This window comes from Oryctolagus cuniculus, chromosome 9 (assembly GCF_051225735.1).
Source record: "Oryctolagus cuniculus isolate XC-2025 breed Fujian yellow rabbit chromosome 9, ASM5122573v1, whole genome shotgun sequence".
Classification (NCBI taxonomy): Eukaryota; Metazoa; Chordata; class Mammalia; order Lagomorpha; family Leporidae; genus Oryctolagus; species Oryctolagus cuniculus.
This window is the reverse complement of record NC_142875.1, coordinates 103,255,698-103,375,454: the sequence shown is the minus strand read 5'-3', so window position 1 is coordinate 103,375,454 and position 119,757 is coordinate 103,255,698. Positions and strand designations below refer to the sequence as shown.

At 52.8% G+C, this 119,757-nt stretch overlaps 5 protein-coding genes and 4 long non-coding RNA genes across 12 annotated transcripts; 5 read left to right on the top strand and 4 right to left on the bottom strand.

Annotated features, from left to right (window-relative positions):
* Window positions 1–1,857: 1,857 nt before the first annotated feature.
* Window positions 1,858–26,027, bottom strand: SCNN1A (sodium channel epithelial 1 subunit alpha). Of its 2 annotated transcripts, none has more exons than XM_051849889.3 (13): window positions 25,539–25,989; window positions 25,002–25,371; window positions 13,588–13,852; window positions 12,701–12,885; window positions 9,092–9,195; window positions 8,577–8,740; window positions 8,061–8,159; window positions 7,737–7,854; window positions 4,040–4,118; window positions 3,902–3,959; window positions 3,713–3,768; window positions 3,513–3,588; window positions 1,858–3,164 (listed from the first exon to the last, which is right to left on the bottom strand). In XM_051849889.3, exons 2-13 carry the CDS (start codon window positions 25,355–25,357, stop codon window positions 2,802–2,804), a joined length of 1,923 nt encoding a protein of 640 aa, XP_051705849.2. In that variant the 5' UTR covers window positions 25,358–25,371; window positions 25,539–25,989; the 3' UTR covers window positions 1,858–2,801.
* Window positions 26,028–29,425: 3,398 nt separating this feature from the next.
* LOC127492055 (uncharacterized) lies at window positions 29,426–30,268 on the top strand. Its single transcript, XR_016213487.1, has 3 exons — window positions 29,426–29,563; window positions 29,747–29,839; window positions 30,142–30,268. It is a non-coding gene; the product is annotated as an uncharacterized LOC127492055 (long non-coding RNA).
* Window positions 30,269–38,485: 8,217 nt separating this feature from the next.
* On the top strand, window positions 38,486–43,316 carry LTBR (lymphotoxin beta receptor). The gene is made up of 10 exons (NM_001267705.1): window positions 38,486–38,581; window positions 38,720–38,816; window positions 39,085–39,210; window positions 39,294–39,446; window positions 39,669–39,765; window positions 39,882–39,967; window positions 41,692–41,796; window positions 42,080–42,105; window positions 42,579–42,795; window positions 43,075–43,316. Exons 1-10 carry the CDS (start codon window positions 38,486–38,488, stop codon window positions 43,314–43,316), a joined length of 1,245 nt encoding a protein of 414 aa, NP_001254634.1.
* Window positions 43,317–46,608: 3,292 nt separating this feature from the next.
* Window positions 46,609–50,448, bottom strand: LOC149124693 (uncharacterized). Its single transcript, XR_016213485.1, has 2 exons — window positions 50,075–50,448; window positions 46,609–49,966 (listed from the first exon to the last, which is right to left on the bottom strand). It is a non-coding gene; the product is annotated as an uncharacterized LOC149124693 (long non-coding RNA).
* A 3,453-nt stretch (window positions 50,449–53,901) lies between these two features.
* Window positions 53,902–61,222, bottom strand: LOC138843859 (uncharacterized). Of its 2 annotated transcripts, XR_016213484.1 has the most exons (4): window positions 60,846–61,222; window positions 60,636–60,728; window positions 59,478–59,541; window positions 53,902–55,418 (listed from the first exon to the last, which is right to left on the bottom strand). It is a non-coding gene; the product is annotated as an uncharacterized LOC138843859 (long non-coding RNA). The 2 variants fall into 2 exon arrangements; XR_011378981.2 differs by having other exon boundaries at window positions 60,636–61,222.
* A 28,080-nt stretch (window positions 61,223–89,302) lies between these two features.
* CD27 (CD27 molecule) lies at window positions 89,303–96,044 on the top strand. Its single transcript, XM_008259724.5, has 6 exons — window positions 89,303–89,750; window positions 89,924–90,055; window positions 94,635–94,814; window positions 95,007–95,096; window positions 95,275–95,394; window positions 95,601–96,044. Exons 1-6 carry the CDS (start codon window positions 89,333–89,335, stop codon window positions 95,723–95,725), a joined length of 1,065 nt encoding a protein of 354 aa, XP_008257946.3. The 5' UTR covers window positions 89,303–89,332; the 3' UTR covers window positions 95,726–96,044.
* A 447-nt stretch (window positions 96,045–96,491) lies between these two features.
* Window positions 96,492–103,377, top strand: TAPBPL (TAP binding protein like). Of its 2 annotated transcripts, none has more exons than XM_008259729.5 (7): window positions 96,492–96,683; window positions 97,431–97,652; window positions 97,770–98,042; window positions 100,514–100,852; window positions 101,387–101,689; window positions 102,791–102,874; window positions 103,005–103,377. In XM_008259729.5, the coding sequence occupies exons 1-7, from the start codon at window positions 96,620–96,622 to the stop codon at window positions 103,046–103,048; spliced, it is 1,329 nt and encodes a 442-aa protein (XP_008257951.3). In that variant the 5' UTR covers window positions 96,492–96,619; the 3' UTR covers window positions 103,049–103,377. The 2 variants fall into 2 exon arrangements, with proteins under 2 accessions (XP_008257951.3, XP_008257950.3); XM_008259728.5 differs by having other exon boundaries at window positions 96,600–96,818.
* A 635-nt stretch (window positions 103,378–104,012) lies between these two features.
* On the bottom strand, window positions 104,013–111,272 carry VAMP1 (vesicle associated membrane protein 1). The gene is made up of 5 exons (XM_008259725.5): window positions 111,097–111,272; window positions 108,327–108,453; window positions 107,980–108,138; window positions 106,481–106,532; window positions 104,013–106,084 (listed from the first exon to the last, which is right to left on the bottom strand). Coding segments are annotated over exons 1-5 (357 nt in total). The 5' UTR covers window positions 111,099–111,272; the 3' UTR covers window positions 104,013–106,067.
* A 116-nt stretch (window positions 111,273–111,388) lies between these two features.
* Window positions 111,389–114,273, top strand: LOC108177003 (uncharacterized). The gene is made up of 4 exons (XR_016213483.1): window positions 111,389–111,446; window positions 111,644–111,801; window positions 112,041–112,174; window positions 113,974–114,273. It is a non-coding gene; the product is annotated as an uncharacterized LOC108177003 (long non-coding RNA).
* The last annotated feature ends 5,484 nt before the right edge of the window (window positions 114,274–119,757 follow it).

Genomic DNA, 119,757 nt, shown 5'->3' with positions numbered 1-119,757 from the left:
ACACACACACACACACACACACTTAACCCAAGACCTGGACTGGACCCTGCACTGGACTCCTAGACCAGGTGACGTGGGTTCTAGCCCCAGTCCTGTGTGTGTCACCGGGAAATAGGGTGAGTCACAGGTGACCTGGGTTCCAGGCTCGTTCTGAAAGAATCACGAACCTGGACAAACCACTTCACCCTATAAACCTGAGACAGAAAACGAAGCAACGTAAGTCCTTTATTCCCTCGGACACTCGGATTCTAGCTCCTAGGAGGAGCTGGGGCAAGGGGTGGGGATAAGGAAACACGGCAGGGTCCACGCGCGCACAGGCACGGAGAAGCCCGGCCATGGGTGGAGATGCTGAGTGCAGTCATCCATAAGGGGCCCGGCTTGGTCTGGCAGGTCCTCCCAGCCTGGGGCTGGGTGGGGCTGGGCAGCCACGGGCAGGCTGCACCTGAGGACTGTGTGACAGCGGACCCAGCTGGGCAGAGCATTTCCCGCATCAGCTGAGAGTGAGGACGGTCGGGAGGCAGCGCATCAATACTGGGCATGACCCTTCCTGCCCCCACTCCCTTCCCTGGCCCCTCCTCTTTTCCAGAGGTCTCTCCAGCCGCTCAAGACTTGGGGGTTGTACAGGCAGTGGGGGCAGCATCCCTCAAAGAGCATGAGAAAGGGTCCCCTCGAGTTCCAAGTCTGCCGTCGGAACTGAGGGAGAAGCTGAGGACCCGAAAACCCACGATTTGGGGCAGGTATTTGGTGCACTGGGGAAGACGCTGCCTGGGACGGCCACATTCCATGTCAGCGTGCCTGCTCCACTCCCGACCCCAGCTTTCGGCTGATGGGTATCCAGGGAAGGCAGCAGGTGATGGCTCAGGAACTTGGGTCCCTGCCACCCATGTGGGAAACCTAGACTGAGTTCCTGGCTCCTGGCTTCAGCCTGATCCAGCTCCTGCTGTTGGGAACATTTGGGCAGTGAACCAAAGGATGAACTCTCTCTCTCTCCCCTTCTCTTTCAAAATAAATTAATAATAAACAAATAAAGTCATAGTTTTTTTTTTTTTTTTTTAAAGAAAACCCTTTTTTAAGCCTTGGCAGATCCCCTCTGCTCCTCTCTCTGTGGCGACTTGCAACACTGGCATCCCACACTAAAGTGCTGCTTCGAGTCCCAGCTGCTCTGCTTCTGATCCAGCTCCCGGCTAATGCACCTGGGAAGGCAGCAGCAGATGGCTCAAGTACTGAGGCCCTGGCAACCCACATGGGAGACCTGGATGGAGCTCCAGGCTCCTGGCTTTGGCCTGGCCTGAACCTGGCTGTTGCAGCCATTTAGGGAGTGAACCAGCAGATGGAGACTCCTCTGTCAATCAGTTAAATAAAAATACATGTTTCAGTTAAATAAAAAATACATGTTTTAAAAAAGAAAGAGGGAGGTTCCAGAAGAGCCTGGCCTGTGTCCCTTCTCCTCCATCACTGCCCGGCAGGTGACAGGGAACTGGGGAGATCAAGGTTACACCGCAACTGGGCAGTGAGGTGTATGCAGCAAGTGGTACAGAGATCAGTGATGGCAGTGCCAAAGCCTCAAAGGAAAAGGAGGGAGGGCCGGACGCTGGTAAGGGCGGTCCCTCCTGCAGACCACCTCCAGGGCAGGTCCCCGGAGAGCCAAGCCATGTGCTTCCCTCCCACCAAGTGGGGTGACACACAGCACTTTCTCAACAACACCAGGTGGGAACTCCCAGGATGGCTTGTCTGTCCCAAGGTCAAGGACAGGGGAATCCGTCCCCTCCCCCCAATCCCAAGACCTCCCAGAAGCTTGGGCAGTGACTCAGAAACTTGCATCCGTCCCCTCCCCACCCAGGCAGCTCTCCAGATAGCCTTTGTACAACACTTGTGTATTGAGTACCTGCCTACTTGCTGAAAGCAGCACACCGGGCCAGACCTGAGACACGTTCATGGGCAAGACTCAGTTCCTGGCCACAAGGAGCTCACAGTCTAACTGGGGAGGCCCACACAAGTGAACAAGGCAAAACGCTGCTATGACAGTACTCAGGCCGAGGTGGGCCATGGCAGCCCAGAGGGTAGGCGGAAGACAAGCTGGGGGGGGGGGGGGGCAACACCGACATGGGAGTCACAGTTTCGGTGCGGGGTTCTAAGGACGCACAGTTGTCCAGGAGTTGATGGGGAAACTTCCGGAATGAAGACTTGGCTTGAGCAGATTGGCAGGGGTATGCAGGGCATAGGACTGGGGTCCACATGGCTAGGGAGAGCATGGGGCCTGTGGCTGGAAGTACTGGGACTGCCTGGGAGTGGCCCGGCCTGTACCACACGGCTCTGCTCCAGCCTTCACCCTGGCAAGCCAGGGAAGGGGAATTGCCCAAGAACGAATAAAGGGGGCTTTTGGGTGGGGTTCCCCACTCCAGTTCAAGAGCAACAGCAGACATCTGTGGCCCGCAGGCCAGGCCGGGGCTGGCTCTGGCCATCAGTCACCATTGCGTAGGAGACCTGTGCACGCCTTTGTGGGCTTTTGTTTGTGTTTGGCTGTTGGTCGTCTCCTAGAAAAGTTCCTTGTCAGCATTCCCAGTCTGGCTCGGCCTGCACTTGGGAGGGGACGCCAGTGTTCAGGGGAGGACCAAGGAGAACCGGGCAGAGCAGAGGCAGTTCTGGGCAGCCTCACCGGCCGCTGCTCTCTGGACAACTTCCGGGGCCCCTTCCCCGCCCACCATGGGCAGTTGGGCAGCTCTGAGGGAAAGCCCCAAACATCCTTCATTCTGCCAAGGCTTCCCCTGGCACCGGCTGGGGGGGGGGGGCACTGTCTCCTCTTAGGGCTCCCCAGGGGCACAGGCAGAGCCGGACTGAGACAGGCAGGGGCCAAGAGTGGCATAGGCAGGTGGAGGGGCTGTCAAGGACGGGGGCAGTGTGGGGCCAGGCTGGGGCACGGACGGGGACGTGGGGTGGGGGCAGAAGCGGGAGGGCAGCGCGGACACCGGCGAGGAGGCCACCTCCCGCGCCCCGCCGGCCCCCCGGCCAGGAGACCAGTAGCGGCTGCGGAACCGCCGGAGCAGCATGAGGAATGTGATGACTGAGAGGTCGAAGAGGAGCTCGGCCATCTCCACCACGGACAGCACGGAAGAGCCGAACCACAGGCTCCACTGGCTGCCCAAGTTGGACAGGAGGGTGACCATCTGCAGGGGAGAGAGGTGCAGTGACCGCATGGCAGAGGCCCCTGGCACCAAGCCAGTCCCCTTCACCTACACCCTTGGGCTCTCAGGCGCCTGTCTGCTCCTCTCCCTTAAGAACACACAGCTCTGGGCCACGGCTGAGTCAGCAGGGGCCGGGACCTGTCTCCAGGGCCTTCTACCTGTCGCCCCGCACGGCCTGGCCTCCCCCACCCCTACAGCCCTCATGCCCCAGCCAAGCACCCCTTCTTCCTATGCTCTCCACCTCACCCTTGACCCCAACCTTTCTTCCCAGGGCCCCCTGCTTTCGAGTCCCAAACCTTCCCCCCTCCCCTTGAAACACAGGCTCCCTACCGTGACAGAGGGGGACTCAGAATTGGCTTTGTAGTTCAACTCTTTGAAGTAGATGTTGAGCTTGGCAACCCCATTTCTTTGGAGAAAGGGAGAAAAGGAGGGAAGAAATGGCAGAGGATTCACTTCCCGACCCCGCCTCCAGTTACCCATCTCCACTCCTCCCCAGGCTGCCCCAGGGCGGGGCGCAGGGAGGGACCCACCTCTTGTTGCTGACCGTGTAGTTGTTCTGTAGCGACAGCATCTGGAAGACCCAGTCCTGAGAGAGAACGGAGATGTCAAAGAGGCCACCAGGGAAGGGGAGGGGTCAAATACAGCCCTACACCTAACACCCGCCGAAGACCACCGCGGGACACCCACGCATGCGCACACATCTCCCTTCTTCGCTGTACCTGGGACGTCACCGAGGGCCATCGCGAGTAACCAGCAGAGAGCTCGTAGTTGGTTACACTGCAGGAGGAAAAGGGTGCTCAGTGAAATCCGCCCAGCAGGCAGCTGCCCAGCCTGTACCTGGGGCAGGGGACACGCACCTGCACGGCTTCCTGCACTTGGTGAAACAGCCCAGGCGGTCCGAGGAGAAGGCGTCCTGGAGTTTATAGTAACAGTAGCCTGCGGGTACAAACAGGAGCCCTCAGCCTTCACACCAAGAGATGTCCCAAGATCCCTGGGCACCCACTCCACAAAAGCATTATGCAGCAGGGGACGACAGCGATGCCCCTTCAAGTGGCCACACCAAGAATGTTGCAGAACTTAAGCTCAGGCAGCAAAAAAAGAGAAAAACCAAACAGGAGCCACCCGGGGAAAGCTGTGCTCCACACAAGCAAACGCTGCCATGTTAGAAAGGAAAATGGGAACAACGGTTGGGTAAGAGATTCAACCACAATGAGAGACCACAGTCCACGCAGTAGGACAGCTAAAATCAGAATGACGGGGCTGGCCAGGGAATGCAGAAGCTGCAATGCTCATTTACTGCTGCGGGGACATGCAACGCTGTGGAAACCAGGCTGGGAGCCCCCCACAAAGGTTAAATGCAGAACCCGAGCAAGTCCATTCCTAGGGACTCACTCGAGAGAGCTGGAAGCACACGTCCACCTGGGGCCCAAATGTCCGCTGTTATTCACGAAACCAAAATGCTGAAACAACCTGAACCTCCACCAGCCCCTACGTGTGTGAGTCAACTGGACGCAGTGCACCCACGTGAGATAATACTCAGCCATTAACAGGAAAGAAGTGGGGCCAGTGTTGTGGCTTAGTGGGTTAAGCCACTGCCTGCAATGTCGGCATCCCATATGGGCACCGGTTCAAGTCCCCGCTCCCTACTAGTGCACCTGGAAGAGCAGCAACAGAAGATGGCCCAAGCGCTTGGGCTCCTGCACCTACGTGGGAGACCCTGAAGAAGCTCCTGGCTCTTGGTTTTGGCCTGACACAGCCCTGGCTGTTGTAGTCATTTGAGAAGTGAACCAGCACATGGAAGCTCTCTCTCTCTCTCTGTCTTTCCCTCTGTCTCTGTAACTCTGCCCTTCAAATAAATAAAATAAATATTTAAAAAGGGAGGGGGCGGCGCTATGGCGTAGCAGGTGAGGCTGCCGCCTGCAGTCCCAGCATCCTATACGGGCGCCGGTTCGAGACCAGCTGTTCCACTTCCAATCCAGCTCTCTGCTATGGCCTGGAAAAGCAGTGGAAGACGGCCCAAGTCCTTGGGCCCCTGCACCCACGTGGGAGACCCAGAGGAGGCGCCTGGCTCCTGGCTTTGGATCAGCACAGCTCAGGCCATTGCAGCCAGTTGAGGAGTGGACCAGTGGATGGAAGACCTCTCTCTCTGCCTCTCCTTCTCTCTCTGTGTAACTCTTTCAAATAAATAAATAAACTTTTTTAAAAAATGGCCACATTATATGATTCTTTCTGTATGAAATATTCAGATCAGGTGAATCTATAGAGACAGAAATACTGGTTGTTGCTTGGGGGCTGGCAGGGTGGCTCGGGAGCTTGGGAACTGCTAATGGTTTCTTTCAGGAATGATACAAATATTCTGAAATGGGGCGGGGCTTTCAAGGCTGTTAGGAGGTCCTCACCCTATATCAGCGTGCATGGGCTCCAAACCTGGCCCCAACTCCTGCTCCCAGCTTCCAGCTAATATACACCCTGGGAGATAGCAGCAATGGCTCAAATAGTTGGGTTCCTGCTACCCATGTGGGAGACCTGGATTGGGTTTCTGGCTCCTGGCTTCAGTCTCCACATAGCCCTGGCCTTTTTGTGCATTTGGGGAGTAAGCCAGCAGATGGGTGCTCTGTCTGTCTCTCAAATGAATAAATAGATGCTTTTAAAAAATATATTCTGAAGTTGATTATGGTGATGACTCTGTACAACTCCAAAACTACCCTAAGAACTTCAATCTGAAAATTAAAATTATACTGAAATAAGTGTATGATTTAAATATGTAAATTGCATGGGATATGAATTATTGCAATAAAGTATTATCAAGAAAAAAAGAAAGAGTGGGACTCTCTCCTTCTTCACACACCAAGTTCTACGAAGGCCGTTTTATCATTATTGTTACTTTTAGCATGTATTTATTTCCATTTTACTTGAAAAGCATAGAAAAAGAGACAGAGTAACAGAGATCTCGCATCCCCAGATCACTCCCCAAGTGGCCAAAACAGCCAGGACTGGGCCAGGCTCAAGCCAGGAGCCGGGAACTCCACCTGGGTGTCAGAGGCCAAGTGCCTGAGCCTGCCGCCTCCCAGGGTGCTCATTACTCGAATCCAGGCACTCCTAGTGCTACTCTGAGTCACTCAGTCTGAAATCCTGAGTTGTGACCCAAATCCAGGCGGGGAGAACAGGAAGCGACTGGGCCCTTTTCCCTGGTAAGCTCAGGCAACCCCTAAGAATGGGTTTCTGCCCTTAATTCCTCTCCCTCATCCTCACAATTTCTCAGCAGAGAATCCTGTGAGTTTTCACAGGCTGATCTTCAAGCTCAGAACTTAGAAATCACGGCTTGGGGGCAGAGAGGAGCAGCAGGCAGCCTCCTCCAGCACCCGTGTTGCTCTGCACAGCCTGGGGCTTCCTGAACTGGTCCCTGGGCCTCAGTTTGCTCCTCTGAGAAGCAGGGTGGGGGGTGAAGCCCGGTGGCTTCTGCCTGTGTTTCCTTCCAGTTCTGATGGCCTCTGCCTGCTGAGGTCAGAGACAGGAACGGGCAGCCTCGCCTGGAAACTGCAGCTCCAGGGAGAGAACTGTGTGGTGGAGCAAGCCCAGGGAAGGAGGCCGCCACCTGGGGCGAGACAACCGGCAGCCTTTGTGGGGGACTGCAGACCCCCTGACCCACCGGGAGCAGGGAAAACCACTGGGCCGCGGGCCTGCCAGGCCAGAGAGCAGCCTGGGCACCAGGCGTATGTTTTCTGGTTAGTGTTTCCTCCCTCTCTACATCCCAGCGCACAGCTTGCCTGCTCCATAATTCAGCTGTAGTGCAAAGGAAAGGGATTTTTCTCCTCCAAGTTAAAAAAAAAAAAAAAAAACCTTCTTTCCACATATTTATTTCAAAGGCACAGAGACAGAGAGAGATCTATCTCCCATCCACTAGTTTCACTCTCTAAATGCTCAAAACAGCCAGGGAATGGGCTAGGAGGGCCAGGCGATAGCTCAAGTGGTCCAGTCCCCGACACCCAAGTGGGAGACCCAGAGGGAGTTCCCAGCTCATGGTTTCAGCCCAGCCCAGCCCCAGTCACTGGGAATTTGTGGAGTGAACCAGTAGATGGCAGATCCCTAACTGTCTCTCTAGCAAATAAATAAAAATAAATTAAAAATGGCTTAAAATAATGACATAGCAGACTACTGAACGCATATGGGCCAGTCTCGAAGCCACGTAAATTGGGACATGTGAAGGGGGGGTCGGACACCCAGAACTTCTGATACCTTCTCACAGCACCCTGAGCCACCCTGCCAAGCAGCCCAGGAATGAGGCAGCGTGGGAAGCCCTGGTCTTTTCCTGGGGCTACTTCCTTCCTTAGGCCACACGCTCTTTTTCAGCGGGGCAATTCCTTGACAAACACACAGAGGCCAAAGCAGGGAGAGGGGGAAAGAGAGGGCGAGCAAAGGGAAAAACAGAGGCTCAGGGCAGGACATGCAGAGGGTGAGGGAGAGGAGGGGCGGCAGAGGCACAGGCCCGGGAGCCCGGGGTGGGGTGGGGGGTGCCTGGGGCCCACGGGGCCTGGCAGGGCTCCCTGCCCTCACCCCAGGAGTTGTGCTTCCTGTAGTCACAGTACTCCACGCCCTCGGGCAGTGGGTAGAAGATGTAGGCGCAGCCACACTCCTTGACCATGTTCTCCTGGAAGCAGGAGTGGATGCACACCTGGCAGGAGGACAGAAACAGAGGAGGGGCTGAGAGCTGGCCCCACCCCTCCCCACACAGCCCATCCTTCCTCCCACCCACCTCTCCCCTGACCCCACCCTCCCACTGCCCTACACACAAACCTCCCCCTCCAACCCAACCACCCAGCTCTGACCGACCAGGGCGGGCCTGGGAGACGGTTGCCCCGGAAACAGGTTGGGCCTCACCTGCTGTGTGTACTTGGAACGATAAAGGTTCTTAACGGGGACGTCGCTGCCATTCTGGGTGCAGTCGCCATAATCACCCCCCAGTCTGTCCAGGGATTCCTATGAACCAACGCATACTCAGAGGGCACAGCAAGCAGCAGGGGCCTCAGCCTGGGTGCCCGTCCTCCCCCAAGCCCCAGGCCGAACCTTACACTCTGCCTGCCCTTCCTCTCGGCCTCCCATCTCCTGCAGGCCAGCACTCATCTCAATGCTCCTTTCAAGGACAGGGGGCTGAGCAGCCCTGGGATGCTGAGCATGGCCTGAGCCCTTTCTCAGGGCTCCCCACCCAGCACCGCCTACTCCCCCAGGGCCTTCCTTCCCAAGGCCTCCCTGCCACCGGAGTCCAGCTCCCCAGGGACCCCAAGGTCATGGCCCCCTCCCCTATGCGCTGACTGTGTCCCTCTCGTCTTTGGGCTGCCAAGCCCAATCCATTCCTCTCGCAGCCTCTCCTCCCAGACCCCCCACCCCCAGCCTTGCCTTCCTCATGCTGATGGAGGTCTCCACACCGGGCCGCAAGTTAAAGCCGCCATCATCCATAAAGGCAGGCTCATCCTGCCCATGCACCATCACCCTAGCCCCGGTCACCGTGGACAGCAGCGGGATGAAGTCATTCTGCTCCGTGCGCAGCGTCAGTGACAGCCCTGGGAGACACAGGGAGCCGGGTGGAGGGGCAGGGGGAGGGCTTGGAGAAGACCCAGGCCCCGCTGGGTTTCCAGTCTCCCAAGGGGAGCCAGGCCAGGAAGACTTGCAAATGGACTTGGCAACCCTGGAGCTGGATTCTAGGGACAGCAAGAAGGACCGGAACCCGTGTCCACAATGTGCCACGTGGTGCCCATGGGGAAGTGAGAACAAAGAGCCCTCCTGCCCGGGGAGAGAGAGGCACGGTGCAGGGGACAGAAGGCGCCCGGCATCTCCAGGGTGTGAGCTAATAGGTGAGTCACCATGGGTGGCCAGGGCTGGGGGTTGGGGGAGGCTGTGGCAGGGCTGCTCACCATTGTTGATGCCAGGCATGGAAGACATCCAGAGGCTGGAATTATTCTTGTCATTAAAAGTGTAGCAGTTCCCATACATCGGGTGATGGAAGTGAGAGTAATTCCTTGGCAGGAGAGAGATGACAGGGTGAGAAAGGAAAGTAGCAGACGGCAGGGGAGCAGGGATGGCCGCTTTCAGAGCGTTTCCTAACCACTTACTATGTGCCATGCATGCTCCCTCGGCCGCACCAAACAATAGCCCAGGGGAGCCGCATCCCCACACCACCGAAGAGGAAGCTACCCGAGACAGGAGCAGCCGCCCCAAGGCCACACCAAGAGTGACGATGAACCTGGGATTCCAGCCAGGTGGTGCCTGTTCTAGCCCCGGCTCCTCCCACCAGGCCAGCTGACCCCACTGGCCTTGGTCTTCATGCTGCCAGTGACCTCCCATGTGGCTGTGATGGGCCCCTGATGCCTTGCAGGTCTAAATCGTGTTCCCACGTACACGGCGAGCCCCTTGAGGGCAGGAGCCACATCCCACCGTCTCTGGCATCTCAGGGTTGGCTGAGAGCAGAGGACCAGTGGTGAGCAAGGAGCTGAGCTAAGGGGAGCGCCCTTAAGAGCCCAAGACAAGAAAGAGGCCTCGCGTCTCAGACCGGGAAGTCCAGATGTCGGACAGATGTGGGAACAGAGAGAGCGCCACTGCGGATGCAACACTGCAATAGGATTCGACGGCAAAGCACAGGTTCCTGAACAGGGAGGCCACAGGGGCTGGGAGCAAGAGCGCCCACCCCCGGGGACACGGGCATCTCTGTCCTACTGTGCCGGCGACAGGGGCAGGGCAAGAGGGACGTGGGGTTTCCAGACTGTGACAGGCAGAGGAGGAAGAAGACAGGTGAGGGGAAGAAGGCTGGCAGGAGTGAGGAGTGGCCTTCTGGCTGTGTGGCCTTGGACAGGTCATGTTTTCCAAGGGCACTCTCCTAGCTGTGAAATGAAGGAATCCCTAAGGGGTTAGAGCTGACCCAGGTAGAGACGCTGTCCCCCAGGGTCTGCATTAGTAAGTCAGGAGCCAGAGCTGCATATTGATCCCAGGTGTTCCAATGAGGGACGCAGGCATTGTAACCGTAGGCTAAACGCCTACCCCTAAGTGATCTTTTCATTCCACTTTTCTGCAAACATTCTGAAATCTGCTCCTACAATATAATATCATTATTCAGTAATAATAAATATGAAGTTCTAAGGTCAGGCGTTGTGGCACAGCAGGTTAAACCACCACCCAGAACACCTGCATCCCATATCGGAGTGAAGGTTTGAGTCCTGGCTCCTCTGCTTCTAATCCAGCTTCCTGCTAACGCACACCCTGGGAGACAGCGGAAGATGGCTCATGTGCTGGGGTCCCTGTCAGCCATGTGGGAGACCCGTATGGAGTTCCTGGCTCCTGGCTTCAGTCTGGCCCAGCCCTAGCTGTTGAGGGCATTTGGGAAGTAAACCAGATGGAACCTCTCTCTCTCTCTCTCTCTCTCTCTCTCTCCTCTCTCTCCTCTCTCTCCTCTCTCTCGTTCTGCTTTTCAAGTAGATAAAAATAAAGAAACATTAAAAGGAAGAAGGGCTGAAGTTCTGATCCATGTTACAGCGTGGATGAGAAAAGGCAGTAAGTGAGAGCCACTGGCCACAGCAGACCCCGGGCTGTCCGGCTGCATCCACTGGACCTGGGCACAGTAGGTGACCCACAGACGCGAGGCACGCTGGTTGTTCCCAGGGCTTGGAGGAGGGGAGAGAAAGGAGGGGAACTACTGAGGTGCTCAGGGTTTCTCTTTGGGGTAGGAAAATGTTCTAAAATTGGATAGTGGTGATGGTTGTGCAATTCTCAACACACTAAAAGGAAGAATTCATGGTATGTAGATGTGTCAAGAAAAGTGTCAGTAAAATACTCTAAGGAGCGGCTGAGGGTTTCGGAGAAGGGCAAGGAGAGGGTTTGTGAGAAGCCTGCTCTAAGGAGCTGCCACCTGCATCTGAAGGTCACGAGCGCTGTCCCAGGATTTTAAAGAGGACTTTGTGCAAGAGTTAAGTAGAGTGAAGGGAAGGGAGGAACAGTGGGTCTGTGCCATGGCTGGCAGGTGTACCCAAATTCGTGTGTGGACTCCCCACAGACGGCCAGGCAGGACCTCGGAGCAGGCAAAGGGAGGGGATCAGGAGGGTGGTAATCAGAGAGATAGGGTGGCAGGTGGCAGGTAGGGGCTGACTCAGGCTCAGGGGCTGTTCCGGTCTCACTACCCAGCTGGCTAACTTCTGTCCTCAAACAAACACAAGACTAAATCATGGGCTGGGCAGTGTGTGGTGGGGGAGTGGGGAGGAGAGGGGGAGAGGCAGCTGACACCTGGCCCTGCTGGCACTCTCCAGCGACATGGGAGGGGATGTGCCACCCAGCACCCTTCTTCAGGCAGGTAGGGGCAGGGAGACAACCCCTGCGAATCAAGGGGCAGAAGGGGGGGGGGGGGCCGGGACCTGTCACTCCCCACCTCCTCCAGCCTGCAGGCCTGACAAGAGCCCTTATGGAAAGGAGGGAGGAATCTGTCGCTGGGTCAGCAGAAGTCACTTTACCTGCGTGAGCAGTGGAGTAAGGGACCCACCCACCTAGGGAAGCCCCCGCCTTCTGTATTTTTTAATTTATTTTATTCGAAAGTCAGAGGTACAGAGAGAGAGAGAGAGAAAGAGAGAGATCTTCCATCTGCTGGTTCACTCCCCAGATGGCTGCAACAGTTGGAGTTGGACAAGGCCAAAGCCAGGAGCCCAGAACTCCATCCGGGTCTCCCACGTGGGTGTAGGGACCCAAGGACTTGGGCCATTCTGTGCTGTTTTCCCAAGCACATTAGCAGGGGTCTGGATGGGAAATGGAGCAGCTGGGACACAAACCAGCATCCATATGGGATGCCAGCGGCTTTAACCGCTATGCCACAGTGCCCCCCCCCCCATTTGTTATCTCAGACACTTGGGCCACTCGGGCCACTCCTGGGACAAGGGTCATCCGCATCACCTTTACCACTTGAGGAAAAGTGCCCAAAGGGCTAGGGTTACTGATTTTTTTTTCTTTGATGCTTTTCAAATGCTTAGCCCAGAAACTTGTTGGAGGAACATGGAAGGAATCTCAGATTTTGGGTGCTGTTGTGTTCCATTTTACAAAGAAGTGGACCCTGAAGAGGGACATGGAAGTGCCCACAGTCACCTGGCCAGGTGACAGAGCCAGAGTGCAGGTCCCAGGTTAGCCCCTAGACCCAGGTTACCCCCTATTCTCACAGCCCAGCCTCATAGAGGAAGGCGAATATGGGGCCAGATGATCTGCCCAGCTCCTAGGAGCCCTGAGATTAGGGGGAAAGAGGGCTTAGAAAGACCCAGAACAGTGCTACCCGCCCTTAATTTCTCAAGGCCACACCCAAGCCCAGAGGGTCCCAGGCCTTCCACGGGAGGCTGCCGGGCCTCAGACCTTGCCGTGCAGGGAGCACAAGTCTGCTGATGGTCCCAGGCAGAGGCGAGCACCTGAGGCCGTGCGCCCCCCGCAGGGGTCAACAAGCAGTTTCCAGCCCGCGTCCCACCCCCCACCCCCCACCTCGCACCGGCTGGGCCGCTGCTCACCCATCACCGCAGGAGGCCTGGTTGAAGCGGCAGGTGAAGATGAAGTTGCCCAGCTGCTCCCGGGACAGCGACGTGTCCGACAGTCTGGACAGAATGTTGATGTAGTGGAAGCGGTACCACTCCCGCACCGCGTCCACTCCCGACGAGTACCTCTGGTAGAAGCAGTCCGATCTGTTCTGGTTACACTGCACAGAGACCTGAACGTTAGAGGGCTGGCAGCAGGGTGGGGCCGAGGTCAAAGGGCCCTGAGGTTTTTGATGGAAGCAGCGGCCTCCCACCACTACCCGACCCCAACCAGGAGACAAGGGACCAAGGGCATGCTGGGCCGGGGAGACCAGCAGCTGCACAAGCCTGGCTGCGGTTCACGTCGACAGCGGGCCGAGCAGAAGTCTACCCATTTCCCAGGTGGGAAGACTGACACATCACTAGGCTTGCCCAGCGGGAGTGCTTGGTCCAGAACTGCAGTCTCCTGGGGTGTAACCCGCTCTCTCACTAGCGGGGGCCTCCCTTTCTCCTTCACTCCCCCCTCTCTCATTTCCTCTTACTCTCCCCTTTTCAAAAAAAAAAAAAAAAAAAACTTTTAAAAAAGTTTCCCTGCTGTCTCTACCCCACATCCCAGGCTGTAGTGCACGCTGCAGGGTGCGAGGCAGGCTGTAACTCAGATGCATTTTCTCCAGATCTGACTTCCCGCAGCCTACACCTCCCACGGAGACCCCACGAGCAAACCCGCAGGCTGGTGCACAGGGAGCTGCTCCTTTAATTCATTCATTTATTTTCGTGTGAGTGCGTGCACGCCTGCGAGTTCCCCAGGTCCCGCCCAGCGTCCGCGGGCTGCAGGGGCGGGTGCGGCAGGGGGCGTGGTGCTGCGGGCCGGGGGCGGGGTTTACCAGCTGGAAGCCGATCATCCAGTCTTTCCTGCCCACTTCGGGGCTGTTGTCCCGCACGCTGGAGGCGGAGCTGCGCGCTCGGCGGGCCTCGAGGCGCGGGGGCGGAACCCGCAGGCGCTGCAAGGGGTGCGGCAGGGGAGGGTGGACGTCGCGCCTGTGGCGGGGCTGGGCCTCCAGGGTGCTGGCGTTGTATTTGAACAGGTCGAGGAGCGTCTGCTGGGTGATGCTGTCCAGCTCCTTGAGCTGCTCTGTAATTTCAGGATATCTGAAAGGGGGCGCGGCACAGAGTCGGACAGAGGGCGGCCTTGCACGACCCCCAACACACACCGCCCCTCGGACCTCAGTTTCCCCAGCTGTCAGCGGTGCGGTGGTTCATCCCGGAAAAGCGTGGGGGGGCTGAGCTGACTCCCCGTGAGGGAGGAGGTGTAGACAGGTGTGTCCGCGGGGGGAAGCAGAAGCGACAGCGAGCCTGGGTCGTGAAGGCGTTTATTGCGCCTGTTATTGAAAGAGGGAGGCAGCAGGCGCCTCCTCCCACTCACTCAGACCTGGCAGGGAACCCGGAACTTACTTGCCCCTTCCCCAGGCGAGAGGGTGCGCGGGTCATCCGGCCCTCCCTGGCCGAGGCTGACCTTTGGGCCCGTGCCTACCACCTGGCATCTTCTAAGTCAAGGTACTTGGACTGCATTTTCAGAGGCTCCGCGGCACCAACCCCCCTCCACCCTCCAGGGACACGGTGTTGGGGGAGGTGTCAGGTCCGGGAAGTTAACACTGTTCAGAATAAACACTCCCACAGTGAACATCACCACGAAAGTCCACAGTTCACAGGGCCTTGGGGCTACAATCTACCGAAACAAAACATTACACCCGGTACGCAGGGCTGCAGGACACACAGCAGCATACAGAAATCGATTGTATTCCTGCGCACTAGCAACGCAAGTTGGAAAATGAAGTCACAACAGCCTGTTAGTTACCCTGATCTGAGCGCTTGCTATAAAGCCACAGTAATCCCACCGAGGCGGCCCTCGGCGAGGACAGACAATAGATGAATGGAAAAGAATCCAGAAAACGGCTTCAGAAACTTCTGGGAGAAATCACATGCTCTTTCAGTTCTATTTTCCCATGAACCTCTTGAAGCCCTCTCATATATGTCAATTGATTGTCTTTATCTCTCTCCCTGCATATATATATATATATATATATTTAAAAGGTTTAGTTTATTTATTTGAAAGTTATAGAGAGAGGGAAAGAGAAAGAGAGGTCTTCCATCTGCTGGTTCACTCCACAAATGGCCAAAATGGCTAGAGCTGGGCCCATCCGAAGCCAGGAGCTTCTTCCAGGTTTCTCATGTGGGTGCAAGGGCCTAAGGACTTGAGTCTTCCTCTGCTGCCTTCCCAGGCCATAGCAGAGAGCTGGATTGGAACTGGAGCAGCTGGGACTTGAACCAGCACCCATATGGAATGCCAGCTCTGTAGTCTGTGGCTTTAGCCCACTGTGCCACAGCTCTGGCCTCCTGATTGTCTTTTTTTTAAGTAGTGAAAAACATAGAATTAGCCAGCTGGACTCATGTGGATGATCGAAAGCACCACAGTCAGGAGCCAGGCGAACATATGCCTTCTTCTCTCCATCAGAGCTGACCTTGGCCCCATCAGTGTCCCGGGTTTCTTCATAGCCTATGCGATCAGGGTTTGCCGCCCTGTACACCTGCAGTGAGCACAGCTGTGGTGTTGCCTTCTTCATGGCCCACTCAGTGGCCATTTGGGGGGTGAACCAGCAGATGGAGGATCTCGCTCTCTGTCTCTGTCACTCTATCTCTAACTATGCCTTTCAAATAAATAAACAAATATTTAAGAACATCTAATTTATAATTACTACAATGTCTAACAAGTAACTTGTCCTGATATATAAAGAAACAACAGATCAATAATCAAAGGGATCATTTTTAAATAAAAAATGTAAGTCTTTAAGAAAGTAGGGGAGAGCCCTTAGCCTAGCAGTTAAGACACTGATTCAGATGCCCACAGCCATACCAGAGTCCCTGGGTTCAATTCCCAGCTCCAGCTCTTGACTCCAGCTTCCTGCTAATGTGCACCCTGGAAGGCAGCAGTGATGGCTCAGGTAACAGGCCCTGCCACCAAAGTGGGAGACCTGGGCTTTGCTCCCAGCTCCCAGCTTTAGCTGACCAGTGCAAGTATTTGGAGAGTGAATGAAATAACTCTGTCTTCCCCTGACACCCCCACCAATAAATACATAAGAAAAGAAAAAACATCCAACAAAGAATCCACCCTGTTATGTAAAGAACTCTGACAAATCGACAATAAATAAATAAGAAAAAATATAGCCAAAAAAAAAAGTGGTCATTAAACACATGGAAAATACTTGATGTAATTAGTCCTCAGGGAAACACACAGAGTGAGGTGCCATTTAACATCCCTTAGACTAAAACTAGAGAGACTAACACCAAAAAACGTTGGTGAGAATATCGAGCAACTGGAGTTCTCCAAAGCCATAGATGTCACATGGTACCACCACTCTCGAGGACTGCTTGGTAGTTCCATGATTTCACTTCTGGATGTTTTACCAATGCCATTCCTAAGTATTACCGTATTACCCAAGAGCAGTGAAAACATGCAGACTGGTACATATGTGTTTGCAGCAGTTTTACTCTTCATAGCCAAAACTATGAAAACCCCTCGGCAGGGGCCAGTGCTGTGGCGTAACCGGTAAAGCCGCCGACTGCAGTGTGGGCATCCCATAGGGGTGCCAGTTCAAGTCCTGGCTGCACCACTTCCAATCCAGCTCTCTGCTATGGCCTGGGAAAGCAGTTCAAGATGGCCCAAGTGCTTGGGCCCCTGCACCCACATGGGAGACCTGGAAAAAGCTCCGGGCTCCTGGCTTCAGATCGGCGTAGCTCCAGCCATTGCGACCATTTGTGGAGTGAACCAGTGGATGGAAGCTCTCTCTCTCTCTCTCTCTCTCTGCCTCTGTTAACTCTGCCTTTCAAAGAAATAAATAAATTTAAGAAGAAAAGACCCTCAGCAATAAAAACAAACTGGTACAGGCAAAAAAAAAAAAAAAAAAAAAAAGAGGAATTTCAGGGACATTAAGTTAAGCCAAACAAGCCAGACATTTATATAAGAAAATATATATGCATAGTTTGTTTATATAAAGTCTAAGAACAGACCAAATTTGTTGATGGCGATAGAACTGAGAAATGACGGTGGGAGAGGAAGAGAAATCGACTGGAATGCAGCACCAGAGGCGAAGGTTCAATGTTACGACGGCCACACCACAACCAGCACTTAAGATGGTTTATTGTATTGTATATGAACTACATCTCACTTTAAAAAGTCAAATGCCCTATCTGCCGGAATTCAGGGCCCCAGAAAGGTTATTGGGGTGTGGAGTGGGTAAGTCTTATTAATTTATTTTTATTTATTTGAACAGCAAAGTGACAGAAAGAGGCAGAGAGAGAGAGAGAGAGAGAGAGAGAGAAGAGAGAGAGAGAGATCTTCCATCTGCTAGTTCATTCTCCAAATGGCCCCAATAGCCAGATACGGGCCAGGCCAAAGCAGAAGCCAGGAACTCTATTTGGATCTCCCACATGGATGGCAGAGATTCAAGTGTTTGAGCCATCATCACCTGCTGTCTCCAGTGTGCGCATTAGCAGGAAGCTGGAATCAGAAGCAGAACCGGGACTCAAACCCGTACTCTCAGATGTGGGCTGCAGGTGGCCCCAGCAGTGATGCACCTGCTGCACAATGCGGGCCCCAGGCTTGTTATAAGAGCCCCCTCATGGTCCTGCTGTGCAGCTCCACTAACCACTGTCTCGCGCAGATCCTCACATTCTGCCGCATGCGCCTGCATCTCCTTCCCCATCATAAGATCTAGCTGGCTGGGCCCCACGCATCCACCCTCACAGCCCTCCCTCCCCTCATAGGAAAAACGCAGCTCAGGTGGAAAGTGTGTGTTTGGAACTCTGAAAGATTTGGTTGTTACCGGTAATTAAAACAATAAAAGCTGGGTCCCTGTCACCTATGTGGGACACTTGGATTATGTTCTTGGCTCCCATCTTCGACCTAGCCCAGCCCCAGCCAATGCAATCATTGGGGAGTGAACCAGCAGATGGGAACTTTGTCTGCCTATGCCTCTGTCTCCCAAATAAATTTATTTTTTTAAGAATAGCAATAATAACTAGTATTTATTGAGCACTTACTATAAGCCAGATACTGTGGTATTAGAATGTACATTATGGGGGGCTGGCATTATGGCACAGCAGGTTAAGGCACCACTTGCAACACTGGCATCCCATATTGGGGTGTCAGTGCAAGCCATTTGGGGAGTGAACCAATAGATGGAAGATCTTTCTTTGTTTCTCCCTCTGTCCCACTGCCATTCAATTACATTTTTAAAAGAATGTACATTATTTGTGTAGTCTTCAGTGTAACTCCGTGTGCTGTTGGCCACTGGCACTATTGTTGTCCCCTTTACCACGTGGAAAACCCGAGGCTTGGTGACTTGCACAGGATCCTATGGCCGGGGAATGGGTCAGAGCGCCACACCGCTCGCCATTCTGTGGTATTTTAGGAGGCTGTATGGAGCCCCAGAAAGGGTGTGGGGTGCACTTGGGACCTCTGCATCCCTAGCATAGTGCCTCGTTCAAGTCCTGGCCACTCTCCCTCCGATCCAGCGGCCTGCTAATGTGCATCCAGGGAGGCGGCAGGTGATGGCTCAAGTGCTTGAGTCCCTGACATCCAGGTGGAAGACAGGGCGGTCCAGATGGAGCTCTTGGCTCCTGGCTTTGGCCTGACCCAGCCCTGACTATTGTGGACATTTAGGGAGTGAATCAGCAGATGGGCAATCTCTCACTCTCTCTCACTCTCCCTCCCTCCCTTTCAAATAAAATGAAAATAAACAAATAAAAAATTTTAAATAGGAATCACAGACATCCATTTATTAAAAAAAAAAAAAAAAAAAAGAGTACCAGATCCAGGGCGGCTGGCCCAGCAGCGCCATTTCTAGCTGTGTAATATGCACAAGCAACCTGGCCTTTCTGAATCTCCTCAGCAAAGTGGGCACAACACTGCCCCTGCCTTTCACAGGCCCCCTTGAAGGAAGACAGGAAAGTGAGGGTCTTTCTCAGGGCCATGCAGGAAGAATCCAGTCCCCCAGCCGGGCTCCGTGGTGATTTGCAGGCAGGAGCAGGAGCCACCACACCCCTCCCGGTGCCTCCTGCTCCACGCCTCCCCCAAGCTGGCTCAAGTCCCTCTGGGCTCCTGCTCTGCTTCCTGCACGCCGTCCCTCGCATCAGCAACTCCACGCTGTCTGTCACTTCTTGGCCACATCGCTCCTCTCCATCAAGCCCCACGCTGTCCCCATGCCAGACCCTCTCAGGGCTGCTCATCCGATTCAGTTCCCTCCTGCCTCGTCCAGATGGGCTGTTGATGCGCCCCTACCCCCACACAAACTGGACTACAAGCCCCAAGTCCCCTCACACCTGCAACAGGGTCTCCAGGAGAGCTCAGGGCCCGTGCAGAGCCCTGGACTCTCCGAGGGCCACTTCTCTCCCTTTGTTCTCTTCACCTTTGGCTGAGGCAGAGAAGAGGATTCTCATGTCACCCTCTCAAAAAAAAAAAAAAAAAAAAGGTACCTCTCCCACCCTAACTCCAGACACCAGAAAATCCTATAACAGGAGGCAGAGCTTTTGCTCTGTTTGTTACTATTTTTTAATTATTTGAGAGACAGAGAGAGCGCCTATCCTAACCGGTTCACTCCCCAAATACCCATGCCAGCTGGGAACTCAAACCACTTGTCCCATGTGGGTGGCAGGGACCCAGGTACTTGAGCCATCACCTGCTGCCTCCCAGGGTGTGCACATCAGTAGGAAGCTGGAATCCTGGGCAAACCAGAACTCAAAGCCAGGCACTCTGGTCTGGGATGCGGCTTACCTGCTGTACCAAATGCCCACCTCTGAGTTAACAACTAGAGCTAAGAGACTGACCGCTGAGTGAAACACGCTGAAGCCCTCAGATCTGTCCCAAGGAGACCAGGGGTCAGAGAGGAAGAACAAGAAAGCTGGCTATGGCCCTTCAATAGGTCAGCCCAGCCCTCCTCCCTGACCTCCTGCCCCGGTCGCTGTCCTCACCCTCACTCCTGTCTGCTCCGGTAGGCAGCACTGCATTGAAAGCGGAGTGAATCCTTGCACGATTCCATCAGGCAGGCCTTACCCTTACCATTGCACAGTTGAGGACCATGACCCAGCAAGTAGGCAACATCCCCAGGGTTATCCAGCTAAGAAGGCCCAGGGCTACCATTTAAACCCAGGCCTGCTGGATTCCACGCTCCCTGCTTTTCCATTCCCTCGGCCTCCCAGCTCCGAAGCATTTGAGACCAGGCAGTGAAGTCTCCCTTCCCTGCACCTGCACCTCCCCGCCAGCCCCTCTTCTCTGCTCAGCACAGACTGGCATGGGGCAGGGATGCTGGGAGGTTTGGGGCAGACACCTCTGCTCTGTCCCATCTGTGTCTCCTCCTCCTCCTGCCTCACCCTACCCCGGGGGCTTCCTCTTGCTACAGAGCCCATGGCTCACCCTGGCAGCCTTGGGACAGGCCTACAGGAGATTCCCAGAGCAGCAGGCAGAGCTGGGTGCAGGAGACGCACCAGCTTCCTGTGCTGCCAGCATGCACTTGGCACCTTGCCCTACTCTCTCCATCTGCCAGGGACCACCTAGAAGCCTCAACTTCGCCTACCCTGACGCCTTCACCAGTGGAGTCACCACCCCCGCCGGCCACACACGGCCTCCGTGAGCTCCACACAATCTGTTCACAGGCAGCTGTGCCCACCAGGAGCCCCTCACGGGTCAGCCCCCCAGTGAAGACAGAGACCACCCCCACTTGAGTTAGTTCAGAGCTCTCAGACCCCACGTGGGGGTCAGACATCTCTGTGACATTTGGAGAGCGCTGGATTCTCAGGTCAGTGATTGGACAGCCAGGGCGTGAGAGGCCTAGAAACCATCTCCTTCAAGGAAAAGTTAAAGGAGCTGAGTTCTAATCAACTTTCCAGGCTCATGTTCTCACCACTTGCAGGTTGGTTAGCCTCCGACAGGTAATTTATGTCCTCTGTGCCTCTGCTTCACCATCTGTAAAATGGGCATAACCATAGCAGCTGCTCCATGGGGTTGTCATGGGGATTAGACGAGTTAATATAAGAAAAGGACTGAGCCATGGACCTGGCAGATAGGAACCAGTTACTGCTGCTCTTGCATTTATTATCATTATTGTTCTTATTATATTATTGGAGAATAAAAAGCTAAGGAGACACAGGATCGCTGCCTGCCACTTAGCCTCGTGTGAGCTCTATGCAAAAGTGTACCTTCAGACTCAGCTTTGTGGGACCAGTGTTGTGGCACAGTGGTGAAGCCACTGCTCATGATGCCTGCCTGGTTCCAGTCCCAGCCACTCTCTGCTTTCCATCCAGCTTCCTGGTCATGCAACGAAGGATGCCTCAAGTACTTGAGTCCCTGCCACCCATGAAGGAGTTCCAGGCTCCTGGCATTGGCCTGGTCCAGTCCTGGCTGTGATGGGCATTTGGGGAGTGAACCAGTGGATAGAAGATCTCCTCCCCTCCCCTTCCCTCTCTCTCCTTCTGTCTTTTAAATAAATAAACCAATAACATTTAAAAAATCTTTTTGCAAACGGAAACCTAAAAGACAGGACAATTCAATCCATGTGATGTTCTGAATTCCATTCTAAAACCAAAATAGATCATTAAAAAAAAAAAAGAAAAGAAAAGAAAAAGACTCAGATTCCAGTTCGGACTCTTCTGCTTCACAGACCTCTGCCAAGCCTTTAGGATCTCAGAGCCTCGGGCTTCTCATCCAGTCGCAGGGCTGATACTGCCCTCCGTATCTAACGGGCTTGTCATGGAGCTCAAAATACGATCATGGGGCATTGCAGGCTGTCAGAGCTGCACCCGGAACCGAGAGCCGCTGGGGAAGGAAGGAGGAGACGTCTGTGGGTTTGCAGCAGAGGCAGAGAAGGTAGAAGCCACCACGAGGCAGACGGCAGCTTCTCCCGCGGAAGGCTGTTAGCAGCTGCACAGAGGTGGCAAGGTTCCCACGGCGGGGTCGGGGAGCCTGGGCCGTCCTCCCCTGCCAGGCTTGCTGAGCAGGCCCTGGTGCCCAGGCTGTGCCAGGACATGCTCCTTGGCTCAGAGCCCTGCCGGCTCTTCCTGCAGGGGCTGTCGGTAGGGGAACTGCCCCTCCCCCCACCCGTTCCTGCTGCCAGGCCTCCTGCCCTGCCATCTCCAGGTTCCCTGACCTCCTTATTGATCAAGAACTCCAAGTTCTTCCTGAGGTCCAGCCTAACTGCCCCCTGTTTTCCAGAGATGTGAATATGCCTCGCCTTTCCTTAAGGTGACAAACCTTTGCTGGCCAAAGGGCTGGAATGGCAGCGGCTGCCCCCGCCACTGAAGCCTCAGCACGCCCATGCCTAGTTTGCAAGGTCCCCAAAGCCCTTGTCCTTCCCTCCCCTGGAAGTTACAGAACAGCGGGAGCCCCGTGCAAGCGTCTTCTTCCTCCCCCTCTGCTGGTGGCGGCCCTCAGCAGGTGGACACCCCCGGTGGACTTGGCCACCCTCCAGTTCCTCGGCGTCACTGACTGACTCACATCCTCCCTGCTGCCCTGTAGGAGCTGAGCATCTCACACCCTCCGTCCAGTTTCCGAGGCCCTCCCTCGGCTCTGCACCCACCAGGTTGCATCACCTGCCCACCATGCCGGCCTCTCCTGCAAGGCGGCCAGCAGCCCTGGGCTCTCCCTTCCTGCTCTCCTGACACCTGCCTCTCCCCTGACTGGCTCTTCCCCCTGGACTCCCAGCAGCTGCCCCCAGCCCTGTGCTGCCTTTGCCTGCCCCTGTGTTGAGTGTAATGGAAGGAAGAGCTTTGCAATCAAACCTCAGGGTTTGTGCCTCCGCTGCTAACCTGGGATGCACTGGTGCTTAGTTAAGGCTGGGAGTCTCTCTCACTCCTTGCTGCCTGTCTGAACACGGCCAAGTTCCTTTCTTCAACCATAACACGGGAGACACCGTGGTACCTCCACTGTCTGCTGTGAGGACTAAATCATTTAATAACACAGGAATTTACGCTAGACTCGGATTCATTTATAAAAATGCCTGAGGCCGGCATAGTGGTGCAGTGGGTCGTCCCACTGCCTGCGATGCCGGCATCCATATCAAAACGTCAGTTCCAGTCCCAGCTGCTCCACTTCCCAGCCAGCTCCCTGCTAATGTGCCTGGGAAGAGTAGCAGAAGGTGGCCCAAGTGCTTGGGCCCCTGCCACGCATGTGGGAGACCTGGATGGAGTTCCAGCCTTGTAGCTTTGGCTTGGCCCAGCCCTGGCTGTTGCATCCATTTGGGGAGTGAGCCAGTGGTTGGAAGACCTCTCTCTGTGTCTCCTCTCTCTCTGCCTCAACTGCCTTTACCTGAGCTGCCTTTCAAGTAAATAATTTTTTTTTAATGCTTGGCACATATATATCTGTGTGTTAGCGGCTGTTCTTGTTAGCTGTGTTATCTTGCCCAACTGATTTCACCTTGCTGAGCCTCAGTTTTCTCATCTGAGAAATGGAAATGACAATGCCCACCTTTCTGGACCAATGACACAGTGTTTACAGAGCAGCCAGAGCAGGGCCAAGCACACAGCAGTTGTTCAATCTCCTTCCTGGGGGGTGGAGTGGGGGGGTTGCTCTCCCTCCTAAGTGCTGTGGCAGCCCTACTGGCGGGTTCTCTGGAGTCAGGAACTCGGGTTTCCATCCTCAGGGGCTGTGTCCCGCCCGGCCTGCCCAGTACCGGCACTCACCAGAGCCTTAGAAAACACGCAGAGCTCAACAGATCCGCCGGTCCTCCCGTATCACACCAAGTGCCTACTGCCCTGGCTGCTCCCCCCCCCCCCCCACGGTAGCATAAGGGGCCGAGGAGTCGGGGAGGGGAATCAGAGAGCCCTGAAACGCCCGGTGACCACCTCTGACGGAGACTTCCTTTATTCCAAGTTCCACCTGGAAGTGGGACCAGGACGTGTCCCAAATTATGGATGAGGAAACTGAGGCCCGCTGGGGATCAGCACACAGGATGAGTCACTCACTCCCCGTGACTCTCCCAGTGACCTTGGGATGACTTCTCGTGCCTTGCCTCAGTTTCCTTAAGAGTAAATCCAGAGGGAGAATGGCACCTGCGCCAGGCTATTGTGAGAATCAAAGGAGGAACACAAGAAGGACTTAGCGCGTGGAGGTTGGGCACCACAGTCTCTTCGCTGCGGGACAGGATGTCCCAACCCATGTCAGTCCCTGACACACCTTCTGCCACAGAGGATTATATGGGGGGCCTCCACCCCCACCACCTGACCCATCCCGATCATCTGGAATCGCCCGCACACCCAGCGCTCAGCACGCGTTGGCACAAGCTCCTCCTTGGAGACAGCCCGAGGCTCCTGGGTTTCCTGCGTTGTCACCAGGAATTGCACCCCTGCGTGTTGGTATCTCTACCTCTTCCATCTGATTCTGTCCATCGGACTACACCACCAAGCCAAGTGCCCAGCCTTTCACGAGGTGGCGTGAATTATGGACAAATCCGCTTTGCGCTGAGCCTAGTGCTGTGTCTGGCCTGACCCAGGTGTTCCCAAGGCATAGCATGACTAATTGAGCACAAATAAAAAAATATAGACAAATAGCCCTGCCCCCTCGCTCCGTGGTTACCACCACCTCCTGCTTCTAGACCAAAACTGACAGAGAGCGTGGATGAGACCCCGAACTTCAAAACATGACCAGGCCCTTAAATACCAGGCACCTGCACAGGTAGAGTCCAGCCCCGCAGGGCTCACTCCCACGTTTTAGCCTCTGTCTTTTGGGGACAGCTTCATGGGAGCTACTCTCTGGCCCCATTCTCCTTCTGGCTCTGAAACCCCCATGCCTGGCCTCCAAGCTCACTTTGGAGCCCAACTCTCACCAGGTCCCCACCGTGCCATCTCGACCACAAACTTGCCTTCTGCACAAAGACCGAGCCCGCCTGCCTCGATAGCACCCGCACGGCCTCACTCCGCCTCACCATTGGGCTCTCTGCTGCCAACTGGCTCCAGGAAGAAATGAGGCTGAGCTGGACACTGCTCTCTGCGGAGTCATGACCTTCTCAGCACTGCCTCCCACTGGCCAGGGTAGGGAGCAAAGGGGAGGGCAGGCCCTGGCGGTCCAACCAGTACACTCAGGGTAAGGCTGGCACTGCAACAGCACCATTGGGCTCGTTGGCGCCTGCTGCCCGAAGGGCAGGGTAACTTGGGACAGGACCATCAGCCCTTACCCCTGGGTCCACAGGAGCAGCCCAGAGCCCACTGCACCACGCTTCCAGCCGCCAGGGAGGAAGCAGAGGTACCCACTGACCTGTAGGGATTGAGGGTGCAGACGGTGACGGCTGGGAAGACGAGCTTGTCGGAGTTGAGGTTGATGTTGAGGTTGACCGGGTAGCTGAAGTACTCCCCAAAGAGCAGCCCAAACTGCCAGTACATCATGCCGAAGGTGCAGAGCCAGAGCACGGCCCAGAAGGCCGTCTTCATGCGGTTGTGCTTGGAGCACACCAGGCGGATGGCGCCGTGGATGGTGGTGTTGTTGCAGAAGAACTGGAAGAGCTCGCGGTAGGAGCGGTGGAACTCAATCAGCGCTTCCTCATCCTCCGTGGGCTGCTGGGGCGCCACAGTTTCGGGGCCCGGCCCCTGCTCCTCGCGCTTGTCCCCTTTCATGGTCTTTGGGTGGGCTAGGGAAGGCGAGGGCCAAGGTCAAGTAGGGGCTCTGGGTGTCCTCCCTCGTCACCACCTGGACCCAGAGTGAGGCTGCCCCTGCCATGCCCATCTCCCACCCTGAGCCTGCTTCCCCCACAGCTCCTCCCTCTCCCTCCCTCCACCTTTCCAGGAGGCAGCGGACCTGCTGGAGTCGGGGGGCGCCGCCCAAGAGCTGCAGCTGGCCCTCCCTGGAGAGGCCTCTCTGCTTCCCAGGTAAGGCCAGCTCCTGGTTCTGTCCTAGCACCTCCCTTGCCGCCTCCACCACTGCCAGCCTCTGCCTGCTCGGCCAGTCCCGGCCCCGGTCTGCTTCCTTCAGGATCTCTGCTTCCCTCCTGCCTCTCACTCCCCGCGGCTTCTCTGTGCCTCTCTCGGCTCTCCTCTTCCTTGCCAGTCTCCTCTCCGGGGTCCAGACTCTCTGATCCTGCTTCTCTTCCTCTTCGTCCCCTGTCTTTCCTCCTCTCGGTCTCTGGCCCCGGACTCCCTCTCCGCCCCGGGCCTGCAGGCTGCGGGAGATCTGCGCTGTCTCCAGCTCCCGGCTCCCAGGTGTGGCTGCGCTGGGACTGGTTCCTTTCCAGTTGAAGCTGGCAGCCGAACTTCTCCTCCCCCCTCACCTGACAGGTGCAGCGGCCTGGCCAGAGGGCCCGCCCGCCGGCCCGGGATGGGAGCTACAGGAGCCTCATTAGCATCTCAATTAAAGGTGAGCAGGGCCGGGGGAGGGACTGAGGAGGAGTCTGAGCTGGGAGTCCTCCAGAGGGAGGAGGCTCCCGAGGGCAGGTGAACCCGATGGGAGTGGGGCCCTGGACGGTGGGAGGAGGCTGAAGAACAGTCCGGGCTGCTGGCTTGCGGTGGACGTGGTTGGCAGGCGAGGGCCTGAGATCTTGAGTCCGGAGCTAAAAAACCAGGAGGAGAAAACAAGGAAAGAAGATGAGCCACGATGACTGGGACGAGGGTGGGGAGACCAGGAGAACAGGGAAGGCAGAGGAGGGAGACAGGTGGGTGAGGGCAGGGGGTGGACCAAGAGCAGGATGGAGGACGGGCACTTAGCGATCAACCTGAGGAGGTCTCCCCTGCAGGCGGGAGAGCAAGGAGAGGGAGCCCCCGGTGGGCTTCCAGGAGCTGGGGGGGGGGGGTCCACCCTATCCCTCGGGACTCCTGCCAAGGGTACCCCCAGGTCAGCCTCGCCCACTCCTTGTCCTCCCCTTCCCTCCTGGCTCCTCACCGTGCCCCCAGCCTTGTCCCAGCTGGGGAGGGGCCCAGGTGAAGCTGGGGGTTGGGCGGGGCCCTGGGACATTCTGTTCTTTTTTACACCATTGGCTGCCAGGCCAGGAATGTGTTGTGGTCACGGGGTTGCAGGAATGTGGGCACCAAAAGGCTGCATAGAGCAGGAGCCCAGGGAGAGGCAGGGACAGGAGGCCCCGAGGAGTGGAGAAGGATGTGGTGTCCGGGCACTGGGTGACTGAGAGGAAGAGGGTAGGCCCAGCCCGAGTCTGCACGGGCCCGGGAGGAAGGAAAAGCTGATTGGTCAGGGCTGTGTTTTCCTCCCAAATCTCAGCCCAAACTTCAGCCAGCCAGATCAGGAGTGAAATGCTGAGTGGTGAACAAGCGGACAGGGGAGGAACAGAGAATCAGACTCAGAAGCAGGACCCAAGGCGACAGCAGGAGGCAGGAGGCCCGCAGCCCCAGGGCCCCAGCAGGCAGTGCAGAGCGCAAGCCTGCAGCCACGGGCTGAGCCCTGCTCCTTCTGAGCAGCAGCCCGGGCGCTTGTGGAAGGTGCAAGGTTGCCGGGCCAGCGCGGTGGCACAGCGAGCAAAGTCACAGCCCTTGACGCCCGCATCCCACATGGGTGTGTGTGTGTATCTCAGCTGTTCCACTTCCAATCCAGTTCCCTGCTAACGGCCTGGGAAAAGCAGCAGGGGCTGGCTCAAGGGCTTGGGCCCCTGCCACCCACGTGGGAGACCCAGATGAAACTCTTGGCTTCAGCCTGGCCTAGCACTGGCCATTGAAGGCATCTGGGGAGTGAACTAGCTCAACTAGCATATAGAAAATCTCTCTCTCTCTCTCTCTCTCTCTCTCATCTGTCTCTCCCTTTCTCTCTCTCCCTTTGTAACTCTTTCAAATAAATAGATGAATCTTCAAAAATATAAAAAGAAAGTAGGTGTTTGCCATATTGCAAGGTAAAGATTCTGGTGGCAGAGATAAGAAGCAAGCTATAGGAGCCTGCGGGAGGGAGCAGAGCGGAACCACTGCAGGGTGGGGTCCCGGACTTGGTGGCATCTCAGCTGGATCTAGAAGAACAAGGAGCTTCCCAGGCGAGTAAGAGGGAAGACAGGGTCTTCCAGGCTCGGGGACACCTGGTCTGTGGCTCCCCTCCTGTGGCTCTCCCATGACTTCTTCTTTTTTTTTTTTTTTCTTGGAACCTACTCTTTTCATTTTGTTTGAAAGGTGAAGAGACAGAGAATGAAACAGAGATCTTTCATCTGCTGGTCTACTCCCCAAACGCCCACATCAGTGAGGGCTGGGTCGGGCCAGAGCCAGGAACCTAGAACTCTATCTGGGTCTCTCATGCAGATGGCAGGGACCCAAGCACTTGTGCCATCACCTGCTACCTCCCAGGGTGCACAATTGCAGGAACCTGGAATAGGAAGCAGAGCCAGGACTCCGGTTTGGAACATGAGTGTCCTAAGTGGTATTCTAATGCTAAATGCCCACCCTTCTTTTTTTTTTTTTTTTTTTTTTTTTTTTTTTTTTTTTTTTTTTTTGACAGGCAGAGTGGACAGTGAGAGAGAGAGACAGAGAGAAAGGTCTTCCTTTGCCGTTGGTTCACCCTCCAATGGCCGCCGCGGCCGGCGCGCTGCGGCCGGCGCACCGCGCTGATCCGATGGCAGGAGCCAGGAGCCAGGTGCTTTTCCTGGTCTCCCATGGGGTGCAGGGCCCAAGCACCTGGGCCATCCTCCACTGCACTCCCTGGCCACAGCAGAGGGCTGGCCTGGAAGAGGGACAACCGGGACAGAATCCGGCGCCCCGACCGGGACTAGAACCCGGTGTGCCGGCGCCGCAAGGCGGAGGATTAGCCCAGTGAGCCGCGGCGCCGGCCTGCCCACCCTTCTTATAACTTCTTAAAGTGACAGCTGGCATAAACCAGGATTCTAAACCTAAGCCAGTTGATTTTTTTTTTTAAGGCAGAGTTACAGAGAGAGGAGGAGAGAGAGACAAAGACCTTCCACCCACTGGTTTACTCCCTAGATGTCTGCAATGGCCTGGGCTGGGGCAGGCTGAAGCCAGGAGCCAGGAATTTCTTCTAGGTCTCCCACATGGATGCATAGGCCCAAGCACCTGGGCCATCTTCTGCTGCTTTCCCAGGCCATTATTGCACAGCTGGACCATAAAGGGAGTAGCCCAGACTCGAATCAGCACTCTGGCGTGAGAGGCAGGTGTCCCCAGCAGCAGCTTAACCCCCTGCACCACGGTGCCCACTGCCCTGCTGATGATCTTGACCCCTGCCCAGTCCCTCCCCTGTGAAGGGACAGGAAGGCTCTTTCTGCATTCAAAGATAACCCAGTTTTTTGCAGCTGTAATGACAAAACAGCAGTAGAGTTCAACACAGAGCTGCCCAGGATTCTCCCCCCCTCTGGGGTTGTCTGCTTAAGCCACCTGGGAGTTACTCCCTCCCACAGTGGGTCTGTGCCTTCATCAGCTCGCTGGGTCCTGGATCAGCTCCTTGGCTCTGTAACAAGCTCTCTACACCGTCCCCACCCTCCCACAGGACGCAGACACCCCTGCAAGCCTCCATTCTCCCCTGGGCCAGGTCCTTACACGGGGGCTGACCCTACCTGTCCACGAGGCTTTGGCTGCCTGACTGGTCTCCGAGATTCTGATAAGCGCTCCATGCATTTTCTTTCTTTCTTTTTTCTTTTAAGATTTATTTGAAAGGCAGACTAACAACAGAGAGAGAGAGAGAGACCGTGCATCTGCTGGTTCACTTCCCAAATAGCCACCACAGCCAGAGCTGCACCAGGCCGTAGCCAGGAGCCAGGAGTTCCATCCTGGTCCCCGACATGGGTGGCAAGACCATCTTCTGCTGCCTTCCCAGGCACATTAGCAGGAAACTGGATCAGAAACAGAGTAGCCGGGGCTGGAACCAGCACTCCAGTATGGGATGCCGGCGTGGTAAGTGGTGGTAAAACCTGCTTCCTTCCTTGTCTTTTCTGTCTGCTGGCAACTTCCTGAAATCTGACCACTGGCTTAAGGCAGCATGGCAAATAGTTTTCATCCCCAGGGCTCTGGGGGAAGTCCTGTGAGGCCCAGGCTGGGCTGGGCTGGGGAGAGTGGTGACCCTGACCTGTCCTGCAGGGTGTGCCTGGAGACCACAGCATTCTAGAACTGGAATGAGCCGGAGCTGGCTTGCTGTTGTGAGAAAAGCAGAAATCTGATACCTGTTCTGAGGTCAGAGCTCCATCTTAAATATTATCTCTGAAAGTGCAGAAATAATACACAAATACACTTGTGTAATCCAGTTTTCCAGCAATTCAGAATAAAACAAAACAACAAAAGCTTCCCTTTAACTAATTCCTTTCCCTACACTTGGGCCAAAGGGAGCCAAGATTGTTTGTTTATCTGTGTCGTTTTGTGTGCCTTTAAAGATATTCTTTAAAGTTTTAGATTCATTTTCATTTTGTTTGAAAGAGAAACAGAGAGAGACAGAGACAGACAGATCAAGATCTTCCATCCACTGCTTCACTCCACAGATGTCTGCAACAGCCAGGCCTGGGCCAGGCCAAAGCCAGGAACTTGGAACTCATCTCCCATGTGGCGACCCAAGTACTTGAGCCGTCACTGCTTGTCTCCCAGGGTCTGCATTAGCAGCAAGTTGGAAGCAGAAGCAAAACGAGGACTCAAACCCAGGTACTCCAAAGGGATGCGGGCATGCCAAGCAATTTTAGCTGCTGCACCAAATCCACCCTGAGAAGTTGAGGCTTGTCTTTTGGAGGTTAGGGACATTGTTGACCTTGGCTTGCAGAGGTCCCTATTCCAGAGCTCACCTTAGCCTCTCCCAGAGCCCAGCCTTTCCTTCCACCCCAGGTGTACCTTCCTCCTCCCTGTACCAGCCACCCTCTAACCCTGTGGTATGATCCTAGAATGTGCAAAGCCTGCAGGGGACCTGCAGTGGAGTGAGGGTCCTGAACGGGCAGGGTCCTCCTGCCTCTTATTCTCTGTATGATGAGAGGAATTGCTCTCCCCTCCACACAACGAGGGAGAGCCCATCTCAGCACTTCCCACTGCTTACTGTTTGTCATTGTCCTGGTGTGTGTCTGCACATGTGTGTGTGTGTGTGTACATATGCGCATGTGTGTATTGGTCCTCTTCTCATCACCTTAATTGATTACCAAAGAGGGATTTCTTGGGAAAGAAAAGCCTTATTTCCATTTTGAGTTTGGAGGTGACAGTTCAGGTGGAGCGGTCCCATGGCCTGGCATGTGTGGAGGCTGGTCATGGTGGGGGGAGAGGAAAGACCACATGGTGAATCAGGAAGCAGAGAGAGAAGAGCTGGGCCCAACTTGAGCTCAGAACAATCAACCCTCTTGCAAGAACCGCCCTGCAAGGGCACACCCCCAGTGACCTAAGCCCCTCCCACCACGCCCACTTCTCAGCCACCTAAGGAGATGGAGTCTCTCCCCTTGATCCCTTAGCCATTAACATGAGGACATCCGAGTTTCAACATCTGCATGAGTTTTGGGGACACAGGTTCTGCTGCACTCAGTGTGTTGACATGTATGTGGATCCTACTGTGAGTAGGGGACCAGGCTTCAAGCTCTTTGGGACCTCAGTGTCTAATGGTCACTATTTGTGGACCCACTCTGCAGGAGACAGAAGATTTGCAATTAAGTAAGAGTCAAGGTTTGTCTTTTTTATTTATTTTTATTTTTTTAAAGATTTATTTATTTGAAAGGCAGAGTTAGAGAGAGAGAGCAGGAGAGACAGAAAGAGGTCTTCCATTTATCCGCTGTTTCACTCCCCAAATGGCAGCAAGAGCCGGAGCTGGGCTGGTGTGAAGCCAGGAGCCTGGAGCTACTTCCGGGTCTCCCACATGGGTGCTGGGGTCCAAGCACTTAGGCCATCTTCCAGTGCCTTCCCAGGCACATTAGCAGGAACTAGATTGGAAGTAGAGCAGCCAGGACTTGAACCTTTGCCTATATGGGATGCTGGCACCGCAGGCAGCAGCTTAACCCACCACGCCACAGCGCTGGTCCTTATCCTTTTAATTTTTATTTAATTTTTCTTTTTGTTTGTTTGTTTGAAAGGGGGGGGGGTTAAAAAGAGATAGTCCATCCACTGAGTCACTCCCCCAAATACTCACAACAGTCAGGACTGGGCCCAAGTCAGGATTCAGGATCTCCATCTGGTCTCCCATGTGGGTGGCAGGGACCCAAGCCATTGAGCCATCCCCTGCTGCCTCCCAGGGCACACATTAGCAGGAAGCTGGAATCAGGAGCAGAGCCAGGCCGGATGTAGAGGCAGGCATCTCAAGCAGCATCATAGCCACTATGCCAAATGCTGATCCCCAAAGCTTATCCCTGACAGAGAGGAATTTGCCATGAGAACACATCCCCAGCCAGCAACCACCCCAGCTTCCTGTGATAGCCCACGTAGCTGCCATCTACTGACGTATCTGAATTTCATTCACTTTCCTTCCCAGCCTCTATCCTCCCCAGGCTGGAAACAAGTCCCTCTTTATTTGTACTGCTAGAGATGATCACCTGTTCTGCAGCGGCTGCCTGCCGTGGAGAGAAGCGGTCCTTTCACAGGAGCGTGTACTGCATCGGAAGGAAGAGCTGGAACCCCCAGAAGGGTGCTTTGAAGTTCACTGTTAGTTTACTCCATTGGGTGGAGTCCGGGTTTATCAACCTTGGTACTACTGACAGTTCGGGCTGGATAATTCTCTGTTGCAGGGGTTGTCCTGGGTGGTGCAGGCACCACCCTGCGTCCACATTAGATTCCAGCGATCCCTCCGGAACACTTTCAACCAAACATGGGTCACTGGGAAGAAGGAGCTCTCGGCAGCTACTGCTGCTGCTTCTTCTTCTTCTTCTTCTTCTTCTAAGATTATTTGTTTATTTATTTGAAAGGCAGAGAGAGAGAGAGAGATCTTCCATCCATGGGTTCACTCCCCAAATGGCTTCAACAGCCAGAGGTGGGCCGATCCAAAGCCAGGAGCTTCATCCAGGTCTCCCTCATGGGTGCAGGGGCCCAAGAACTTAGACCATCTTCTACTGCTATCCCAGGCCATTAGCAGGGAACTGAATCAGAAGAGGAGCAGCCCGGACTTTAATCAGCACCCATATGGGATGTCAGCACAGCAGGTGGCAGCTTTACCTGCTATGCCACAGCGCTGGCCTCATCAGCAGCCCCTTTTTAGGGAGGCCTTGCAGAAGTCTGCACTCTCCCACCTTCTAGGAGTCTCTGGGGGCACTCAGTCTGGGTCTGGTGCTGCATAATGATATATTTTTCTTATTTATTTATTTATTTATTTATTGACAGGCAGAGTGGACAGTGAGAGAGAGAGAGACAGAGAGAAAGGTCTTCCTTTGTCGTTGGTTCACCCTCCAATGGCTGCCGCGGCCGGCGCACCATGCTGATCTGAAGCCAGGAGCCAGGTACTTATCCTGGTCTCCCATGGGGTGCAGGGCCCAAGCACTTGGGCAATCCTCCACTGCACTCCCTGGCCACAGCAGAGAGCTGGCCTGGAAGAGGGGCAACCGGGACAGAATCCGGTGCCCCGACCGGGACTAGAACCTGGTATGCTGGCGCTGCAAGGCGGAGGATTAGCCTAGTGAGCTGCGGCGCCGGCCATAATTATATATTTTTCAAGGATTTATTTATTTATTCGAAAGTCAGATTACGAGCCGGCGCCGTGGCTGAATAGGCTAATCCTCCACCTTGCGGCGCCGGCACACCGGGTTCTAGTCCCGGTTGGGGCGCCGGATTCTGTCCCGGTTGCCCCTCTTCCAGGCCAGCTCTCTGCTATGGCCAGGGAGTGCAGTGGAGGATGGCCCAGGTGCTTGGGCCCTGCACCCCATGGGAGACCAGGAAAAGCACCTGGCTCCTGGCTCCTGCCAGGATCAGCGCGGTGCGCCGGCTGCAGCGGCGGCCATTGGAGGGTGAACCAACGGCAAAGGAAGACCTTTCTCTCTCTGTCTCTCTCTCTCACTGTCCACTCTGCCTGTCAAAAAAAAAAAAAAAAAGAAAGTCAGATTACACAGAGATAGAAGGAGAATGTTAGACCCTCGGAGTGAGGATGCTAACACGTCGAGAGGCACACCCCAGAGACTCAGACTCCAGACCAGCTGATGCAAAAGCAAAAGGATTTATTCGGCGTCTGCGCAGACGGGCCTCCTGAACTCGGGAGTCCAGAGAGCGCCCCCAGCACAAAGCCACATGGTTTATATACTCGCAGCAACCAATCAAAAGCACTATAGAGTCCATGCACACAGCAGTCCAATCCGCGAGCTGATCATGTGAAGGGCATGCGTCTTCTATCCAATCAGCTACGGGATCACATGGGAGGCATGCACCTCGTCGCCATTTTGTTGTTTACTTCTATAGTAGTTCCTTTCCCTGGCAGCGCCATCTTGTTCACCCTGAGGGGGGGGACGACATCTCGCTCCCTTTGTTCCCCTTGTGGGAGAGCAGCGTCCCGCTTCCCACACCGTTATTTGAGTATTATGAGGTATACAAACTGGGTTAGGTCTTAGCACAGCCAGGCACAAGTGTCGCAGCTAGCTAAGCATAGGGTCCCTTATTTTATAGCTGCACCTAATTTTAGCTTTGGGGGAAAAAGTTTAGGGCTGTACTTTTAAACTTTAATTTTTATTTGGGGCAAAGGTGACTTCTTGTTTTTAATGGTATTGGCTTAGGTCACTCCATCTTGGTTTGATTTTTAAGGTTCTTCAGAGAAGAGAGAGAGAGGTCTTCCATCCACAGGTTCACTCCCCAACTGGCCGCAACAGCTGGAGCTATGCCTATCCGGAGCCAGGAGCTTCTTCCGGGTCTCCCACGTGGGTGCAGGGGCCATCCTCCACTGCTTTCCCAGGCCATAGCAGAGAGCTGGATGGGAAGTGGAGCAGCCGGAACTCGAACCAGAGCCCATATGGGATGCGGGCACTACAGATGGTGACTTTACCCACTGTGCCACAGCGCCGGCCTGCATAATGATGTTAATAAAACTTTGAGGAAGCTGATAAAGAACCCAGAAGGAAAGAAGCAAAGACCACACCCTGTCTACGGAGAGAGTGTGGGTTTCTCACCCCTTTGACTCTCCCTTCGTCCCCAAGGGAAGGTTGGGTGGCCCTTATAATAACCCCTGATTGACATGCTTCTCTGTCATGGCGCAGCCAGGAAGCTGGAAGTCCTTCAGATGAAAGAAACTCAACTCAGGGAACTGGCAAGGGTAAGGGACTGGGGGACAAACAGGCCACTCAGGAAACAGCAAAGCAAGAGGCAGCCGCCATCACCAGGACTGGAAACATTGTACACAAAGAAGCTTCCAGGGCTGTTTGGCAGGAAGTAAGCCGTGGGGGCCGCCCAGCAGGAGATGAGATTATGGAAGGCGGGAAGGAGGAAGCACAAGCAACTGCGGGCGGGCGATGCCAGAAAACAGAGGGCTCCCTCCCTCCTGCCCGGCGCCTGCCTTCTGCCTCTGCCTCCTATTGGTGACCCTCCCCAGCAGCTAGAAGGAAAGGGAGTCTGGGAAGTGTAGTTGTCAGGGGTGGCAGCGCAGAGCCGGGAAGGCAGAGAGCGGACCTGTGAGCCACTCAGCAGCTGACTGGCACAGAAAGCTAAAGGCCCAGAGGAAAACCGTAGGCTCCTTCCTTCCTCAGGACCTGGGGATGCCTGAGGGGTACAAAGACAACACGGGATCAGCAGCAGAGAGCAGGATGGATGGTTCAGGGGTGAGTGTTTAGCTGAGTGGCTGAGATGACAATTAAGACACACATGACCCACATCAGAGTCCCTGGGGTCGGTACCTGGCTCTGCTCCCGGCTCCAGCCTCCAGCCAGTGCAGGCTCGGGAAGGCAGCCTGATGGCTCAAGTAGTTGAGTTCTTGCCACCCACATGGGAGCCCTGGATGGGGGCAGGGTCATTGCAAGTGTTTGGGGAGTGAATCAGTGGATAGGAGAGCTATCTCTCTGTGTCAAATAATTATTTTATTTTTTTAAATTTATTTTTATTCATTTATTTGAAAGGCAGAGGGACAAAAAGAGAGGGAGGGACAAAGAGAGCCAGGTTTCTGGCTTTGGTCTAGACCAGATCTGGCTGTTGTGGGCATTTGTGGAGTGAATCAGCAGATGAAAGATCTCCCCCCCACCCCCATCACTCTGTCTGTGACATAAATAAATCTGCTTTTAAAAAATTAACAGAGGCCAACATTGTGGTATAATGGGCTAAGCCGCTGCCTGCAGTGCCAGCATCCCATATGGGCACCAGTTTGAGTCCCAGCTGCTCCACTTTTTATCCAGCTCCCTGCTAATGTGCCTGGGAAAGCAGTGGAAGATGGCCCAAGTCCTTTGGCCCCCTGCACCCACGTGGGAGACCCGGAAGAACCTTCTGGCTCCTGGATTTGGTCTGGCCCAGCTCTTGCCACTGCGGCCCTTTGGAGAGTGAACAAGGAGATAGATCTCTCTCTCTCTCTCTCTCTCTCTCTCTCTCTCTCCATCTCTCTGTATCTCTGATTTTCAAATAAACAAAAATAAATCTTTTTAACAAATTAACAGAAGCCACTTAAGTATATCAAAAGAAGCAGAGAAGGAAGGGAAGGAGGAAGAGGAGGCCAGAGGAGGAGGAGAAGGCAGTTATAGTTCAGCCCGCTGGGACAAGAAGGGCTCTGAGGGTGTGGCCGCCTGTGAGGGAGACCAGGCAGCAACCTCTCACAAGACAAGAAGCTTGCTGGGGGACACACAAGAAGCGACGACAGTGAAAATTCATCCATGTGCCTGTGTCAGAGCGGGGTCCCTGGGGCGCTTCACTGCGTCAGACCTCAGCGGAAAGAAAGAGTCGGGGGGTCTTTCAGAGTGAAATTTCAGATGCAGCGACATGATGTCAGGGACCTGCTCCACTAGAACCAAGGGGAGCTGGAAGGGGGCGTGTGCTGCTGGGGGCGGGACAGGGCAGCGCAGGGCAGGCAGCGTGTGGAAGAAACAGGAGTGGCTTGGGGCTGCCCATCTTGCTCTCTCCCCTCAGCATCATGCAAGTGTGAGGTTTTAATCTTAACAATAAAAGGTGAAAAGCAGAGAGGGAAGAAAAGCACGGTGGTTGCTACACGCCCATCCCTTCTGCTCTGGGGTGCGGAGCAGGGGTGAGTCCAGCCGCAGCCCTCAGCTGCCGGGGTCTGTCCAGAGCAGCAGCTCTGAGCCGTGTACGCCCCCTTGAAGTTCCTTCCCGTCCTGGGCAGCTTCATGCTCTCCGGATCCACCACTGGGAGTAGAGCACGAGGCTGGGCCTGCACAGGAGAGGGGAAGGAGCCTTGGGGAAATGTCTGAAGCTCGGGCTGGTCCTTCAGCCACACTGGTGTCTCCTCCTCAGCCTCCTCCCGCGCCAGAACATCCCAGCTCCACCAGCGAGAGCCTGGCCAGGGTGGGGGTGGGACCGGAACAGAGTCCATCCGGGAGGGCGCAGTTCCCAAGCGATCCATCTCAACCCAAGGGAGACACCCCTGAATCCAGACAAGGAGGCAGTGGGCTTGCATGCGGAATGAGCTGGAACCCGGAAATCCAGAGCCCCAGGCCCAAGCTGGTTCTGGTGTGAACTGGCTATGCGATGTGGACATCATTCATTTGTTCCATAAATGAGCAGTGAGCATATAGCACGTGCCAGGCTCTGGGCTCAGGAAGTACTGGGCCCCCAAACTCTGGCATTCAGTCCAGGCCACTGCAGAGGTCACAGCCCGGGTGGGGAAGCAGACGGCAGGTGGTGGGTCAACAGACAGCAGTCTGGGTGGGGGGGGCGGTGCAGGTGATTCCTGGAGTCTGAGGGTGGGAGTCAGCCAGGCAGAGGAAACCAGGAGATGGCAGAACACCAAGCAAGTCACTCCACGGGGGACTGTTCACGGCAGGAAGGGATGTGGTGGGGAGAAAGGGGCTGGCACTAGACCGAGGCACCTTGCGAGCCTGGTCTCCCACACATGGCACCCTGAACCTCGGTCTTCTCCTGCAGGTGAGGGGCTGCACTGGGTGGGCTCTCAACGCCCCAGGTTCCCAGGGATTCGAGGCTCACAGGTGGGCAAGCTGGAACCCAAGGCTGTGGCTTCCCGACTCCACCCCAGCAGGCTCCTACTTATGAGGGATTCGGTCCACAAATCCTCCCATTGGCTCCTAAGGGCAGGGAGGAGGGCGGCTGCACCTTCCCGAGTGTCCTGGACAGTGCCCCCTACTGTGCAGGATGGGAGGCTGGGCAGGGTGCATACTGGCTGGCTGATAGAGCTGGTCCCAGATGGCCACAGAGCAGGGAGGGCGGGGGGAGCTGCCCGCAGGAACTTCTGGGCCCCAAATACTGCCTCTGCTGGCCCATGGTGCTGTCAGGCTGGCCGGTGTCCGAGCCCTGTCCACGGATGGGTCGGCTCCGCCCCCCTGGGATCTGCGGGGCCGGTGCGGGGCATCTGCACAGGCCCTGCCGCCCCTTCCCCCGCAGCGGGGTCCGGGCACGTCCCCGCAGCCCTCGGCTTCCACTCCGGCTTCCGAAGAAGGGAGGAGGCCCAGGTTCCGGGCCTGCCGCTCTCACGTGCTTTCCCGGCCACCCCTCCCGCCCCGCGTCGAGGCAGCCAAGCCTGTTCCTCTTCCCCCGACAGCGATTGCGACAGGCCGGCCTCAGCTCCCGGCGCTCCCTGTCCCCGCCCCGCGGCCGGCTCGCTCCACTCCCACTTCCTGAGCCCTGCCGCTGGAGCCCTGGAGGCCAGGCCCGGCCGCTCCCGGCCCCGGGGGGCACGTCGGCCCGGCGGCTGGGCTCGGGAAACCAGCGCCATCGCCGCTCAGGACGTCCCAGCTTCCCACCCTGCTCCCGGGCCTCCACCCAGCTCGTAGGACAGGCCCAGTGGCCACCATGCGCCCGCCTTGGGCCGCCTCTGACCGCGGCCTGGCGTGGGGGCCCCTGGTGCTGGGCCTCTGCGGACTCCTGGCTGCATCCCAGCCCCAGCTGGTGAGGGAGGGACCTGGCGGGCGGGCAGGCGGGCAGGCAAGGGCCAAAAAGAGGGGCTGGGTGGCCCCCTGGGGAGGGGCCCTCCGCCACACTGTGGACCCCAGGCTCATTCTTCCCGACCTCATCTCCCCCCCTGAGATACCCCCGTACGGCTCCGAGAACCAAACCTGCTGGGACCAGGAAAAGGAGTACTACGAACCCAAGCACCAGCTCTGCTGTTCCCGCTGCCCCCCAGGTGAGAGGCGATGGACAGGGGAGCTTGGGACACAGGTGGGTTCCTGGGCCCCGGGGGCTGCTTCCAAGGCAAGGCACTGTCCTGCAGACGCACAGCTGGGAGGGAGAGAGAGAGAAGCACCAGCCACCCCATCACAGACAGGGACTGCAATATGTTCTCTTCATTGAGCCTCCAAGGGAGGCCAGGCCTGGCCTGGCACAGCAGGTGGGGAAGGTGGAGGTGCACAGTCCCCGTCTGCCGACGCCGCTCCTGCCCCCTCGCCTTCCAGGCACCTATGTCAAAGCCGAATGCAATCACAGCCAGGACACGACTTGTGCCACGTGTGCCGAGAACTCCTACAACGAGCACTGGAACCACCTGTCCATCTGCCAGCTGTGCCGACCCTGTGACTCTGGTGAGTGAGGATGTACCTGGGGGCGGGGGGGGGGTCCTCCTTGGGGCACAGCCCCTCCCTAAGCTCCCGCATCTCCCTACCAGTGCTGGGCTTCCAGGAGATCGCGCCGTGCACCAGCAAGCAGAAAACCCAGTGCCGCTGCCAGCCCGGGATGTTCTGCGCCCACTGGGCCCTTGAGTGTGTGTACTGCGAGCCGCTTTCAGAGTGCCCGCCTGGCACTGAGGCTGAGCTCAAAGGTCAGGGGTCACCGAGGGCAGACGGTGCAAAGGAGACTGGGTGTTGGTGATCTTGGGTGGGGGCCAGGAGCGTGGTCCTGCCTCCATGGCAACCCCCTACCCCCTACTATGACAGTTCTCTCTCTGGCATAACCAGACCTGAAGGGTCTGCTGAGAGCTGGAACCGGGGACGCCGGGGAAGCTCGGGCAGCTCACCCTGACCGCCTGCCCTTCCCCTGCCAGGTGAAGTGCCCGAGGCCAACAACAATTGCGTCCCCTGCAAGGAAGGCTACTTCCAGAACACCTCCTCCTCCAGCGCTCGCTGCCAGCCCCACACCAGGTGACAGCGGCCCTGCAGTGCCCCTCCCCCTCGCCCCTTCAAGTCCCACGTGCCCGCTGGAGTTGGGGCTGTTGGGGGCTGGAGCACAAAGAGATGGGGGCCCTTCTCGTCCACAGGTGTGAGGACCTCGGCTTGGTGGAGGCAGTCCCAGGCACCACCCAGTCCGACAGGACATGCCAAGACCCACCCGAGCCGTTGCCAGGTGAGGGGCAGGTGAGGGGCACCGGGGGTGTCTGAGAAAATGCCTTAGTCCCCCCATACTTAAGGGGAAAAAAAAGAAAAGAAAAAAAAAGTGAATCCTTCCTTCCCAGAACTGGACAAGAAGGAAAATTCCTTAACGAGATAGGTAGCATCGTTAGGCCAGTGTACTTCCACGCACACTGTAAAGTCACATCTAAAGTGACGCCAAGGGGCACTCCCACACCGACATGCAGCGGTGCACACCAGCTGTCATCATTTTGGACACCAGGCTGCTCTCCTCCTTGCCTGATTATACACTCTCATTGTTGGGAAGATAATCCCCCGTTGGACTCCAGTCTCTTGCTTTTTTTTCCCCTGTGGACTGATGGGTTTTCGCAGACTGGTTGCAGGGTGTATCTGATGTCTGAAATCGCTCGTGATTGACAGCATCTAGCGTGCATGCTGATTTTCATGACCCTGGCTCCCGTCTCCTGGGAGCTGGTGTGTCTCGGGCGCTCTGTCCGCACTTGACCGGCACTGCCTCCTGGAATCTCGGTGGTGAGCCTGGGAGGTGGGCGGCGGTGACTCTCCTGGCTGACTCAGCGAGGAAGCTGAGGTGCATGAGGTTATGTTTCTCGCCCTGGGTCCCCAGCTCCTCTGTCCAGAGCCCGTGCTGTAATGTGGGCCTGCCGCACACAGGAAACACAGATGAGCTGCATCCACAGGCCCAGCACTGGGCCTGTGCACTCCTAATATCTTGCTGTTTGCCCTCCTTGGGCAGTTTTCTATGCCTCCAGACATACAATCTGTTGTTTTACTAAAAGTGGAGTCATTTCAATGTTCTGTAGCCTGACTTTCCATTCAGTAATAATCATAAGTATTTTTCATGCCTTCTTGCTAATTTCTAAGTCTCCAGTAGCAGTGGCAGTGTAGAGCTTGATGTTTAGAGAGGCTGCAGGGTAACCCACTTGGTGTGGAGAAGAAAATTGATGCTCAAAGAGGAGAGGTGACGGGGCGGGGGTTGGGGCGGCGGGCAGTGCAGGTGTGCAGGCTCCGGGCTCGGTCTCTCCCCGTGCCCCCCATCCTGTACTTTCTTGGGCCAGAGACTCCTGAGGGTCCCAAAGGGCAGCGCACCCCAAATACAAGCAGAAAGCCCCCCGCCCCCCCCCGGGCGTCCCCAATGGGCAGGGGAGACCCCGTGCTCCGGAAGGCAGCACGGAGCCCCATGGAAAGATGGAAACCAGGAACTGCCATGGATCAGGGAACCCAGCTCAGGGCCCCTTTCTCCTCCCCACCCAGAACCTGCCCTGAGCACAGGGGTGGGGATCCGGAAGCCCTGCTCTCTCAGGCGGCCAGAGGCAGAGTTCAGGAGCAGGAGCCCCCCACCCTGCTCTCCCACACCTGCAAACACCCCATCAGGTATCCAGGGGCGATCCCAGCTCCTCTACAGTGGTCCCTCCTCAGAAAAGTGGCCCATGGCTGTTTCCGGTGCCAGGCCCCGCCCACTCCCACTTCTAGCCCCTGCAAACCAACTGTCCCAGCCTCCAACCCTTCTCCCCCACTGGATGGCTGGGATCCCGGGCACCTGCATCGCACCCCTAGCCTCCCAGAGGCTCCTCTGTGTGACCCAGGGGAGCTCTCTCTGTCGGAACTGCGATGCAAACTGCCCCGCTCTGTCTGGGCTGCCCCAAAGTTTGGAAACTCCTTAACTTCTCGGCCCTTGGCGCTTTGCTGCCACCCCTGCAGGGACCGTGCTGGTGCTGGCCATCCTGCTGCCGCTGGTGTCCTTTCTGCTCCTCACCATCCTCGCCTGCACCTGGAAGAGCCTCCCCTCCCTCTGCAGGAAGCTGGGTAAGAAGGAGCTGCGGGCCCTCCCACATGGTGGGCGGGGGTGGGATGGAGTGGGGTGGGATGGGGATATTCAGCTTCCCCAGTGCAAGCCCTTGTGCATGTGTGCCCTCAACACAGACACCACTGGCTCCATCCAGGCCCTGCTCTGAGGCTGGAGATGAGGCTGGCAACAGCCTGTCGCTCATGGAACCCCAGGGTGGGCCGTGCGGTGTGGAGGGTGCGAGGTTGGGGTCCGAGGCCAGCTGGGGTCAGTGGCCTACACCCACTTCATTTTCCGTTACAGGATCCCTGCTCAAGAGGCACCCGGAGGTAACGGGGGAGGCTGGGAAGGCAGCGGTGATGGGGGCATGAGGTGGGGCCAAGCAGGAAGAGACCTAGTGCACGCGGCTCCATTCGTGCATTCTTTCCCCTGCTGAGCACGCCTGGTGCCAGCCTGTCCCAGGCACGGCGGGTACAGCAGTGAGCAGAGCAAAGCAGCAGGCCCCCTGGAGTCCACTCGTCCTTGCAGCCAGAATAAAGTTAAGCTAATATATAGCAGGAAGAGAAGAAGGGGAAGACGTCTCTGGGAAGCTGCTATTTGAGCAGAGAGTTGAAGAAGTGAGAGACCCAGCCATAGAGCTGTCTGGGGGAGTGCGCTTCAGGAAGAGGGAACGGCAGGTGCAAAGGCCCTGAGGCAGGGGGCAGGCATTGAGCTGCCAAAGCCCAGAGAGGGCTGTGGGGAGGAAGGAAGGATGGTGTCTGGGACTCTTGGCATAGGTTGGTTCTTTGTCTCTCTCCTGCAGGGAGAGGAATCCCCCTCCTGCCCCCCTCCAAGGGTCAACCCACACTTCCCTGACCTGGTGGAGCCGCTTCTGCCCGTCTCTGGAGACTTGTCTCAGGCCTCTGCCGGAGCCCCGGCCGCCCCGGGCCTGGAGGAAGTGGTGCTACAGCAGCAGAGTCCCCTGAGCCAGACCAGAGAGCTGGAGGCTGAGCCTGGGGAGCAGGGCCAGGTGGCCCACGGTGAGCCCAGGTCCCACCTGCAGGGCGGGGGGCCCGGGGAGGCAGAGCAGGGAGGCAGGGAATGAAGCAAAATGAAATAAAAGTCCAGACTCCAGGTAAGTCAGAGACCCTGCCAGCCAACCAGGGTCGTGTCTGGGGACACAGGAAGAGAGTGAAGAGCCCAGAAGCAGGCATGAATGCAGGGCCCCAGCGAAGGAGGGGCGGGGGTGGGGGAGGAGGTGGGGGGGCTGGGAGGACTCAGGAGGCCCCCTCCACCTCACTCTACCTCCCCTCCTCCAGGTGCCAATGGCATTCATGTCACCGGTGGCTCTGTGACTGTTACTGGCAACATCTACATCTACAACGGGCCAGTGCTAGGGGGAGCGCGGGGCCCTGGGGACCCGCCGGCTCCCCCCGAGCCTCCGTACCCTATTCCCGAAGAGGGCGCTGCAGGCCCTCCCGGGCTCTCTACACCCTACCAGGAAGACGGCAAAGCTTGGCACCTGGCCGAGACAGAGACACTGGGCTGCCACTCCCTCTGACAGGGGCCCCGGGAGCCAACTGTTCACCTGTGCTTTATGGTGTCTAGGAAGGAGCAAGGAGAAGGGAGGCACGAGAGCACCTTCTCCCTGGAGGCTTCGCTGGGCCTGGGCATCGCTCTGAGCGCACAGCCCTAAGGGATCAGGCCTGAGACCTCTTGGATAGCAGGGCCGGGCACCAGCTGGGTACAGTGCCCGCCGCGGGACTCTCACCACTGCCTGGGCAAGCCTGACACCCCACTGCAGACTTGCCACCTGCTGGGGCTGCACCAGCTCAGCCTCAGCCCTGGACGGGGCGAGCGATGCTAACGGCTGCCCCTCAGCACTCTGCACCTTGAATGTGGCACAGGAGGTGCCAGCACATGGCCACCTGCACCGGCGCCACCGGGAGCTCTGGCGGATTTGTGGTGCTCACCCCCATGGCCCTTGGAGGACCCATGCTTCACGTGGACTGAGGTAGACCCTGCGTGGGGCAAGGTTATGTGGAAGACGTCCCCGCCCCCCCTGTAGCACTTAGAGGAGAGGAAAGGGAGTGAACAGAAACTGGAGGTTGGGTTGGGTTGGTGGGGTGGGGGAGAGTTTAGAAGAGGGGAGAAATGACAAATGTATTTATAAATTGTAACCACGTGCAAATAAAGAAGCTGAGACCCAGATCATTTTTGTACACTTAAAAATATTTTATTAATATAAAGAGAACAGATTTCATGGATCAGTCATTTATTTGGGGGGAATTTATATTAGAAATACCATCCTACTGGACCGGCACCGTGGCTCACTTCGCTAATCCTCCGCCTGCGGCGCCGACATCCCATACGGGCGCTGGGTTCTAGTCCTGGTTGCTCCTCTTCCAGTCCAGCTCTCTGCTGTGGCCTGGGAGGGCAGTGGAGGATGGCCCAAGCGTTTGGGCCCTTGTACCCGCATGGGAGACCAGGAGGAAGCACCCAGATCCTGGCTTCGGATTGGCACAGTGTGCCAGCCCTAGCGGCCATTAGGGGAGTGAACCAACAGAAGGAAGACCTGTCTGTCTCTCTTTCACTGTCTATAACTCTACCTGTCAAATAAAAAAAAATAATAATAAATGCCATCCTACTGAGGCAGCATCAAAAGCCAAGGTCAAAGACATTGAAATGTAATCCCCTAGAGGCGCTTCTATGTGGGCCCAGTGTAAACACGGTATTAGCAGGGCCTCGCCAGGCAGTGGTCTAAATGCATCACCCGGCTGACTTCCTTAACCCTCACCCCACGCGGCACGTGCAGTTACTGTTCCATTTCACAGAGGAGGAGACAGAGCCACAGAGCAGGTAAGGAACGGGCCCAGCTCAGCTGCACACGGCAGAGCTGGGATTCCAGGAGCCTCTTGAGTACGAAAAGCTTCCCGGCCCGCTGTGCTAGCATCGCTCTGAACGGGGGTGGCCTGGCTTTCTCAGACAACGAGCTCGCTTGCATGTGTGACAGCTCTCATGCCCAGCCCCCGTGATTTCCAACACGGCAGCTCCTCCAAGGCTGGATGAAGGGAACCACGTGCACTTTATATATTTTTTAAAATATTTATTTATTAATTTGAAAGTCAGAGTTACATGGAGAGAGGAGAGGCAGAGAGAGAGGTCTTCCATCCACTGGTTCACTCCCCAATGAGCTGCAACGGCCGGAGCTACGCCAATCCGAAGCCAGGAGCCAGGAGCTTCTTCCAGGTCTCCCACTTGGGTGCAGGGCCCAAGGACTTGGGCCATCTTCTACTGCTTTCCCAGGCCATAGCAGAGAGCTGGATCGGAAGTGGAGCAGCTGAGACTCGAACCGGTGCCCATATGGGATGCCAACACTGCAGGCAGCGGCTTTACCCGCTACGCCACAATACCGGCCCCCTCATGTGCACTTTAAACCTGGAACATCACAGGCCAAGTTCAGGTTCTGTCGGTGAACAGAAATCTGGGCGGGCTCCTTGTAGCTCCAGAGAGGGTCACTGTGATGTCTGCTTTGTGCTGTTTGATCTGATCTTCAGTCTTCTCTAGCTCTCTTTAGTATATATTGGGGGTCCCTGAGAGTCCTGCCCCATGCTGCTGGGTACAGGCTGTCAGAGCTCGGCGGACAGGCAGGCAGCCGCTGCCAGCAGGCTGCGCCTTCCATAAAAGGCCACGCTGTCTGGATCTGGGGTTAAGGACAGGGCTGGGGCCCAGCAAGACAGCGTAGCTGCACAATGCATACCCCGGGCGGCGGCGTCTGACCCAAATGAGGCCCTGGGTTATTTAAGGTTGACTGTCAAAGCATTCGCTCCAGCTTCCTTTTTGGGGAAGTAAACAATGGCGAGTTTATCTTTAAATGGAGTTCAGTCCTCCCACTCCTGCAGTATGCTGGTCCCAGACCGCATGATTCTCCAGTCACCATTTATCATTCAATAAGCAAACTGTATACATTGTTCACAAAATTAAGGAGGGAAAAATGTTTGGAGAAACGGTGCTAAGGTATAACCCTATAAGACACCATTCAAGTTGAGGATCATGTCTGCCCATATATATGCCTATTCATATCCAAAAAATAGCCAGGCTCCTGTTGGTCCTGGTACTGAGATGGCATTCAACCTGTAGCTTAAGTGAGAAGACCGGTTTTTCCCGGTGCTGGGCCTTGCTTTTAGGAACATGATCTAACTTTCTGCACGTTGATACCTTTCTATGTGTGTCCAAAGTAGCGTTTTAGTGTTCTCTTGCTAGATATCGCCAACATTTCTTAAGTTTATTCCTAATGTTTTCTCTTTGCAAGTACTACAGAAATAGGATATTGTCATTTCTTCTACCCCATCATCTACTGGATTCTTTATCATTTATAAAGATTTGTGAATGAATTCTCTGAGTGAAACAATGTGAAGTTTGTCTCTGCTGTCTTTTACATTTCTAGTATTTTTTTTTTTTTATTTGGCAGGTAGAGTTATAGATAGTGAGAGAGAGACAGAGAGAAAGGTCTTTCTTCCGTTGGTTCACTCCCCAAATGGCCGCCACGGCCGATGCTGCACCGATCCGAAGCCAGGAGCCAGGTGCTTCCTCCTGGTCTCCCATGCGGGTGCAGGAGCCCAAGCACTTGGGCCATCCTCCACTGCCTTCCCGGGCCACAGCAGAGAGCTGGACTGGAAGAGGAGCAATTATGACTAGAACCCGGCGCCCGTATGGGATGCCAGTGCCGCAGTGGGAGGATTAACCAAGTGAGCCACGGCGCCGGCCCCATTTCTAGTATTTTAACATCTCCTCTAAATATGTTGCCAGAATAATGATAAATAGTCATGGTCATCTCTGTCCTTATCCTGGTGTTAATGGCAGCAGTTTTTTTTTTTTAATTTTTCAATATTTATTTATTTGAAAGGCAGAGAGTAAGAGAGAGAGAGAGAGAGAGTGAGAGAGATCTTCCATCTGCTGATTCACTCCCCAAATGGCTACAAGGGACCAGGGCTGGTCCAGGCCAAAGCAAGAAGCCTGGAACCCCATCCAGGCCTCCTGGGTGATGGCAGGGGCCCAAGCACTTGAGCCATTCTCTCCTGCTTCCCAGACAGGAGCAGGGAGCTGGAGCTGATGCAGAGCAGCCGGGACTTGAACTGGCGCTCTGATACAGGATGGCGGTGCAGCAACTGGTGGCTCAACACACTGCGCCACAAAGCCAGCCCTGGCAATACTTTTAGTACATTTTCATTAAGCAGAACTTGAAATAGATACATTTATTTTATTCCACTTAGGAAGTTCCTGTATCTTTTTTTTTTTTTTTAAGATTTATGTATTTACTTGAAAGAGTTACACAGAGAGAGGAGAGGCAGAGAGAGAGAGAGAGAGAGAGAGAGAGAGAGAGGTCTTCCATCCACTGGTTCACTCCCCAGTTGGCTGGAGCTGCGCTGATCCGAAGCCAGGAGCCAGGAGCTTCTTCCGGTCTCCCACGTGGGTGCAGGGGCCCAAAAACTTGGGCCATCTTCCACTGCTTTCCCAGGCCATAGCAGAGAGCTGGATCGGAAGTGGAGCAGCCGGGACTCGAGCCTGTATGGGATGCCGGCACTGCAGGCTTTGGCTTTACCCGCTATGCCACAGCACTGGCCCCTGTATCTTTTTTTTTTCCAAAGATTTTATTTATTTATTTGAGAGGCAAAGTTATAGACAGAGATAGGGAGAGACAGAGAGAAAGGTCTTCCATCTGCTGGTTCACTCCCCAAATGGCCACAACGGTCAGAGCTGGAGCTGAAGCCAGGAGCCAGGAGCCTCTCCCAGGTCTCCCACGCAGGTGCAGGGGCCCAAGGACTTGGGCCACCTTCCACTGCTTTCCCAAGCCATAAATAGAGAGCTGGATCAGAAGTGGAGCAGCGAGAACACAAACCAGTGCCCATCATAGGATGCCGGCGCCACAAACCGAGGCTTAGCCTACTCTGCCACAGCACCGGCCCCATCTGTATCTAATTATTTCATTGTAACTCAGTGGATAATAAAGAGTAGAAGCAGAGAGACCAGATAGGAGGTTGCAGTAGCAAGCAGATGGAGAAAAGTGGGTGGTTTGGGGCTATACCTTGCAGACAGGTCAGCAGCGTCTGTTGAGGGACTGAGTTCCAGCTGATCTCCTGTGACCTTGGGCTACCAGTTTACTAAACTAATCTGAGCCTCACTTTCAAACTTAGCATTCAGAGCTCCAGAATGGGGCGTGAGCATTGGGCCTAATGGTTAGGAGGCCGATTAGGATGCGTGTGTCCCACATCAGAGTGCCTGGATTTGGTTCCCAGCTTCAGCTTCCTGCCAGTGTGACCCCAGAAAAGCAGGGACGATGGCTCATGTAATTGAGTCCCCACTGCCCACATGGGAGACCTGGGTTGAGTTCCCAGCTCCCCAGCTCTGAGGTCATTCGAGAAGCGAACCATGGGATGGAAGCTCTTTCTCTGTCTCTGTCTCTCTGATTCACAAATAAAAAAAATAAATAAAAAGCTTATGTTTAATAAGAAATAAAACATTCAGTGAGCATTTACTGTGTCCCAGGCTCCTGAAGACACAATAATAAGGGCAGGTGTCGTGGTGCGGCAGGTTAAGCTGCTGCATCCCTAACCAGGTCCCTGGGATTCAGTTCTGCCTCTGCTTCTGATCCAGCTTCCTGCCGACGGGCACCCTGGCAGCAGCAGGGGATGGATCAAGTACTTGGGCCCCTGCCACCCGTGTGGAGGACCCAGATGGAACATCCCTGGCTCTTGGCTCCAGCCTGACCCAGCCCCATCTGTTGCAGGCATCTGGGAAGTCAATCAACTCTCCTCCCGCCCACCTTTCAAATAAATGAAAATAAAATCAATAAGCTTTTTTTTTTTTGACAGGTAGAGTGGACAGTGAGAGAGAGAGAGAGAGAGAGAGAGAGAAAGGTCTTCCTTTGCCGTTGGTTCACCCTCCAATGGCTGCCGTGGCCGGCGCACCGCGCTGATCCGAAGGCAGGAGCCAGGTACTTTTCCTGGTCTCCCATGGGGTGCAGGGCCCAAGTACTTGGGCCATCCTCCACTGCACTCCCTGGCCACAGCAGAGAGCTGGCCTGGAAGAGGGGCAACTGGAACAGAATCTGGAGCCCTGACAGGGACTAGAACCTGGTGTGCTGGCGCCGCTAGGCGGAGGATTAGCCTATTGAGCCACGGCGCCGGCCAGCTTTTTTTTTTTTTTTTTTTTTTTAAGATACAACAGCAAACAAGACAGACTTGATACACAGTCTTTTGGAGCTGATAAAATAAAAGCACTATAAAAGAGAAGCACAACATATAATTAGGGACCTAATTTAGGCTTGAAGATAAAAAAAAAAATGCCTCCCCTTGTAAATTTAAGATACAACCTGTAGAATAATTGAGAATTAGTTAAGTGAATGAGTGTGGGGGAAGAAGAGCTCTCCTGGTGGCATAAAAGTTATGTGCAAAGGCCCTGTGGTAGGAAGAATAGTGAGCTGAAGTTAGGGATAGAGAAGTTGGAGAAGCGGGTAGGAAGCAGATCATTCGGAGTTGTAAACTGCAGTAAGGATTTTGTACTTAACCTGAGAACACTAGGAAATCAGAAAAAAAATTTTCAAAAAGTGTGTGATGTGTACAGCCTAGAATTGTTACGTGTGTGTACCCATGTTGCTGTCCCCGAAGGGGTTGAGCTTCTGAGCTCTCTGGAGGACTCCCTGCCACTCCCTGCGGAGAGCACCTTATTGCTTGGGTCCCGCTCTGTACTCTGGGAGGCAAGGACAGCTCTCAGAAACATATACCTTTTTTTTTTTCACTATTTGACTTTTATCCCCATCAATTAATTTTGCTTGTACTTAAATTACATATAAATTAAATCTTTCATGTCTAGCTTCTTTTGATCCTATGTCCTATTTTTGAAATGCATCCTTGTTATTGCTAGTATAAGTAGTCTGTTTTCTTTTCTTTCTTTCTTTTTTGTTAAAGATTTAGTTTATTTGGGGCTTGCACTGTGGTGTAGTGGCTAAACATTCACTTGCAGCACCAGCATCCTATATAGGCGTCAATTCATGTCCCGGCTGCTCCTCTTCTGATCCAACTCTCTGCTTCTTACCTGGGAAAGCAGTGGCAGATGGCCCAAGTGCCTGGGCCCATGCACCCGTGTGGGAGACCCGGATGAAGCTCCTGGCTCCTGGCTTCAGATCGGCCCAGATCCAGCCGTTGCAGCCATCTGGGGAGTGAACCGGCAGATAGAAGACCTCTCTCTATGTCCCTCTCCTAAAGACAACTGAAAAATAACGGATGTCACAAACATCCGGAGAGAGAGGAAGCTCTCTACCTTCTTCCCGACTTGGCCACAAGCAGGGCTCAGCTCTCATGGCCTGTACGCAGTACAAGGGAACTCCGCACGGCAATCACCAGCCTTCCTAAAACAACACTTATCTCCTGCTGCTCCAAAAAGGGCGTGAGAAATTAAATTTCAAGAAGTTTATTCGGGTATGAAAAAAATTTGAAATCCACGCACACCACAGTCCCACAAGCTGTTGACCTTGGAGTCCTAAAACTCTCTTCCTTTGTCTTGTTACGCTATGAATTTACTCCTCTGTGTTGTGATCCCACGCCAGCCCACGTGCTAACCACGCCTCCAGCAAAGCCTGACCGCGTCTCTGCTGCACGTGGGCATGACTCAGGTGCCAATAAACCCCGCGCGCTTTCCCCTTGCTAATTGTTGGTCAGTCTAACTTCCTCCAGGCGCCAGCCAGAAAGCCTCTCCTGAGTAGTAGGAAAAGATGTTTTGCTCCCCTAAGAGAGCAGGGTGATGTCATTCCTCAGGTTGAAAAAGCGTTCAGAGATGCATCCATGAGCAGGAAGCTCCCACAACCCAAGGCAAGGAGGTGGTGAGCACGGCCACCCCGTAACCACCGTCTAGGGAGGAGGAAGTTGGCTGTGATGGCAGAGGTGCGCTGGACGACTTCTGAACTTCCAGTAATCTCCGTCTCTTCATCCAGGTGGTAACTGCACAGTCACCTCACTTGGCAATGAGTCAAGTTACACATATGCTTATATATCACAGAACCTGCTAGGGTGTGTGTTGCACGCATAAATAAAATACAAGGAAATGGGTGTGATTGGGTTAAGAATAGTAAAAGATCTGAAAGATTTTGATTTTTCTTTTTTTTTTTTTTAAGATTTATTTATATATTTAAGAGGCAGCACTACAGAGAAAGAGAGAGAGAGAGAGAGAGATCTTCCATCCCCTGGTTTACTCCCCAAATGGCCTCAACGGCCAGAGCTGGGCCAATCCGAAGTCAGAAGCCAGGAGCTTCTTCCAGGTCTCCCACATGGGTGCAGGGGCCCAAGGACTTCGGATATTTTCCACTGCTTCTCCAGGTGCATTAGCAGGGAGCTGGACAGGAAGTAGAGCAGCCGGGACTCGAACTGGCAGCTATATGGGATGCTGGGGTTGCAGGTCTTTTACCCGCCGGCCCCAAGAGCATTAAGAAATACCTGTGAGACAATGAAATGCTGATGCTGAAGAGATTAGACACATAAGTTTGGGGGTCCTGGATAGACAGATGGTAACTGAAAAACAAGAGTAGATGAGGGGCTGGTGTTGTGGCGCCATGGGTTAAGCCTCTGCCTGTGACACCAGTGTACATGAGGGCCAGGTTTCAAATCCCAGCTGCTCTACTACTGACCCAGCTCCCTGCTAATGCACCTGGGAAAACAGAGAAAGATGGGCCAAGTGCTTGGGACCCTGCACCCACATGGGAGACCCAGATGGAGTTGCATGATTCTGGCTTGAGCTTGGCCTGGCCCCAGCCATTGCAGCCCTTAGGAGGAGAGATCCAGCTGATGGAAGACCTCTCTCTCTCTTCTCTCTCTCTGCCTTTCAAATAAATAAGTCTAAAAAAAAAAAAAAAAAGAGTGGATGAGATCACTAGAGTGCAGCGGGTGACCAGGGCAGAGGTCCTGAGAGACCCTGTGGAACCTCCACGTTTGACGGCCAGGTAGAAGGGGCAGAGCTGGCACATGTGACTGGGAGCGAGCAGCCAGAGAGGCAAGAACAAGACATCCAGAGAAAAATGTTTTGAAGAGGTCAGTAGGTCAAAAAGCTGGGGAGACGTTAAATAAAAGAAAGTGCTTACTGGCTGGGGGGTAGGGGTGGGCAGGGCTGTGGCATAGTGGGTTGAGCTACTACCTGCAGCATCAGTATCCCATTTGGGTACCAGTTCGAGTCCCAGCTGCTCCACTTCTGATACAGCTCTCTGCTGGGGCATCTGGGAAAGCAGCAGAAGATGGCTCAACTCCTTGGGCCCCTGCACCTGAGTGGGAAACCCAGATGAAGCTCCTGGCTCCTGGCTCCTGGCTTAGGCCTAGCCCAGCCCCGGCTGTTGCGACCATTTGGGGAATGAACCAGTGGTTAGAAAATCTCTCTCTGTAACTCCCTCTCTCTCATTCTGTAGCTATGACTTTCAAATAAATGAAAATAAATATGGGACCAATGCCATGGCGCAGTAGGTTAATCCTCCACCCATGGCACCGGCATCCCATATGGGCTCTGGTTCTAGTCCCGGCTGCCCCTTTTCCAATCCAGCTCTCTGCTATGGCCTGGGAAAGCAGTAGCAGATGGCCCAAGTGCTTGGGCCCTTGCACCCTCATGGGAGACCGGGAAGAAGCACCTAGCTCCTGGCTTCAGATTGGCCCAGCTCCAGCTGTTTGCAGCCATCTGGGGACTGAACCAGCGGAAGGAAAACCTTTCTTTCTGTCTCTCCCTCTCACTGCTGTAACTCTGCCTTTCAAATAAATAAATATTAAAAATAAAATTAAAAACCGCTTATTGGATTTAGTGAAAAATTTTTTTCTAAAAAAGTTTATTTGAAAGGCAGAAAGATAAAGAGAAATCTTTCATCTTCTGGTTCACTCCCCAAATGCCTGCAACAGCAGGGGCTAGGCCAGAACAAAGCCAGGAGCAAGGAACTCCATCCTGGTCTCCCACATGGGTGCAGGGGCCCAAGTACTCAGGCCATTATCTGCTGCCTTCCCAGGTCCATTAGCAGGAAGCTGGGTCAGAAACGTGGAGTAACCTGGCCTCGAACCAGGCACTCCAAAATGGGACGCAGGCCTCCCAAGCCACAGCTTGACCCACTATGCCATAATGCACATCCCAAATGTGGTTACTGATCTTAATAAGAGGAGACGCAGTGCAGAGCTGGAGTAGGGTGACGGCTGCATTGGAGGCACGCTGGGCTCGCACACTGCACAATTCCAGAAGACGGCTTTCAGACAACAGTGTAACAGTACCCAGGAGGGCAGAGACCCTGGTGGGAACTTGGGATCACTGAGTGACTTAAGAGTACCACCTCCCAGGTGCTCATCTTCAAACACCTGGCCCTCCCCTTACTGACGATGTGAACTTGGCCAAGAGCTCTTACACCTTAGACTCCAAATCTGTGAAAATAACACTAATGCAGTAAGACTTTTGTGAGGAGCAAATAAAACAAATTAGATAAAATGCTTGGCACAGGGGCCAACATCGCAGTGAGTTAAGGACCCCATATTGGAGTGCTGGTTCAAGTCCCGGCTGCTAGGGGCTGGCGCTGTGATGTAGCAGGTTAAGCCTCTGCCTGCAGTGCCGGCACCCCATATGGATGCCAGTTCCAGTCCAGGCTGCTCCACTTCCTATCCAGCTCCCTGCTAATACTCCTGAGAAAGCAGTGGAAGATGGCCCAAGTACTTGGGCCCCTGCACCCATGTGGGAGACCCAGATGAAGCTCCTGGCTTCAACCTAGCTGTTGTGGCCATTTGGGGAGTGAACAGATTGAAGATCTCTCTCTCTCTCTCTCTCTCTCTCTCTCTGCCTTTCAAATAAATAAATATTTTTAAAAAAAAGGCCCAGCTGCTACACTTCTTATCCAGCTTCTTGTTCTTGCACTTGGGAAAGCAGCAGGTGATGGCCCAAATATTTGGGTTCCTACCACTCATGTGGGAGACCCGGATGGAGTTCTGGGCTCCTGGCTTCCACCTGACCTGACCTAGTTATTGCAGCCATTTGGGGGGGAACCAGAGGATGAAAGATCCCTTTCTCTGCTTTTTAAATGTTAATAAATAATTCTTTAAAAGAAAGTGTTGGCATATAGTAAGCACCTGATAAATGTTAATACTTTATGAGTTACTTAGACAACTTTCAAGAAGCTTGATTATGAATGGAGGAGAGAGATAAGCCAATAGCCAGACAAGACACAAAAATGAGGGAAACTGACTTTTTTTTTTATAACCGGCTTTGTTGCTTAGGACAGTCTTAGGTTTACAGAAAAGTTGCACAGGGAGTTCCACACACTGGCTTCCCCCACACACTCAGTCTCTTATCTATTAGCAGCTTCCGTTCATGCGATGTGTTTATTAGGATTGATGCACTGATACTGAGTAAAGTTCCTGCCTTCATTTGGGCTCTTTCTTTGTGTTGCTTGGTTCTGTGGATCCTCGCAAATGTGTAATGTCTTGAACTCATCATTTACGCTCGTATGCATGGATTTAAAGTGGTTTTCACCTTTTAATTCCATCTCAAATGAGCTTTCTGCAGCTCCCATGTGCTGTTGTATAAAATAGCTTCAGAAGCCCTGAAATTACCTTCTCCGTCTTTCCAAGGAGACCCCTGGGATCTTTCACTCTCTCTCTGTTTTTGCTTTATCCAGGATGCTAATTATTTGGAATCATACAGCATGTACACTTTTCAGACTGCTTTCTTGCACATCACAATTTCTGTTGTTTTTCAGATTTATTTTTCTTTATTTGAAAATTAGAGTTATGGCTTGGTAGAGGGAGATCTTCCATCCGCTGGTTCACGCCCCCTAAATGGCTGCAGGGGCCCCACTTGGGCCATCTTCTGTGGCTTTCCCAGGCGCATTTGCAGGGAGCTAGATTGGAAGTGGAGCAGCCGGGACTTGAACTCCCTGCTCGTAGGGGATGCTGGAGTTGCAGGCAGTGACCTAACCTGTCGAGCCACAAAACTAGTCCCTTGCAGTTTCTACTGAAGCTCCCTCTGTGACCTTCATGCCTTCTCCCATGAAGACGAAAGGTTCCTCTGTGGTTTTTCACGGCTTCACAGCTCATGTTTCCGGCCAGTGTAGCTGTCCATTCCCCTTCTAAAGGACATCTTGGTTGCTTCCAACTTTTAGAAATCATAACTAAAGCTGCTAAAACACACATATGCAGGGTCTTCTATGGCCACAGTTTCCAAGCAATGGAGTAAATACTGATGAGCGTCATTACTGGATCACATGGTGAGAATCATTCACATTTGTAAGAAGTCACCAAGCTCCCAAAGGGGCTGCACCGTGTTGTGTTCTGACAATCTGCACATGAGAATCCCTGCGGCTCCACGTCCCCGTCTGCACTTGGGGGTGTCGGTGTTCTGGATCTGGGTCGTTCCAGTAGGTGTGTGGCGAGAGCTCTGCTTGCTTTAGTTGGAAATTCCCTGATGACACGCAGTGGAGTCTTCGGTTGCCTGTTTGCCTTCTGTGTCTCTATTTTGATGAGATGTCCGTTAAAGGGTCTGGTCCAGGGTGTCTGTTTTCTTACTGCTGAGTTTTCAGTGAGCCTAAACCACAGTTCTTACGGACACATCTTTTGCAAATATTTTCTTCCAGTCTGGGGCTTGTCCTTTCATTCTCTTGAAAGACCTTTCGCAGAACAGAAAATTTGAATTTTAATGAACTCCAGCTTGTCAGCTCTCTCACGACTTGCACCTTTGGTTTTGCATCTAGAAAGTCATCACTCACTTCCTATGCAGCTTCCTGCTCATGTGCCCGGGAGACAGCAGATGGCGGCCTGTGCACTTGGGTTCCCACCACCCATCTTCCACCCTCTAGATCAGTCTCCAAATAGCCACAACGGCCAGGGCTGGGTGGGACAGAACAGCTAGAAGGAGCTGGGCTTGGCTGTTTCCTGGGTCAGTTAGGCTGGGACCAGACTCTAGCAGGCCAAACAGTTTCTCCTGAGGACAGGCCTTGCCAGGAAGAACAGACACTCTGGAATATTCCAGAATGGTTCCTTTTCCCCTCCCCTTGCCAGAAGCTTGGGGGGATTTTTCTCTGATAAACTACCTGTGAGCACCTGGTGGACTCCAGCAGTCAGCACTCACACGTGTGTGGGAGTCCCGGATGACGGGCTCCCCTGGGTGTTTGTGTCGCCTCAAACTTGCCCACACTGAGCCCCCAGCGACTTGCTGATGTCTGCTCAGTAGTCTCCCACCAGGACTGGTTCCCACTGAGGTTTCAGACACAGGTTTCTGCTTCTGAATCCAGTAATTCATTGTTTTTGCCTGTCAGCCTCTCCAATCTGGGGTCCACGCTTCGTTCTGGGTACAAGAACTAGCTGTTTTCTGGACTAGAGAATCCAGAAAATTCTCACAGAGCCCAACTCTTAAAGGCAAATCAGTTCATCCTTCCATCTTTGCAACTCGTAGATTTATTAGGCACCTGTTAGACACCACGCACTGTGCAAGGGGAGAGAAAGTCTGACGTGAGTCCTGGCTTCAGGAAGCCTACAGTCTGGGGAGCAGACACACACACGCGGGTGTAGCGGGGAACAGCTTACAGAGGACCCGTTCTGTCCCATGCTTCCCGCATGACAGCTGCACCTGACACGTGTGAGACTCGGGCCACAGCTCCAGCTCCCGGGCAGCCTGCTCCCCCTCGGGCTGGCCAGGCCCCTGCCTCCTGTGCGTGATCTTCCGCCGTCAGCTCCTGCCACTTTCACTTCCTTTTCTCTCTATCTCTGAGTCTCCAGACCACTACTTTCCTCAAGCTTTTGTTAATATCACAAACTTCGGTCACTCTTTCACGGAAACACCCAGTCCTGGACGAACCGCACTCTGTCCCTCTCCCTGCACGCAGCTGGGTCTCTGCGTTTCCCCAGGCAGTCTCACATGTTACACTGTGCTACCGCTTCAAGGTTACGCCGCCAGGGCTGCTGTGGTGACACGCGAGGTCAAGCTCTTGCTGGCACACTGCGTGCGTGCTGGTTCTAGTCCCAGCTGCTCCACTTCCCATCCAGCTCCCTGCTAATGCACCCGCGAAAGCAGCAGATGATGGCCCAACTGTTGGCCCGTTGCCACCCACATGGGAGGCCCGGATGGAGTTCCAAGCTCCTGGCTCTGGTTGTGGTCGTTTGGGGAGTGAACCAGTGCATGGAAGAGATCGTTAAATAACTAACTAAATAAATAATTTTTAAAAAATGGTTACATGACCACTGGCCCTTTGAGTCCCCCACTGACCCTGCTAGATCCTCCTGGTCAACCTGCTCCCACCCGCCACACAATGACTGTTCCCATCTCCTCCATCTCCTCTGTTCAAACTCCTAAGCCCTATCCCATTTGCTTGCTCTCAGCAGACGACTTGGCATCCATCTTTGCCAAAGAACTAAACATCACCAAATTTATAAATACCCCCGCAACCGCACCTGTTCTCAGTCCCAGCTCTCCCTCACAGTGGACAGAGGCCCATCTGGTCATGACACCAAATACTGGCAGAGATGTGGAGCAGCTGAAACTTCCAGAAACTGCCGGTGCAAGTTTATACTATTACAAGGAAAACTCTTCTGGAGGTTCTAATGAGACTAAACAGACCTCCACCCTATGACCGAGCAACTCCTTCCAAGGCATTTATCCAAGACAGATAAAAGCATATATCCAAAATACTTGCATAAGATTGTTCACAGGGGCAGGTGTTACGGCACAGGGCCTAAGTCACTGCGTGCCATGTCCACATCCCACATCACGGTGTCACTTAGAGTGCTGGCTCCTCTGCTTCTAACACCTTTTTACTAACGCGCCTGCGAAGGCAGTATAGGATGATCCAAGTATTTGGGTCCCTGCTACCCACTTGGGAGACCCAAATAGTCTTGGCTTCAGCCTGGCCCAGCCCCAACAGTTGCAGACATCTTAAGAGTGAACCAGCAAATGGGCCGGTGCCGTGGCTCACTAGGCTAATCCTCTGCCTTGCGGCGCCGGCACACCGGGTTCCAGTCCCGGTTGGGGCACCAGATTCTGTCCCGGTTGCCCCTCTTCCAGGCCAGCTCTCTGCTGTGGCCAGGGAGTGCAGTGGAGGATGTCCCAAGTACTTGGGCCCTGCACCCGCATGGGAGACCAGGAGAAGCACCTGGCTCCTGCCATCGGATCAGCGCGGTGCGCCGGCCGCAGCGCGCCGGCCGCGGCGGCCATTGGAGGGTGAACCAACGGCAAAGGAAGACCTTTCTCTCTGTCTCTCTCTCTCTCTCACTGTCTACTCTGCCTGCCAAAAAAAAAAAAAAGAGTGAACCAGCAAATGAAAGATTTTTCTCTCCCTCTCTCCCTATCACTCTGCCTTTCAAATAAATAACTTTAAAAAAAAATCTGTGTTTTATTGCATGCAAATTATAATTCAAAGCAAATGCCCACCTCTTACTTTTTAAAATTTTTTTATTTGACAGAGTTAGACAGTGAGAGAGAGACAGAGAGAAAGGTCTTCCTTCCTTTGGTTCACCCCCCAAATGGCCGCTACAGCCAGAGCTATGCCAATCCGAAGCCAGGAGCCAGGTGCTTCTCCTGGTCTCCCATGTGGGTGCAGGGGCCCAAGCACTTGGGCCATCCTCCACTGTCTTCCTGGGCCACAGCAGAGAGCTGGACTGGAAGAGGAACAACCGGGACTAGAACCCGGTGCCCATATGGGATGCAGGCGCCACAGGCGGAGGATTAACCAAGTGAGCCACAGCACCGGCCCCCCCCCCCCCCGCCTCTTACATTTTTTAAAAAATAAATAAAACCTTTTCAGGTGCTTCTGCATCCTACCACACGGTAAATCTTCCTAGAAAACTGTTATCAGAGACAAAGAAAGCACAATCAGATATCTATATCCTACCGTAATATCCTTAGACAGCCCAAAGTGGCTGCATTTAGCTGACTTGGGCTAACACGCTGTGGCGTGATCCAGTATCTCATGGTGATGGAAACCTGGCAGAGGAAGGCACAGAGTGCAGAGGGCACCACGGACCGATTGCAGTCTTGGGAAGTGACAGTGACATTAGACAAGATTCCGGCTTTGGAAGGAGAAACATTACGTGGACCAGAGCTTGGGCAGAAGTGGTAGAAGGGGTTAGAGCGACCTCTTTTTTCACTGGAGAGGAGTAGGAGTCTCAGCTGTCACAGGCTCAGATGAAGTACAGACAAAGGCAAGTGTGAGGGGGCCTGCCTGGCAATAAGGGGCTCCGTGCAGCGCTCTCCACCCCCGCAGCCCCCTCCCACGCCCAGCCTGCAGACCAAGGGTGCCTGCAGCGGAGGTTCCCGGAAGCACGGGCAGAATGCCAGACCAGCCCTCTGATGCTGAGCTGTTCTGATCCTGCAGTCTCTGCCTCATCTCCCGTCCCCACTCAGCCTCCCGTCCAAATGCTGCTGCCTAAGCAGAAGCTTCTCACTTCAGCCCGAGTCTTAAGCAGCAGAATCACAGCCCAGCCTGTCCCTCCCGTGATTTCAAGCCCTGTCCCTGAGCCATGGCCAACAATAGCAGCTGAGGGCAGTCATGCCTTGGTCGCAGTACCAGTGTTGTACCTCTGTAGCTAATTAGAGGAGGAGGCTTTGTTGGTGTTGCAGCTGTTCTGGAAGCATCTGTAGCTCATATGTAAAGGTGCTTAACTCTAAGGTAGGCCCTGTGTTGAGTGGTTAAATGCTTGATCTTGTTTTGTCCTAACACAAGTCCCCAACTTACCTTCTAGGAGGAGACCGAAATCTGTTGTAAATTTGCTGCTAAAACTTTGTTGTTGTTGTAAGACCTAGTCAGTAAAGAAAAAAAAAGTAGAAGATTCTAGTTAGCTAAAAGTATAAAATAAAAGTCACTCACTCATTAGAGCCGACATGGTAGCATAGCAGGTTAAGCCTCGGCCTGCAGTGCTGACATTCTATATGGGTGCCAGTTCGAGTCCCAGCTGCTCCACTTCCAATCCAGCTCTCTGCCTGGGAAAGCAGCAGAAGATGGCCCAAGTGCTTGGGCCCCCTCACCCATGTGGGAGATCTGGATGAAGCTCCTGGCTCTTGGCTTCAGTCTGGCGCAGCCCTGACCATTACGACCATTTAGGGGAGTGAACCAGTAGATGGAAGCGCTCTCTCTGTCTCTGACTCTCTCTCTCTCTAACTCTACCTCTCAAATACTTACATACATAAATCTCTTTTGGGGCCAGAGCTGTGGCGCAGCAGGTTAAAGCCTCAGCTGCAGTGCCGGCATTGCATATACGCACTGGTTCGAGTCCCAGCTGCTCCTCTTCCAATCCAGCTCTGTGCTACAACCTGGGAAAGCAGTAGAAGATGGCCTAAGTACTTGGGCCCCTGCACATGCATAGGAGATCTGGAAGAAGCTCCTGGCTCCTGGCTTCAGATCAGCTCAGCTCAGCTCAGGCCATTGCAGTCATTTGGAGAATGAACCAGTGGAATGGAAGACTCTCTCTCTCTCTCTCTCTCTGTAACTGTCTTTCAAATCAATAAAATAATTCTTAAAAATAAATAAATACATCTCTTTAAAAAAAGACTTTTGGGGTCTGCGCTGTGGTGCAGCAGGTTAAAGCCCTGGCCTGAAGTGCCAGCATCCCATACGGGCCCCGGGTTCTCGTCCTGGATGCTCCTCTTTCCATCCAGCTCTCTGCTATGGCCTGGGATAGCAGTAGAAGATGGCCCAAGTCCTTGGGCCCCTGCACCCACTTGGGAGACCTGGAAGACTCTCCTGGTTCCTGGCTTCGGATCGGCGCAGCTCTGGCCATTGCAGCCATCTGGGGAGTGCACAGTGGATGCAAGGCCTCTCTCTGTAACTCTGTCTTTCAAATAAACAAAAATAATAATAATAAAAAAAGACTTTCACAGATCATTCTTATCACACCTTTGCACACATTTCCGTTTCTTCCCTTGGCATGGACTTCTAGCCGTGGGACTGTTGAGCCAAAGGGTGCGAGCACATTTAAAGGTTTGAAACCTGTGAGAGCATTGGTGTGGAGGTCACAGACCCCATTGGCAGCCTGGCTTCCAGGCCGCGGCCTCCAGCGCAGCCCGTCTGTGCCCCACCCTCCTTCTCCCTCCTTGGACCACTGACCACTCTCTCCTCTGCCGTCGCTGCTCGCCCCCAGGGCCAGGCCATCTCCCGGCCACAGCCTCCCCAGCACCCCTCCCAGAGGCAGTCTGGGAAAGAGGTCCCCATGCCGCTCCCAGCATTCCCGCTGCGGGCGTGAGGTCAGGACGTGGCCTCACGTCTCTGTCTCTGCGCAGACTCAACCTTCTCACTGGGTCCTTTTTCCCCAGCCAGGCTGAAATACCGGTTCTGCGGACGCACCTCGCTCTTTTTTCCGTTTCCACGCCTTAGCCAGCGTCCCGAGACTGGTAGTCCACACTGTGCCTTTGTGGAAACCAGGAAAAGGTGCCAGTAGGGTACAGGCTTGGATTTCCCTTGGCTCTGTGCCACAGTGCGTTCCCCAGTTGCACGCTGCTTAATGCGGTCTGAGACAAGCCCCTGCTACCCCATCGAGCTGCAGCTCACCGCGGCCTCCCCCGCACAGCAGGTTCAGTGGGCTTTGCGGCTAGGCCTCCTCTGCCTTTAAAAAAATGTTTGTGTATTTGTTTGTTATTTATTTAAAAGGCAGAGAGAGAGGAGAGAAGGAGAGAGAGGCAGAGGGCTCTCCCATTTGCTGCTTCATTCTTCAAATAACCCACAACATCCAGGGTTGGGCCAGGCCAAAGCCAGAAGCCCAAACTCAACCCAGGTCTCCCATGTGGGTGGCAGAGACCCAAATACTTGAGCCATCATCTGCTGCCTCCTAGGGCAGGAACCTGGAATCTGAATCTGAGCCAGGACTTGAACCCAGGCACTCTGATACGGGATATGGTGTCCCAACCCGTGTCCTCACCACTCCCCAAAAAGTCTTGCCCCTTCTTCTGCTTTTTGAAGAATCTCCATTAAAACAGTTCTCTTTATTGATCATTAACTTTAGTGAATGAATGAGTGGGTGGAAGTTGACTTCTTTCATTTTTTTTTAAGATTTATTTATTTATTTGAAAGACAAGGTTACAGAGAGCCGGAGAGCCAGAGGCAGAGAGAGAGAGAGAGAGAGAGAAAGAGAGAGAGGTCTTCCAGCCACTGGTTCACTGCCCAAATGGCCACAGTGGCAGGAGCTGGGCCCATCTGAAGCCAGGAGCCAGGAGCTTCTTCCAGGTCTCCCATGCAGGTGCAGGGGCCCAAGGACTGGAGCCATCTTCCACTGTTTTCCCAGGCCATAGTAAACAGAGCTGGATCGGAAGTGGAGCAGCTGGGACTCAAACCGGCACCCATGTGGGATGCCGGCACTGCAGGAGGAGGATTTACCCTCTACGCCACAGCACCAGCCCCTCAAGTTTCTACCAACTCTAAAATTCTCTTTCCCAATGTGCATTACGTAAATATTTATTAAGCAAATGTGTAATACCCAGCCAAAAGAAAAATCCTTTTATAGATGTGTCTTAAAGGGACATAGATCAATTTGTTTATGGTTTCTCTGAGAAGCAGGCCAGGCGCTGAGTTTTTGGAATCTCTTAAATGTTTTTCTCTGACTCTGGAAACTTTCAGAGATATTTCGGACATCTGGGATGAGCCAGAAGTAAGAGCCTAAGAACTGCTGTAGGCAAGGCTGCCGCAGAGTGGCTGCCTTTTGTCTCATTCAGACACGTCGGCTTGGACAACTTGAAGAAGATCCCTCCTGAGGTTCTCTTGTTTGTGTTCCTGAGATCTGTTCACCAAAGGCACAAGGCATTGTTGCTTCTCTGGGCAGAAGAAAGTTGACCCCGTGTCCTTCCTCTCTCGAGCTTGTCTTAAGTACATGTCGTCCATTTCCTTGGAAGGCGCCAAGTTTCTGAGAAGCAAATGGAAACGGATCTACAGTAGACGATTTTACAAACCAGGTGGATCCCAGTCCCGAGTCTACTAAATTCTTAAATTCTCTTCATAACATAGTATGCCCGTGCATTTCCGAAAGGAAGATCCACATCTTTTTAAGATTCTCCAAGATCCCCGTTTCTCTTCCCAAAAAGCTAAGTAAGAACCACTGGGCTAGAGTTTGGGCCAAAATAGGCCAGAAAATCCAAGAGCTTTAAAGATTACATAACACTCTGGTGCATTCTTTAGGGTTCTGTTAAAGACAGATGACTCAACAGCCACAGATAGACTTTGGGACTGAGCCCCTCTGCCCACATCAGCGGCCCCCTAATCCCTGGGATTTGCTATGCGGACACAGGAAAACCCTCCTGGGGTGGGGGGGTGGGGGGTGGAGACGCTGGATAGCAGAAACCCGGTGCTGAGATGTTGAAACCCTCTGAGGAGCACATCACTATTCCACCACAAGGGGGCACCCGAGGCCCAAGCAGGGGGGACAGGAGCCTCCCGCCTCTGCTCAAACAAACCCAGGCCTAGCAAGCAGAGGGCTCCTTGGGCAGTGAGCCCCAGCTGGGGGCGTCCTCCTTATGCCGCCGGCCCACAAGGCCCTCCTCCCCACCCTGCTGGAGCACAGAGGCTGTCCATGGCTGCTGCTGACGCCCGTCCCTTCCCTAGAGGAGCGCGTGGACCCCCTTCTCCCTAGGGAGTATCTCAGCTGTGGCTGAGCAAAGTAGGCACCTCTGCTCTGCACCTCCCGGCCTTACCCCTGAGCATTACAGGGCCCTGCCCAGCGCTCAGCATCGCTAGCCTAGCTGCAGCATTGTGAGCAGAGTCCTGCAGACGCCCGCCGATGTCACTGCAGTATCTACAGAGCTGGGATCCACAGGGCCAGAGGCTAAGGAAAGCAGGCAGTGGCCAGGGGGGCAAAGGGAAGCACTGCCAAGAGTGGCTGCAGCATGGGCGGGGACTCCAGACTTCCAGGTACTCTCATGAGGGTGCAGTTTGGACCAGAAAGTAAGTTGTAAATCTAAACCCATCGGAAGGGTATGGGCTTATTTGGGGAGGGGGAAAGGGCATATAGGGACTTACAGAAAATCAGAAATAGTTAAATTTGCAAAGCAGCTTAAATCATTGCAGGCCAGGTGGCCATTTGGAGCAGCAGCTAAGACGCCACTTGAGACACCCCCATCCCACGTCAGAGTGCTTGGGTTCAAGTCCAATGCCAGCTTCCTGCTAATGCACATCCTGGGAGGCGGCAGGTGGTAACTCCAGTCCTTGGGTCCCTGTCACCCACGTGGGAGACCCAGATGGAGTGCCCGGCTCCTGGCTTCTGCCTGACCCAGCCCCAGTTGTCGCAGGCATTTAGAGAATGAACTAGCAGATGGAGGATACCTCTATCTTTTTTTCTTTCTCTCTCTTTCTCTCAAATAAATAAATAAAATAAAATTTTTAAATAAAATAAAACTTTAAGGGGCCAGCGTTGTGGTACAGTGGGTTAAGCTGCCACCTGCGACACCGGCATCCCCTACGAATGCCCAGTCCCGGCTACTCTGCGTCCAGTCCATCTCTCTGCTAATGCACCAGGCACCCGGGAAAGCAGCAAAAAATAGCCCCAGTTGGCAGGCATTGCAGGCAGCAGCTTTACCCAATAATGCCACAATGCCGGCCCTGACAGGTGTCCTTTTACCTGCAGATAGGTTTGGAATTGATGAGGCAGCTTTGTACCAGCTTTGCATCTGAGATGACAGCCTTGTTCTTGGAAATTCTTCCCTGGGTTAGAGGTATGTGTTCTAGGTTAGGGTACTGTGTTCAGGAGACGTGTGCAACTGAAAAGGTAGAAAAGCAGGACTGAATCGGCAGGCGCTGTGCTGTGAAGGGCAGCAGGGGGTGCCAGGTGCGGCAGCAGCTCACACGCATGGCCGTGACCTTCCGGGCGCCGTTGTCTGCCTGGGTAGCAGCCAGGCCTGCAGGGCCTCCCGCCCTGTTGCCTCCCCTCCTTCACTTTCGGCAGTTCCTGGGCCAGGCGAGTGTGCAGCGCCTCGGCACTGAGGGCTGGGTCCTTCTGCACGTGGCTGATGTCATCAGGGCTGGAGGCGGAGACAGATTCCAGTGGGTGCTCACTCTTCCTCCGCGCCACACACACACACACCCCTGCACAGGCAACAGCCTTCCCGGGGCTCCCTCCCCGGCGTAAGGTCTAAGCTTGAAAATAGCAGCTCTGGGGCAGGCATCTGGCAGCACGGTGGAGCAGTCAATCAGGCCGCCTGCAGCCCACAGGGAGTGCCTGGCTCCTGCTTCTCGCTCCAGCCTCATGCTGGTGTGCACCCTCAGGAGCAGCCGTGACGGCTCAAATAGCTGGGTGCCTGCCACCTACGGGGGAGACCTGGGCAGGGTTTCAGCTCCTGGCTTCAGTCCTCACCCCACCTCTGGCTGTCGGGGGCATTTGAGGAGTAAATGAGCAGACAGATGATCTCTCTCTCTCTTTTTCTCTCTCATAAATAAATAATTTTTTACAGACTTATTTTTAGGAAGGGAGGGAGACAGGGAAATATTCTTATGTTCTTACAATTGTATCTGAAATACGTGAAATCTTTTCTCTTTATATTAATTAAAATTTTTTTAGAATTTATTTTTATGCATTTGAAAGGCAGAGTTACAGAAAGAGGAGAGACAGAGATCTTACTGGATCGGAAGCAACTGGGACTAGAACCTGCACTCATATGTGATGCTTAGCATTGCAGGCAGCAGCCCAATGCACTGTACCACAATGCAGGCCCTAATAAATAATTTTTTAAATAATAAAAAGGGGCCAGTGTTGTGGCGTGGACAGTAAAGCTGCTGCATCCCATATGGGTGCCAGTTCATGTCCCAGGTGCTCCACTTCCATTCCAGCTCTCTGCTATGGCCTGGGAAAGCAGCAGAAGATGGCCCAAGTGCTTAGACCCCTGCACCCATGTGAGAGGTCCGGATGAAGCTCCTGGCTCCTGGCTTCGTCCTGGCCCAGTTCTGGCCGTTGAGGCCATTTGGGGAGTGAACCAGAGGGTGAAAGACCTCTCTCTCTCTCTCTCTCTCTCTATCTCTATCTCTATCTCTCTCTCTCCTTCTCTGTAACTCTTTCAAATAAATAAATCTTTAAATAATAATAATATGTTCCTATTCCACATCACTCATTTTGGTTATACGTCTGTGGTCAAACCTTAACTTAAAAGAGTCAAAGCTGGGGCCAGTGTCACGGCAGAGCAGGCTAAGCTGCAGTTTGCAAAACTGGTATCTCAGGTGGGCGCTGATTCCAGTCCTGGCTGCTCCACTTCCAATCCAGCTCCCTGCTAATGTACCTGGGAAAGCAGCAGAAGGTGGTCCATGTGGGAGACCTGATGGAAGTCCAGGCTCCTGACCTTGGCCTGGCCCAGCCCCAGTCATTGCAACCATTTGGTTGTTGATCCAGCAGGTAGAAGATCCTCTCTCTCTCTCTCTGCCCTTCAAATAAATAAATACATCTTTTTTTTTTTTTTAAAGAGAAAATCAAAGTGATGAAGCAAATCAAACTCCTGCTAATTTTCAAATAGCTTTGTCACTGGGATTATCTGTGTGTATTTATTACTTAAAGTTTTTGTGATACCTAAAAGAACTTGACATAGTAGAATTATAGATTAGCCTCATTATTCTATTTAAAATGTATGATTGAAAAAATAAGAGAATACATATGGTTGATTTTCAGCTAATGATTCTAAGTTGAAGGGTGCGAAAGATGTTCACTGTTAACAGAATTATAATGTTTGAGGGAATTTAAGATCTACTTTATATAAACATTTATCAGGCTTACTAAGAGTGTTTAAGTATTTAGGAAGGTTTTTCCTATTAATCAGAAGTCTGCCTAGTCACACATCTAACTAAAAAGAAAATCAAATGCATTAAATTCAGATAAGTAGTTTAAAATATTTAAGGGAATTCAGTGAACTATGTTTTATGTTTTTTATTTATTTATTTTTAGGATTTTTTTAAAGATTTATTTATTTATTTGAAAGGTAGAGTTACAGAGAGGCAGAGAGAGAAAGGTCTTCTATCCGCTAGTTCACTCCCCAATTGGCCGCAATGGCCAGCACTGCGCAGATCCAAAGCCAGGAACCAGGAGATTCTTCCAGGTTTCCTATTTGGGTACAGGGTCCAAAGGACTTGGGCCATCTTCTACTGCTTTCCCAGGCCATAGCCACAGCCGGCCCCTGTTTTATGTTTTTTTTTGTTTGTTTGTTTGTTTGTTTGTTTGTTTTAAAGATGGAATACTTTATTCTCTGAAAGGCGTCATGAAAGAGAGAGGAGAGACCGAAAGAGGTCTTCCATCGCTGGTTCACTCCCCAGACGGCCGCAACAGTCGAGTCGGGCCAGGTAGAAACCAAGAGTTAGGAGCTCCAGCCGGGCTCCCTGCCGTGAATGGCTGGGGCCCAAGCACCTGGTCCCCGGAAGCTGGATCAGAAGCAGAGCAGCCAGGACCAGCACCAGCGCCAGCGTTGCAAGTGACTTAACCCCCCGGGCCACAATACCGACACCCAGGGGGCTATATTTATAATAGAATGGATTGTTGATGGGATTCTGATTATTCTACTTGAGTTCGTCAAACTTTACTTTTAAAAAGTGGAGAAGATTGTCTTTGTTCTAATACATTCTAAACAATACAACAAAATCTGTAGATTGAAGCTAAAAAAAAAAAAGCAAAAGAGTAAGATTTTTCATATTTTATTACATTCAGAATAGAACCACAAAATTTAAAATTTGACCTTAAAATGAGCAGCGCTAAATTTTAAAACTGGCTACTTTAATAAGCTAACATTTGTTTAAAATTCCAGCAACTCGGTACAGACTGCATTTCTGTGCCCGTAACTAGCAGAACACAGAGACCGGCAACTCTCTGAGCACGGCAGCTGTCCTGTTGCTCTGCGGCTGGGATGCTGCTTGGGACGCCCACGTGACGTATCAGAGCGCCTGGGCTCCACTTCCCATCCCAGCTTCTGGGACTGAGTTCCAGGCTCTTGGCTTCAGCCTGGCCCGGCTCCAGCTGTTGCAGGCATTTGGAATGAAGCAGCAGATGGCTTTGTCTATCTTCATCTCTGTCTCCCAGCCTTTCAAATAATTTTTTTTAATTAATAAAAAGAAAATGTAATGGAGTCTTCTGGAGCCCAGAAGTGTCCACGCCGCCCCTCCCAAAGCACCCATTGGTTACTCTGAGTGCTAATAAAGGTGAGGCTTATCCCATATGCCCCCTCCTACTGAATGTCTTCTCCCTTTCCCTGCCACTCTGAGCTCCGTTCCACTGCAGGAATCCATGCTGTCACAGTGCCCTAGGCCCGGGGCGAGGAGGAGAGGCGCTGGAGCTGGGGTCCATCATCCCCAGTGAAGGGTCACTGGCGCCTGCTCCACATCCAGCCCGTGCAGGGTGTGCACTCGCGTTCCTGGATGGGACAGCTCTCATCTGCTCTAGGAGGTAACCTCAGACTCTCAGGGGTTCAGCCACTGGTCCAGCTAGCGAGAATACAAAGAGGGATGATCCTGGACACAATGCAGGTGGCACAGGTTCACCCTCAATAGTCCTCCACTTTCTGATCCATCCTGAGCCCCTCTCCCCCTGCAGCGTCCTCTGACCCCACCTGCCGTCAGGCCCCTGCCTGTGCCTGTCACCCACACCATCCTGAAGTAACACCTTGACAGTAGGGACTCCATCTTGGAGCACCTGAGACTGAGACGCCATCTTGAGAAATCACACACATGCACACACACACCACCATCATGAGACTCTGGTCTGGAACTATGATCTAAAGCACTCAGACAACAGCAGTCCACTACATCGCACTTGGCAAAGCACAAACACCCCCTAGCATGATTGCTCAAGCTGGGAAGCGGATAGGCTGCACCTGGGCTAATGACAAAAACGTAATTTGTCTATGTCCTACCTATGATTTAATCCAATGATAATACCTATGCTTACTGTCAAGAATCTAACTGAAATTGTTAAAATTATAACTGGTATTGTTAAGATTATAATCGATATTAGTTTTTTTAAGATTTATTTATTTGAGAGGTAGAGTTACAGACAGTGAGAGGGAGAGATTAGAGGGAAAGGTCTTCGGTCAGTTGGTTCACTCCCGAATGGCCAAAATGGCTGGAGCCGCACCAATCTGAAAGCCAGGAGCCAGGAGCTTCTTCCCGGTCTGCCATGCGGGTACAGGGGCCCAAGGACTTGGGCCATCTACTACTGCTTTCCCAGGCCATAGCAGAGAGCTGGATTGGAAGAGGAGCAGCCAGGACTAGAACCAGCGCCCATATGGGATGCCAGCACCGCAGGTGGAGGATTAACCTACTGCACCACAGCGCTGGCCCCTAGTTTTGCAAAGGCTTTAGGTCGTCTTGACCCTAGTAATCATGGATTCCCCCCCGATCCTAGCAACCATGTATTCCCCCTTCCACTTTTTGTGTTTTTTGCCTTTTGCCTGTTGCTTCAGGCTTCATGGTCAAGAGTTCTTTAGGGTATGAGCTGCTGTCCACTGTGGGCAATAAAGGACCCTCAAATTCCATCAGTGTGTGGTGCTCCTCTGTTTGCCCTCGCTCAGGTACAACAATCCCGTGGTTCTGGCTGACTTGTGGGTAAAAGAGAAGGGAGAGGGTTCCCAGGGCCCCCAGCCCTTGGGGGTACCTGTCCCCTTCAGGAGGTCCCCAGGCCTCTGCAGCGGTGGAGGGACAGAGGAAGCAGCTGTGGGAAATGGCGCTGCCCCTGCCCCCACCCACTCACTCTCCCAGCCAAGGCAGCAGGAGCACGGGAAGCGTGAGTCAGACAGGTTTCCGCCTGTGGCACAGATCACACCCTCCATGTGACTTCAGATAAGTCTGGGGAGAGCCCCAGCAGCAGCCCGCAGGGTGCCATAGCAACACACCCACACCGCAAGGCGTCACCTTCCAGCTCCGGAGAAAACAGTCACTCCTTCACAGGCAGCATGCTGCCTGGCCCGTGGACACTTGGAAAATGAAATTCTGCTTATGATGGCATCAAAAGGGGTAACAGCTAATCCCTAACAAATTTAGCAAGCCAGCGCAGGACTCACACTGGAACTACCAAACATTGTGGAGAGGCATTAAAGGGGTGCTAAATAAACAGAAAGACATCTGTGTTCGCAGTTTGCAAGACTTGATACTGTTAAGGTGGAAATACCCCCCAGTCTCCTCCACGGAGCCAAAGCGATCTCTATCAAAATTACAACTGCCTTTTTTTTTTTCTTGCAGAAATGTACACACTGATCCTAAAATTCATATGGAAATGCAAGAGACACAGAATAACCAAAATAATCTTAAAAAGAACAGAGTGGACCGGCGCCGTGCCTCACTAGGCTAATCCTCCACCTGCGGCGTCAGCACCCCGGCTTCTAGTCCTGGTTGGGGCACCGGATTCTGTCCCAGTTGCTCCTCTTCCAGGCCAGCTCTCTGCTGTAGCCGGGAAGGCAGTGGAGGATGGCCCAGGTCCTTGGACCCAGCACCCGCATGGGAGAACAGGAGGAAGCACCTGGCTCCTGGTTTTGGATCAGCACAGCGTGCCGGCCATAGCAGCCATTTAGGGGGTGAACCAACGGAAGGAAGACCTTTCTCTCTGTCTCCCTCTCTCACTGTCTAACTCTGCCTGTCAAAAAAAAAAAAAAAAAAAAAAAAAAAAAAAAAAAGGAACAGACTGGGCAACTCATATCATCTCAAAACTTACTACAAAGCTACAGTACTCTGGTACAGTGGTTTAGCCACACAGCTGGTATCCCATACAGACACTGGTTCATGTCCCTGCTGCTCCATTTCCAATCCAGCTCTCTGCTTGCTGGTGTGTCTGAGACAGCAGAGGAAGATGACTCAGTCCTTGGACCCCTGCCTCCCACGTGGGAGACCCAGATGGAGTTCCAGGTTCCTGGATTTGACCTGGCCATTACAGGAGTGAACCGATGGATGCAAGATCGATTCTCTCTCTCTCTCTCTCTCTCTAACTTTGCCTTTCAGATAAATAAATCTTAAAAAAATAAAAATAAAAAGCTACAATATTCAACACCATGGTACTGAGGCAGGTGTTGTGGCCCAGAGGTGTTAAGCCACAGCTTGGGACATCCACATCCACAGTGAATGGTGGTTCAAGTCCCAGCTACTCCACTTCTGACCCAGCTTCCTGTTAATGCACCTGAGAAGTAGCAGATGATGGTCCAAGTGCTAGGGTCCCTGCCACCCACATGGGAGACCCAAATGGAGTTCTGGGCTCCTGTCCTTGGCCTGGTCCAGCTGTTGAGGGCATTTGGGGAGTGAACCAGCAGATGAAAGATTTCTCTCTCCCTCTCTGTGTCATTCTGCCTTTCAAATAAATTAATTAAACATATTTTAAAATAAATGGAAAATAATTTTTTAAAAATATTGTGCTACTAACATGATGGACATACTCAGATCATTGAGATGGGACGGAGAGTCCAGGAATCAACCCATCAATCTGTGTTCGGTTGATTTCAACAAGAGAACCAAGACCATTCAATGGGAAAAGAATTACTCTTCCAGTAAGTAGTTCTGAGACATTCACAAAAGAATTATGTGAATTCTACCTAAAACCAAATAGGAAACTCAAAGTAGATCAAAGAACCAAAGGTAAAAGTTAAAACTATAAAAATCTTACGTGAAACTTTTGAAATTCTGTATGACTTGGCCGGCGCCGAGGCTCACTAGGCTAATCCTCCGCCTTGCGGCACCGGCACACCGGGTTCTAGTCCTGGTTGGGCGCCGGATTCTGTCCTGGTTGCCCCTCTTCCAGGCCAGCTCTCTGCTGTGGCCAGGGAGTGCAGTGGAGGATGGCCCAAGTACTTGGGTCCTGCACCCCATGGGAGACCAGGATAAGTACCTGGCTCCTGCCATTGGATCAGCGTGGTGCGCCAGCCACAGCGCGCTGGCCACGGCGGCCATTGGAGGGTGAACCAAGGGCAAAAGGAAAACCTTTCTCTCTGTCTTTCTCTCTCTCTCACTGTCCACTACTCTGCCTGTCAAAAAAAAAAAAAAAAAAGAAAGAAAGAAAGAAAGAAAGAAAGAAAGAAAGAAAGAAAGAAAGAAAGAAATTCTGTATGACTTTGAATTAGGCAACAGTTCCTTAATATGACACCAAAAGCACAAGCAACAAAAGGAAAATGAGATAAATTAAGTTAGACTTTAGGGCCTGCATTGGTGGCATAGCCATGTCCCAGATCCAGCTCCCTGCTCATGGGTAAAGCAGCAGAAGACGGCCCAGGTGCTTGGGCCATTGCCACCCAAGTGAGAGTATTAGAAGAAGCTCCCGGTTCCTGGCTTCTGCTTGGCCCAGCGCTGGCCCTTGTTGCCATTTGGTGGAGTGAATTAACGGATGGAAGATTCTCTCTCTCCCTCTTTCTCTTTCTCTTGCTTCCCCCCTCTCTCTCCCTCTCCCTCACCCTCTCCCTCTCCCTCTTCCCATCTGTCTGTAGCTCTAACTTTCGAATACATAAATAAGTCTTTAAAAAAATTTTGACTTCAGGAAAATTTGAAACTTTTATGCATCAAAGGACACTACTCACAAAATAAGAGACAATCTGCGGAATGGAAGAAAATATTTGTAAATCACGTATCTGATAAATGTCTGGTATCCAGAATACATTCTTTTTTAAAGATTTATTTATTTATTTGAAAGGCAGAGTTATAGAGAGGCAAAGGCAAAGAGAAAGAGAGAGAGAGAGAGAGAGAGAGAGAGAGAGATGTCTTCCACCCGCTGGTTCACTCCCCAAATGGCCACAACGGCCAGAGGTGAGCTAATCCAGAGCCTGGGGCCAGGAGCTTCCTCCAGGTCTCCCATGTGGGTGCAAGGACTTGAGCCATCTTCTGCTGCTTCCCCAGGCCATAGCAGAGAGCTGGATCAGAAGCGGAGCAGCCGGGACCCGAACCTGCGCCTATATGGGATGCTGTCACAGCAGGCGGCGGCCCCTCTAGAATACATAAAAAAAAAAAAAAAAAAAAAAAAAAAAACTCCTGCCACTCAAGACTAACAAAGAAAAATACACAGTTTGTACAAGTAAGATATGGGCAAAGGTCTGAAACACACATTTCTACCAAGAAGCACATGCCTGAGGGACAAGCCCCTGAGAAGCTGAGCTCACTGCTAGTCATAGGGAAATACAAATCAAAACCACAATGAGACTCCACTTCACCCCAGCAGAGCAACTGAAAACCAGCAGCCAACGTGCGTCGGCAAGCACGCGGGGAACTGGCACCCTCACGCTCTCCTGGTGGAAACGTAAAAGGCGCAGTTGCTATGGAAAACAGTTGTCAGTTCCCCAAATAGCTAAAGACAGAGGCACCATTTGACCCAGCAATTCCACCGGTGGTGTATGTATATATCACCAAGAGAAATCAAAGCTCCATTTACACAAAAACCTGGGCATGAAGGTCACTAGCCGCATTGCGTAGAATGACTGCAAAGAGGAAACCACACAAATGGCCAGCAGCTGAGAAATGGGAAACTGCTCAGTGCAATATCATTTCAGCCATCCAAAGGAATGAGGTGCTCTCGCAGGCTACCACGTGGCTGCAGCACCCTGAAGAGAAAGGCGGCTGACACAGAAGTCACACGATGTGGGAGTGCGTTCACGGGAAACATCACCACCAGGCAAATCCACAGCGTCGGAACACAGCGCGGTGGTTGCCGGAGAAAAGGGCAGGGGGAGATGGGAGAGTGACTGTCAGCGCGTGCGAGGCTTCCCTTAGGGGAAATGGAACTGTTCTGGGATTAGACAGTGGGGAGATTTGCACATCTTTTTGAACACACTGAACATCATGGAATTGCCCACTTTTAAATGATTCACTTTATCCTAATAAGTATAATCGAAAGGCCGCATGCACCAGGAAGTCCTTCATTCTCAGCTGGGAGTCGGTGCAGTCCGAGGGAGCCATCGAGTGCTGAGGCAGAAGGAATGCAGGAGCCACTGGAGTCCCAGCTGCCATCGAGCAGGTGAAGCCAGGGACAGACCCTCCACGGTGCTGATGAACCGTGTCTCAAGGCAGCCACATGATTGGCAGAGCCCATGTACCCATTCAAACCTCAGCGGGCTTCAGGAAGACCAACTCTGAGGGGTGGGGGAGTTAGTGCTGACACAAGGATAAAAACATTATTCCGGGACGGCGCTATGGCGCAGCGAGTTAAACTGTTACCTGCAGTGCTAGCTGCCTACAGGGGCAGGTTCGAGTCTCAGATGCTCCATTTCCCATCCAGCTCCCTGCTAATGCACCTGGGAAAGCAGCAGAAGATGGCCCTAGTGCTTGGGCCCCTGCCACCCACGTGGGAGACCCAGATGAAGCTCCTGGCTTCTGGCTTCAGCCTGGGCCAGCTCGGGATGATGAGACCTTTTGGGGAGTGAACCAGTAAATGAAAGATTTTCTCTCTCTCTCTCTCTCTGTAACTCTGCCTTCAAATAAATAAATAAATCTTAAAACAACGTCATTAGCCATGGGCAGGCATTTGGCCTAGTGGTTAATCTGCCCACGTCCCGTCGGAGTACCCGGGTTTGACACCCAGCTCTGGCTCCTGACCCCAGCTTCCTGCTGATGCACACCCTGGAACTTGAGCCCCTGCCACCCATGTGGGAGATCTGAATGGAGTTCTTGGCTCCTGGTTTCTGCCTGGCCCAGCTCTGGCTGTTGCAGCCATGTGGCCATCTGGGAAGGGACCCAGTAGATGGAAAATCTCTCTATCTCTGTCTCTGTCTCTCTCTCTCTCTCCCTGCCTTTCAAATAAATAAACTTTTTAAAAAAGTATCTGATCAGCTCTCTGCTAATGGCTTGGGAAAGCAGTAGAAGATGGCCCAAGTCGTGGGAGACCCAGAAGAAGCTCCTGGGTCCTGGCTTCGGATCGGTCCAGCTCTGGCCATTGTGGCCATCTGGGAGTGAACCAGCGGATGGAAGACCTCTCTCTCTCTCTCTGTCTCTCTCTCTCTGTCTCTCTCTCTCTGTAACTCTGTTTCTCAAATAAACAAATCTTTTTTAAAAAAGTAAATACAGATTTAAAAAGACAAACAGCCAACCACCACGGCAAGAGGCTGTGCCTCACCAAGAAGCGGAGGAGCACCCCCTGAGCTGGCAGTTGGAGGCTGAGTGGAGAGGCTGACCGGCTGCCGGGAGACGGGCGCGCTCGATCCACTGCTGCTGGGAGCGTGAGCTGGTAGAGCAGCTTTGGAGGGCAGCTCGAGTCTATTAAAGCGAAAACGGTGCCTACTCCGTGACTCAGCGCTTCCAACACCCGGTCTGTACTCCAGAGAGACACTCCCACATGCGCAAGGAGGTTAGCATGTTTATGCAACACTATTTGCATAATGAAATGCTGGGAGTAGCCTAAGTGTTCATGAATAGGATCAGGGCTAAAAGTCTCTGTCCACCATTCTCTATTTAACAAAGTGGGTAATCCTGTATTATAAAGGGAAAAGACAATTTATTGGATTTTTCACTTAGGTATGTATTTATTTTTAAATATTTATCTATTTATTTTGAAAGACAGAGTTGTAGAGAGAGGGAGAGTCAGAGAGAAAGAGAGATCTTCCATTCACTGGTTCACTTCCTTTTTTTTTTTTTTTTTTTTACTGGTTCACTTCCCAAACAGCAACAATGGTGGAGGCTGGGCCAGGCCGAAGTCAGGAACCTGGAACTTTATTGGGGTCTCCTTTATGGACCCAATCACTTGGGCCATCTTCTGCTGCTTTCCCAGACCCATTAGCAGGGAGCTGGATCAGAAGTGGAGCAGCTGGGACTCCAACCAGCACTCATATGGGATGTCGGTGTAGCAGGCAGCAACTTAACCCACTGTGCACAACGCCAGCCCCCGGTGGACTTTTTAAAAAGCATATCCTAGCAGATTGCCTACTTCATACCATTTATGAAAAAAAAATACATATGTGCCGGCGTCCTTGGGGAACTCAGCACTAAGCCGATGAACAATCCTTTTTCTTTGTCTGCAGGAAAGCTGCGTTTAACAAAGCAGCACAAGAAGATCATGCACCTGCCAGGCGTGGGCTGCTTCGTCCCCCAGAGTGAGGAGGGGAGAGAACCGGTGCCTGATCCGTTCCTTGGGCTTTCTTTCTCACTGTGTTGGGCAACTACAACTGCAGCCTTCATGTATTCCCATGTATTCCCACTACAGACTACAGGTGACCTGCGTGCCCCAGGCACCAAAGGCAAAGCTAAACCCCAGCCCCATCACCCGCTGTCTTCTCAGGGAGACAAGCGAGGCCCAGACGGGGCGCAGGAGGCACTTCCCCTACCTCTGCCAGGGCGGGCGTCACACTTGGCTCTGAAAATTTTAGGTGGAGGATCCCCAGGAGGAAAGGCGCTGAGAAATCAGAGAGAGACATATTTTATTATTGATTCATATTGCAAGTAGAACATAAAAGGGACTTTGCTAGGAAAATGCATCTGATCTTCTGCCAATTAATGTCTCTCAGGGTTCTGAATTTTCCTTCCTAGACGCATAAAAACGAACTCTTTATTAAGATATAGGCTTATTTTTTTAAGATTTTATTTATTGATTTATTTATTTGAAAGGCAGAGCTACAGAGAGAGAGAGGGAGAGACAGAAAGATCTTCCATCTACTGATTCACTCCCCGAATGGCTGCAACAGCCAGAGCTGAGCCGATCCAAGCCAGGAGCCAGGAGCTTCCTCCAGGTCTACCGTACAGGTACAGGAGCCCAAGCACTTGGGCCGTCTTCCACTGCTCTCCCAGGCCTATAGCAGAAGAGGAGCAAACCGGGACACAAACTGGCACCCACATGCGATGCCTTTGCCGCAGGCGGAGGCTTAGCCTACTATGCTGGTACCAGTGGGGGCTCAAAGTGAGGGGGCGGACGCCGTGGCTCACTTGGTTAATCCTCTGCCTGCGGTGCTGGTATCCCATATGGGCCCCGGGTTCTAGTCCTGATTGCTCCTCTTCCAGTCCAGCTCTTTGCTGTGGTCCAGGAGGGCAGTGGAGGATGCCCCAAGTGTTTGGGCCCCTGCACCCACATGGGAGACCAGGAGGAAGCATCCTGGCTTCGGATCAGCGATGGCGAAACCAACGGAAGGAAGACCTTTCTCTCTCTCTCTCTCTCTCTCTCTCTCTCTCACTGTCTGTAACTCTACCTGTCAAATAAAAAAAAAAAAAAAAAGACAAAGTGAAAGAGAGATTCCATCCACTGATTTACACCTCAGATCACCTTCTTCTGGGTCTGCCACATGGGTCACAAGGACTCCTGCACTGAGCACCTGAGCCACCTTCCAGAGCTTTCCCAGGGACATTAGCAGAGAGCTGGATCAGAAGCAGAGAAGTTGGGATTGAAACAGAGCCCCTGCTGGTGCCGCAGCTCAATAGACTAATCCTCTGCCTGCGGCACCGGCACACCAGGTTCTAGTCCTGGTTGGGGCACCGGGTTCTGTCCCAGTTGTTCCTCTTCCAGTCCAGCTCTCTGCTGTGGCTGGGAGTGCTGTGGAGGATGGCCCAAGTCTTTGGGCCCTGCACCCCATGGGAGACCAGGAGAAGCACCTGGCTCCTGCCTTCGGATCAGCGCAGTGTGCCAGCTGCAGCGCGCCAGCTGCAGCGGCTATTGGAGGGTGAACCAATGGAAAAGGAAGACCTTCTCTCTGTCTGTTTCTCTCTCTCTCACTGTCCACTCTGTCTGTCAAAAAATAAAAATTAAAAAAAAAATAAAAAAAGAAACAGAGCCCCAATTTGGGATTCTGGTGTCACAAACAGTGGCTTAGCCCACTGAGCCACAATGCCAGCCCCTAGAGCATACTTTAAAATTTTTATCATGAGAGCCGGGGTTGTGGCATAAGCAGGTAAAGCTTACCACCTGCAACACTGGTATCCCATATGGGTGCAGGTTCAAGTCCCAGCTGCTCCACTTCCAGTCCAGCTTCCTGCTGATGCACCTGAGAAAAGCAGCAGAAGATGGCCCAAGTACTTGGGCCGCTGCCACCCACGTGGGAAACTTGAATGAAACTCCTGACTCCTGGCTTTGACCTGGCCCAGCCCCGGCCATTGCTTTCTCTTGCCTGTCTCTCCCTCTTTGTCTGTAACTCTGATTTCTAAATCAATCTTTTATAAATAAAATAAATTTTTATCATGAACTAGATAAGGCATATCAGATAGTAGATAAAAATAACAACATGAGCACTCCTGTTAAGGTCAGTGTGGGGAGCAACCCGGACTGGACTGAGTTACTGGAATTAAGACTTATTCTATGCATCTGCTCTCCCACAATATGGCGCTGGGAGAGGAGGAAACAGCTTCTACGCAGCTGCCTCTTGCCAACTTGAGTGATGACCTCCAGGAGCTGATCCTGCTCCTGATTGGAGGAGAGCAGCGTACTCGGCGTGTGGGCAGCCGAGTTGGGATTGGCGGAGGAGGACTATAAAGGAGGAGAGAGACAGCATGCACCAGGAACATCTAAGAGGAACACCTGTGCAGCCCCCGAGAGAGCCGGCCGGCGGTGTGCCACTCCCCTGCGGAAGTGGGGAAAGTGGCCAGGGGGAACTGCCCTTCCACGGAGGTGGAAGGGACAGTAGCCAACCCGGGAAGAACCAGCAGCAAACCCGGAGAGGGCCGAGCAGACAAAAGAACAGCGCAGGATCCTGTGTCGTTCCTCCACGAAGAGGGGGAGCGACAGGTCAGAACCTCAGAAGGGTCTCCTGGTCACTCCCCCACTCCCATCCCTCAGTGAGGGCTGCAGGCTCTGCACCTGTTTCCTTTTTTTTCTCTCTCTTTCTTCCTTTCTTTCTTTCTTTTTTTTTTTTTTAAGATTTATTTGTTTATTTGAAAGGCAGAGTTACAGAGAGGCAGAGGCAGAGAGAGAGAGAGAGGCCTTCTATCCGCTGGTTCACTTCCCAGATAGCCACAACGGCCAGAGCTGTGCTCATCTGAAGCCAGGAGCCAGGAGCTTCTTCCGGGTCTCCCACGTGCAGTGGCCCAAGCACTTGGGTCATCTTCTACTGCTTTCCCAGGCCACAGCAGGGAGCTGAATCAGAAGTGGAACAGCCTGGACTCGAACCTGCATCCATATGGGGTGTCGGCACTGAAGGCGGCAGTAGCACTGGGCCCCTCCTTTGTTTTCTAGTTCTACCACCTATGTGCATACCCCTAAACCATACATTGTTTGGTATGGCATGGTTGGTATGGCATGGTTTTTTTTTTTTTTTTTTTTGAACTTTCCTATCTATGGGATCTTACTCATATGCTTTGTACAACTTACTTTTTCACTCAATACTTTTTAAAGATTTGCTTATTTATTGGAAAGAGTGACAGAGAAGGGGCTGGTGCTGTGGCATAGCGGGTAAAGCTGCCACCTGCAGTGCCACTGGCTCCTGGCTTCGGATCGGCACAGCTCTGGCTGTTGCAGACAGTTGGGGAGTAAACCAGTGGATGGAAGACCTCTCTCTCTCTCCCTCTCTGTCTCTCTCTGCCTCACCTTCTCTGTGTAATTCTGACTTTCAAATAAATAAATCTTAGAAAAAAAAAAAGAGTGACAGATTGAAGGTGGGACAGAGAGCGAGGGAGAGGAGAACCATTCATCCCCTGGTTCACACCCCAAACTGCCACAAAGCCAGGAGCCAGGAATCCCATCAGGGTCTCCCACAAGGGTGACAGGAGTCAAAGCACTTGGCCACCTCCTGCTGCTTTCCCAGGTCCATCATCAGGAAGCTGGATAACAAGAGGAGCAGCCAGGACTCAAACTGATGACGGCATCACAGATGGGGACTTAACCCACTGTAACTCAACACCAGCCCCTCACTCAATACTGTGTAACTTTTTTTCGGGGCCGACGCCGTGGCTCACTTGGTTAATCCTCCACCTGCGGCGCCGGCATCCCATATGGGCACCAGGTTCTAATCCCGGTTGCTCCTCTTCCAGTCCAGCTCTCTGCTGTGGCCTGGGAGTGCAGTGGAGGATGGCCCAAGTGCTTGGGCCCTGCACCCGCATGGGAGACCAGGAGAAGCACCTGGCTCCTGGCTTTGGATCGGCGTGGCGTGCTGGCCATAGCGGCCATTTGGGAGGTGAACCAACGGAAGGAAGACCTTTCTCTCTGTCTCTCTCTCTCTGTCTCTCTCTCTCTCTCTCTCACTGTCTAACTCTGCCTGTCAAAAAATAAATAAATAATTAAATCTTTTTAAAAATAACAAATAGGGCCGGCGCCGCGGCTCACTAGGCTAATCCTCCGCCTTGTGGCGCCAGCACACCGGGTTCTAGTCCCGGTCGGGGTGCCGGATTCTGTCCCGGTTGCCCCTCTTCCAGGCCAGCTCTCTGCTGTGGCCAGGAAGTGCAGTGGAGGATGGCCCAAGTCCTTGGGCCCTGCACCCCCTGGGAGACCAGGATAAGTACCTGGCTCCTGCCATCGGATCAGGGTGGTGCGCCAGCCGCAGCGCACTGGCCACGGCGGCCATTGGAGGGTGAACCAACGGCAAAAGGAAGACCTTTCTCTCTGTCTCTTTCTCTCACTGTCCACTCTGCCTGTCAAAAAACAAAAACAAATAGGGGCTGGCACTGTGGCGCAGTATGCTAAGCCTCCACCTGCAGTGCTGGCCTCCCATATGGGCACCAGTTCAAGTCCCGGCTGCTCCACTTCTTATCCTGCTCTCTACTATGGCCTGGGAAAGCTGTAGAAGATGGCCCAAGTGCTTGGGTCCCTGCACCCACATGGGAGACTTGGAAGAAGTTCCTGGCTCCTGGCTTCGGATCAGTTCAGCTCTGGCCATTGCAGTCATTTGGGGACTGAGCCAGCGGATGGAAGACCTCTCTCCCTCTCTCTGTCTCTCCCTTTCTCTGTAACTCTACCTCTCAAATAAATAAATAAATCTTCTTAAAAAATAGACAATCTCCCAGGAAAATAAACTACCAAAACTGACTCCAGCAGAAACTGAAAACCTGCATTAAGTCAACAGTGAAACACTTAACAGTTCAAACACACAAGCAACTTCTACCAAGCCTTCAAGGAACAAGATTGTATTTTATACACTCTATACATAAGGAAAGAAAAGGTCAAAGGAAGGCAAATAGACAGTGTAACAGAAACCAAAGAAGAAGCACCTCCTAAGCAGGGAGGGAGCCACATCTGTTCAAGTCCGCTTCCTGGCAAACAGAGAAGGGGTGGTCCTTGCTGGCACACCTTCCTCCAGAGTTGCAAGCCCCTCCCCCTCCAGCCGGAGTGACCACCAGGGCACTTCAAGGTCTGGTGCCTTTTTTCTCTCTTCATTTTGCTCTTTTTCCCTTTTGGAAGCCAAAAATTAAAGACAGGACTTTTTTTTTTTTTTTTTTTTTTTAAGAAAATGTGCACATCCAGGGAAAGTTAGAAAGTTATATTTGTGCCCAAGGAAAGACTCAGAAAAAAGACCTAAAAAAATCTTCAGTTTATACTTCAGGCCGATGTGTGGCACAAACAACCTACAACAATTCACACACACACACACACACACACACGCACACAGGGGCCAGCATTGTGGCAAAGGGCTAAGCCACCAGCTGTGATGCCTGCATCCCATATTGGAGGGCTGGTTTGAGCCCCAGCTGCTCTGCTTCTGATCTGGCTTCCTGTTAATGTGTCTGGGTAAGCAGTGGAAGACGGCCCAGGTGGGAGACACAGATGGAGTTCCAGGCTCCTGGCCCAGTGCGAGCCATTGCAGCTATTTGAAGAGTGAACCAGCAGTTGGAAGATCTGTCATTCTGCCTTGCAGATAAATAAAACAAATCTTGTAAGCAAATAAATAAGGGCAGACGTTGTAGCATAGGGGGTAAAGCTGCTGCCTGTGGTGCCAGCATCCTATATGGGCGCTGGTTCGAGTGCTGACTGCTCCACTTCCAATCCAGTGCTCTGCTATGGCCTGGGAAAGCAGTGGAAGATGGCTCAGGTCCTTGGGCCCCTGCACCTATGTGGGAGACTGGGAAGAAGCTCCTGGATCCTGGCTTTGGATTGGCGCAGCTCCAGCCATTGCGGCCATCTAGGGAGTGAACCAGCGGATGGAAGATTCTCTCTCTCTCTCTCTTGTCTCTGCCTCCCTGTCACTCTGACTTTCAAATAAACAAATACATATTTTTAAATAAATAAATAAATAAATAAATAAAAACAACAAGCAAAAATAGCAACATTGGTGAAGCAGGAGAATCTGCTTCCCAGAGTTACTGGTAGATTTATATATCCAGTTTTTTGAAACAAGAAATAAAAGGAAATACAAACGAATGCCCACTCCAAGGGAAAAATTAATCAGCAGAAACTGTCCCTGAAAAAGACCTGCTGGCACATGTACTAGACAGAAACCTTAAAATAACTGTATTAAAGATGCTGAAAGAACAAAGGGAGATGTGAAGAAAGTTAAGAAAATTAAAATCCATCAATCGATGCCTGGATAAAGAAAATGTGGTGGCTGGCGCCGCGGCTCACTAGGCTAATCCTCCACCTAGCGGCGCCGGCACACCGGGTTCTAGTCCCAGTCGGGGCGCTGGATTCTGTCCCGGTTGCCCCTCTTCCAGGCCAGCTCTCTGCTGTGGCCCGGGAAGGCAGTGGAGGATGGCCCAGGTGCTTGGGCCCTGCACCCCATGGGAGACCAGGATAAGCACCTGGCTCCTGGCTCCTGGCTCCTGGCTCCTGGCTCCTGGCTCCTGGCTCCTGCCATTGGATCAGCGCACTGCGCCAGCCGCAGCGTGGCGGCCGTGGCGGCCATTGGAGGGTGAACCAATGGCAAAGGAAGACCTTTCTCTCTGTCTCTCTCTCTCATAATCCACTCTGCCTGTCAAAAAAAAAAAAATGTGGTATATGTGCCCCGTGGAATACTACTCAGCTGTAAAAAAGAATCAAATCCTGTCTTTTGCAACAAAATGGATGCAACTGGAAACCATTATGCTTAGTGGAATAAGCCAGTCCCAAAAAGCAAATCTCATGTTTTCCTTGATCTGTGATAACTAATATACAGAATACCAAAAATGTAATGTATATGAGCAATATTGACATTTTTGAGGTCTGATTGTTGTTTATTGCCTTTTCTTATACTCTTCTACTTACTACTTGGATACTTTATTTAGTGGAGAGTTAAGCTTGTGGTTATAAAATAAGCTGAAAGAATGTCATTGTAAAAATTAAAAGAAAAAAATGGAAGGAAGAGGGAGGGTGGGAGCAGGGCACGAGGGAGGGCAGGGTGGGAAGTATCATTACGTTCTTAAATCTGTATATATGAAATATGTGACATTTATTCACCTCATATAAATAAAAACTTTTTAAAGAAAATTACATACTCATATGAACAAAATGGAAAATCTATAAAGAGATAGAAAACCTGAAAAGAAACTTTTTTTAAAAGATTTTATTTATTTATTTGACAGGTAGAGTTATAGACAGTGAGAGAGAGACAGAGAGAAAGGTCTTCCTTCCGTTAGTTCACCCCCTAAATGGCCGCAACAGCCGGCGCTGCGCGGATCTGAAGCCAAGAGCCAGGTGCTTCTTCCTGGTCTCCCATGTGGGTGCAGGGACCCAAGCACTTGGGCCATCTTCCACTGCTATTCCAGGCCATAGCAAAGAGCTGGATTGGAAGAGGAGCAGCTGGGACTAGAACCGGTGCCCACAGGGGATGCTAGAGCCGCAGGCAGAGGATTAACCTACTGCTCCATGGCGCCAGCTGCCTGAAAAGAAACTTTAAAATTGAAAAGTACAATAACTGGAATGCAAATTTTACTATAGAGATTCAGAGGCAAATTTCAACTGGCAGAAGAAAGAATCTGAACTTGAAGACAGAACAATGGAAATTATTGACGCTGAGCAACAAAAGTAAAAAAAAAAAAAAAAAAGATTGAAGAAAAGTGAACAGAACCCAAGGAGCTTGTGGTATACTCTCAAGTGGAATAATATATGCATTGTGGAAGTCCCAAAACAAGAGTGAAGAGGGCAGAGAGAACATGTGAAGTGGGGCTAGCACTGTGGTGTATCAGGTTAAGCCTCCGCCTGCAGCACCGTCTTCTCATATGGGCACTGGTTCCAGTCCCAGTTGCTCCACTTCTGGTCAGCTCCCTGCTAATGGTCCTGAAAATCAGTGGAAGATGGTCTAAGTGCTTGGGCCCCATACCTATATGGGAGACTTGGATGAAGCTCGTGGCCCCTGGCTTCGGCCTGATCCAGCCCTGGCTGTTGTGGCTATTTGGGGAGTGAACCAGCGGATAGAGGATCTCTCTTCTTTCCCTGTCACTCTGCCTTTCAAATAAATAGAATAAGCTTTTAAGGAGAAAATAATGGCTAAAAACTTCCCAAATGCAATGAGAGACAGGAATATACACATCTAAGAAATTCAATGAATTCCAAGTAAGATGAACTCAAAGAGGTACCACACCGAGACACATTAGTCAAACCTTTGAAAGCCAAGCCAGAAAGAAGGATATTGAAAGCAGCAAGAGAGAAGTGACTCATTATGCACAAAGGAGTCTTAATAAGATTACCTGCAGATTCCTCCTAAGAAATTTGGGAGCCACAGACAATGTGCCAATATATTCAAAGTGCTAAAAGAAAAAGCTGCCAACCAAGATCCTTTATCCAGCAAAACTTCAAAAGGACAGAAGAAATGAAGACATTTCCAGATAAACCGAATCTGAGGGAGTTCATTGTCATTAGACTTGCCCTGCAAGAAATGTTCAAGGCGGGAGCCAGCCTGTGGCATAGTGGGTTAGGATGCCTGTGACACAGGCATCTCATATGAGTGCTTGGCTTGAGTCTTGGCTGTTCCACTTCCGATCTAGCTTCCTGCAAACGTGCCTGGGAAGGCAGCAGATGATGGCCCAAGCGCTTGGGCCAAGCCTGGCCCATCCCCACTTATTGCAGTCATTTGAAGAGTGAACTAGTGAATGGAATGTCTCTCTCTGTCTCTCCCTGTCTGTCCAACTCTGCCTTTCAAGTCATAAAGAAATAAATCTTAAAAGAAATAACGAACGAACAAACTGCCCAGGGAGTCCTTCAAGCTGAAATGAAAGGATACTTGGTAGTAACTTGAAGCCATGTGGAGAAAGAAAAGATCTTAACCATGGTAAGTACATGAGCAATACTTACAATAAAAGCTAATACTGTGTAATAATGATCCATAATTCCACTTTTTGTTTTCTACATGCTTGAAGGGAGTCTAAAAGGTAGTGGCAGTAGAGCGTCAATTTGTAACTCCATTCTTCGTTTTCACATGGCAGTGATGCATTAGAAGACGTATTTGTTTCTGAGCACACAATAAGTACAGAAGTGGTTTCGTGGCATCAGCAACTGCAAGGGGAGGGGGGTGAGCTGTAAAGGAGCAGAGTTTTGTCTGTAATTGAAGTTTAGCTGGGTTAATTCAAATTAGAGGGGCCGGCACTGTGGTACAGTGGAGTAATCCTCTGCCTGCGGCGCCAGTATCCCATATGGGCACTGGTTCTGGTCCCGGCTGCTCCTCTTCCGATCCAGCTCTCCACTATGGCTTAGGAAACCAGTGAAAGATGGCCCAGGTCCTTGACCCTTGCACCCGCGTGGGAGACCCGGAGGAAGCTTCTGGTTCCAGGCTTCGGATCAGCTCAACTCTGGCCATTGTGGCCATCTGAGGAGTGAACCGGCGGATGGAAGACCTCTCTCTCTATATGTCAAATAAAAAAAATTTAAAAAGTAAGAGGTGGGCATTTGCTTTGAATTATAATTTGCATGCAATAAAACACAGATTTTTTTTAAAAGTTATTTATTTGAAAGGCAGAGTGATAGGGAGAGAGGGAGAGAAAAATCTTTCATTTGCTGGTTCACTCTTTTTTTTTTTTTTCTTTGACAGGCAGAGTGGACAGTGAGAGAGAGAGACATAGAGAAAGGTCTTCCTTTGCCGTTGGTTCACCCTCCAATGGACGGAGCTGCACCAATCCGAAGCCAGGAGCCAGGAGCTTCTTCCAGGTCTCCCATCCAGGTGCAGGGGCCCAAGCACTTGGGCCATCTTATACTGCTTTCCCGGACCATAGCAGAGAGCTGGATTGGAAGAGGAGCAGCTGGGAATAGAACTGCCATCCATATGGGATGCCCACACCGAGGGCAAAGGATTAACCTACTGAGCCACAGCACCAGCTTAGAGACAAATAAAAAGGCAAACACAATGTAACAAAACTTACAGGAGTTAGGCAAAAATAGCACGGAGTGGAAAATTGTACAGCTATAAACACATGAAAAACCAAAAAAGGGGGTGGCATTGTGGCCAACAAGCAGGTTAAGCTGCTACTTGGGACACCCACATCCCATAACAGAGTGTCAGTTCAAGCCCAGCTACTCTGCTTCTGACCCAATTTCCTGCTGACATATCCTGAAAGGGAGCAGATAATGGCCCAAGTGCTTGGGTCAGAGTGCAGGTGTTCTGGCACAGAGGGTTGAGCCACTGCCTGCAATGCCCGCATCCTCTATGAGTGCTGGTTGTAATCCCAGCTGCTCCACTTCTGATCCAGTTCCCTACTAACGTGCCTGGGAAAGCAGTGGAAGATAGCCTATGTACTTGGACCCCTGCCACCCACCAGGGAGACCTGAATGGAGTTCCAGGCTCCCGGCTTTGACCTGGCCCAGCCCTGGTCGTTATGGCCATTTGGGAAGTGAACCAGCAGATGCGCGCTCTCTCTCTTTCTCCCTCTCTCTCTGCAACTCTGCCTTTCAAATAGATAAATCATTAAAAAAAAAAAAAAAAAAGTTCCTGGGCCCCTGCCACCCATGTTGGAGACTCTGATGGAATTCCTGGCTCCTGGCTTTGGCCTGGCCCAGCCCCAGCTATTGCAGGCATTTGGGGGAGCAAACAAGCAAATGGAAGTTCTCTCTGTTCTCTGTCTTTCTGCCTTTCAAATAAAAATGAAAATAAATAATAAATAAATAAATAGTCTTCATAACATTGCATTTGTCAGTGATTTATTGGCACTGGCAACAAAAAAATAAATAGATGAATTGGACTTAACAAATATTTTGGGCCATCTGCTATTTTCCCAGGCCATTAGCAGGGAACTGGGTTGGAAGTGGGGCAGCCAGGACATGAACTGGCACCCATATGGGATATAGGCATTGCAGATGGTGGATTTACCCACTATGCCATGGTGCCAGGCCCCATTCACAATTTTTAATATTTATTTTATTTGAAAGGCAGAGTTACAGAGAGAGATGGGAGAGAGGGAGGAGAGAGAGAGAGAGAGAGAGAGAAAGAGAGAGAGAAATCTTTCATCTGTTGGTTCACCGCCTAAATAGTCATAAGAGCCAGGGCTGGGCCAGACAAAAGCCAGGAGCCAGAAGCTACTTCTAGGTCTCCCACATACACTCAGGGGCCCAAGCACTTGGGCCATCTGCTGCTTTCCCAGGCCATTAGCAGGGAGCTGGATCAGAAGAACTGCTAAGACTCAAACTGGCACCCATATGGGATACTGGCTTAACCCACTACCCCACAGCATCAGCCCAATTCACAAATATTTTTAAATTTTGTGCATCAAAAGATGACATAAAGAGAGTGAAAGGACAATCCATGGAATGGGAGAAAACACTTGCAAATCACATATTGGTAAGAGATTCATATCCTACATATGCCTAGAGATTCATATCCATATGCCTACAGAACTCCTAAATTCAGCAACAAAAAACCTGATTCAAAAATGAGCAAAATGTTGAACAGACATTCTTCCAAAGAAGACACACAAAGGGCAAGCGTTGGGGCACAGACTTCGGGGTATCCCGCATCCCACACGGGAGCACTGGCGGGAGTCCTGGCTACTTTGTGCATCCTGCTGATGTCCCCGGGAGACAGACCAAGAAGTTGGTGCCCTGCCACCCACGTGGGAGACCCGGATGGAGTGCTGTCTCCTGGTTTTGGCCGTTGCTGCCTTGAGGCTTACCAGTGGAGATATTTGCCATTCCCTGGGAATGGGGCAGGACTGCTAGTGACAGGAAAGTCCTCAGCCCCCAAAGCTAAGGCTCCCAGTGGTGGGGATTCCGGCCTTTCTAGTCGCACGTACTCATGGCTCCCCACTTGAGCGGACCCCCTGGAGGAGGAGCTGTTGAGGGGGCCGGGGGAGGGCAGGAGGGTGGAAAAAATGAAGAGAAAGGAAACTGAAGAGTGTATGGAGTGAGGGCAGATCTAACAGGTGCGACCACGGGGTGTGACAACTGTAGGAGCAGCGTGCAGATAACCACAAAGCCCCTAAATGAAACCCGCTCTGGAGAAATAAGCCGCCCTGATGTCAGTCGCTGGGGAAGCAGAGGGCCCACATGGCCCCAGCACTGTCTCCGTGACCCCCACCTCAGTCTTAATGGGAGAGCTATGGAAATGAGAGAGTCCCCACACAGGAAGCCACCTTCAATCCCACCTGCCAGAGGCCAGGAGGCTCTCCAGGACCCCAGGGACTGGCCCACGTGGAGGAGGGGAGAAGGGGAGGACAAGAAAGGTACCAGGGTGAGGAGGGAGGGTGCAGGAGCAGAGAAGGAAGGCCTGATGGCCAGCAGGCAGCCGGAAGACTCAAGGAGAGAACATGTGATGTCCTGGAACAGAGCGTGACGGACCAGAGACAGACGCGGGTCCACCATGTCCTTTGTTGCTTGTTTTTTGTTTGTTTGTTTGTTTGTTTTAGATTTACTTATATATTTGAAAGTTGGAGTTAGAGAGAGGGAGATACAAGAGACAAAGAGGGAGATCTCCCCTTTGCTGGTTCACTCACCAAATGGCCACAACAGCCAGGGCTGGGCCAGGCAGAAGCCAGGAGCCAGGAGTTTCTTCCAGGTCTCCCACATGGGTGGCAGATACTCAAGCAGTTGGGTCATCTTCTGCTGCTTTCCCAGGCACTTTAGCAGGAAGCTGGATCAGAAGTGGAGCAGCCAGGACATGAACCAGTGCCCATATGTGATGCTGGTATCGTAGGCAGTGGCTTTACCCAATTTGCCACAGCACCAGCCCCTCACCATGTCCCTTGTTTGTGATTCTAAACAATTTGAAGGCTCACTCTTTTAGTCATAAAATTGGACTTCGTCTGATACAGGGCTACTGCTACTCATTTTTTATCCCGCTCATGTAAATATGCAGTAGTTTGACTACAGAAACATGTCCCCTAGCCCTGTAGGGATGTTTTGTGCTGTAGTTTCTTTACAAATTCGAAAAATTCTAAATTCCAAAATGTATGTGACCCCCCAAGAGTTTCTGATTAAAGTCCGTGAACCTGACAGGGGGCATCTGCTCATGTCGCACACTGGAAAACCTGGGTTCCATCCCCGGGTCTCGCTCCCGACTCCAGTTTCCGGATAATGCAGACCCTGGGAGGCAGTGGTCATGGCAGTGGCGATGGGGAGATCTGGACTGAGTACCTGGTTCCAGCCTCAGCCCAGCTCTAACCCTTGCAGGCACTGGGGGAGTGAACCAGTGGATGAAAGCTCTCCCTGTGTCTGTGTCTCTCTCCTTCTCTCTCAGATAAGCAACTTTGAAATTATTTTTCAAAAGTGTGTGGCCCTGTCCTCAACCCTGGTGCCCCTTCCTTCTTTCCATTGTTTTTCTCTGTGCAGTAGAAGGGGAGAGGGAGGACAGGCAGATCGGTTTGTGATCTGTGAACAAGTGGGTGACAGCTAAGGCATGAGTAACAGAGGTGGGAGACTGTGTACATCTGACATCCTCTTTGGGTAAAAGCAGCAGGCGTGGATGGGTCAAATGCTTCCCCAGTCTCGGAGACAGAAACAAGCAAGCAGAGACCAAGGCGCTGTGGGAGAGCAGCACTCCCCTGCATGCGGAAAAGGGGAAGGGGGTGGAGGTTGCTGCTACAAGAAAAAAAAAACAGCCACAGCAGAGCTTCAACTGCCGCCAAAGGTGGGGGCAACTGGGAGAGGAGTTACAGCCGCTGCCCAGGAGGTGCAAAGGGGCCCCCCGCTCCGGAGAGGCGGGCGGTCAGCACCCTGCGCACAAGGAGCCCCCTGGGCAGGAGCCATGACATGGCCACCTCCCTGCTGGCTGTGCATCCTGGGGGCCCTGGCGGGCCTCTCGGCTACCTCAGCCACCAAGAGCTGTCCAAGGAGGCACTACTGGGCTCAGGGCGAACGGTGCTGCCGGATGTGTGACCCAGGTGAGAGGGGGCCAAGGCAGGGGCCGGAGCGCTAGGAGTGAGGACCAGGTGGAAAGTAGAGAGAGGGGCTCCGGGCAGCCAAGCCAAGCAAGGAGCGGGAGCCCAGGCACTGCCTTGGAGAGGGTGGAGGTGCTGCCTATGCTGGGCCTTGACCTTGGACCCCCGGCTCTCAGGGACATTCTTGGTGAAGGACTGTGATGAGCACGGAGAGGCTGCCCAGTGTGAACCGTGTGTCCCCGGGGTCTCCTTCTCTCCGGACCACCACAGCCGGCACCACTGTGAGAGCTGTCGGCACTGCAACTCTGGTGAGACGGGCGAGGGTGTGTGTGTGTGTGTGTGTGTGTGTGTGTGGTGGGCGGACACAGGGGGAGCATGTGTGTGAGCAGGCCTGGGGGAACTGAGTGTGGATGGGGAGTTGGAGCTTCAGCCCACTTCAAGGCTCGCAGGAAGTGAGCGAGGTTAAGACAAGGGGCACGCTGGGCAGGCCCTGTATCAGTGTGGGAAGATAGCCAGCATTTCAGGGAGAGAGGGAAGAAAAATCTAAGGCACTGGTGAGAATGGGACTATGGACAGGGTCAAGACAGTCATGAGGGGCAGCGGCTCTCAAAGCCCAGATTTCAGACACGCAGCCCCAACCAATGACCTGGCTGTGTCCCCAGAGTGCACAGGTGTAGGCTGCATGTTTGGAACTTGGAATAGCTCTTCTTAAGGAAATAACACAATGAACCAGTAGATAACAACCTTTTTTTTTTTTTTTTCAACAAAAAACAATTGGAGAAAATGAGTATTAGGTGGACTGTGTTTTTCTGATTTTTTTTTTAAGATTTATTTATTTAAAAGGCAAAGTGTCATAGAAACACAGAAAGGCAGAGACAGAGAGAAAGATTTTCCATCTGCCTGTTCACTCCCCCAAATGGTCCCAACAGCCAGGTCTGGGCCAGGCTGAAGCCAGGAATCAAGAATTCCACGAGGTTGGCCAGCGCCGCGGCTCACTAGGCTAATCCTCCACCTTGCGGCGCCGGCACACCGGGTTCTAGTCCCGGTAGGGGCGCCGGATTCTGTCCCGGTTGCCCTTCTTCCAGGCCAGCTCTCTGCTATGGCCTGGGAGTGCAGTGGAGGATGGCCCAAGTGCTTGGGCCCTGCACCCCATGGGAGACCAGGAGAAGCACCTGGCTCCTGCCATCGGATCAGCGCGGTGCGCCAGTCGCGGCAGCCATTGGAGGGTGAACCAATGGCAAAGGAAGACCTTTCTCTCTGTCTCTCTCTCTCACTGTCCACTCTGCCTGTCAAAAAGAAAAAAAAAAAAAGAATTCCATGAGGGTCTCCCCCATGGGTGGCAGGGGCCCAAGCACATGGGCCATTCTCTTCCACTGCCTTCCCAGGTGCATTAGCAGGAAGCAGGTGGGGAAGCAGAGCAGGCACCCCATCCAATATGGGACGCAGGCATCACAAGCGGTGGCGTAACCTCCTGCATCACAAGGCTGGCTCCTGATTTATTTTTTAATTCCATCTTTTTTTAAAATCAAGAAGTATAATATTTGCAGCTGTGCTTAGGAATGCATTGTTATTTCTCCAACTTAGCTGGAATTTCAGAGACCATGTGAACCCTAGAATCGCAGGCTTTGGAGTAGGCCCTGGGCACAAATGGCCTCCTGCACGGCCCTCCCCAGGCTACTTAACTGTCACAACAAAACTATTCTGGCCTATGCAATGGGCTCAGTCTCTCTAGGGCCTTTAATGCTGCAGTCTTGGGGGGCAGGGGAATAACCCACCATTACAAATCCATCAAACAGTAACATCTTCAATGCACAAAAATTACCCCTCAATCTACTCCAAATTCGATGCTTTTCTCTTAGCGGCAGCCTCAGCGGGGTTGGAATTTTTGAGTCACAGCCTCCCCCACCCACTCTGCAGGCCCCCACAGAAGGCCTCTTCCCAGTCCTGGGCAAGTCCTCACTCCCCTCACCAAGGGCTAGACCAGCTCAACCCAAAGTACAGGCAGCCTCTGGCTGCAGAAGGACACCCCCCCCCCCCCCCGGCCCCGGGGATGCAGCCCGAGGAGTGATCAGGGGGCTGCGTGAGTGTGGCCCTCTCTGGACCTCAGTATTTGCATCTGTAAGGCGAGGAAGTAACTGAAATTTGCCTGGAATTTTGTGCACGGGTTTATATGGTAGATAGAACCTTCAGGTCTCTGAATACTAACCACTTGACAATAATGGAACTTTACCCGTTTGTAGTTTGTAACCCTAGGCCCTGCTTTATTTTTTTTTTTAAAGATTTTTATTTATTTTCATTTGAAAGGAAGAGACACAGAGACAGAAACAAAGATCTCCCATCTGCTTATTCACCCCCCCACAAATGCCCATAACAGCCAGGGCTGGGCCATGCTGAAGACAAGAGAGCCTACAACTCAGTCTGAGTCTCCTACATGGGTGGCAGAGACCCAAGTTCCTGAGCCATCATCTGCTGCCTCCAGGGTGTGCACTAGGAATTGGAAGCAGGGCTAGAACACGACCCCAGGCACTCTGACATGGGATGCAGATGTCCCAAGGGTATCCGAGCCAGTGTGCCAAACAGCTGCCCCTCCTGGCCCCTTCTTTGACTTCTCTTTCCCCTTTAGTAGATACCCTTATATTCACCCTGCCCCTACAAGCACCATTCCCTTCTCCCGTCACTGTCCCAGGCTTCTCTCACTCTTCCCTTGTGGATCCTTGTCCAGGCTGGCTCACAATTCCTGCTAAGCCACAGGGAAACCAAATTCTAGTAAGCAACTCAGATCTGGAATGCAGAAACTAGAGGACCAGGGGCGTAACTAGGAGAAGAATGAGTTTGCCTGCTCTCCCCATTCTGACCAAAGGCACAAGCAAAAGGAAACTGCTAGAGCTGCATTCTGGGCCCCTTTCACAGGTCAGGGCCCCAAGGACATGCTGCTCTAACACTCCACCAGGCCTCCATCTGGTGCTGCCACCTCCTCTCCACCCAGTGGCCAGCCCAGCCCAGCCCAGCTCGGGGCACCTAAAGCCCCCTCTCCTAGTGTAATTAACTAGCAGCCACAGCACCTGGCCCTACACTTAGGTTAAACATAGTTTAAAGGCACAGAGTGACTATAATCATGCAACTCTCTAGTAAAGTTTTGGTGTTGTTTTTAAGATTTATTTAGTTGACAGAGTTAGAGGGAAGAAAAGGGAGAGAGAGAGAGCAAGAGAGAGAGATCTTTCATCTGCTGGTTCATTCTCCAGATGGCAACAGTGGCCTGGGATGGGCCAGGCCAAAGCCAGGAGCTTTGTCTGGGTCTTCCATGTGGGTGGCAGGGGCTCAAACACTTGGGCCATCTTTCACTGCTTTCCCAGGCTACAAGCAGGGAGCTGGATTGGAAGTGGAGCAGCCAGGATATGAACCAGTGCACATGGGGGATGCTGGCATCACAGGTGGCTTTACCCACTACACCACAATGCCAGCCCCTCTATAAAGTTATAAACATCAGAGGTCACTGCAGCACTATTCCTAATTGCTAGAAACTGGAAACCACCCAAATTAGTAGTAGAGTGGATGAATACATTGTGGTATGTTCCTGTAATAGAACACTAGTCAGCAATCAGAATGGATCATCTGCAATTACAGACGGTCAACAGCACGGATGGGATTCACAAAGGGTTGAGTCGAAGAAGCCAGATGGACAGGAGAACATACTGCACGATTCCATCTACGTAATGCAAAAACAGGCAGAAGGCATTTGAGGTGCTAGGAGGTCAGCAGGGTGGCTGCTCTTGGGGGCTGGTGCACCGCTGGCCATTTTCTCTCTTGATCTGATACTGGCTATACCTGTGAGTCCAATTTATACCAATCCTTTTTTATTTATTTATTTATTTATTTATTTGAAAGGCAGAACTACAGAGACAGAGGCAAAGACAGAGAGAGAATCTTCTATCTGCTGGTTCACTCCCCAAATGGCTGCAATGGCCATGGCTGGGCCAGGCTGAAGCCAGGAGCTAGGAGCTCCCTTCAGGTCTCCCATATAGGTGCAGGGGCCCAAGCATCCAAGCCATCTCGCACTGCTTTCCCAGGCCACCAGCAGGGAGCTGGATAGGAAGTGGAGCAGCAAGGATCCAGTGCCCATCTGGGATGCTAGCAGCATGGCTGGTGGTTTACCCCACTATGCCACAACGCTGGCCCCACAATTTATACCAATTCTTTTAAAGATTTATTTATTTTATTTATTTGAAAAGCAGTATTACACAGAAAGACAAGGAGAGACAGAGAGTGAGGGAGATCTACCATTCACTGGCTCACTCCCTTAATGGTTGCAACGATCAGAGCTGTGCTGATCTGAAGCCAGGAGCAAGGAGCTTCCTCTGGGTCTCCCATGTGGGTGACATGGGCCCAAGCACTTGGGTCATCTTCCATTGCCTTCCCAGGCACATTAACAGGGAGCTGGATAGGAAGTAGAGCAGCTGGGACTCAAACCGGTGTCCACATGGGATGCTGGCACGGCAGGTAGCAGCTTAACCCACTATGCCACAACGCCAGCACCTGTACTAATTCTTAAGCTTTACACTTATGAACTGTGTACCTCTTAAATGTATATTATACTTCAATCAAGTTATTAAATGATCAGCGAGTACCAGAGAAAATTATATAAACTCTTCCTACTTTGCATAGTTTATTTCTGAACCCAAGAAATTTCGGAAAATTCCAGCTTTCTTCTTTAATAACAATAATGGCAAAGGCATGAGGTGACAGTGAGGGAGAGGCAGGCCTTTGTGTGTGTGTGTGGGGGGGTGTTGCTAGAGGTGGGCTGGGGGCGGGGGGGGGGCAAGTGAACAGACCTCACTGGTCTCAGAAGGCCCAAGTGTCCTGTGTCCCTTTGTCCCTCCTCTTCCCCAGGTCTTCTCATCCGTAACTGCACCATCACCAGCAATGCCAAGTGCACCTGCCCCAGTGGCTGGCACTGCAGGGACGAAGAGTGTACCGAGTGTGACCCTCCTCCACGCCCCTTGGTGACCGCTCCTCCTTCTCAGGACCCAGGCCCACACCCACAGCCCACCCACTTACCTTATGTCAAAAGTAAGTTCTAGGCAACTCTCTGTCTGGTCATCAGAGGTAGGGATGATACTTCCCATCACAGCACCCTCCTGTGACTAAGCTCCCTGGCTAGCCTGCTTCTGCCTTCCCATCTCATCCAGCACCCTGGCCTCCAAGCCAGCGTCCCCTCCAGAGTGCCCTGCGCTGCTCCTCATTCTGCCTCTGCTTTCCCAGAGTGGCCAGCGGCCAGGACACACAGGCCTGCGCAGACCCCGGCTGACTTGAGACAGCTGCCTGCCCCAGTTCTCCCTACCCACTGGCCACGTGAGTGTCTCCGCCACCCCCAGTCCCACAGCCAGGAAGCTCCTGGAAGCAAGGAGTGGGGAAAGCAGTCTAGAGATTAGGAAGTCCAAGGGAGGCATGAGGGAGAGGAGAGGGAGGCAGGGCAGACAGGAGCGCTGGGCTCTCCCTCTAAGGCCTTGCATGGCCCTGCCTGTCACAGCCCAGAAGACCCTGTGCAGCTCCGACTGCATCCGCATCACTGTGATCTTCTCCGGAATGTTTCTTGTTTTCACCTTGGGTGGAGCCCTGTTCCTCCATCAACAAAGAAAATATGGATCAAGTAAGAGTCCTGTCCCCCAGCCCAGCCCAGCTGCCCTGGAAGCTCCCTGGCTCCAAGGATGGTTCCTCCTCCCTCTGCTCTGGTGGCTGGCACTCCCCACCCCCACACCCGGCAGCCATCCCATCCCCTAAGCTCACCCTCCTTCCCTGGTCCCCTTCTCCCTTCACTCCCTGCTGCCCAAGCCTCCTCTGATTCTCTTTCTGCAGACAAAGGAGAAAGCGCTGCGGTGCCCGCAGAGCCTGGTCCTTACAGCTGCCCCAGGGAGGAGGAAGGCAGCGCCATCCCCATCCAAGAGGCTTACCGGAAGCCCGAACCTACTTCCTACCCCTGAGCCTGCGCTGGGGCCGGGGTGGGGGGACGAGACGGGGGCGGTGGGGTCATCGCTGCAAGAAAGCCCCCACCTCCATCCACCCCACCGGTCAACCAGAGCGCGCAAGACCTGGCAGCCCCAGTGTTGGGACCACCCTGTCATCAGGACCCTTTCCCGTGTCCAGGCTTGACCTTTTTGAGACCGGCAGTGACAAGGACAGGAGCCCTGGGTGCGCCCTGGCCCAGCCTGCTTTGCCCCTGCGCTGCAAAACCCAGTCCTAGCCTGGAAAGCTGCATGTGCTGTATCGCTGACGTGCAAAATAAAGTGAGGGACTGCCGCACTCTGCGCTCCAGCTTTCTCTCTGGAATTCCAGTCCCAGCTAGCAGCCACTCCCGGGGCCTGAGGGAGGAGCCTTCTCCGTGCTGAAGATCTGGCCGTTGCCAGCAGATTGGGGGGCGGGGGCAGGGCAGGTGTGGCGCCAACTGAAAATGACGACTTAAAAAAAAAAAAAATGACGACTGGTGCTCAGGCTACCGAGGACCCCACTTCTGGTTCCACCCCACGCCCACCTCCGCTCCGTTCCCACGGTTATATCTCCATTTACTTGGGGGTAGCGGGGAGCCAAAGGGCTCGGTGAAGTCAAGCCTTGCAATCACCTGGGGAACTGGGGGAGTAGGCATGGAGAGAAGAAGGGAGAGAGACTGGCGGCTGCTACAAATGGCTTCACTCACTGGCCACGGCAGTCCCAGTGCCACCTCCTCTAATCGAAAGTGAAAGAGGAGTCGGAGGAGAAGCGCCGGGCAGGCTGGCCAGCACCAGGTGTTTGGGGAGCTTCCTCCGCGGAGCCCCGGCCCTGCCCGCGGGTGGGATCGTGGGGAAGGGCAGAGGGCGAGGAGGGGCCTGCGAGCCGTCTCCATGCGCGCGGAGGCGGCGCGCTGTCTGCTGCTCTGCTTGGCTCTGTGCGGCGCAGCGGAAGCCGGTGAGTCGGAGGAAGACGCTAAGCTGAGGGAGCTTGGGTAGCCACCGTCCCAGGGGCCAGAAATGCAAAGGGGCCGGGGATGGCTTCTGATCCCCGATCAAGCCCAAAGGGGAGAGAGGCTCAGTGACTGGCAAAGTAAGGAACCAACCCGAGTGTGGGGAGAGGGGCCGACAGCTCTGCCGGGAGTAGGCTGCGGTAGGGGGGTCGCTCTGTGGAGGTGCTGGGGGAGCCAGGGAGCTGGCCTGGCAGCTGACACCTCCGGGAGCAGAGATCTCTTGGGCGGTGACCCGGCGATGGGGGAGGGCCGGCTACCTGTCATGGCAGCGGCAGCAGTGGACCGGCCAGGACATCTGAGAAGATGGCTGTCAGTGCCCTTGCCCCAGCCAACCACCAGGGACCTCTCCCTCGGCAGTGTTTGCTCAGTTACTTGCTTTACTGAGAACTCTGCAGGCTGAAGAGACAGTCTTTGATTCAGTAGTTGGAAACAGGAATAAAAGCGTCCGCCATTCCGAGCAAGGCAAATCCTAGGACTCCGCCTAATTCACACCAAGAAGTAGTCACCAGGAACAGCAAGCTAGTTTTGGGGACGACAGGAGGGACTGAGGGGGCCCCTGGAAGGCAGCCAACCTTCCTAGGTGACTGCAGGAGTCAGAGGCAGGGGGCGGAAAGCAGGTGCGGGGTAACCTGGGCAGGACAAAGCCCCCCCCACCCCCACCCCCACCCCGGCTGTGGCTGTGTTCCCTGCAGAGCCCGGTGCAGCAGAAGGGCAGTGGCGGGCTGTGGATGTGGTCCTCAGTTGCTTCCTGGCAGTGGAAGACAGGCACCGTGGAGCTTTTGCAGGCACTGCCAACAGGGAGAAGGCCTTGCTCGTGCTGAGGCAGGTGCCGGTGCTGGATGACGGCTCCCTGGAAGGCTTCACCGACTTCACTGTGGCCCAAGATGACCCCCCTGTTATCTTCGAGGCCTCGGGTAAAAGCCTCCCTCCCCCCGGAACAGCCCAGTTCCAACTGCACCCACCCACACCGCTTCCACGGGCTCAGGTGTTCTCAATCCAACTTGACCTCTGTGTGCACCCTTCTCCCCCAGTGGACCAGGTGCAGATTCCCCAGGCCGGGGACTTGCTCCACGCCGACTGCAGTGGCAGGGACCTGACCTGTGAGATCTCCCACTATCACCTCCAGGCCAGACAGGAGGCCAGTGTTGAGAAAGCAGCGTGGTTCATCAGTAACGTGCAGGTGTCTGGAGGGGGACCTAGCGTCTCCATGGTGATGAAGGCTCTCAGAGACGCTGAGAATGGGGCTGCCCTGCACCCCACGCTGAAACTGCCGCTGAGCTCCCAGGGAACTGTGCGGACCACAGGTGAGAAAATGAAAAGCAAGCAGCAAAAAGGAAGTTCTTTTTCTTTCTTTTTTATTTTTAATAATGGCAAGATAGAGGAGGAAAGGAACAGGCCGCCTCCATCCACATCAGTCATTTCAGGGTAAACCCTGGCCCTTGGTCCCTTCACCCTAAAAAACCCCCAAGGCCAGAAGAGCCCTGCTGGACTGCAGGCACAAAAGCTGCCTGTGCATTATCTCCCAGCGCAGACAGTGAGGGGCTACTCTGGTCACGTACATCTAGGGGCACAGGAAACTGATGACATGACACACAGGCTTCTTCAGGGTCCGCCTACTCCAAGGGAGACAACCAGGGCCAGAGCTGATTAGGGCTCCTCCTCTCCTCAGGAAGCCCCAGAACACTCAGAGCTTCCTGGGATCCATCTAAATATATGCCGCCATATCAGAAAAGGGTCCTCACATCCGTCCAGTGTCTGTCACAGTCCTAGAATGGTTAGGGATTTTTCAGCCCTTATAATACAGGTAAAAGGGAGCAAGGGCTTAGCTTAGCAGTTAAGATACCCACACCCCATGGCTGGAGTACTGAGTTCAGTTCTCAGCTCCTGCACCCAATTCTAATTTCCTATCAATGGGCGATGGCTCAAGTTTTTGTTTTCCTGCCGGGTTCCTACCTATGTGGGAAACCTAGCTGTGTTTTTATTGTTGTTGTTGTTTTAAAGATTTATTTATTTATTTGAAAGTCAGGGTTAGAGAGAGGAGAGACAGAGAGAGAGAGGTCTTCCATCCACTGGTTCACTCCCCAATTGGCCACAATGGACGGAGCTGCACCAATCCTAAGCCAGGAGCCAGGAGCTTCTTCCAGGTCTCCCATCCAGGTGCAGGGGCCCAAGGACTTGGGCCATCTTCAACTGCTTTCCCAGTCATAGCAGAGAGCTGGATGGGAAGTGGAGGAGCACCCATATGGGATGCCGGCACTGCAGGCAGCCGCTTTACCCGCTATGCCACAGCGCCGACCCTGGAAACCTAGGTTTTGTTCCCAGTTCCTGCCTCCAGCTCCAGTACCAGCCTAGCCCTGGACGTTGTGGGCATTTGGAGAGTGAACCAACGGCTGGGAGCTCTCTACCCCTCCCCCCAAAAAAACCCTTTTAAGGTAAAGAACAAAATGAACACCTGTAAACCCTTCACTTTGATTCAACTGTTAGCATTTTGCCAAATTATCTCTTCCCTTCCCTGAACTGAGATGAGCTTGCAGATAGCACGGCTTCCCCTGAAATGCTCCATGAACAGCGTGTGTTAGTCTAGAGGCAAGGGCAGCACAATTCCTCCTAAATCACAAATCATGATCCTGCAGAAGCGAACCAAGGTGGGGGCGTGGTCTCCTGACTGCACAAAGCCAGGGGTGCAGTGTATAAAGAACTGAGCCGTGCTAAAGACTTTAAAACTGACATAGCATGACTCTCAGATATCAAGTCCAAACTCAACCTTCTCCAACTGTCCCAGGAACGTTCTTTCCAGTTTCTTTTTCTCCTTTTCTAACTCCAAGATTCAGAGAAGGCTCGTGCACTGCACTCAGCTGCCTTGTCCCTTGTCTTTGATCTGAAACTGCCTTTCCCGGACAGTTTGGAAGAGTCCTGGCCAGCTGTCTTGCACGGTCGCCCCCACTTGGATTTGTCTGATTGCTCTGCCCATGACCAACAGTTTGGCTCAGTGCTGCTCCCGGGTGCATGTGGACTCAGACCCACTTAGTCTGCACAGCAGCCGGACTCCAGCAGCTGAGCAAGGCAGCGCCAGGTGCCCGCTAAAGGGCACGGAGCCAGCGAGTGGAACAGCCAGGGTCCCAACGCGCTCTCTCTGCTCCTCCAGTTCTTCCCTGGAGGAAGTAACCCACCATTTTGCATGTGTGGTTTTCTAGTGACAGATCCATATCTCTCATCAGACTGTCCAAGGTGTAAGCGACTCTAAAACAGTTAAGAGTGCCATGTGTGCCATGCGGCCTGTCCAGAGGGCTACTTCACTTTCCTTTCTGAAGATGTATTTATTTACTTGAAAGGCAGAGCAGCAGAGAGAGAGGGAGAAATAGAGATAGGTCTTCCATCTGCTGGTTCACTCTCCAGATGGCCTCAAACCCAGGCTGAAGTCAGGAGCCTGGTACTCCATCTGGGTCTCCTCACACAGGTGGCAGGGGCCTAAGCACTTGGGCCACCTTCCACTGCTTTCCTAGGTGCATTAGCAGGGAGCTGGATTGGAAGCAGAGCAGCTGGGACTCGACTTGGAGCTCACATGTGATGCTGGCGTCACAGGCAGCAGCTTAACCCACTCTTACACAACGCTGGCCCCCAGAGGCCTATTTCTTTGGGGTTTCTTTTGAGAAATTAGTTCAACCAGACACATTGTCCAGGGAGGAAGAAGAGGCAGGTATAAGCCCACAGCTCAGAGACTAAGTAACTTGAGAAAGCAGCAGCCCACCCATTACCCCTCTCTTTCTCTCTGCAGTGGAGTTCCAGGCGACAACAAGGACCCAATCCTTGAATGCCTTGCTGGGGTCCTCGGTCTCCCTGCACTGCAGCTTTTCCATGGCAGCAGGCTTGGACCTCATCAGCGTAGAGTGGCGGCAACAGCATAAGGGCAGTGGCCAGCAGGTGTACATCTGGACCACAGGAAAGGGGCAGGCCAAGCGAGATGGTGCTACCCTGGAGCCGGAGCAGCTACACGTGGCCAGGAATGCCTCCCTCACCCTTCCCGGGCTCACTGTAAAGGATGAGGGGGTCCACATTTGCCAGATCACCACCTCACTGTACCAAGTTCAACAAAACATCCAGCTTAACATCCAAGGTGAGGCCAGGGCTCAGTCATCCTGGGGAGATGGGCAGGGAGATCCCTACAGGGAATGTTTCCCAGGCTGGGATCTAAACAGACTGCACTCCTACAACCCAAATGCCATCACCTGAGACACACAGACGGTGGCATCAGATAAGGTGCCCGGCTCATAATCTTGCTGCCTTGCCCTAACTGGCCCTCTCCAGTCACCCCGGGCACCCTAAGGAGGACCAGTAGCAAACCCAGGACAGGTGATGGGAGTGGTTCTGACCAGGAGTATCTTGTCACTGATACTCTTTAATAAAAACTGCTGCTCCATTGTGGTAAGAAGCCAACACTCGGCTCTACCGTTTACTGTTCCTGAAAATGTACCCCACTGACAACCTGCATCCAGGTGGACTCTCCCCTCCCCACCCCCCGGCCCACTGCTGAGGAGGGAACTTCAGTCTCTACTCCCCCCTCTCGCTCTCAGTGGATACAGAGGACTTTCAGCCCCCCTGCGTCCCCAGTCAGGCCCCTCTGGAATCTGATTCCTCCTTCTTTCTCCAGCTTCCCCCAAAGTACGACTGAGCTTGGCCAACACAGCCGTGCCACCCACCCTCATCTGCAGCATTGCTGGCTATTACCCTCTGAATGTGGCAGTGACGTGGACCCGAGAGGAGCCAGCCGGAGCCGCAGTCCAAGTCTCCGGTGCCTCCTTCTCCAGCCTTAGGCAGAGCCCGGCTGGCACCTATACCATCTCCTCCTCCCTCACAGCAGACCCCGGCCCTGCAGGCGCCACTTATACCTGCCAGGTCACCCACATCTCCCTGGAGGAGCCCCTCGTGGCCAGCACCTGGGTGGCCCCAGCAGGTACCGGAAATGTCCCCCTTTCCCCTCCTCCGTACTTGGGCGGGCTGGGGGCGTCCCTAGCCCTCGCGTGCCCTGGCCTTGTTCTGCTGCTCGCACACTTCGGTCAGCCCCAGTTTCTTCACGCTCCTGCCTCTGCTCTCGGCTTTCTCTTTCCCAGGGCTGCAGCTGCCACAGCTTCCCCCACCCTGCAGCCTCCAGGGTACCCGGGAACAGGCTTAGGGCTGGGGGTCAAGGTTGAGTGATGCCTGTTCCTGCTCTCTGGAGGCTCCGTCCAGCAGGAGAGACAGGCAGGCAGGGAAGATGGCCAGGAGGAGCCATTGGAGTTGATATTTTAGCTTCAGGGGGAAGGGAACATTCTAGGTGGGAAGAACAGCACACGTAAGGCCAACTTACAAAACAGCCTGAAGAGAAGCTGGGAGCCGCAAACAGTTCAGCACTGCCGCGGTCAAAGGGAAACAGGGGAAGGGGAAGTGGCTCTGGAGCTTCGGGGTAATGACGTTTACCGAGCATGTACCCGGATCAGGCACTGCCCTGAGCACTTACGTGTCTGACCTCACGCACTGCAACTCCCACCTGACAGGACTGAGCGGGCCCTGGCAGAAGACGTGCAATCTGCCCCAGGTCACCTACCGAGAGGGGGGAAAAGGCAAATGTGACAGGCAGGCGACCTGCTGCGCTCACAGGCTCGCCTGTCTCCGAGCAGGAACCGCATCCTGAAAGCCACAGAACGCTGCCGAGACCTTCATACGGGAAGGGATGGGAAAGAATCTGTGCCCCGACCGCAAACGCCTGGGAGCCCCGGGCATTCCCTGGCTGCTCGCTAGACTGTGCGCGTCCCTCAAACGGGGGTTTTGTCCTGGCCTCTGTCACTGCCCAGTGGCTTACAAAATCTCAGTAACTAATCTAACCTAAATCTCTCCTGCAAAGCAGTTTTTAGAAGTGCATGCTGAGGTGGGCAGAGGTGGAAGCGGCTGTGTGAAGTAACACACGCACGCCTGGCAACCCTGGACCAGGACCAGGGCCAGGGCCAGGGCCAGGGCCGCTGTGGCTCTTCCTGCTGCGGGGAGCTGGGGGCGATGCTCACGCTGCTCTCGCCTACAGGGGAGACAACGGCCTCTGGATTCGTCTTTGCCAGCAGCCTCTTCCTTCTCGCACTGTTGTTCCTGGGGTTTCAGAGATGGCAGGGTAAGAGCCCGGATGCCCTCGGCCCTGGTCCCCCACCCATCTCGCCCGCACACCGACCCACACTACTCAGTCCCCACCCAGGCCCCGGATGGAGCCCAGGAGACCGATCTTGTTCCCTGTTTCCTCCTAGCCACCTCAGCAAGAGCTGCCAAGGCCCCGAGGCATTCTGAGTAGCATCCGCCTGTGTCAGGAAGAAGAAAGGACTCTCGGCCAAGCTGCAGAGCTGAGACTGGTGGGCAGGCAGCGCCAGGCTCCGTGCAGGCCTCTGCCTTCCCGCACTGTGTGCGCTGGGCTGATGCACCAAGGGAGAGAATGGGAAGAGGGGAGGGGACTACAGGAAGGCTGCAGGTCTGGATGGAGGCTAACGCCAAGGCGCTGGCTCTAAGGGGAGTGACAGGAAGGAATCTGGACAGCAGCAAGTGAGGGAGAAGGAGCCAAGGTCGGGCATCACCCTCAGCCTCTCCACTCGTCCCAATAAAAGCCTGTGCATCCCCGGAGGCAAAGCTGGGCCACTTCCTTGTCTTCCTACACCAGGTCACAGCCGAGCCCCATCCCCAGTCCTGGCTGCTCCAGCTGGCCCAGTGCTCAAGGCGTGACACAGAGGCCCTCACAGGCACCACTTGGGCTCCACCTCAGCGGCTCTGTGGGTGCCGCTCCTTCACAGAGCTGCAGAAACAGCAAGATTCCCATCAGCTGCTCGCTCACTCCGCCTCGGGGGCGGAATCCTCCTTCCATTCATTCCTAAAACACGCCCGGTCCATACAGGAACTCAGCACCAGACAGCTCTACGGGCAGATGATGGGGGCAAGGGGTGTTCGCTGGTGGCCTCTTCGGGGCCCATCCCCTGTGACAGGACAGGCAGTCCCGGGACCCAGAAAGGAGGTGGGTGGAGGGGCCCAAGAACCCCTGCGGTTGTTTGCCAGCGTGGGCCCACTCAGCTTCCTGTCATCACTTCCTCTCCTGACCGAGCACCTGCGAGAGCTGGGCTGCTTCAGGTACAAACAGTGGAGACCACTTCCCGTGCGACCCAGATCTCTCATCCCCGTGAAGACTGCAGGGCAAACACACACCGGCCCTGCTGGTCTAATGTAACACCAGAGTACTAGAAAGAAATGACACTCCCCAGACAACCAGCGAGTCAGTTTAACGGTAGGAATCTGTATTTTTTGCCTTTGCTGAGAATACATGAAATCGGTAAATGCCACATGCCTTTGGTGGAAGTACAACTGTATTACTCTATACAAGTATGAGGTTAGGGTTAGGAAAAAAGACAGAGAGGCGATGACAGACACACGGTGGACACCCCACATCATCTCATGGCAAACTGGAGAAGGGGATGTGGGAAGCTCAGCTTCACTTGACGGCCAAGTCCCGGGTTCAGTTGCATATTTGCTCATGCACATGGGCGGTGGGGAGGACAGGGGACAGCAAAGACACAGAAGAGGGTCTGGGAGGGGTGAGAAAGAAAGTAGAAGGGCTAACAGCCCTCCAAAAACCAAGACAGCTACAGCTGGTAAGCCTCACAGGGACAGAAACCCGGGAAAGGTGTCCCATGAGAGGGCGGGGGGGGGGCGGGCAAGAGGGCAGATTTGCTCCAGGCGTGGGGCAGAGCGTGGATAGTGGTGGTTCTTCTCCAGCGGTGACCCCTGCCTGAGGCAAGGAGGAGCCCAGAGGAGAGCGGAGGCCTTCGAGGGGCCCGCTGGGAGGGTACACTGACCGCTGTCTTCCAGCTCTTCAGTCCCGCCCTGGGGCAGGACGAAGGGACCGTGGGAAGTCGGGGCAGAAGGAAAGGAAGGATGGTTTTGCACCGTGAAATGCTGCAGCGTGGAACGTGGGCCTCCAGGCTGGGCCCGGCACAGCCCCAGCCTCCCCCTGCGCGTGGATGGGAGGACGGAGGGAAAGCGGGCCATGGGGACCCCACTTGTGTTCCCAGCTGGCACTCCTCCCCCACCTGGGTTTCCTGAAGCTTAGCCCCTCTTCCCATGGTGACCGACTGGCTCGCACCCTCGGGATCCGCTCTCTGTACACACAAACCAATCGTGGAGGAAAAGAAAGGGGGACAAATTCCGGGTGGGAATGGGTGCTTCCGAAGGGGGACAGAGAAGCACCCCACGACAGGACAGCCACACGCAAGCACACCTGCCCAACTGCTCTGTGTCCTCGAGGCCAGCCAGGCCCCAGGAGGGACCTTTTGCCCGCCCCTCCCTTGAGCAAGGACACTGGGGTGGTGTGGAGGAGAGGCTTCGGGGGGTCCTGGGAGCCCCCCTTCTAACAGCCTCACACTTCTTCATGCACCTGACCTTCCTTAGGGAGAGGCAACAAGCTCGCTGTTTTCAGCGCAGGCCCCTGAATCACTGCTTCTCTGTATCTAACAGGCTTTCCCATTCTCTTTGCCACTAATTAAAATTAATTAAGAGTCTCCAGCTTCAATTAGATGAAATCATTTGGTGGTGCCATAAACAGTATAGAATGCCGCAGAAAATGGGAAGAAGAGAGAGCTCCTTCCAGTTAGCGGCAATGGGACTGCTCCGGGATGGAAGTCGGAGTCCCGGTATTTTCATGATCACGAAGTGTTCCTCAGGCCAACAGAGAACAAAGCAAAAGGCTGTAAGATCCCCAGAGATTTAGAAACTCCTGAACTCACAGATCAGGACTAACTGCAAAACCCAGGGTATTGCATGAGACTACGGCAGACTCTAGATCAATCGCCAGCACCCCCTTCAGGCCTGGGACAGCAGAAAAGCTGCAGGTGACCAGGGCAGCGGCAGAGCAAGCTGCCGTCTTTCTAACTCTCCAGGGCCTCCTCCAGCGGCCTGGCCTGTCTGGGAGACGCTACAGGCACCAATGACCTCCCCTCCCCTGCCTCTTGGCAACTGCCTGCGCACTTCTCCTCAGCCTTCCTAGGGCCTTCCAACCCTTCTTTGGCTCTCGGGGAACTGGAGTACACAGAAAGGGGGCAGGGAGGAGGCACCAGCTGTTGCCTTTCAGGTGGTGACGTCAAGACTGCGCCACGAGCAGCATTTCCAGTGTGCAGGGACACGGAGCAAATGGACGCAGCACAGAGGAGTGGGTGGTGGAGAAGCCTGGGCCGGGATGGAGGGAGGCAGATGGGGGCGTTGTTGAAGAGAGCAGACAGAGGGAGAAGGACGTGAGTCTGGGTGACAATGGAGGACAGGGCAGGGGTGGCACATTCTCAAGTAAAAAAGTAGACTGCACACAGGAATCAGGAAGTCCCAGACGGAAGAGAGAGAGAGACAGGAGAAAACAAGAGGGCAAGTTACATCAAGTCACCACACATTCAGGTCTTTCAGGTGCAGGTGCCCCATGCCCGTACTGACCCTCTGACCCCAGCCAGCCCCACTTCCTCAGAACAGGAGGGACCTCCTCCCTGCCAAACCTTGCAAGAAGCAGGCCTGTCCATCGAGGAAGCCCCTTGGCTCCGCCCTTCTGCCCTCCCGAACCAGGCGATGATCCCCCAGCAGCGGTCTCCATACCTCAGTCAGAGCAGCCCCACTCCCCAGGCAGGCAGGCAGGCAGGCAGGGCTGGGAGGAGACTCCGGGACCTTCCCACCTCTTCACCCCACGAGCAACCTCAGCGATACTTACTTACAATAACTACCACGATGATGGCACAGATAGCTCCCAGCATGATCATCATCTGAGGAGACAGGGGGGAAAACTGAGCCCCTGGACTTGAGGAAAAGAACCAGGGCCAGAGACACTGCAGCAGAACCTCCTCCGCTCTTTTTAAGTTTCTATTGATTTATTTAAGAGGTAGAGTTACGGAGAGGGAGAGACAAAGACAAAGCTCTTCCTCCACTGGTTCACTCCCCAAATGGCCACAATGGCCGGAGCTGTGCCGATCCGAAGCCAGGAGCCTCTTCCGGGTCTCCCACGTGGGTACAGGGGCCCGAAGACTTGGGCCACTGCTTTCCCAGGCCACAGCAGAGAGCTGGATCGGAAGAGTAGCAGCCAGGACTAGAATCGGTGCCCATATGGGATGCCAACACTGCAGGTGGAGGCTTAGCCTACTCTGCCACAGCACTGGCCAAACCTCCTCCATTCTTGGGACAGCAGAAGCAGCTACCCACCACCCAGGAGGCTGCAAGGCCTCTCAGGCAGGCCCAAACCCTCTGCTTCCCAGAGAATCACGATCCCAGCACCACATCTGCAGCTCAAAAAACCATTTTTTAGGGGCTGGTATTGTGGTATAGTGGGTAAAGCTATCACCTGAGATACCGGCATCCTATAAGGGTGCTATTTCACATCCCAGCTGCTCCACTTCCAATCCAGCTCCCTGCTAATAGCCTGAAAAAAGCAGTGGAAGACGGCTTAAATGTCTAGGCCCCTGCTACCCACGAAGGAGATCTGGATGAAGCTTCTGGCTTCAGCATGACCCAACCCTGGCCACTGCAGTCATTTGGGGAGTGAACAGAGGATGGAAGATCTCTCTATGTTTCTCTGTGTGTGTGTGTAACTCTGCCTTTCAAATAAATAAATCTTCAAAAAATTTTTTGACATTAGTTGTACATACTAATAGAATACAGTGTGATCATTTGATATGTTTACAATATATAATGATCAAATCAGGATAGTGTTTCCTTCTCTTTAAACATGTATCATTTCTTTGTGTTGAGAACTCCTCTATTTCTTTATAGAATATGCTGTTGTGAACTATAGTCACCCTACAGTGCTATAGAACGCTAGAACTCACTCCTCCTAGCTTTTCATAAACTGTAGCTGGCTCCTTTTTGCTCAGTTCCTATTGCCTGGGGGCTTTGAATGGAGTTCCAGAGGTACAGACTTCAGATCTTTAGTCAATGGGTTCATATGAGGTTCATTTGACTCCTTTGAGGAAAAGCCCCTAGCCATTCCTGCGCCCCCTCCCGGGTGTTTCTCCCATTACCCGGGTAGAACTCTCTAGCGCGCCCTGGTGGCCGAGCTGGGGTAATGCAGCTCGAGTGGGCAGCGGCTGGGATTTCCTCCCAAGAGTGCAGGGCAGCGATCCTGAGCCATCAGAGGGCAGAAATCCGGAAGCTGAGAGTTTTCTTGCCTGTGACAAGTGGAGCCCAGGAAAAGAAGGGGGAGAAGACAAAAAAATTCACCTTGCAGTTTTTCCACCAATACTTCCTCTTTAGCTTGGCAGCACTGCTCTCAAACTGGGATGCACCTGCCTGCAAGGCGTCGGCTCGGTCATCCAGCTCGGAGAGCTTCTGGTCCCTCTCCAGGACCTTGTCCACGTTCACACGCATGATGTCCACCACCTGGGGGAGGCGCACAAACAAGGCTGCTAAACGCCCCACTAGAGACGCGGAAAAGAACGATGTCACCAGTCTGGCCCTGAGCAACTCTGAGGGGCGCTTCGCCTCCCAGAGCCTCTAGCTACCAGCAATACTCTTTAAAAAAAAAATGCTTCTGTGCTTTGGAAACCGAGAAACAGCTGTCCACCCACCTCCTCCACTTGCGCCTGCGTTTGCTGTAGTCGTCTGTTACTGGTCATGTTGGGAGGAGGGCCAGGGGGACCCCCACCTGGGGCAGCCCCTTCTGTCCCTTCGGCGGGTGGCTGGGCTGGAGCCGACCTGTGGAGAGAAGAGGGCAAAGTCGTATTCACCCCATGCCGCCAGGCAGCTGTGACTGGGGTGTGTGCAAAGGCAAGGGCTGCTAGCTCCCTGGCAATCCAAGCTGGGAGACCGGCACAGGGGCAAGAAGCAAACGATGAACATCCTGTCGCAATACCTACATGGGGCTTGGGGACACCTAGGGTGGCATCAAGAGATCTCACTTGGGGCTATCCTGTGACCCAAACCCAAACCTCTCCTCTGGCACAAGAGCTATGAGAAAAAGGTATCGGCCTCGGACTAAATGACATCTCCCTGGCAGTCAGAAGTCTTTCAAGTGATGGGACCTGGAAAACCCAGTCTAGAACAGCAGAAATTCACAGAAAACACTAAATCATCAGACAAGCCTATGGACTGAACTCCAGAGCTTGAATACAGAAGGGAAGAGTGAGCCGGCAGACTTGGCTTACGGGGATCCAGCTATTGGTTGCTTCACACACAGTTAGCACAGCAGGGCTGCCATAAGAACAACTTGGAGAACCACCAAAGGCAAAGTCTGTGTAGGAGGAGTGAGTCAGGACTGTTTGCTTGCTTTGTTTTTGGCAGAGATGATGGGGGTTTCACTTAGAATCTGGGGCCCAAAGTAATTGCATTAGTTATGGAAACTGTTCCAAGAGGTAAGACAGGAAGCAAAAAATGCTAGAAATAGTCCTCAGTGTACAGGCATCGTGGACATTCTGTCCTCTCTTTTTCTAGTTTTGGCAGAGTCTCAGAAGACTCACCTAGTTCCTGATGTCCCAAAGAGAAATCTTGTTTACACTGACAGCCACATGGAGACTGTTCTTTTTCAGCACCACTCAGGCCAAGGGACCCCTTAAGCTTCAAAGACAATGATCTAGTGTAGGCTCTTCAAGTGAAACTCCCCTCCACGGCCCAAACTCAACTCCTAAAGATTTCCCAGAAACTAACCTAAGGCGTGATTTTTTTCCCTGCCAAGGAGGAACCCACGGGCAGCAGGGGAGACCTCTCAAAGTTGATAGAGAACAGAAATTACAAAAAGAACCCTTCAAGCCAAAGCAGAACCTCACAAAACACACAAGAGTACTCCAAAAACTTTGTGAAAATCAGAGCTAAAAGTTTATTTTGGTGCGGGGGGGTGGGGGAACCCATGCATACTTTTGCCATAATTTGCATTATTTCCATGAACTTGCTAAAGTACCCTTATATTTTGTAGTCCAAGAGTAAATTCGCAAGGGATTAAATCACACAGCCATCAAAAAGCAAATTCCTGGGGTAATCACAAAGTATCAGCAAAGTATCTCTAGACTGAAGTTTCTCTCCTTCACTAAGCGAATTCTTCCAGTCTAATAACATGAACAACAACCCTCAGAGAGGCTACACTACACATCAGGCCTGACTCATCCCCCATTTAAAGAATCACATTTTCTTCCAAGGCACAAGGAAGCAAAGACACAGAGCCGGTGTGCCAGAGGCTCTTGTTCGCCTACTGAGCTGGCTAAGCAATCTAGTTCTGAACTGAAGGCAGGGAATTCAATGAGTAGGGAGCAGCCGATCCTGGAAGCAATCCAGGATGGTGGCACCAATGACAAGATTAAGGTCAGAGACCTCGTGATGCCCCGCTAACCACCACTCTCTCTCCATCTCCTCCCATCCATCCCACATGGATGCTATCTGGAACCATCAGCCGAGAAGGCTCCCCCTCTCCAAGTGAAAACCACCGGAATCCTAAGGTTTGCCCAAGATACACAGAATAGCAACTCTGCTAAAGCCACAAAAATCAAAGAGAAAAGGTGAGATGGTTAGACAAGCATTTGGGTAGCTCATTTCACTTGCGACTCGTGGGGAGTTGGAAAAACAGCAGGGAAATATCCAGGGATTAAGCAGTAATGAGAAAGAAAATTTCCTCTTAGACACAGGGTGGTCCTGCCGGGGAAGTGCTTCATTTGCGTGGTTCTCCCTCAGGACTCTGGGAGAGGGGTGAGGCTGAAGATGGTTGGAGACTAGACTGTGTGTGTTGGGAGGAAGGGGGCCATGCTCAGCCCCTCCCTGTTTCTCCCGAATACTTGACTAGCACTCTACGACAGGAAAACACCTCCTAAACGGATGGCCTTGGAACAGACGTTGCGTGGGCTCACACGCCACTGCCCCTTGAGTCCCCGGGCTGCCCACTTGGAGTTTCTGGAGTTTGTTGCTCACTGCTACCACGGCGGCACACATCACACACCTTGGGTGAGATTCATACGCAAAACCCAGAGATGGCAGAGCAACCCAAGGTACCCACGGGCAAGTGCACCTGACCACAGCAAAGAGCCTTGGAGGTCCCAACGTGGCTGTCTCCAGCCCCCGTATCGCCCTCTCCCCGGGCTACCCTAGGCGGAGGCTCCATGAAGACGAGAGGAGAGGGTGCAACGAATATGGGACCCCTGCGCCCCTGCCGCGCCGACGCGGTGCTAGCTGCGCCTGGTGCGGGCGTGGGGTGCTGCCCCCCTCCCCGGGGATGGCCCGGTCTGGGGGCGGCGCGCGGTGGTGGTTCCCCGCGTCGCCGCAGCTGCTGCAATGCGCCATTTTCCGTCCCGCAGAGTCCGGCGCTGGGGGCGAGAGTCAGCAAGGAGGCGTCGAGCCCCCACATGGGAGACAACTCACATTTTTCTGACGGAGGGAGGTTGGGTCCGTCCCCTCTGCCGAGGCTGCGACGAGACACGGGGCGGTGGGACGCTGCGGCCGGAGCGGACGGAACCACCGAGCTCCGCCTGCCGCTGACCACCCGGAGCTCTAGCCGCGGTGGAACTTACTGCAGCTGCCGCGCCAGCCGCATCTTTATTAGCGCCGGCCACGCCCCCGGGCTACATGGACAACCCAGTGGCCCAATCCACGCCCAGGAAAGTCGTTGGACCCAGGAGCGAAGGCGGGACTAAGTCCTAGCCTGCCCCGCCCCTGTAAGTTTGCCAATCACAGCTCTCCTCTCATCTCGGCTCGGAAAGGATGCGGCGGCGGTGAGGCTCGTACCTGTCCAGCTAAGCGACGGGGCGAGGTGGAAATGCTGGCCCTGCCGGTCCGCGACAGTTTGAAGGAGGCCTGTTTGGGGCCTCTCAACCAGTGGCCGAGCGGCTCCTGCAGTCTCTGGAGTACTAGCAGAGGCGGTGTTTTGGCGGGAGGAGTGGGCTTCAAAAAGCATTGTCCTTTATTTCAGTGTGTTCATGAACGATCTGAAGCCCGTGCATATGTGCCTACGCTGTGGCCCAGACCTGGCCGCTGCTCCACCCCGCCTCTGAGAAGTTGCTCTGACGGTTTCAGGATCCACAGGATCCCTCGTGTTTCAAGAATGCTCTCCCTTCCACGTCGCCAGAGGTAAAACACCTTTACTTTATGTCCAAGAAAAAACGATGCAATGAAACATTTGCAGTGCTTTCTGACCGTGCAGAATCTCTAGTTTACATTTATTGGAAGTGTAGAGATTTTCCTCACATTTCACGCTCCCGCATAGACAAAACGGAAAATAGAAAATAATTATATTAAAGCAGTATCCCTAAAACTTCACATTCAGAGACTGATTCTTAGTGATTTTTTTTTTTTTTACTCATTTTTAGGTGCCCGTGAACTTCCACACAAAGCGCATGCCTCAAAAGCTGTGGTGATACAGCCTTCCCCAAGTCTTCTTCCTTTTCTGGAATTTTCTTCCAAGCCTGAAACCCATTTTGCAAGTTTTGATTTAAATGAGCAGGTATGACAAATAATGTGTGACTGCTGACTAATAGCTACAGTGAAACATCCCAACCTAGGAGATATTAAAATGAAAAAAAAAAGTGCCTCCTAGAATCAATAAGATATATTATCTGCTTAAAGTATAGCCCTCCCCCATATCCATCGTTTAAGGAACTACCAGAGTGATCTATCCATATGCCATAACTCTGCTTAAAACCTTTGAAACAGGGACAGGTGTTTGGCAGAACTCGCATTCCATACCAGAATCCCCGGGTTCAAGTCCCTGGATTTCCTTCCGATCCAGCTTTCTGCTAATGTGCATGCTGGGAGACAGCAGGGTGATGACTCAAGGACTTGGGTCCCTGACACCCATGTGGAAGACCCAAATGCAGTTCCTGGTGCCTAGTTCCATTTGGCCCAGCCCTGGCTGTTGAACACATTTGTGGAGTGAACCGGCAGATAGACAGTCTCTCTGTGTCTGCCTGTATCTGTTTCTCTCTGTGTCTGTCTCACTGCCTTGCAAATAAGTAATTTTTTTAAAAAACCCTCAAAGGAATGTTCTTAGAAACAATGTACTGATCCCCTCCTCCTTCTGAAACTACATCAAAATGACAATTTGTGAAAACCGAAAACAATTTATAAGCCATTAAAGACAATGTGAAAATGAGCAAGAGCGAGCCTTGTGGCTCAGCAGGTTAAGCCACACTTTACAACCCCGCCATCCCATATTAGAGTGCCAGTTTGAGTCCCGGCTGTTCCACTTTTGATCCAGCTCCCTGCTTTGTGCAGGGAGATCATGGCTCAACAGCCAGGGCTGGGTCCAGTTGAAGCCAGGATCCTGGAACTCCCTCTGGATCTCCCATATGGGTGGCAGGGGCCCAAACACTTAAGCCATCTTCTTACTGTCTCCCATGACACCTTAGCAGGAAGCTGCATCAGAGGCAGAGTAGCTGACGCTGGCACCCAGGCACTTATATGAGATGTAGACATCCCAAGACAGAGCTTAACCCACTGCACTACAATGCCTACCTGTACCTCTTAATTTTTTATCTTTGAATAATTATACATTTACAGGAGGTATCAAAAAAAAAAAAAAAAAACACAAGAGGGTTCCCTTGCAGCCCTTCACCCTCTCCCAGTGGTAACACCTTGTATAACTCCAGTATGCATTAAAACAAGAAAATTGACATTGATGCAATCCAGAGTTTATTTCTTATTTTGCAAGCTTTACAAACATTTGTGTATACGTTTGCATAATTTTATGCTATTTTTATCACACTTGTAGATTTGTGCAACCACTACTACAGGATGTAGAATTATTATGTTACCACAAGGCTCCCTTGTGCTGTTGTGTTATAGCTACCTCACCCCATCCCTAACCCTTGACTACACTAATTCGTCTTTTGTTGTTGTTTTAAGATTTACTTATTTATGGAGCTGGCACTGTAGCATAGCGGGTAAAGCTGCTGCCTGCAGTGCTGGCATCCCATGTGGGTGCCAGTTCGAGTCCTGGCTGCTACACTTCTGATCCAGCTCTCTGCTATGGCCTGGGAAAGCAGTGGAAGATGGCCCAAGTCCTTGGGCCCCCACTGCCACAAGGGAAGACCCGGAGGAAGCTCCTGGCTCCTGGCTTTGGATCGGTGCAGCTCTGGCTGTTGCGGCCAATTGGGGAATGAACCAGCAGATGGAAGACTTCTCTCTCTCTGCCTCTCCTTTCTCTGTGTAACTCTGCCTTTCAAATAAATAAACAAATCTTAAAAAAAAAAAAAAAAAAAAAAAAAAAAAAAGCCAGAAGCTTCTTCTGTGTCTCCCATGCAGGTGCAGAGGTCCAAGCACTTAGGCCATCTTCCACTGCTTTCCCTGGTCATTAGCAGAGAGCTGGATTGGAAGAGGAGCAGCTAGCACTCGAACCCATGCCCATGTGGGATGCCAGCATTGCAGGCAGAGGCCTAGCCTGCTACGCCACAGCACCAGCCCCTAGCTATATATCTTCTTTGATGAAATGTCTGTTTATGTCTTTTGCTCATTTTCTGATTGTATTGCTTACATTATTTTACTATCAAATTTTGAGAGCTCTTTACATATTCTATATATAAATGAATTTTGACCAGTATGTAATTTCTCTTGGTCTGGCATTTGTCTTTTAATCTTCTTAATGTGGTCTTTTGTAGAGTGAAGGTTTTAATTTTGATAAGGTCCAATTTAATTTGATTACAAAGTTTAGTTCAGGAACCTTTCCTCTCCCTCTGTGGATGTCCAATTGCTCCAGGACCATTTGTTGAAAAGGCAGTCCTCCATGGAACTGGTTTTTTTTTTTTTTACTTTGTCAACAATCAGCTGGACATGTTGGTGTGGGTCTTCTCCATTTCTGTGTTTTCTCTTCAGTTCAATGTGTTTATCCTTCTCCCAGTACCACGCTGTCTTGGGTATTGTGGTGAAATAATAAGCCTTAACATCAGATAGAGTTTATTCCTCCCACTTTATTCTTTTTCAAAATCTTTCTAGGCCCTTTGCCTAAAAGGGCATTTTAAAATATGTATGATGAGCTGATAAGAAAGTAAGACGATCTAAGACCAAAAACTAAGTGAAAACTGGAACTCAGAGAGGTGGCTCCAGAGCCTCACACGCTGCTGCTAAGGTGTCGCAAAGTGCAGGTCTTACCCAAAATTAGAAATCCAGTAGAAGGCGCTTGGCATAAAGCCGAAACCCCAAAGAACTAAAGAATTGCATCCTCATGTAGGAGTAGACTGACAGACCCGCTGTGCTGTGGTGGATTAAGCTGCCACTTACGATGATGTGGCTTCCCATATCAGAGTGCCAGTTCAAGTCCCTGCTGCTCCACTTCTGATCCAGCTCCCTGCTAATGTACTTGGGAAAGCAGCAGAGGATGGTCCAGATACTTGGGCCCCTGCCACCTATGGAAGACACCAGGATGGAGTTCCTGGCCCCAGCTGTTGCAGTGATTTGAGGAGTGAACCAGAAGATAGAACATCTCTTTATCTCTCTCACTCTGTGTATGTGTGTCACCCTGCCTTTTGAATAAATAAATCCACTCATGGTGGATTAAAAATATGCTAGCACTTAAACTGCCCTGTGAGACTGTTCAGATAATTGTCTGGAACCTCGTGCCAACTGGAGCTATTTTATTTTTCTCTTTTAAATATTTTCAGATATTTATAACCATTATATATGGTTTTCCTACATGAATTCCTTATTGATCCTAAAAACAAAACAGGGAGAATTTAAGTGGTTTTGAGTGGACGGTACCTCCGAGTACCTGGCAGAAGAACTGCAAATCCTCTCTGGATGAACTCATCTTCAATGTAGGCCTTGGGGAATTTCCACAGATACAGTTCCAAGAAAAGCAAATTGTGGTCGAAAATTGAAAACAAGTAAGAAACAAGGTACCAAGAATAAAAACCAGTCACAGTAGAGACAGGAAAAAAGAAAGAAAATTAGAAAATACTTCAATGTCTGACTAATAGAGAACCTCAAAGCAGAAAACAGGATATGTGACACAGAGTGTGTGTGTGTGTGAGTATAAAAGAAACACAAGAATATTTTCCTGAATTGAATAAGCCTTTCCAGATTAAATAGTGTATATTTGTCCAGCACAGTAAAAATAATAATAAAAAAACAAGACCCATCTTTGCGAAATATCAGAATGCTACAGGAGATCCTAAAATCTTTCGAAAAGAGAATAAAAATGGAACAGAAATCATAATGTGTCTCAATACAAGATTGGGAGACAGTGGACAATGGTCTGATTCCTTTAAAATTCCATGAAAAACACATTATTAACCTAGAATTCTATTATAGCCAAATTATCAGCAGAAGATGATAGAATAAAGACATATGTCAGAATGTAGTGAGTTGGGGCTGGCGCTGTGGCGCAGTAGGTTAATCCTCCGCCTGCAGCACCGGCATCCCATACGGACGCCGATTCTAGTCCCAGCCCCTCCTCTTCCATTCCAGCTCTCTGCTATGCCCTGGGAAAGCAGTAAAAGATGGCCCAAGTGCTTGGGCCCCTGCACCCATGTGGGAGACTGGGAAGAAGCACCCGGCTCCTGGCTTCAGATTGGCACAGCTCCGGCCATTGCAGCCACAGCTCTGGCCATTGCAGCCATCTGGGGAATGAACCAACAGAAGGAAGACCTTTCTCTCTGTCTCTTCCTCTCACTGTCTGTAACTCTACCTCTCAAATAAATAAATAAATAAATCTTTTAAAAAAAAAGTGTGACCTCCCTTCATAAGTGAGCCACTGCAGCGTGAACTCTGGGAAATAGGAAAGAGAAAGGCAGTAAATCTAGGAGGGGGGATGCCAAGTGCACACACAACTGGTGAAAGAAAATACTTGGAATGGAGAAAACCTATCCTGACTGACTCCTGAGATGGAAAACCCTGCAAGGCAGTCTCCAGGGAAAGAAAATGATAAAGTGCTTGACATGTTGAAGCATTTGAAAAATATATGAACATGTACTTTACAGATCTGATGGGGCCTATGGAAAAATTAGAAGTAGATACATAAAAAAAAAAAAAAGAAAATGAGGCAACTAGTAAATTAAGGAAAGCAAAAAGTTTGGATATGAAATAGAAGTTACTTCACATCTATGTCATCTTTTTTTTAGTGTTTACTTGTTTTTTGTCTACTTAAAGTCAGAGTGACAGATACCTAGACTTTCCATCCGTTGGTTCATTACCCAAATTCCCACAACAGCCAGGAACCCAGGTCTCCCACATGGGTGGCAGGGACCCAAGTACTTAGGTTATCGCCTATTACCTCCCAGGATGCATCAGCAGGAAGCAAGCTTGGAAGTGGAGTAGCCAAGACTCGAACCTGCAATCTAACATGGAATGCAGGCATCCCGAGTACATCACAATGACTGTCCCTGTCAACTGGTTTTCAACAAGGGTGACAAGACCATCCAATGGGGAAAGGATAGTCTTCAACAGAAGTGGGGCTAACTGAATGCATGTTAAGGAATGAATTTTTTTCACACACATACAAGCATTAACTTAAATGTTAAGAGCTACCACTATAAAACTTTTTTAAAAGAATTGATTTCTTTATTTGAAAGGCAGAGTTACAGACAGAGAGGGAAAGACAGAGAAAGATCTTCCATCTGCTGGTTCATTCCCCAAGTGGCTGCAATCCCTGGAGCTGGGCCCATCTGAAGCCAGGAGCCAGGAGCTTCTTCTGGGTCTCCTTCATGAGTACAGGAGCCCAAAGACTTGAGCCATCTTCTGCTGCTTTCCCAGACACATTTGCAGGGAGCTGGATCGGAAATGGAGCAGCCAGGATTTCATCCAGTGCTCATATGGGATGCCAGTGCCAAAGGCGACAACTTTACCTGCTATAACCATAGTGCTGGCCCCTATAAAATTTTTTTTCAAATATAGGTGTATATCTTTGCGACCTTGGATTAGGCAATGGTTTCTTAGATATGACAATAAAAACATAAGCAACAACAACAACAACAACAAAATAGAACTTCATCAAAATTAAAACTTTTGGGCCGGTGCCGCGATTCACTTGGCTAATCCTCCACCTGCGGCGCTGGCACCCCAGGTTCTAGTCCCGATTGGGGCACCAAATTCTGTCCCGGTTGCTCCTCTTCCAGTCCAGCTCTCTGCTGTGGCCAGGGAGTGCAGTGGAGGATGGCCCAAGTGCTTGGGCCCTGCACCCGCATGGGAGACCAGGAGGAGGCACCTGGCTCCTGCCTTCGGATTGGTGCAGTGCGCTGGCCGTGGTGGCCATTTCGGGGGTGAACCAATGGAAGACCTTTCTTTCTGTCTCTCTCACTGTCTAACTCTGCCTGTCGGGGGAAAAACAAACAAACAACAACAACAAAACAAAACAAAAAACAAAAACAAAAAACAAAAAACCACACTTTTGTGCTTCCAGGCTGGTGCTGTGGCACAGCAAGTTAAGCCCCCACCTACCTGCAATGTCAGCATCCCAGAAAAGCTCAGGCTGCTCCACTTCGGATCCAGTTCCCTGTTAAGGTGCCTGGGGAAAACAGCAGAATATGGTCCTTGTGCTTGGGTCCCTGCCACCCACCTGGGAGATCCAGAAGAAGCACCTGGCTCCTCACTTCTGCCTTGCCCAGCGCTGGCCATTGAGGCCATCTGAGGAGAGAACCAGAGCTGGATGATCTCGCTCTCTCTCTTTCTCCCTCTGTATCTCCTTTCGCTATACTCTGACTTTCAAAATAAATAAATAAATCTTTAAAGATAAATAAACTTTGGGGCCGGCGCTGTGGCTCACTTGGTTAATCCTCCGCCTGCGGCGCTGGCATCCTATATGGGCGCCGGGTTCTAGTCCCGGTTGCTCCTCTTCCAGGCCAGCTCTCTGCTGTGGCCTGGAAGGGCAGTGGAGGATGGCCCAAGTGCTTGGGGCCGGGAGGAAGCACCTGGCTCCTGGCTTCGGATTGGTGCAGTGCCGGCCGTGGCAGCTATTTGGGGGTGAACCAACAGAAGGAAGACCTTTTTGTCTCTCTCTCTCTCTCTCTCTCTATCTAACTCTGTCAAATAAATAATTTAAAAAATAAATAAAAATAAATAAACTTCTGTGTTTTGAGGGACATGATCAAGAAAATGAAAGAAAAAAACAAAAACAAAAAACACAGCCTACAGGAGTGGGAGTTGTGGCACAGTGGACTGAGTCTCTGGAACATCTGCATCCCAGAGCAGAGGTTGAGTCCCAGCTACTCTGTGTTTCCAAACCAGCTTGTGGCTAGTGTGCTTGGAGGCGGCGGGTGATAGCTCAAATACTTGCGTTCCTGCTGCCCATGTGGAAGATCTGGATGGAGTTCCTGGCTCCTGGCTTTGACCTGGCCCAACCCCAGCTGTTGCCGGCATTTGGGGAGTGAATCAGTGGATAGAAGATCTCTCTATGTCTATTCATCTCTGTCACCCTGCCTTTCAAATAAATAAATACATTTTTAAAAACACGTACATAATGGGAAAACTATGGACAAGTCAGATATCTGATAAGGTACGTGTGTCTGAAATATATAAGGAGCTCTTATGACCCGGTGCTGTGGTGCAGCAAGTTAAGCTGCTGTCTGCGGGGCTAGCATCCCATGTGGGCACCAGTTTGAATTCTGGCTGCTTCATTTCCAATTCAGCGCTCTGCTAATATGCCTGGGAAAGCAGCAGAAGATGGCCCAAGTCTTTGGGCCCCTGCACCATGTGGGAGATCCAGAAGAAACTCCTGGCTCCTGGCTCCTGGCTCCTGGTTTCAGATCTGCCCACCTCTGGCCATTGCAACCATTTGGGGAGTGAACCCGTGGATGGGAGATCTCTCAAGCTCTCTACTGCTTGAGATAATCATATTCCATATTGGAACGCTTGGGTTCAACCCTGCTCTGCTTTTTTTTTCTTTTAAAGATTTATTCATTTATTTGAAATCCAGGATTATAGGGAGAGGTGGGGTGGGGGGGAAATCTTTCATCCTCTGGTTCACTCCCCAAATGGCTGCAATAGCCAGAGGTGGGCCGATCCAAAGCCAGGAGCTAGGAGCTTCTTCTGGGTCTCCCATGTGGGTGCAGGGGCCCAAGCACTTGGGCCAATCTCCACTGCTTTCCCAGGTGTATCAGC

Coding starts and splice junctions, on each gene's coding strand:
- SCNN1A (XM_051849889.3), bottom strand. CDS start 25,357: ATGAAAGGGGACAAGCGCGAGGAGCAGGGGCCGGGCCCCGAAACTGTG. Junction 13,853..25,001: donor TGCACCCTCAATCCCTACAG/GTCAGTGGGTAC, acceptor GCCCCCTTTCAG/ATATCCTGAAATTACAGAGC. Junction 8,741..9,091: donor CATGCCTGGCATCAACAATG/GTGAGCAGCCCT, acceptor TGTGTCTCCCAG/GGCTGTCACTGACGCTGCGC.
- LTBR (NM_001267705.1), top strand. CDS start 38,486: ATGCGCCCGCCTTGGGCCGCCTCTGACCGCGGCCTGGCGTGGGGGCCC. Junction 39,211..39,293: donor GTGCCGACCCTGTGACTCTG/GTGAGTGAGGAT, acceptor TCTCCCTACCAG/TGCTGGGCTTCCAGGAGATC. Junction 42,796..43,074: donor GCAGGGCCAGGTGGCCCACG/GTGAGCCCAGGT, acceptor CCCCTCCTCCAG/GTGCCAATGGCATTCATGTC.
- CD27 (XM_008259724.5), top strand. CDS start 89,333: ATGGGTCAAATGCTTCCCCAGTCTCGGAGACAGAAACAAGCAAGCAGA. Junction 90,056..94,634: donor CTGTCGGCACTGCAACTCTG/GTGAGACGGGCG, acceptor CCTCTTCCCCAG/GTCTTCTCATCCGTAACTGC. Junction 95,097..95,274: donor TCTCCCTACCCACTGGCCAC/GTGAGTGTCTCC, acceptor TGCCTGTCACAG/CCCAGAAGACCCTGTGCAGC.
- TAPBPL (XM_008259728.5), top strand. CDS start 96,746: ATGCAAAGGGGCCGGGGATGGCTTCTGATCCCCGATCAAGCCCAAAGG. Junction 96,819..97,430: donor GAGGCTCAGTGACTGGCAAA/GTAAGGAACCAA, acceptor TGTTCCCTGCAG/AGCCCGGTGCAGCAGAAGGG. Junction 101,690..102,790: donor CACCTGGGTGGCCCCAGCAG/GTACCGGAAATG, acceptor TCTCGCCTACAG/GGGAGACAACGGCCTCTGGA.
- VAMP1 (XM_008259725.5), bottom strand. Junction 108,139..108,326: donor CGCAGGCGCAAGTGGAGGAG/GTGGGTGGACAG, acceptor CGCCTCCCCCAG/GTGGTGGACATCATGCGTGT. Junction 106,533..107,979: donor ATTGGTGGAAAAACTGCAAG/GTGAATTTTTTT, acceptor CTGTCTCCTCAG/ATGATGATCATGCTGGGAGC.